The sequence below is a fragment of the Oryctolagus cuniculus genome, chromosome 13, assembly GCF_964237555.1.
Source record: "Oryctolagus cuniculus chromosome 13, mOryCun1.1, whole genome shotgun sequence".
NCBI lineage: Eukaryota > Metazoa > Chordata > Mammalia > Lagomorpha > Leporidae > Oryctolagus > Oryctolagus cuniculus.
The window spans coordinates 41,187,963-41,309,858 of NC_091444.1; the positions used below are offsets into that span (position 1 = coordinate 41,187,963).

Below are 121,896 nucleotides of genomic sequence, written 5' to 3' on the forward strand. Positions count from 1 at the left end.
ATTTGTTTTTCTTTGTGTTTCACTATGGATAACTTACGTTTAACTGTCTTCAGGTTCACCGTTTTTCCCCTCAGCTGTATTGAGTCTATGGGTGAGCCTATCAAGGCAGAAATTCTAGAAATTTCTAGAAATTCCATTAAACTCTCTCGATAGTTTCTGCCCCTCTAATGAAGTTCTCCATTTGAGTGTGCATGTGTCCAACTTTCTTGGACATATTAACAATAGGTATTTTAAAGTCTGGTAGTTCCAACATCTGGGTCTTATCTGCATCTTTTGATCATCCCTTAACCATGGATTACTTAGTTCTTGCTCTCTTGTGTGTCCAATTTTCTTAATTTAAAACAGTGTACTTATTTTAGAAGTCAGAGTGCGCTCCCATCTACCAGTTTACTTTCCAGATGCCTCCAGTAGCTCGGGCTGGGCCTGCCTGAAGGCGAGAACTGGGAACCCAAACCAGGTTCCTCACACAGGGAACAAGGATCCAACTACTTGAGCCACACCTGCTGCCTCCCAGGGTGCACGCCAGCAGGAATCTGGAATTGGGAGTGAAGGCAGGACTTGAATACAGGCGCTGCATTATGGGGTGTAGGCGTCCCACGCAGCCTCCCAACTGCTGTGCCACAGGCTCACTCCCATTTTTCTTTTGAATTTAAAGCATTGGGCATAAAAGAGTAGAACCTGAAATTAATATTTTTTACACCTGAGTTTGAGCACGTTTCTCTTCCCAGGCCGTCACTGCATGGAGTTGAGTCGACCTAGACTGGAGTTAACTGGATTTGGATTTTGTTGTCTGAATGGTCACCTCCAGTGCACCACCAGGCCCTCAAACCTGTGGTGTTGAGTGCTTGGCATGGGGACTGAGTTCTCAGTGTTCTTGCTCTGCCTCTGGCTTTGAGTCTTCCTACGATGGCCCTCTCTGGCAGAGACAGCTGTGTCTTGTTACTCGATGCGTAGTCACCTCTGGAGCAATACGGGGAGTTCTTGGCCATCCCAGATCGTCTTAAGCATCAGTCCTAGGCGAGCCCCTTGTGGCTGAGCTGTGTGCATTGGACTTTCTCAGCACGCCTGCCTCTTCTCCTTGTTCCAAACAAATTTTGTCTTGTACCTGTGGTTGGCTTGGAAGATTCTGGTCCCTTCCCACAGTTAGACTTCTACTGAGCTTTGGTGTAGAATTGTTTGCTCTCCCCCCAACCTCCCTGCAGCCCTGTCTCCACCTGTGCCCTAGGACTGGGAGAGTCTGAGGCCCCTCTCAGCCGCACCTGCACCCGCCCATGCCCTTCACTCTTCTTAGAGGGGCCTGCCCCTCCTTGTCTTGCACACACAGCTCCCTGAGTTCAAGAAGTACGATGTTGTAATTTAAGGTTTGGGTGTTTATTTCTCCTCACTGTTAGGGTGGGGTGGTACTCTTTCTTTTCTACTGCTATGTGGAAGAAAATTCCTTGCCTGAAGTACTGAAAAAGTCACTTAACTCGGTCCTCTCCTAGACCCTTGGTCCCCCCTCAACCCACGCTGCAACCCCCATACATTACCAGAGAGCTAGGCGTCAACTTTGATGCTGATCCACTTTGCCTGGAATCCTGTTGGTGGGTTCCTCTTTCTTAGAATGAACAAATTCTTCACATGGCCCTTGCTTACCTCTTCTGCCCCAGTTTGCCCCCAACACCCCCCTCCCCACCTTGATCTGTAGACAACGCCCCCCCATCCATTTATGCTCCTTCCTCCTGGTTTCTCTGCTGCTCCTGTCCCCTTTGTCCACTCTTTTCTTATTCATTCTGATCTCAGAGCCACCCCCTCCCATCAGATTAAACTGCCTGCACGGCCTTCCCTGCCCTTGACTTCTCGTCACATGCAACCAGATCACCCTGAACCCCGAGTTCTTCTGTCTCCCACTCGTTGTCTATCTCGTTAACGGCAGTCTCAGCAGCAAGAGGTCAGGGAGTGGACTTTTCACACGTCCTTAATGGCTGGCACGCACACTCAGTGTCCGGCTCAATCAAATTCTCTATTGCTGCTGTTATGAAACTTGCTCCGTGCACAGCAAGGCTGCGCTAGACCACGGAGAGCTGGAAGACACCAGAGAGACCTTGTTTCCCGGGAATTACAGGTAAAGGTATAGGTAGTCAGCTATCCCACTCCTGGGAATAACTATCTATAGGAGATGAAAACAGCATATGAAAGTTAACTGAACTCGGCAGGCGCCGCAGCTCACTAGGCTAATCCTCCACCTAGCGGCGCCGGCACACCGGGTTCGAGTCCCGGTTGGGCCGCCGGATTCTTTCCTGGTTGCCCCTCTTCCAGGCCAGCTCTCTGCTTTGGCCCAGGAAGGCAGTGGAGGATGGCCCAAGTGCTTGGGCCCTGCACCCCACGGGAGACCAGGATAAGCACCTGGCTCCTGCCTTCGGATCAGCGCAGTGCGCCGGCTGCAGTGGGCTAGCCATGGCGGCCATTGGAGGGTGAACCAATGACAAAAAGGAAGACTTTTCTCTCTGTCTCTCTCTCTGCCTGTCAAAAAAAAAAAAAAAAAAAAAAAAAGAAAGAAAGAAAGAAAGAAAGAAAGAAAGTTAACTGCACTCCCATATTTATAGCAGCTCAATTCACAATAGCTAAGATATGCAATCAGCCTAGATGCCCACCAACTGATGACTGGATAAAGAAAATGTGGTATTCCACACAGTGGAATATTATTCGGCCATAAAAATAATGAAACCCTAAATGGGTACAACTGGAGATTATTAGGCTTAGTGAAATTAGCTAGTCCCAAAAGAAAACTATTTTCTCTTATTTGTGGTAGTTAATACACAGAGGATAAAATTATGTGAATGTCAGTTCATTTGGCATATAATTATAAATGTTGCTTCATTGAATCATACCATGTAATAATGTACTCATTTCACACATTTAGAAAATTTTCGACAGTGGAATAGTAAGAACTTTGAGGGTGATGACAAAAAAGCTCATTGATCTGTAGACTTAAGTGCATTTCCTGATATGAACACTGTATTTTAATCTTTAATTTTTTTAAATGATGTATCAATTGTAAGCAGCCTCACCCAGAGTTGTACAAGTACCCCAGTGCTATCCTGCTTCCTCTCACAATCTTCTAGAAATTAGATACTGGCAATGGTCTCAGGCAGGCCCTGAGAGGGAGAGGTGTCCCTGGTGAAAGCAAGTCTGGCATTGCTGAGACTGGCCGAGGGGAAAGTGGGGGCCACCCCATGGTCGTTTCAGTGAGGTCATCAAGAGGGAAAGAGTCTGGGATGCTGATTACAAAGAATTACTAACCAGCTCTTTTATGACACACCCTCCAAGGCTGTCATTTCTTGTGACTTAACATGTTTCCTGGGCTCTGATGATATTGCAAAGGATATGCAAGGTGAAATTATTTTCATTGTTCTCACTATTGTATCAGAATATGTATTTCACATATGATTTTCAGCTAACACCAACTGGCAGTTATCACAATAAGTAGAAAATTGGTCCAGGTTATATTTCATGTAAATGGAGAGATGCCAGTCCCATGCAACATGAGAGAACACAGGTGATACTGCTGTAGACTGATAGGCCTTAGAAAAATTAAAAACACGGGCCACACAGAACCTGGGACCTTGGAAGGAACTCTACCACTGAGTGTCAGCTCTCAGAGAAACAATATCTGGAAGTAAATTGTTAGCTGTCATTGGTAAATGTCATTTATTATTGATTCCATTTTTAGCCTGGAAAGACATAACCAGTGGAAGTCTTGACGTTCATGTGCTTCCTGGAGACCACTTTTATCTTAAGGAACCTGCCAATGAGAATTTCATCAAGAACTACATAGCCAAGTGTCTGGAACTATCGTCGCTTACTAATTGTTAGATCTCTTCCTTGTAGTCTTAAAATAGTCCAGGTGTCCACATGCTACGCTTCTCAGTTACTCAGATGTATGCTTAATCGTTTTCTTCAGAGATCGGAAATTACACACTTTCTACTCTCAGGGTGATTTGTTAAACATAAATCTGTTTCCTCATGAAGCATGTGTGTACCTGGGGACGAAAGTCAGAGAGACAACAAACACTTCTGACGAAGCCCTTTGTCTTCACGTTAGAATCTCACTTGATTCTCTTCTGGGGGAGGTTTGCAAAATCCTGCTTGGTAAATTAGCCATTTATTTGCTTCAATTATTTAATGGTGAAAGTGATTAACAAGGGAAATGTTTGAAATTATTGTTCGACCAAAACACTGTGGGCTCAAAGTTTGATCTAATCTTTAGAAATATAGGGGAGCCCCATTTAATAAGAAAATTTAAACTACCACTTTGTGAAAAGAAGATGGCCCTAAATCAATTGTTGTCATGTGTACCAGCAAGTCCTCAGCATGCCTACAACCCTGGCCCTCCTTCTACACCAACTGCCTGTTGGCTGTGTGGTGCCCTGCTACCCTGGCAAAGACTGGCTGAGGCCCACAGTGAGCCCTCCCAGTGACAGCAAGTCCACAGTCTGGCCCGTAGTATAGGGGTTGACCAAGCACAAATGCCATTCCAGCCAGGCTGCCTTGGCTTCACTCTGTGACAACTGAAACCTGGCATAGGGAGAAGGCAGAAGCTGGAAACAAACAGGAACCAAGAGAAAAAGGAAAGCTTTAGAAGAGTCAGAGTAACAGTAGCACACTACAAATGGGATCCACAGATTGCTACTGAAGGGGGCGAACAGTCATGCACCTCTGGAGCCACACAGCCCCTGACCTCTGTCACCTTCCAAACCACATCAGTCTCTTCAAGGCCTGACCATGCAATCAGATCCCCCTGATTTGCCTGTTTCCTTCAGCTCTTCACAATAAACTCTACTACTTACTGCAACCAATGCCTCTTCCTTACATAGAATTGCATATTAAAGTGCTACATAGGAAATATGAAAGCATCAGTGTGTTTATGAACATACAATATGGCTTCATATTTTTGTTATTGTTTTAAGTAATGTGCATACAGTCTTAGTAAGATTAAGAAAAGTACACACAGGAAACATTCCTCCTAATAGATCATCCTTTTTAACAAAATGAATATAATATAAAATTGTTGGGGAAGGACATGAGTTGGAATCCACAAATTCAGTTTAGAAATAGCTTCAAGCAAATTGTACTCAATGCTTAGTGTATGTTGTACTTTACCCTCCCATTCCAAACTCTCAGGGCTCTCTTACTGAAGAATTGGTACAAAAGCAATGTGGGTTTATCATTATTAATGCGAAACATTTTTATTCAATATGGTCTATAAGTGGGAATCTCACAATGTGTCCCGTGCCAGGCTCTGGCCAAGCTTTCCTGCCTCTCCACAGGGGAGGCGAGGTCCACACAGACCAGCTCTGAGAGTTTCCAAGCCTGCATGTGCTGGTCAACTTCAGGTGTCAACTTGACTCCTAAAATACCAAGGCATACTTATGAACCTAGAAAAGTGCTATTTTGGGTGTGTCTGTGAGAGTGTTTCCAAACAAGATTAGCACATGAGTCTCAGGGACCTAGGAGGGAAGAGCCCGCCTCAGTGTGGGCAGGCACCATCAACTGATGGAGGGTCTGGAGACAACCAATACAGAAATCAAACTGGCGTCTCCTGCTCTGTGAGCTGGGACGCACTTGCCTCTTGCCTTGGGCATCAGTGGCTGGCCTTTGGACTCCAGGTCTTAGGCCAGCAGCCCCCATGCTGGTGCCTGGACATTTTGCCTTGAACTGAGACTTACACCCTGGGCCTCCCTGGTTCTGAGGCCCTTAGACTCGGTCACACTAGCAGCATCCCAGGGTCTCCAGCCTGCCACAACTTGTCATGGGACTTCTCAGCTACCATAATCACAGGAGACAATTCTAATAATTCCCTCTTCGTGTATCTATACACATATCCTGTGGCTTCTGTCTCTAAAGAACTCTAAAACACCTCTATTGCAAAAGCCCAGGTGTAGCTGATAGCTTCTCCTTGGAGGATGTGGGCCTTCACTTCATTGTGGAAGACATCTGAGCATCTTCAGGCAAATCTTAGTGGCCATAAGAGGCAGCTTGACTTTTCAAAATGTTCCAGTTGACAAATCAACCTTGATTATTAAAATGAACTTTTTTTGAGATGACTTTAGATTCCTACAGTTATAAAAAAAATACAGACATCCCACAGAGCCATTTGCCCAATTTGTAACAACACTGTAAAAACTAAAATGTAACATCCCAATCAGGAAGCTGCCATGGCTACAGTGAATATACAGAACAACCCAACATCCCAGTACCTCTCCTGCTGCCCTTTGACAGCCACACCCACCTTCTTCCTCTCTGGCAGCCATTATGCTGTACTTAATGCTTGTAGTTTTACCATTTTAAATATATTAACTGAATATGAAAAATCAAAAAGTCCATGGAAATTGTGTATTATGAGACTGTATTTTACAAAAAAAAATGACAATACTATGCATGGATTTCAAACTTTTTTATACCAAAGTAAACTTGCTTTTTAATTCCATTTTTTATTAATTTTTTGAGGCCCCTATAGAATAATTCAACACACTGGGGCAGGTGTTTGATGCAGTGGTTGAGACACAGCTTGGGACACACACTGGGGTACCTGGGTTCAAGTCCGGTCTTTGCTTCTGATTCCAGCTTCCTGCCAAGGAGCACCCTGGGAGGCACAGGTAATAGCTCAAGTAAGTGATCAGGTTTCTGCCTCTCTATTGGGAGCCCTGAAATGTGTTCTTGGATCCTGACTGCAGCCCTGGCCTAGCCCCAGCTGTTGTGGGCATTTGGGGAGTAGACCAGAGGATGGGAGCTCTCTCTCTCTCTCTCTCTCTCTCAAAAAAAATTACTTTTTAAAAATAACATGAAGTTGGCTGGTGCCATGGCTCAATAGGCTAATCTTCCACCTGCGGCACCGGCACACTAGTTTCTAGTCCCAGTCGGGGCGCCGGATTCTGTCCTGGTTGCTCCTCTTCCAGGCCAGTTCTCTGCTGTGGCCTGGGAGTGCAGTGGAGAATGGCCCAAGTCCTTGGGCCCTGCACCCGCATGGGAGACCAGGAGAAAGCATCTGGCTCCTGGCTTTGGATCAGCGTGGTGTGCCGGCCGCAGCGCACTGGCTACAGCAGCGATTGGGGGATGAACCAACAGATAAGGAAGACCTTTCTCTCTGTCTCTCTCTCACTGTCCATTCTGCTTGTCAAAAAACAAAACAAAACAAAACAAAACAAAAAACGATGAAGTTGATCTATTTCTCTGATGATACCACACTCAACTTGAACTCTTACAAAGAGAATAGAGATACACCCTTTTCACAGGCATTTTTTCTATGGTATCTCAAATAAGTTTTCAGATTAAAATGTAACTATCCTCTTTCAAAGAACTTGTGTACTGGCCAGAAACTGAACAATGGGCCAATATTCCAGACTCTTATATTTTCATTCTGATGATATTGAACATAAGTACACAGTAGTGGTTCATTTATCACTAGATACATTTTCAAGTGTTTTTTTTTTCTTAAATTTAAAAGTGTAAAGAAAAATAGTCCACTTTTTCATGGCAGCTTTTTCTTTCTTTGAAGAATGATGGAGAGACTATAAAAAAAAGTATTTAATTGCAGTGATTCAGAGAGAAAGAGAGAGATAGAAAATGTCTTCCATCTGCTGGTTCACTCTCCAAGTGGATGCAAAAGCAGAAGCTGGGCCAAGCAAAAGCCAGGAGCTTCTTCCAGGTCTCCCGTGTGGGTGCAGGGGCCCAAGGACTGCCGTTGCTTTCCCAGGCACATTAGCTGGTTTGGAAGTGGAATAGCTGGGACTTGAACCAGCACCCATATGGGATGCCAGTGCCACAGGTGGAAGTTTAACCTTCTATGCCACAGTGCTGGCCCCAATGGATAGACACTTGAGTTTCTTTTTTAAAATATTTTTTCAGCTTACTTGTTATGTTGTATATAGCATTTTCTGTAATATGAGGGCCGGATGATTATAGTTAGCGCATTCAAATCTTACAACCACTCTGTGACAGTGATATCATTTTTTTTTCCTACACAGATGAAGCTTAGCAAGGTTAACTAACTTGTCCCAGGTCATCTCATAAGTCACAGAAGACCTGGACCAGGCAATTCTGCCACTCCACAGTCCCCACGTCTAGGTGAGCCCAAAGCCACCCATGTAACAATGAATCATCCTGCTACTGATTCTTAACAAGCTGCATTTATTACACCACTGACACCAACTCACTGTAGCAGAGAAAAACCACAAGAACAAACAATGGTTAAAGTTTCTGTGCACGTTCCATCAGAGTAATAATTTTTAAAAATAACTCAAGTCTCACTTGGTTTAATCAAGTAAGATTTAATCAGCTATGTAGTTATAATATATTCCTAGTTAAATATTATAAATCATGCTAATAGTGAAAGTATACACGATACATGGGGTTAACAGTGCATTTTCCACACTCAATGTTAGGTTATGGTACCTTTGCCACGAAGGCTCCAGAAGGAAAATTTCTCATCTGCTGCATTCTAAGAATTCTAAACCCCGTATTTTTCAATCAGCTCATTAGCTTTAGAAATGTAGGCACTCATGGCATCGTCCTTCGACAACCCTAGAAAGACACAAGCAGGTTATCTCAGGGACTGCTGCACGGGGAGGTTGAGAAGCCTTGTTTTGGACTTGTTAAAGAATTAAACACCTTTTTGGAGGCTCCATGCTTCCCACTTGGCCTTGCCTTTTAAGTCTAACATTGCTGGACAGGCTGCCAAAAGAAGGAGAGATACTTTCAGGTTTACTGTGCACTGCGTGCTTCTATAAACACTGTTCAAAGCAAGTTCACACTTAGTCTTCTTCTACAGCCACGCAATACCAATATTCACGTCGCCAATGATGGCTTGCTTATACAGCCCATAGAGGGCTTTCAGTTCTTCATCGCTGGGTCTCGCCTTCAGCTTCCTCACCTCTTTGGTGGCCTTGTCAAAATCAGCCTAAAGGGGGAAAAAACGGAAAGAAAAGACACACAGTGCATTTGCTAATGTTAGGCAGGCCCATCTTCATTTGAAGACATTTACCACCAGGGAGTGGGAACCCAGAGAGGAGGAGAAGGTTTCAATTAGAAGTGAGCTATTGTGCAGTGCTGTGGCACAGTGGGTTAGGCTGCACTTGGGACAACCACATCCCACATGTGGGCACTGATCCACTCCCCTGCTAATGCATCTTGGAAGGCGGCAGAGGATGGTTCAAGTGTCTGGGCCCCTGCCACCTACATGGGAAACCCAGATGGAGTTCCAGGCTCCCAGTACCTGGCCCAGCCCTGGCTGTCGTTGGCATGCGGAGGGTGAACCAGAAGATGAAAGATTTCTCTCCCTCTTTGTTGCTCTGCCTTTAGAGTAGGTGAAAACAGACAAACATTTTAAAAAAATTAAGTTATTACTGCTCTGCTTCCACCAAAATTATCCTAATTTCTTGAACTCATAGACACCTCTCCTAGTATGATATTCAGACAACACATGCAGAACTAAATCAAATTCTTAATACTATCTATGGCTTTTAAAGGGCATTAACTCAGTGACACTTTCTTTATGTGACACTACTTTCTCAAGCCCACATCTCACTGCACGCAGGCACTGGGTTAGCAGTTCACGCCATCGGGCAGGACATTCTTCCCCCAGTGCCCACGTGCCCCTGTTCTTCAACAGTATCACTGACACCTGTGCGTGGACCAGCTCGGTGCCAAGGACAATCAATATTCCTGATTCAGGGGCTGGCACTGCAGCACAGTGGGTTCATCCTCTGGCACTGGCATCCCCTGTGAACACTGGTTTGAGTGGTAGCTGCTCCACAACCGATCCAGCTCCCTGCTAATGTGCCTGGAAAACAGGGGAAGGCAGCTCAAGTGTCTGGGCCGCTGCCATCCATGTGTGGGACTCATATGAAGCTCCCAGCTTCTGCCCGGCCCAGCCCCAGCTGTTGCAGCCACTTGGGGAGTGAACCAGCGAATGGAAGCTACCTCTCTCTTCTCTGTAACGCTGCCTCTCAAATAAGTAAATAATTTTTAAAAAGATTTATTTATTTGAAAGGCAGAGTTATAGAGGCAGAGGCAGAGAGAAGGAGAGGTCTTCCATCTGTTGGTTCACTCCCCAGATGGCTGCAACAGCCAGAGCTGAGCCGAGCTGAAGCCAGGATCCAGGAGCGTCTTCCAGGTCTCCCATGTGAGTAAAGGGGCCAAGCACCTGGGCCATCTCCTACTGCTTTCCCAGGCACATTAGCAGGAGCTGGATCTGAAGAGGAGCCGCTGCCACAGCACCAGCCCCAATAAACAATCTTTCAAAATATTCCTGATTTAGTCAAATTGCTCATATAAATTCCTTTCAACCAAAACCCATAAGATTTATTTCAACTGGTTTACAGAATAGAGAAGTTGTGTAGCCAACTTAGCAAAGGTTCACTCTAAGCATGCTTGAGGAGTAAGTTTTCTCCTGAGCTAACTCTGACAACCCCAGCCTGCGTACCTCCCCAGGAACCTTGGGCTGACCTAGGCCCACAGCCCAGGAAGCAGCCAGCAGCCACTCCTTACTGTATTCCAGGAAACAGCACTCCCAGGGGCCTTATCCTTTTTTTTTTTTTTTTGACAGGCAGAATGGACAGGGAGAGAGAGAGACAGAGAGAAAGGTCTTCCTTTGCCATTGGTTCACCCTCCAATGACTGCTGTGGCTGGTGCGCTGCGGCCGGCGCACCGCGCTGAGCCGATGGCAGGAGCCAGGTGCTTCTCCTGGTCTCCCATGGGGTGCAGGGCCCAAGCACCTGGGCCATCCTCCACTGCACTCCCAGGTCACAGCAGAGAGCTGGCCTGGAAGGGGGCAACCGGGAAAGAATCCGGCGCCCCGACCGGGACTAGAACCTGGTGTGCCGGAGCCACAAGGTGGAGGATTAGCCTAGTGAGCCACGGTGCCAGCCCCTTTCCCCTCTTTTAACCTCCAGATTTGTACTGTGCAAAGGGCCTTAGTGGTTATTCTTATGAACAGACCTCTTAAATCCTTTTTCTTTAAATAAACTATATTTTACCTCATGTCATTTGTTTTAAGCTGGAAGTAAGCAGGAACTGTCAGAGGCCTGCATATCTAACAAGGAGGCAGTCTAACCCTGCCCTTCATAGTTCTTTCTCCAATGTCAGAGCTCCATTTTGGTCCACAGGCCCAGGAGGGAAAGCGGATAGCCCCACGGTGACCTCAGAACTCTGTGATCACAGCAGTTACTGGGTTAAGTTTCCTTCCAACCCCGAAGACAGGACAAAAGCACAACTAGAACAGTTGTTTGTGACAGACAGAAATCATCTGCAAATTGGCGACCAGGGTCTCTAACTTATGTAACCTTAAAAATGGCCCAGCCTCCTAATCAGTTCCTACAGGGGACCGAGAAGGAAGCATGCACCCTTACAGATACCCTTAATTATTACAATCACAGCCAGAGGATTAATTGTATTTTATATTCTTCTTAAAGCAACGCTGTGACAAAGGGCACCTCATCCTGCTAGGAAACCATCAGCTGTTTTACACATAATGTTAGAGTGTGGTTAGGGTTGGGGTTAGTGTTAGGAGCCAGACGGCCTTAGTTTGGATCACAACATAACCACGCAAGAGCTGCAGGATCTCACGAGCTGCAGAACCTCTGCATGTCTGTCCTTCATCTGGAGTGTCACACCATAGGAGCACCACTCCCAAGGCGGCCAGAAGGTTTTAAATAAGTTAATACACACAAAGTCCTTAGAATAGTGTGGTCGACGACGGTTAGCTATTTTCTGTTCTATTTAAGGTTCCTTGGTGGGAAAACCTAGCTCTAGAAGAAACTGATATAAATATTCACAGTGAAGCAAGACTTTAAAAATGCTTAGATTATGGTTTAACCAAAACCACAAAATTGTTTTATAAACTCAGCCCTGTAAACTGTGTAGAAAAAACAAAGACTAGAAAGAAACACACTAACATATTCAAACAGTAACCGCCTTTGATACTCGTAAGTTTCTTGGCTTTTAAATACATTCTGTACAGATTTTCTATAATGTGCCTGTACTGTGTTTATAATGAGAAAATAGAAAGGCTGCATGAGGGACCAGGGCCGCTCAAGGCAAAGCTGTTCAGAAAGAGGCGCTGGGTCTTCCTCCTCAGGCTTGTCACCCATCTCAAGTGTTCTGTTTGCTGTGGAATCTCCTGCCACGGTCCAAGGATGTCCACTCAATTCCCTGCTGGGAGCCAAGCCTTGAGCAGAATTCTAAGCCGTCTTAAAAACTGTGAGAGGGCCTCGCCTTCTAGGAAGAAGTTTCTGGAAAATTAAAGAGCTAAGGAAAGTCCTGGACCCTCTGGACAGAAGAGGTAAGCCCTGACAAAGTTTCCCAGGCTGCCCCTCCCCTGACAGGCACCCCGCTGTGGAGCAGGGCCCTGCTTCCTCCTCGCGGGCACCTCCCCGGCACCGTGAATCGGGACCTTCCCGCTGTACCGGGCCGTCCCACCGCATCCCGGGTTGTGAGGCCTTTGTGAGGCACGCTGCCCGGGAACCCCCTCGAGAAGCGAACTCCTCTGAAGTGCAGCTTCACCAAGACACCGAGCATCCGGGCAGGAAGGTGTTAGGACTCAACGCGATCCCCAGGGCACACGTTCTTGACTTGGCTGTGAGCACTCGGCTCCCAGAGCTCAGCACTGAACAGCAACACGCGGTGCCCGGCCTCGATGCGTGCGCAGGACAATCCGCCCGCAGCAGCTCCGAGTCCCAGGGGCAAGTGAGCCCTGAGAGGGCGCTGCGGCTCTGGGAACAGGGCGGGAAGGGTGCGAGTCCTTTCCGGAGGCGATGAGCAGGTGCTCTGCTCAGCCTGGGAGGGTCCTCGTTCACCTCGTTCCCTGGGTGGGCGGGGGCAGGGGAAGCTGCTCCAGGCAGGGCCAACAGTATTTGCCAGGGTTCAGCATAAAGGCTGCACGGAGTTCCACGGAGAACAAAGTATGAAGTGAAAAAGGAAACTCTCATATCTTCCATGTAAGTTTTGATTATTTTGGGAAAAGTTCAGTATGGATTACATGAAGTCATTCACAAGAGAAAAATATCTACGTGTTCAACGAGCAGCTGATGTTTCCTCGACTCTTACCACAAGCCCCGCACTGTTTCATATACACTATGGAGGCGGCGTATTTGACAGCGTTCGTGTTCACACGCCAGTGTGGGAGAAGGAAGGGGAGGTGGTGGAGGTAAAGTCACTGTTTCACAGGCTGGGAGGGGGCGAGGTTTACAGATCTGAGCCCAGGTGACTGCAGTGTCCACCTTTAACCCACATAACTTCCTGCATGAAGAAATGGTTAACACGTTTAGTTGTGTTCATTCTATCAAGTCTTATGCATTTAAAAACTATATTTTTGGAGAATATTTAATGGTGAGAAAATGCTAAATACTAAGTAGAAGTACTAGGTAGAAGACCAAAACTATAGAAAGCAACAGAATAGGCGTGCATACTTCAAATGCACACATATGTACAGTTGCATTCAGGCACATGAAAAATGACATGCAAGGAAGTCATCCATTCCATCAGCAGCGGTTGTGGTCGAGCTCCTCGGGGACTGCACCTACTCTGACGCTCACGCGGTTTAATCGGTCCCTGGGGTCCAGGAAGTTGCCATGGGGAGTCCTGGCTCCTGGTAAACAGGTGGCAAAGTGCTGCCCTCGGGGCGGGGTGGGGATGCCCTCAGAACCACCAGGAATGCTCCGGGAAGGCGCGGAGGGTGGGCGGCAGCTGCAAGGGGTCGCCACGCCTGCCCCGCCCCCTGCTCCGGCGCCTCCCTCTCGGAGCACCCCTCACCCGCTGGGTTACCTGCAGAGACATCCTGGCGAAGACCAATGCACACCTGCTCTCTGCCTGCTGCTGAGCTTCTGCCTCGCGGGCCGCTGCTTCTTAAAGGCAGAGCTCCTCCCTCGGCCCTCCCATTGGTCGCGCTCCCGGCCCAGCCGGCTCCCATTGGCCGGAGGCGCTGGAGGGCGGGGCTAGGGGAGAGCGCTCGCTGACTCGCGGGGGCTCCCCGGCCGCCCCCGCGGTTCTCACAGCTCGAGTCCCCGTCAGCGGAAAGGCTAAAGGAAGGGGGTTTAAAGTATTTCTTCTCCGCTCCTGGATCGCATTTCTGGTCTTTCTCAGGAGGCTGTTTGCAGGACGTGGAGCTCACTTGGGATTCCGCCTCTGTACCCGTGTGCAACGCTGACGACGAGGATTCGCATAGGAGTCACCTCCCCAGAGTCTGGGAACGCTGGGTGAGAGAGGGGGTTTGTGGTTTGTCTCCTTTTTCCCCTTTGTGACGCAAAACTACCCTAACTTGCTTTTCTTTATGGGCAAGGCCCAGCACTGCGAGCCTGTGCAGCCTGAGCCGGTTCCCCAGGGCGCACACCCCACGCCCCGCGAGGCTACGGACGCGCAGAACCGGGCTGTGAGCCGCGTCTCAGTGCCTTCCCTGGAGCTGGAACACAGTCCCTGGGCGCACGGGTGGTTCGCTTTCTGGTCTTCGTTTTTCGTGGTGGAGAAAGGGGACTGGGAGCAAAGAAACTCAGTTTCGGAGGGTACTGGATTTGAACCAGGGATGTGGCGGGGTCGGGGGGGAGGCCCTCAGAACATCTGAGCTTGTTTTTGTACAATACTGCATTTTTTAAAGGTTTGCTACGTTCTCATGTAAATCTTGTTTTGTTTTGTTTTGTTTGTTTTCTCTCCTTGACAGCAAATCAATGGAAATAAATCTATTTCCAAGTAAAGAAAAATGTTACAAAACATACTGGGCCGTTTTCTTGGTTTTTGTTTTTAAAAAGTCCTGGACAATGGGACATGCGCAGTGGCAGCTTCAGAACGGGGAGCGCTGGGGGCCAGTGTTTGACCTGACAGTAGACATGTGTGTCCCCTGTCAGAGTGCCTGGGTTCCATTCCCGGCTCCAGCTCCGCCTCCAGCTTCCTGCTAATGGAGACCCTGGATGGTAGTGGTGATGGCTCAAGGAGCTGAATTCCTGCTACCCACCTTGGGAGGTACAACTGAATTCTGGCTCCAGAATTGCTATCACCAGACCAGCCCCAGGCATCGGGGAGTGAACCATTGGCAGATGGGAGAATGTGTTCTCTGTCAAAAGTAAATAAATAATAATAAAATAATATTACAAACCATGAATGCCTTATCTTTTTTTTTTTTTTTTTTTTTTTGACAGGCAAAGTGGACAGTGAGAGAGAGAGACAGAGAGAAAGGTCTTCCTTTGCCGTTGGTTCACCTTCCAATGGCCACCGCGGCCGGTGCATTGCGCTGATCCGATGGCAGGAGCCAGGTACTTCTCCTGGTCTCCCATGGGGTGCAGGGCCCAAGTACTTGGGCCATCCTCTGCTGCACTCCCTGGCCACAGCAGAGAGCTGGCCTGGAAGAGGGGCAACCGGGACAGAATCCGGCGCCCTGACCGGGATTAGAACCCGGTGTGCCGGCGCCGCAAGGCGGAGGATTAGCCTAGTGAGCCGCGGCGCTGGCCTGCCTTATCTTTGTTAAAATAAAAATTCAGTGATACCTAAAAATGAGAAAAGAAGAAACACCCTAGGTTAGTCCAGTCAAAGGTGGAAAACCCCTCTCAGTGTTTCTGCACTGAAGTTCAATGTCATCTTCAGCTACCTTTGACATGATAATTATAAGAAACCAGGAGGGGGCAGGCATTTTGGTATAAGGGAGTAGGCCACTGCTCAGTATGCTCACGTCCCACACTGCAGTGCCAGTGTGAATCTTGGTTTCTCTACTTCCTATCTAGCCTCCTGCTAATGCATCCTGGGAGGCAGCAGATGGTGGCTCAAGTCCTTGGGCCCTTGACACCCATGTAGGAGAAATGGGTAGGGACCTGGATAGAGCCCCGCTGTTGCTGGCATTTGGGGAGTGAACCAGCAGATGCAAAATGTGTTGCTTTGCCTTTCAAGTAGATGAAAATAAATAAACATTAAAAGAAAACAAAACCAGAAGAGGAGAGCGGGAGGTACTCTGTGCTCTAATTCTCTAAGTCTAGAATATTCTGTAAAACACTCTTTTCAAAGTATTTCTTCTCCTGGGTTGTCCTCCCCCATCAGATTGGCAGAGCTGTGGCATTTTCTCAGGGAGCAAGAAGGAAGGAAAGCAGCGGAATCCTTGTCCTCCAAGCATCCATAACAGTATTCCCCACTCAGTGCCACGTCAGCTCGTGGGGGCTCTTCAGCTTGGACAGACAATAGAATAGGTTTTTTTTTTTTTTTGGACTGTTTTATTAAAAGTTGGTTATACACATACATATAGATGTAAAGCTTTAAAACAATGAAAGGCACACTTAGGAGTCACTTTCTATTAAGAAACAGAAGATTACCTTTAGTTGTGAAGCCCCTTGGGATTTTCCAACTCCATTTCATCCTATCCTCCCATATTTATTCATGCAAATATTCACTGAGTGCCTGAGGGAGCCAGACACTGTCCTAGGCTCTTGAGAAATATCCGTAAAGCAAAGAAACAAAATCTCTCTTCCAGTATCATTCTGGTAGGGGATGACAGATAATAAACACATCATATGCATATTACATAGTCTATTACCAGATGGGTGAAAAGTCCTATTTTTAAAAGGAGCAGAAAAAAGAGGACAAGTCCGAAGAATGTGGGGAACGAGGAGGTGATTGGCAGTTGCAAGTAGGGGAGTCAGGATTAGTCTTTTTGGAAAGTAGAAGTTGGAATAAAACTTGAAGGAGGTGAGGGAGATGGCCAGGCAGATCCCTGGAGGCAGAGTTTCCCCTGAGACGATTTTGGACTTCCCGAGCAGGAGGGAGGGACAGGAAGGAGGCCAGTGTGGCTGAGGCAGGGAGCGAGGGACGGAGGTCAGATCCTATAAAGCCTGGTCCAAAAGTGTTTATTTGGCTTTTAGTGGGAGTAGAGCACTGGACCTGACCTGACCAGGATTGCTCTTGATCCTACCTTGAAAACAGACAACAGGTGGGGCCGGCACTGTGGTGCAGCGGGTTAAAACCCCTGCCTGAAGTACTGGCATCCCATATGGGTGCCGGTTCGAGTCCCGGCTGCTCCACTTCCCGTCCAGTCTTCTGCTGTGGCTGTGGCCTGGAAAGGCAGTGGAGTGTGGCCCGAGTCCCTGGGCTCCTGCATTCATGTGGGAGACCCGGAAGAAGGTCCTGGCTCCTGACTTCAGATTGGCACAGCTCCGGCCATTGCAGCCAGTTGGGGAGTGAACCAGCAGATGGAAGACCTCTCTTTCTGTCTCTACCACTCTCTGTAACTCTGTCTTTCAAATAAATAAATAAATCTTAAAAAAAAAGAAAAGAAAATAGATAATCAGGGAAAAAGGAAAATTATCCTTACTGTGATAGTAATCTAGGGGAGAACTTACGGATGTCTCCAACTCAGGTAGTAGCAGTGGCAGTAGTGAGGGGTACTTCAAATTCTGGATGTATTTTGAAGGTGGAGTCAACAGAATCTGCTGACAAATTGCACATGGGCTGTGACAGAAAGAAAGGAGTGACGCATAATCCCACGCCTCCTGGCCTGATGAGAAGAGCCACAGATGGAGTAGGTTTGGTGGGGTGCAAAGACCAGTTCAGCTTGGCCCGGTTACCTCTGAGACATCCGTGAAGTCACATAGACGGCTGAATATCCATGTTCAGTCTGGGCTGGATAGATGATTTAGAAGTTACCAACCTAGGAACAGTATTTGGAATTCTAGACTTGATGACCCTAGAACATGAGTGTATATAAAAGAGAAAAAAGAAGTGAAGATTGAACCCTGGGGGACTCCAAAATTAGGGAGCTGGGGAGAAGAGGAAGAAATTGCAGAGAATGTGGTATGCTGGAAATCAAGTCAAAAAAGCTTATCACATGGGAAAGTATTTCAAGCAACATAACGACTGAGGATTAACAGTTGGCGCTAGCTCACTGATGAGCTGAAGAGAAGTTTAACTGGTGGCGGGAGCAAAGCCTGATTACAGTGGGCTTAAGAAAGAATGCCAGGAGCAGCTGCTCCTAATAATATAACAGTAGTCTCGTGGGCCTTCTATTTGCTTATCCCTCCACCTGTGGCACACACATTATCCTACTTATTAAATGCTTCCCATTTTGTTCAGGAAGGATTCTGGCACTGTGTTCTTTCAGATACACTTTAGCATCCATGGATCAAGTCCCACAAAATAATAACTTTTACTTTTTCTTGGACTTGCACTGAAAGTCTCTGTCAGTTGGATGAGGATCAGGGCTGAGCTTGACGATACAGGTTTACTATGCATGACCCTTACATGAGTTTCTCAATAGTTGTCATGTTTTCTGATAAAGTTTCTACTCTTCCCCACTGAAGGTACTGCACAACTTCTGCAGATTTACTTCTGTTACTTTGTGATTTTCATCATGTAGATGGAGGTTGCTTTTTGAATTTCATTGTGTATCTGCTACTGCAGTAGAGAAAGGGAATTGACCTTTGTAAATTATATCCAATGGCTCCGCTGAGTCTCTTTATTCTTTTTTGGGCAATTTTTATTTTTATTTTTTGGTCTATAGCTAGCAGTCTATAATGACAATTTCATTTCTTCCTCTCCAATCCTCACAACTTTCTTTTCTTTGTATAATCTAGTATAACAAACAGTAGTAATAGTAATATTAGCAGGGGCTGGTGGTGTGGCCGAGCAGGTTAAAACCCTAGTCTGCAGTGCTGGTATCCCATATGGGTGCTGGTTTGAGTCCCCGCTGCTCCACTTCTGATCCAGCTCCCTGCTAATGTAACTGGGAAAGCACCGGAGGATGGCCCAAGTCCTTGGGCCCCAGCACCCACGTGGGAGACCTGGAAGAACTCCCTGGCTCTGATTTGACTCAGCTCCAGCTGTTGGAATGGAGTGAACCAAGTGATGGAAGACCTCTACCTCTCTCTGTAACTCCATCTTTCAAATATATAAAATAAATCTTTAAAAAATATAGTAATATGAGCACTCTTATACCTTAAATGTAATACTTTCAGTTTTCCACTATTAAATGTGATGTTTACTGCAGTGGTGAGATTTTGGTGTATGTTACTATGTTAAAGAAATTAATTTCTCTTGTAATTTCATAGGAATTGTTAATATGAATGGATGCTGAATCTGATCAATAGCTTTTCTTTAAAAAAAAAAATGTCTCAGTGATACTGTAACATTTCTCCCTTGATTTTTTCAACAGGATGGTTTACAAGAATTTTCTTTTTTTTTTTTTAAGCCTGCATTCAGCTTTCCCATAGAATTTTCATTACCATTTACTGTTTTTTTTTTTTTTAAAGATTTATTTATTTGAATGTCAGAGTTACACAGAGAGAGAGGGAGAGGCAGAGAAAGAGGTTTTCCATACGCTGGTTCACTCCCCAACTGGCCTCAACAGCTGGAGCTGTGCCAATCCGAAGCCAGGAGCCAGGAGCTTCTTTCGGGTATCCCACACAGGTGCAGGGCCCAAGCATTTGGGCCATCTTCCACTGCTTTCCCAGGCCATAGCAGAGAGCTGGATCGAAAGTGGAGCAGCCAGGATTTGAACCAGTGTCCATGAGATGCCAGCACGGCAGATGGAGGCTTTAACCCGCTGTGCCACAGCATTGGCCCCCTTTTTTCTTTTTTCTTTCTTTCCTCTCTCCCTCTTCTTCCTTCCTCCTTTTCCTTCCTCCCTCCCTTCCTTCTTTTGCATCCATGTTTAGAAGCCATCATCTGCTGCCTCCTAGGACATGCAATAGCAGGAAGTGGGAATCAGGAACAATGCAGACACTCCAGTAGGAGATACAGGCATCCCAGCTCGCATCAGTGAGCCAAATGCCTGCCCTCAGAATTTTCCCCACCAAAATAGACTTCTTTTAATTTCATTGCTTCCAAACTTTTTACATACCTTTATAATTACTCCTATTAAAGCATACATATTGTGAAACAAATTAGAAGGGAGTGCAGAAAGGAAATATGTTTGGAGATTCCGGGCCATGGAAACAATTCTTTTTTGTTATCATGCTTGTGTGATACAAATGGGACAGAAACTAATTTTGAAATGTTCATTTTCACAAAATTATTGTGGAAACTGTATCGCTAGTCTTAAAAAAAGCACTGAAATAAAGAAGCTACATATAATTTTCATTCACTTAATTCTGCCAGGTTGTCACTGTATTCATTACAAAACTATTTATCAGGACTGCCAAGACTATATGCCAGGCACTATGCTAAGCATCTTAAATAGATCAGCTCCTCTAATCCTCAAAACAGGTACTATTTTTATCACTTCACAGAGGAGGTTAATTAGGTAGCCTAGAGTTATAGCTAGTCAGTGATGAAATTAGGATTTCAACCAGGTAGCCTGGCTCCAGAGACATGTAACCACTGATAATCCCTACCCAGCTAATAAATACTAAGATGATGCTCAAATGATAAATCTGGAACCTTAACAGGGACAAAGAATTAGACAGATTTTCTTCCCATAATTCTAGTATTTCAATGAGATCTGTGTGTCTGTTTTTAGGATTCCATGTTTAATTCTCCATAATGAACTACTATAATCCATTTTCTGAAACAAAAGCCTGTTGTTGTACTCAATCTCATGGTAGCTTATTCTTTTTTTTTTAAATATTTACTTGAAAGGCAGAGTGAAGAAGAGATACAGACAAAGAGATCTTCCATCTGCTGGTTCATTCCACAGATAGCTACCATGAGCTGGGCCAGGCCAGAGCCAGGAACATTGAACTCCATCTGGGTCTCTCACATAGGTGGAAGGGGCCCAGGTATTTGGGCCATCTTCTGCTGCTTTCCCAGACACATTAGCAGGGAGCTGGATTGGAAGCAGAGCAGCTGGGACTGGAACCAGCTATCTGATACAGGATGCTAGCAACACAGAAGGTAGCTTAACCCACCACACCACAATGCTGCCCCAACTGCCCTTTTTCAACTTTCTACATGTGATAAAAATCAGATTATACTTTAACCTTGTGTAACTTGCAGTTTTTGACCAAAAGCAATGCCACTTTTTGTAGTGTTTACTTTATGGTCAGTTAGGTACTATGTAGGCTATCAAAATTTATATAAACCAGATTCCAAAATGGGAAACAAGCAGAGCATAGACTGAAAAAAAGGAGGAAAATATGTACGAGGATACTTCAAAAAGTTCATGGCAATGGAATTAAAAGACCAGGGTGGGCATTTGGCCTAGCAGTTCAGACACCAGCTGGTTCCTCTGCAACCTGATTCCCGCTTCCCGGTGATGCATACCCTGGGAGGCAGCACGTGATGCTCAAGTGATGGTGCCCTGCCTCCCGTGTGGGAGACCTAGACTGGGCTCCAGCTCCTGACTTCGGACCAGCCTTGTTCTGGCCACTGTGGGCATCTGGGGTGTGAACCAGGACTGTGGTCTTGTCTTTCTGTCTTGCAAAGAAATAATTTTTTTAAAAAAGATTGTATTTTGGTGCAAAAAAAAATCTATTAAATCTATGCGGTTTCTTCATGATACTCATTTTTCATGGCTGTTCTGAAGACCCTCGTGTGCATGGATTTAAAAAGAAATTTTGCACCACGAGAAACTCATCTTTTAATTTCATTCTCCAAGGACTTTTTGAAGCACCCCCAGTATGAGAGGGTCAGGATGGTGGCTCAGGTTAAAGCGGAAGAGGAAAAGGGGCGGGGGTGAGCAGCTCATTAACAACCTACTGAGGTGTGTAGTGCACAGCCAAGTGTAGAGCCCCGACCTTAACACTCTCCCTCCGCTGTTTTCACCGACTGCCGGCGACACCCGAGTCCGCTCCTAACTGCCCTCTGCGTTGGCTGCAGTAACCACCGCAGAGGATGCCGTGTTCCGGGATGCGAAAAGCCCTACTCTTCCTCTCTACATTATTCCCAGGATTACATTACTGCCTGGGAAGTGTCTCACCCACCCATCCACCCCCCACCCGTTTCTCTTCTTTCCAGGGCGGTGGGTCGTGCGCAGGGATCCGACGGAGAGTGAGGGACTGGGGCAGCAAGGGCTGGGGTTTTGCGTCCCTAAGGAGGGAAAAGAGCGAGCTAAGACTTACAAGGCTCTGAAAGACGGAAACCGAGCTAGAAATAGGAGGGTGCAGACAGGAGCAAAGACGCCCTGAGGGAACCAGCCTCCGGGGAGTTTCACCGGTTGACTGTCTCCCAACCCGCAGGCTTGGAGAACTGGACGGTCTCCCAACCCGCAGGCTTGGAGAACGCGGCGGCAACTCACCATGGCAACCCTAAGATCTCGCGAGAAGCAAGCTGCGCCGCGCACACGCCGGAGCCTCCGCTCCCGGTTCAAAGCTGAGGCCTCGCTCTGTGGCTTCCCCGCAGCCCGACATCGGGTGGGTGAAGATCCTTACGGCGGAGTAAACCAACGCGGAGCGCGCTCAGCACCTCCGCCCAGCCCCAACAGCGAGAGGAAGGCGCTGCCGGCAGGCGAGGGCTGTGCGCAGGCGCGGCGCAGGCGCACGTGCAGCCGCCGCCGTGGTCCGCTGGGAGACGCGAGCTGTAAGTGGAGCTGGGGTGCGGGAGAAGCCAGGCTGGGGAGGAAGGACCCCGGCCCGGGTGGAATCGAGCCTGGGTCTCCGGCTGGGTCCGGAGGCCGAGGTCGCGGCCCCGGCCACGCACGGTAGCCAGGGCTTCCTGGGGGCCTGTCGCGCAGCCGCGGGGCTTCCGGCTACCTCCCGGGACCAGCGCGCGCTTCTACTTGGGCTCCTCTGGGTGCCTGGATTACCGCACCTGGTGGGCGGGGGAACTACAAAGATAAAACCCCACCCTGACCTTTCTGCCTTCCACTGCTCCGCGTGCATTGAGGGGCTGAAGGGAGGCGTGGTATTCCAGGCAGTATAGACAGGGAGGGGAGAAACTAATGGCTTAGTGAGTATGCGTGTGGTTTGGTGTTGAGTGTAAAATGTGCTGGGGGGAGTGTAGGGAGAAAGGCAGGTGAGACATGGGGTCAGAGCGTGGAGGGCCTTCCGTGGCACCGTCAGTTTGCAGTTGGGGATCGAGCGGGCATTTAGCCTACCAGTTGAGATGCCTGTGCCCCACACTGGAGTGCCTGGGTTCAAAACCCAGCTGCAGACCCCAGCTTCCTGTTGATGCAAACACTGGGATCCCTGAAATGGTAATGGCTCAAGTCATTGGGGTTCCTGCCACCCACCTGGGAAAACCGGATGGTATTCCTGGCTCCAGCCCCAAATGCCGCCCCGCCCCGCCCCGCCCCAGGCCTTCTGGAGATAGAACCAGGAGATAAGAACCCTCTTTGTCTGGGTCATTTGCCTTGACTCTATTGGAAGTAGAGGCTCGGAGACATAGTTCGGAAGGCACCTCAGCGAGGTCTATTTTCCCAAGCTATTCTTACAGTATTTTGTTTCTGGATTGTACTGCATGAACTTCTGCTTATCCAAGCCACTTACACCTTTTTATCTCCCCCGCCAGGTTCTGCATTCAGAAGTTAACGCCTCTTGTTACCCCTCTGGAGCACAGAGCTGTAAGTCTCTACCCCTGCTGTTCAGATGCTGAACATCTTAAGGGACTTGTGTTTTGGCAAGATCCCTGTGCAGTCGCATTTGTCTTGCTCCTCACTTATTTCCCCTTCCTGACCAGCTTTAACCTGATGCCAGCAGTTAGCGATACTTAAGTGGATTTGGAAGAATCACTTTCCTTCCCAGTTCCCTGAGCTTGTCGGGATGCTGGGGAGGGCAGTGTGGTGGGCCCGAAGGAAGCAGCGTAGGCAGCAGTGCCCAGCGTGGGTACTACTGACACGACTGGGGTTTGATCTCTGACCCCAGGGAGTGGAATTTAAGTTTTCTGTGGGAAGGTGACTGGGAGGAGCGTCACAGCTGAGGAGAGGCGAGGGCCATTTCTCAGAGCTGCCCGGTGTGGAAGGGCGGCCTCTCCCACACCTGCAGTTGCTCATTCTGGTTCTCTGTCAGGTTCACCTGGGCAGCTTTTCACTAACACAGATGCCCTGGCCCTATTCTCAGAGATTCTAGGTGAAGACCAACTATCTGGATAAATATTTTTAAAGCCACAGGTTATTTCTGAGGTGCAGCTAGGACTGAATAAGCAGAAAACTGGGATTTGGAAAACTACTTGTGACTTGGCGTAGTGAGTCTGTTTCCTCACTCCCACCTTGGGGAGTTCTGCAGGAATGTTTTGAGAATCAAGGAGCACACGCAGCAGGGGCCTTGTATGTTCTGACATGTTGCCCACACACTCTCGGAGAGCATGTAGCTTCCATTAGCTTTGCCACGAGGGTGCCCATGGTTCTCAACTGAATGCCAGATAGAAGGCGAGGAAAGGCAGGCCTAGGCAGTCGCCCTGAGGATAGGGAGGGTATGCCCTAGACCAGTGGATCCCAGCAGTAAGGATCCCTCTTCTTGCTTTTCCTTACTGAAACAATGTCTTTAAGTCTCACCACCACGTTTCCTCAGTTTTTGTAAAGTTGCCAGGGAGGGAAGTCAGCTTGGAATAACCGTGTGGGGAGGGGCAGGGGAGATACAAGTATACCTCTGCCTGTGCAGTCAGTGTTTCAGGACGGATATACAAGAAACTGGGTGCAAGGAGGAAGGCAGAGTCACAGAAGGGAGCACACGGCTCAGGTCTTGACAGAATCACAGTTGGTTAATTATGAATGGCAGAGGTCTCCTGGGCCCCATGAATCCCAGGGCCTAGAACTCCATCCACACACTGCAGGTGCTCAGTGAACAGGAGTCCCAACTAGAGAGCACTTTAGAAAATGGAAACAAATCTATAAGATTAATGCCATACAGCCCCCAAAAAGAGAATTATGAACATTTTGAATGAATAAACAAGTGGAATTTCACCGATTACAACCATGCAGAACATTCACATCCTGCCTGTGAATAAAGACAAAGTCATGAGACAAATGGGGAAAGTTAATCTTGAAAGAGGTTAAATGTGTGGTCACCTAATTGGTCTACATACACATGCTTGCTATAGCTTACCAAGAATCCGTACGACCAAGGTACTCTGAAGGCGTGCATTTCTAGCTAACATGACTTTTCCATTGTCATTTTGCATCTCTGAAGGATTTTCCACGATGGCTGCGGCCCCTCAAGCCCCAGCACGGGGATCTGTCCGGAAGACGAGGCCTCTGGTTGTAAAGACGTCCTTGAACAACCCATATGCCATCTGCTGGAGTGAGCTGGACAGGGACCACATGCACTTCATCCTCCAGACCCTGGAAGACAGGTTTAGATCAATTGGACTTCAGAAGATTGAGGATAAGAAGAAAAAGAAAAAAACTTGTGTCAAAAAGCAAAGCCGAGAAAAATGCAACCTCGATGCTGATATTGGCGAGGCTCTGGACGAGAGAGAGGCAGACGCTAAGCAGCCAGCCTCGGGGTGGTCGCCTGTGCACATCAGGAAGCAGCTGGCCATCGGCGTCAACGAGGTCACCAGAGCCCTGGAGAGGAGCGAGCTGCTGCTGGTGCTGGTGTGTAAGTCGGCCAAGCCTGCCATCATCACCTCTCACCTGATCCAGCTGAGTGTGAGCAGAGCCGTGCCTGCCTGCCAGCTTCCCCGGCTCAGTGAGAGAATCGCCCCGGTCATTGGCTTGAAATGTGTCCTAGCCTTGGGGTTTAAAAAGAACTCCACGGACTTCGTGGATGAAGTCAGTGCCATCATCCCCAGAGTACCCGATTTAAATGTACCCTGGCTTCCAGACACAACTGAAGGTTCCGGGGAGGCTTTGGAAAAGCCAGGCGGAGAGATTTTGGAAACTTCATTTGAAGACCTCTCAAAACCCAAGAGGAAACTTGCAGAAGGTCAGCCAGCCTCTGCTGTAGCGTTACAGCCCCTTAAAATAAAGAAACTGATTGCAAACCCTAATAAGAAAAGGAAACCACCCAAAAGTAAAAAGACAACTTCAAAGTAATCTTGTGTAAGCTTGTCATCTCATACAATTTTTCAAAGGATATTTTGTAAAGATGCCTTGAAACAATAAAAGTAAGTTTAATTTATGTATGTTCTTAAGATCCTATTTGAGTGCAGGCATGGCGGTGGTGGGAACTGGACCCAGCTCGGGAGCAGGTGGCAGGCCCGGCCCGGGAGTGGCTGCAAATGCAGCAGCTGCAGAAGACGGAGAGACGAAGCCGGCTGCACCAGTAGTAGCCGCTCTGGCTGGAGAGGGGACGTCTGCTGCTCCCGCGGCGGAGCCCAGATGGGGAGAAGCTGAGAGTGGGGATGCCAGCTTGGCGGATATAAGCAGCGGTTTAAAGATGGAATCCACGAATGGGAAGGATACACTAGACGGCGCCGGGGACACATCGGAGGTGATGGACGTGCAGACGGGTTTGGTGGATGAGAACTGCTGGCAGCTGGGGGAAGTGGAGCTGCAGTGTGGCATCTGTACGAAATCGTTCATGGTAGAGACTTTTGGCATCGACACTTCATCCTGCCTGCCTTTCATGACTAACTACAGTTTTCATTGCAATGTTTGCCATCACAGTGGGAATACCTATTTCCTCCGGAAGCAAGCAGACTTGAAGGAAATGTGCCTTAGTGCTTTGGCCAACCTTACATGGCAGTCCCGAACACAGGATGAGCACCCGAAAACCATGTTCTCCAAAGATAAGGATATTATACCATTTATTGATAAATACTGGGAGTGCATGACAACCAGAGACCTGGGAAAATGACTTGGCCAAAAAACATTGTTAAAACCATCAGTAAAGAGAGAGATGTGTTTTTGGTAAAGGAGCACCCTGATCCAGGGAGCAAAGACCCTGAAGATTACCCCAAATTTGGACTTCTGAATCAGGATCTTAGTAACATCGGTCCTGCTTACGACAACCAGAAACAAAGCAGTGCTGTGTCTACCAGTGGGAATCTAAATGGGGGCATTGCAGCAGGGAGCAGTGGAAAGGGAAGAGGAGACAAGCGCAAACAGCAGGATGGAGGGACCACGGGGACCACCAAGAAGGCCCGCAGTGACCCTTTGTTTTCTGTTCAGCGCCTTCCCCCTCATGGCTACCCCTTGGAGCATCCATTTAATAAAGATGGCTATCGGTATATTTTAGCTGAGCCTGACCCCCACGCCCCTGACCCTGAGAAGCTCGAACTTGACCGTTGGGCAGGAAAATCTATCCCTGGAGACCTCTACAGAGCCTGCTTGTACAAGTGAGTTTTGTTAGCCCTACATGATCGAGCTCCCCAGCTGAAGATCTCCGATGACCAGCTGACTGTGGTTGGAGAGAAGGGCTACTCCATGGTGGGGGCCTCTCATGGGGTATGGAAAGGTGCCTGGTACTTTGAGATCACTGTGAATGAGATGCCACCCGACACTGCTGCCAGACTGGGTTGGTCTCAGCCCTTAGGCAACCTCCAAGCTCCCTTGGGCTATGATAAATTCAGCTATCCTTGGCGGAGCAAAAAGGGAACCAAGTTCCATCAGTCCATTGGCAAACACTACTCCTCTGGCTACGGACAGGGAGATGTCCTTGGGATTCTACATCAACCTTCCTGAAGACACGGAGACAGGCAAGTCATTGCCTGACACATACAAAGACAAGGCTTTGATCAAGTTCAAGAGTTATCTGTATTTTGAGGAGAAAGACTTCGTGGATAAAGCAGAGAAGTGCCTAAAGCGGACTCCCCATAGTGAGATAATATTTTATAAAAATGGTGCCAAAGTGTGGCTTACAAAGATATTTTTGAGGGGGTTTACTTCCCAGCCATCTCACTGTACAAGAGCTGCACAGTCTCTATTAACTTCGGGCCGTGCTTCAAGTATCCTTGTAAAGACCTCGCCGCCCCATGAGTGACATGGGCTGGGGTGCTGTGGTAGAGCACACCCTGGCTGATGTCTTGTATCACGTGGAGACAAAAGTGGATGGCAGGCGGAGTCCTCCGTGGGAACCCTAACTGTCCCCTCTGTTTTTGGACATGGACTTTCTGGGGGAGAAGACTAGAGCTTTGGTTTTTGCTTTTCACCTGTGCCCAGTGTTCCCACAAGCTGCCGCAGAGCACGGCCTCACCCTTCAGCAAGGCGGAAGGCTGGGTGGGCCTGCGGGACACCCCCTGCTCTCGTGCATCCCGTCCCCCACTTCCAGTGACTGCTGTTCTTCTGTGTGCCATAAACCGACAGCCGCTGACCCCAGGATCCTGTACGCTCCCTGTGGAACTGGTGCTGTGCCATATCCCCTGCCCGCAGGAACTCGTTCCCTCACTGGATTTTCTAAGGCGTGCATAATCTCGTCCAAGTAGCTAAGTTATCTGAAGACGCATAGGCATTGACTCCACCCCACCCCACCTGACTTCTCCTCGGGGGGAGGGCCTGCTTCCGAGGACAGCTGAAATCAATGGTTGTACCTTCCAGAGCAGTCTAAAGACTGTCACCTCTCTGCGTGAGTTTGGTTTTGCTATTAATTGTGAACACTGGGACCTCTGAAACGACTAGGTCTCCAGAGCTGTAATTGTGACAGGGACTTGCTTCCACTTTAACAGAAACCCTTCCCAATAAACTTGTTCTCAAGTAAAAAAAAAAAAAAAAAAAAATCCTATTTGATAAGATTCCTACTTTTTGTAACCATATGGCATGGATATATCAAAGCTTAAAAATACTCAGTGCAGACAATATTTTAATATGAAAAAACAAACTTATTGGAAATAATGTCCATGCTTTTATAACTGCACCTTTTAAAGGCTGGTCATAATGTTTATATGCAAGAACATCTGTAGTCCTGCAGTACTTAGTTTTCCATCCAACTTGGAAAATGTGCCAAGGAAACATGCTCCCAGGTAGTAGGGTAGGTGAAAGTGGATTGGAGAAGCACTATCAGTTTTTTAAAGGAAGAACAGTAAACACAAAGCAATGCATTGTTTCAGAAGCAATATATCCTTTTTTGCTTCATGTCAATTTGACTTCCTTGTAGGCAGACATAGACATAGGCTGAGGAGAAAGGCTTGATGTTCACACAAAAAGCTAAGATATTTGACTAGTTAGCAGTTGCCCACTGTACATGATTAACTTCAAATTTACTCCATATAAACAAGATGATGATGGTTAGGTGAAATGTGGGAAGATGAGGCTAAAGCCAAGGGGTAGGTTCTCAGGTGGGTCTGTGTTGCAGGAGTCCCTCAGGTTGGGAAATGGAGTCTGGTCCATGCTCTGTGTCTGAGTGTCTGCTGTTCAGAAAAATCACTTTCTACAGCTGGTGAGGAAGGGATTGCATTCCCAACATTTTTCCCAGCCTAAATTCCAGTGGACTAATGGATTATGCCAGCTCTGTTCATTTCCATTTCATTTTGTGCAAAAGGGATACCTTATAAATAGAGCATTTTCATTATACACAAAGACTGTACAACAATGTAATTTTTTGAATCATACTATATATTGTATATAAATTGTTTTAATAGCTATTTTATAAACAGATTTACTGATTCTGTATTTTAAAATGTTCACTGGTAATCTTAAGTTATAAAGAGAAAAATGCAGTTAAGAATTAAAACTGGGGCTGGTGCCATGGCTCACTTGGTTAATACTCCACCTGCAGCACCGGCATCCCATAAGGGCACTGGGTTCTAGTCCCAGTTGCTCCTCTGTGGCCCGGGAGGGCAGTGGAGGATGGCCCAGGTGCTTGGGTCCCTCCACCCACATGAGAGACCAGGAAGAAGCACCTGGCTCCTGGCTTCAGATTGGCGCAGCGCCGGCCATGGTGGTCATTTGGGGAATGAACCAACAGAAGGAAGACCTTTGTCTCTCTGTCTATAAATCTACCTGTCAAATAAAGTTTTTTAAAAATTGAAACTGAATTCTGAGTCAACTGCAACTATATAAATGAATCTAAAGGAATAGTCTATCCGGTTCATCTCATGAGGTAAACTTTCGACAAAATATCTGGCAGTTCTACAGTGACCTGAAAACTATTTTGTACAAATATAACTTTCTGCTATAAAAACAAGTGCACCTAAGTTCTTAACTTCAGCCTTGATTCCAGATGAAGTTAAAATCTCATTTACCTTAGCCGGCGCCGTGGCTCAATAGGCTAATCCTCCACCTTGCGGCGCCGGCACACCGGGTTCTAGTCCCGGTTAGGGCGCCGGATTCTGTCCCGGTTGCCCCTCTTCCAGGCCAGCTCTCTGCTATGGCCAGGGAGTGCAGTGGAGGATGGCCCAGGTGCTTGGGCCCTGCACCCCATGGGAGACCAGGAAAAGCACCTGGCTCCTGGCTCCTGCCAGGATCAGCGCGGTGCGCCGGCTGCAGCGGCGGCCATTGGAGGGTGAACCAACGGCAAAAGGAAGACCTTTCTCTCTCTCTCTCTCTCTCTCACTGTCCACTCTGCCTGTAAAAAAAAAAAAAAAAAAAAAAAAAAAAAAAAAAAAAAATCTCATTTACCTTATGCCGGTATCTCAGTGTTACAGTGAATCGGTATAGTTTTGTTTCTTGAAGGCTTTCTCCTTCTGGTGAGAGAGAGTAGTTAATGCACTGGGTTTGAAGCCATGAAAGAAGTCTCCATTGTCTTCAGAACACTCTAGCCGTGGTGTCCCTCTAGTGGTAGTCTTGGGATGCCACAGCTGTGTTTCTTGACTAAATCACTGCCCCAAGACATTCTCTGTGAAGGGTCAGTTGGTCAGTGTTTCAGTAGGCTGTGGGGGCTGTCAGAACCACCCAATCTGCCTTTGTAGCAACAAGCAGCCACAGGCAATACATGAATGAAGGTGTGGCAGTGTTCCAGTACAACTTTATTTATGGAAGACAGAAATGGGAATTTCATAGAATTTTCACATGTCACGAAATGATTCTGACCTCCCCACTCCCCCCCACCACCACCACCAATTCAAAGAAAAAATTCTTAGGCTTTACACAGATGGGCGCTGGGCTGTGGATTGTTGACCCTCCCTGGTAAAAGATGACTGGCTTCACTGGCAATGCCATCATGTCCAGGAGGGTTCACTTGTGGACAGCACAGCTGAGGCACTGGCACAGTGCAGGCAGGAACACGCATCTGCTTAGTGGTACTTTAGTCTAGGCCAGTCTATATGGCCTCGTTTGGCATCTTATTTGTCCCTTGGATTGTTGGCAATATATACACTTATATGTACACCGTGAAACGAGTTTTCAAATTCTAGATAAAAACACCATCAGTAACAAAATTATGAATACTTATTTACAAATAAGACATTTTCCATTAGCATGACAGTTTCATGATAAATTAAGAGTCAGCATAAAGGAATATGTGCAATTTTGCATAAGCAATAAAAACATTCAGACTATCAAGGTCCTGATAGCACTAACGAATCCCACTGGGCGTTTCTTTTGAGTTTAGAGCCTTTATTTCCTTTTCCTCCCATGTCCTTGATGTAGGGCAGCAGAAAAGTCTGGCCGTGGGCATATGCTCTTTCAGAGAGCACGCTTCACGTGTGCACACAACTTTGCTTTTCAAACAATTCACTGACCTGCTCAAGACCAAAGTACAAGTCTGGGTGTCTATGGATTGGGCAGTGTTGCTTATGGAGAAATAAAGGGACCAGTTCCCAGTACATCTTTATGTTTTTTTCACACTCAGCCGTGCCTTGTCACTGAGTTATGGAAGTGTTGAGTCCACGCTTAGGTGTTCCCAGTGATAGCAGGTAAAGTGACAGCAGTGAGAATTTTCCCAATGGATCCTTCATTCTCCTACACAAACATACCATCAAACAGAAGTGTAGCAGTCTGTCTCCATATAATAGCAAAGGTTTCCTTTTACAAGCGTTATTTCTTCAGTTCATAGGAAAAATGGTTATTTTCCTAGAGTGGAAAAACACCCTCTCTTCAGCAAAATAGCCAAAAGTTTGAAAATTAGAGAAATGTGCTCTGTACCCCATCATCCCTCATAAATGGGTAAACAGTGAATAAGGGGTGCATTTTAATGATTTAGCTAGAATGTGTACTATTGGTCACATATGGAAGTATTTTCATCTTTTCTGATGGTTACCAACTACTTCAATTTCACTTAAAGTTGTGCTTTTATTTTTCTTTGGAATGGCAATTCCAGGTATCATTACATAGACTATTAAGAAACGATGATGTCCGATTTTTAGAAATAAAAATATCCATTTATTGTAGTACAAGTCCAACCTAAAGGAAAGGAAGAAATGGAATAGTAAGAGCAAGCAGCTGAGAGATTCACTGGTATAGTACAACAGGTCTGTATTTTTAAGAGACACCAAAATCTCAGGGAAGCAAGAATGGGATTGTCTGGATAGATTCATGGAGCTTACAACTCACCTTTTCAGACTCTGTTCCCGGACACCTCCAGTTGTACAAGTAATACTGTAAATTGCCATCTCCTATACCAAACTTGAGTTTTTCCAGGAATGTTTTATTTTCCATCAAATCTAGTGCATTGAATACATCAAATCCTTTCTGCCAACATAACAAGAATTTAAAATTTGAAACAAAGGACTAGAATGCTTTATGTATTGAGTATAACATTTAATTCCTCTATTAATAGCATGATCATGCATTCATAATAGTTTAATGTCTGTAATAGAATATGTTATGAATTCAGTTCAAAACTCGTAAAACTAGCAGTGAATCTAATGGAGTCAGCCAGATAATTCAGAAATGCTAAATTGAAAAGTGTAGGGCAGGCATTTGGCCTAGCAGTTGGGATGCCTCCGTCTCATGTCAGAGTGCCTGGGTTCAAGTTCAGATTTTGGCTCCTGATTCCAGCTTCCTGGGAGGTGACAGCTGGTGGCTCACATGGTTGGGTCCCTGCCACCCACGCTGGGGACCTGGATTAGGTTCTCAACTTCCAGCTGTTGTGGGCATTTGGGTAGTGAATCGGTGGATGAGTGTGTTCTTTCTCTCTCAAATATATAAATTTTTAAAGGATAAGTTTATCTTCAAAAAATGCGTTATGGAATATCTCTCTGTTTCTCTGCCTTTCAAACAAAATAAATAATATATTTTTTTAAAAAATTTATTTATTTGAAAGGCATATGACAAAGAAAAAAATCTAAAATCAGAAAAAAAAAAAGGTATATGACAGGGAGAGACAGAGAGATATATTTGATCCAATGTTTCATTCCCCAAATGCCCTCAATGGCCAGGGCTGGGCCAGGAGCCAGAACTCCATCTGGGTCTCCCACATAGGTGGCAGGAACCCAAATTCTTGAGTCACCACCCATTGCCTCCCAAAGCAAATTAGCAGGAAGCTAGATAGGAACTAGCACTCTGATATGGGATGAGGCCATCCTCAGTGGCAGCTTAACCTGCTGGGCCACAATGCCTGCCCCCCAAGTAATCAATTTTAAAAAACAGTACTTTTAATGATCAAATTCTAGAGAAATGCAATGTTTCCAATTTCTCATAAACAATTATTTTCCCATCATCAACATATTATCCAAATGTTATCTGCCAGATTATTTAAATTTCTTTTTAAAGGAAATGTTTACCTGAAACAAGAATTTAACAATTCTTATAATTTCCAGACCGAGAGAACAGAGAATAACAGATACCGTTAAGAAACATTTTGAATTTTCAGTAGTTCCCCCATCTCTAAACTTCTAGTTACCCAGGCAACTGAAAACATTACATGGAAAGTTCTAGACACAAACAGTTCATCAGTTTTGAACTGTGTGCCACTTTGAGTAGCATAATGAGATCTTGTGCTTCCTGTTCAGATGTGAATCATCATTGTCCAGCTTATCCATGCTGTGTGTTACCCACTCTTGAGTCACTGAGTAACCGTCTCAGTTACCTTGTCACCTGGTGCAAAAGCACAGTGCTGGTATAGAGGGTTCCATATCCTCTGTGGTCCTGGGATCTACAGCCCACAGGTAGGGAGGACTATAATTCTTTTCATTTTACAATTCACAGACTTGAATCAAAAAAACTTATTGCTGTCAATTATTCAACCCAACACAAATATTTACTCAGCTATTTTCCTTTTATTATGGAAACATGTCTTTTTCTTAGGTTATTTCCTCATATTATGGATATGCAGGGGTAGTTTTTGATTTGTACAAATTGTTTTTTATAGGCCGGCGCCGCAGCTCACTAGGCTAATCCTCCGCCTTGCGGCGCCGGCACACCGGGTTCTAGTCCCAGTCAGGGCACCGGATTCTGTCCCGGTTGCCCCTCTTCCAGGCCAGCTCTCTGCTGTGGCCAGGGAGTGCAGTGGAGGATGGCCCAAGTGCTTGGGCCCTGCACCCCATGGGAGACCAGGAAAAGCACCTGGCTCCTGCCATTGGATCAGCGCGGTGCACTGGCCGCGGCGGCCATTGGAGGGTGAACCAACGGCAAAAGGAAGACCTTTCTCTCTGTCTCTCTCTCTCACTGTCCACTCTGCCTGTCAAAAAAAAAAAATGTTTTTTATTAAAATGCAAAAAAAATTAGTGATGAAAATAGTCACTAAAATTTTAAAAGTTTGAGATTCTTGGGGCCGGCGCCGTGGCTCACTTGGTTAATCCTCCGCCTGTGGCGCCGGCATCCCATATGGGTGCCGGGTTCTAGTCCCGGTAGCTCCTCTTCCGGTTCAGCTCTCTGCTGTGGCCTGGGAGGGCAGTGTAGGATGGCCCAAGTGCTTGGGTCCCTGCACCCAATTGGGGGACCAGGAAGAAGCACCCGGCTCCTGGCTTCGGATCGGTGCAGTGCCAGCCTTGGCGGCCATTTGGGGAGTAAACCAACGGAAGGAAGACCTTTCTCTCTGTCTCGCTTTCTGTCTATAAGTCTGTCAAATAAAAAAGAAATTTGAGATTCTTCCATTGACTGTTGGTTAATAGATGAGATCTATCTGTGTGAAAGAAAACAGAGGTGACAGAATGGGAGAAAATATTTGCAAACTATGCAGCTGATAAAGGGTTAACATCCAGACTCTGTAAAGAGCTCAAGAAATTCAACAACAAAACAAACAATCGCTTTAAGAAATGGGCAAAGGACTTAAACAGGCATTTTTCAAGGGAGGAAATTCAAATGGCCAACAGACACTCGGGGAAAATGCTCAGGATCACTAGCCATCAGGGAAATGCAAATCAAAACCATGGTGAGGTGTCACCTCACTCCAGTTAGAATGGCTCACATACAGAAATCAACAAATGGCACACACTGGTGAGGACGTGGAGAAAAAGGTACCCTGGTCCACTGTTGGTGGGAATGTCAACTGGTGCAGCCACTTCCCTCTGTATGGAAGACAGTATGGAAATCTGCATATAGACCTACGATGTGATCCAGCCATCCCAGTCCTGGGAATTTACCCAAACCAAAAGAAATCAGCATATGAAAGTTATCTATAACCCCGTGTTCATTGTGTAACCCTGTGTTCACAATAGCTAAGATATGGAATCAACCCAGATGTCCATCAGCTGGATAAAGAAATTATGGTATAAAAATATACACTGTGGAATACTACTACTCCAGCTGTAAAAAAAAAAAAAAAAAAAAAAAAAAAAAATCCTCTTTTGCAACAATATGGCTACAACTGGAAACCATTATACTTAGTGAAATAAGCCAGTCCCCAAAAGATATCATATGTTTTCCCTGATCCGCAGTACCTAATAGAGTACCTGAAATGTAATGCATTGGGGTGAAATAGATAGTCTGAGATCTGATGATTGCTTGCCGCCCTTATCTGTTCTGTTGAGGAACATTTTTTTCTCTTTCATACTACTAGTTGAGCTCTTTTATTTAGTGTAGAGTTAACTATATGATCATTACGTAAACTGAAAATAGATCTTTGTAAGGGTGTGAGAGGGAGGAGGAGAAAGGGTTGCAGCATGGGCAGGAGAGAGGGTGGAGGGGAAATGTCACTATATTCCTAATTCTGTATATATGAAATGCATGAAACTTGTATAACTTACATAAAATTAAAAAAAGAGAGTAGGATGTTTTCTGTATTCTGGCATCCATATTGGGAGCCCCAGAGAGTACGGAAAGGGCTGCAGCACTTACCAGCTTGGCTATGATGAGTGCGTCGTTCATGAGGTCCAGCAGGGGTGTCTCGGTGTGAATGTTGTAGAAGGAGTAGGCAGCTTTGAGGCTCTTGTGAGCAGGGTGCTGCATCACCGTGGAGGGGAGCGTGTAGAAGCTCAGGAAATCTGTCAGTCTGCCACTGGAGCTCTAGAGGACAAAGGCCACCCGGTGAGTATCCCCTTGAACAAACTGCATCCTCACAGCTAAGCTCCCTCTGGGATCCTGACCTGCACGGTAACTTCCGGCTAAATGAAAAGCATCGAGTCCTACCTCTTCCTTGGCAGTCCTATCTGGAGTCCCTCTGATCTGAAGTTGAGTAGACACCAGGTAGAGAGGATGGAGTTGGAATTTTAGCCCAAATGCTGGTTGGCAATTCACATACAGTTCTTGGGAAGAAGCCCTTCTGAATAGGAATACCTCCTTTGCATTGACTTCTGCATCAAATTTGTAGACTTATGGAACAGTGCTAAAAGCAGTTCAATGTTTTGGCAGAAATAACAGTTCTAAGGATCAGAAGGCTGCCTTCTGCACCTAGAAGATACCGTCTGATATCTCACACTTTGTTAGTGCAAGGCAAGAATGTTACCAGCTTACAGCAGAGCTGGGTAGAGGCGGGGAGCTGTGTTTTGGAAGCCTGTAAAAGGTCTTAGGACTGCACCAAAATACACACAGTGGGAAAAAATAACTGGAAATTTTACAGCTGTCAGAAGCAAAGAGGGACACAACAGATGGTATGCATTTCACCATCACTGGCAAACCTTTAGCCAGCAGCATTTAGGTTGTTTTCTTGTTTTCTTTTGGAACACAGTCTGTTTAATTGTGTGGCTGAGGAGGCTAGACCAAATGCATGTTGTTGCTAATATTCCTTTCAGCAGAAAATTCCAGAGCGATGTGTTATCTGATTTTTGAGTGCTTCTGATTCATTAAACTTCTCTTCAGACATTAAGAAATGAAAGAGGTTTTTTTCTATTTGAAAGGGATTTTCTATAATGAAAGGGATTTTTCTATTGATTTATGTAGGCAGTCCAGTACTGGAGAAGAACTAAAGCCCCACACTGTGTTAGGGATTTTACACTCTCCTACGAATAGACCAATATCAGTATCACATGCAGAAGTCACTGAAGAACCCATCAACTCTGATTGGCTACCCCAGCCCCATTTTCATCATTTGCTTTCTAGAAAACTACTTCTTCAGGGTTACTCTTTCCCCTTTTCCTACTAAAATGTTACCAGAAGTACTACCAAACTTTTTAAAAAAGATTTATTTATTTGAGTGGCAGAGTTACACACAGAGAGAGGGAGAGATCTTCATTCTGCTGGTTCACTCCCCAAATGGGTGCAACAGCTGGAGCTGGGCCAATCTGAGCCAGGAGCCAGAAGCTTCTTCCAGGTCTCCCACACGGGAGCAGAGGTCCAAGCACTTGGGCCATCCTCTGCTGCTTTTTCCAGGCCATCAGCCGGGAGCTGGATTGAAAGTGGAGCAGCCAGGACGTGAACCTGCGCCCATATGGGATGCTGGCACTGCAGGCAGCAGCTTTACCCGCTATACCAAAGCGATGGCCACCTACTATCAAACTTTTAAGAAAGTGTGGGATATTCACTGACTTTGGTGCCTTCCATTTTTCCTCATAATCAATCCAGTGTAAAGACTGATCTTAAAAGAAACTACCCTCAAATAGAAGGCTGTGTCTCAGTGATTTATAACTAAGTTCTAACAACTTTCAAGGAACAAATAAGCCTTATGTATAAATTGTCCCTGAGGGAAGAATAATGGTTCCATTAGACACATAATTTAAACACATCATCTCAACAGAAGCAGAAAAATATGGAATAGAATTCAATACCAATGTGTGATTAAAAGCTCTCAACAGGCTAGGAACAGAGAATAACTTCTTCAGTTTGAGAAAGGGCATCTACAAGAGCCCTACAGCTAACATACAAAATAACGCAATACTGAACAAAACTCCCTGGTGCCTGGGCCAGCGCTGTGGCAGAGCAGGTAAAGTCACTACTGTGGGGAGCAACTGGGAGCAACTCGGACTAGACTAAGTTACTGGAATTAAGACTTATTCTATGCATCTGCTCTCCCACAATATGGCGCTGGGAGAGGAGAAAACAGCTTCTACGCAGCTGCCTCTTGCCAACTTGAGTGATGACCTCCAGGAGCTGATCCTGCTCCTGATTGGAGGAGAGCAGCGTACTCGGCGTGTGGGCAGCCGAGTTGGGATTGGCGGAAGAGGACTATAAAGGAGGAGAGAGACAACATGCACCAGGAACATCTAAGAGGAACATCTGAAGGAACACCTGTGCAGCCCCCGAGAGAGCCGGCCGGCGGTATGCCGCTCCCCCGCGGAAGTGGGGAATGTGGCAGGGGGAACCGCCCTTCCACGGAGGTGGAAGGGTCGGTAGCCAACCCGGGAAGAACCAGCAGCAAACCCGGGGAGGGCCGAGCAGACGAAAGAACAGCGCAGGGTCCTGTGTCGTTCCTCCACGAAGACGGGGAGCGACAACTACCTGCAGTGTCCACATCCCATGTGGGCACTGGCTCAAGTCACGGCTGCTCCACTTCTGGTCCAGCTCCCTGCAAATGGCCTTAGAAAGCAGTAGATAATGGTCCAAGTGCTTGGGCCCCTGCACCTGTGTGAGAGACCCAGGAGAAGCTCTTGGCTCCTGGCTTCGGATCAGCTCAGCTCCGGCTGTTGCAGCCATTTGGGGAGTGAGCCAGCAGTTGGAAGATTTCTGCTTCTCCCTTTCTCTGTATCTCTGCTTTCAAATAAATAAATAAATCTTTAAAAGAAATAGGAATAATAAATTTAAAAAAAATCCCTAGAACTGTTAACAAGTCTATTAAAACAAACTGGGAATCCACTGCAATAGGGTAAGACAAATAAAAGTAGGCTAGAGAGAAGAAATAAAGCTGTCTTTTCAGATGACATCTATGTAGAAAAAGAATCCTAAAAAAAAAAAAAAAAAAAAAAAAAAAAACTACAAAAAATAATCTATCAAGGCTGAAGTATAAAAGGTCAATGTATAAAAATCAGTAGTATTTCTATACAGTACAAAGAAGCAAGTATAAGATGAAATTACTAAGTTAATACACAGTACAATATCAACAGGTAACATGTATTTAAGAGCAAATTTAGGGGCCAGTGCTGTGGTGCAGTAGGTTAATTCTCCACCTGTGGTACCAGCATCCCATATGGGCTAGTCCCAGATGCTCCTCTTTCGATTCAGCTCTCTGCTATGGCCTGGGAAGGCTGTAGAAGATGGCCCAAGCACTGGGGCTCCTGCACCCGCATGGGAGACCTGGAAGGAGCTCCTAGCTCCTGGCTTTGGATCAGCGCAGCTTCGGCCATTGCAGCCAACTGGGGAGGGAACCGGCAGGTGGAAGGCTTCTCTCTCTTTCTCTACCTCTCTCTGTAACTCTGTCTTTCAAATAAATAAAAAAAACTTTAAAAAAAAAAAAAAAAACAAACCCTGCACACTTTACGTGAATTCTACAACAATAAAACTGTTTTTTTGTAAACAAACTGTTTACAAAAACGGTTTGTTTTGTAAACAAAATTCAGTACCAATTCATGATTTTCAAATATCCATTAGCAAATTAGGAAGGAGAAAGGATCGTGATTAGCCAGATAAAGAACATCCACCAAACATCTGTAACAAAAACATCTTAACTGCTAGATGCTGAAGTCAGGATCAAAATTAAGATGTACTCCAGGACTTGTCAACTACAAGACTAAAAGAAAAGCATACATGACTTAAAAGAATTGGAAAGAAAATTTAAAGTATAAAAGTATTGGCACATAATATAATCCAACCAAAATCTTAGAGCCAATAAGAGTCCAGCAAATTTTTTAAACATGAGATTAATACACAAAAAGTCTTAGTATTCACTGACTTCAGTCAACCTGAAAGTAGTAATAATTTTTTTAAACTTTTTTTTTAATTTGACAGGTAGAGATATAGATAGTGAGAGAAAGAGACAGAGAGAAAGGTCTTCCTTCCGTTGGTTCACTCTCCAAATGGCTGCTACGGCCGGCGCTGTGCCAATCCGAAGCCAGGAGCCAGGTGATTCTTCCTGGTCTCCCATGCGGGTGCAGGGCCCAAGCACTTGGGCCACAGCAGAGAGCTGGACTGGAAGAGGAGCAACCGGGACTAGAACTCAGCGCCCATATGGGATGCCAGCGCCACAAGCAGAGGATTAGCCAAGTGAACCACAGCGCCGGCCCCAAGTAGTAATAATTTTTAAAAAACCATCTCAATTACAACAAAATGTACTTAACCTAAAATGTCCTTAGAAACAAAACTAAAAGATAAGGTAAGGAAGGAAGTGCTAGGGCAGTCAGGTGAACTGGCAGGGGGGGGATTCTACCACAACAACCACTCAGACCCAGAAATCACTTTGTGCCTGCTGCCGGGCCTGACACTCTCCAAGCCCTAATCCCTCTAGGGAGCCCGTAGTGGCAGTGGGAACAAGACATAGGAAGTGCCCAGCCAGGGAAGCCATTTTGATGCCACAATTCTGAGACTTCCCTCCCCCACTGAGAGACAGGGGCAGCACACCCCGGCAAACCACTGCCAACCCTTTAGACAGTACTCTTGTGAGGATCCCAAAGACACAGATAAACCAAGGAGACCAAAGTAATACTCTGATGGCTCCAAATAGCAAACCGTTATTGGAAAAACAGTCACCAAAATAGGCCATAAACTACACGCTCACATAGACAGGGGGATAATCTGCAAATGTAAGATTTAACTAAGACCCAGTCTCCTTACACAACAGGAAATATGTCTAAATAACACTGAAAATCACCTGTCACACCAACAATAGGAAAACCACAACTTGAAAAAGATGGCAATCCCAACACATTCCAGTGTGATTCCAACTGAGGCCAACAATGAGATCAGATGTTGGAATGACCTGTCAGGACTGTAAGGCAATGCTTTTGCTTCAGTTAATGCAGAATTATCTTACAAGCAAATATAGCAAACTTCAGCAAGGAAAGGGAAGTTACAGACTTGAAAGATAACACAACAGAAAAAAAAAATTGCTAGATGGGCTCAACAGAAGAGAGAAGACCAAGGATACAAACATGGATCACACAGGAGGGTCAGTAGAATTTACCTGTGAGCAACACAGAGAAAACAGACCTATACTAATGAATTAAGCCTCAGGTAGCTGTTGGTCAGTATCAAAAGGGATCCCCACCCTTAGGGTTCTGGGAGGAAAGGAGTAAGTGTTGGGCTGCAGAGTATTTGAAGAAATAATGGCTGAAAACTCCCCAAGTTTGGCACTGCACATTCAAGAAGCTGAGCAAACCCTAATGGGACAAATCCAAAGAAACTGCCAACATTTTGAAAGCAGGTCTTCAATTGGGGGATGACAGCAGACTTCTCGGCTGAAATCATAGAGGCCAGAAGGAAATGGAGCAAGTTTTTTTTTTTTTTTTTTTTTTTACAATTTATTTATTTGCTTATTACTTTATTTATATAAGAGGCAGACAGAAATAAAGAGCTCCCATGTACTGGCTCAGTGTCCACAATCACCAGAGTTTGGCCAGGACCGAAGCAGGGAGCTGGAAATGCAATCCATGTTTCCCACAGGCGTGGCAGGAACCAATTACTTAAGCCATCATCACTGCCTGCCATGGTTTGCTGCAGTAGGAAGCTGTAGTCAGGAACCAGAGCCAGGGAGTGGAACCCAGCCACCTGATGTGTAACCTCTAGGCTAAACACCCATGGGCATATGTTTTTTTTTTTTTTAGTGCTGAAAGAAAAAGAACTGTCAACCACAAGTTCTATATTTGATGAAATCACCCTTTGGGGATAACAGGGAAACAGAGACAGTCTCTCTCATAAAGGAAAACTCTAAACAAATGTGTCACTAGCAGATTGGCTAAAGCAATTTCTTCAAAGAAAGACTAATTTAAGAAAGGACACTGGAAGCCGGCACCGCAGCTCACTAGGCTAATCCTCCGCCTTGTGGCGCCGGCACACTGGGTTCTAGTCCCGGTCGGGGCGCCAGATTCTGTCCCGGTTGCCCCTCTTCCAGGCCAGCTCTCTGCTGTGGCCAGGGAGTGCAGTGGAGGATGGCCCAAGTACTTGGGCCCTGCACCCCATGGGAGACCAGGATAAGTACCTGGCTCCTGCCATTGGATCAGCATGGTGTGCCGGCTGCAGCGCGCCGGCCACGGTGGCCATTGGAGGGTGAACCAACAGCAAAGGAAGACCTTTCTCTCTGTCTCTCTCTCACTGTCCACTCTGCCTGTCAAAAATAAATAAATAAATAAATAAATAAATAAATAAAAAGAAAGGACCTTGGAGTACCAGAAGGAAAAAAGAATAGAGCAGAAATTTGGGCCCAAACAATAAACTACACTTCTGAGTGTTATAAATCATACTTGATAATTGACGTAAAAATTACAGTACCATCTGATACTTAAGACATTTTACTTTTGTAAATTAAAAAATAAGAATAAATCTTTAAAGATTTATTTAAGAGGCAGATAGCCACAAAGAGAGCTACCATCTGCTGGCTCATTCCCCAAAGGACAACAACAACTGGGGCTAGACTGGGGCTGGAGCCAGGGGCAGGAAACACAATGCAGGTCTCCCACATAGGAACAGGAACTCGTTATACTTGAGCCATCACTGCTGCTTCTCATGGTCTGCACTGGCAGGAGCTGGAGTTAAGAGCCTGAGCTGGGCATCAAACCCAGGCACTCCAATGTGGGATGCAGGTGTCTTAACTGTCAGGCTAAACACCTGCTGTGACAATGATGTTTTAAAATGGAGACAGGAAAGAGATCTAAATAGAAGTAAAGTTGCTTAAAGTGATAAAATGCTGATTTCAATAGACTGTGCTGAGTCCCACAGGTATACTGCAACACCCAGAGCAGAAAACCAAACAAATTCACCCAAATGCATTGTAAATAGAGAAGAAAAGAAACAGGAACAAGAACCAGCACAAACAAACAGAAAACAAATAATAAAGCAGCAGACACTGAGATCTAACATATCAATAATTATCTGAAATGAAATTAGTCTAAATGCAGGGATCAAAAGAAGGACTAGTAGACAAGAAAAACTGACAGGTTAGAAACAGAAATAGACAAATCCACAAGTATAGTTGGGGACGTCCACAGCCCTCTCATTAACAGATCAAATACTAGAAAGAAAAGCAACAAGAACACAGAAAATCTGAATAACTCACTCAATTCACAGGATGTGCCAGACAGATGCAGCACACTCTACCCAGCAACAGTGGTATATACATTTCGTGCACTCATGGATCATTCACCAACACAGACCATATCCTAAGCCATAAAACAAAGCTCATGAAGTTTAAGATACCTGAAACCACACCCAATGTGTCCTTTATTCGTAACATAAGTCAGCACAGTAACATAAAAATGGAATCTCTAAACACACCAAAATTGAACAGCACAATTCAAAATAGCCATGGGTCAACAAGGAAGTCTCAAAGGAAAAGTTAAAATATATAACCTTCGATGAAAACGAAAATACAACATACTAAAATATGTCGTCTGCAGCTGAAGAGTGTAGAGAGGGAAATTTACAGAACTAAGTGCATGCTTGTAACAAAGGTCTCAAATCAATAAGCTGGCCCCTTCCTCAAGAAACTAGAAGAACACAATAAACCCCAAACAAGCAGAAAGAAAGAACGCTGATAAACACCAGAGCAGAAATTCATGATACTGAACACAGGAATACAACAGAGAGCAGCCACAAGTATGGTTCTTTGGAAAAACAATCAATACGAGTCTAGCAGGACTGACAAAAATAGAGAAGATATGAATTACAAGTACAGGGAATGAAACAACAGATGTCACCACAGGCCTTGCAGCCATCCAAGTGGTAACAAGGGAACATTATAAATAATTGACACTCAAATTTTAAAATGTAGAAATAAATTGAACCAGCTTCTCAAAACCCACAACTATTACAACTCTATCAAGAGGAGAGAGACCGTCTGAGCAGTGCTGCAGCTATTAAACACATTGAATTTCTATCTCAAAACTTCCAAAAATTTATGGTTTCAAATAGAGAACTCTACCATTTAAAAAATTAACATGCACTCTATACAATCTCTTCCAGAAAACAGAAAGGAGGTAACACTTCCCAACTTATTTTATGAGACCAACATTATCTTGGAACTGAAACCAGACAAAAATATTACCAAAACAAAACAAAAAACTGAAAATCCTCTAGACCAGTATTTCTCATCAACTCAATGTATACTTCAGAAACTATTAGCAACCTATACATAAACTCCTGGAAATCTCAACAGGTTGCAGGATGTACCATCATCACAGGAGAAGCAATTGCCTTTCTTTATAGTATGAACACGCAGAAACTGAAACTAAAAACAAAATACCACTGAAGTCACTCCAAAAAACAGAAATACTTAGGTAGACACTCAGAAAAGCATGTATTAGATCTGGATGCTGAAAATCAGAGTGCTGATAACAGAAACTTAAAAAAAAAAAAACACCTAAATAAATGTAGAGATATGCTATGTTGGTGGATTGGCAGACTTTGAGTCTCCCCCAAATTAATCCATAGGCTTAATGTAATGCCTATCAAGGGCCAGCAAGGTGGACAAAGACAAGTTTATTCTAAAGTTTACATGAAAAAGAAAAGGAAATAGATTAGTTAAAACAATCCTGACTAATAAAATTGGAGTGAGAAGAATTATTCTGCCTGACATTAGGGCTTACTATGCAGCTATAGTATTGGAGCCAGCGTGGCATTCGTGGAGGGACAGATGGATATCTACAGAATAGCATAGAGGAACTCAGAAGTAGAACTCTAAAGCGTTAGTATTCAGCTTCTAGCACAACTTCCCCAATCAATAAAACTGCAGTCACAAAGAAAAACAGGCAAACTATATGAACAGCGAATTCGTGGAAGAAGAAATAACAATGGCTAACAGATTTAAGAGATGTTCAGATGTATTAGTAATGAGAAAATATAAATTAAAAACAAGGAAGTGTTTCAAACTCATCAAACAGGACTAGATTTTAAGCCTGAAAATAACCACTTGCTTGTGAGGATGTGAGGAAACAGGAAGTCTGAGGTCATGCTGAGATATTCTGGTGAGCTGCGAGACCATCTGAGAATGCTACAGATGGGGCTGACCCATTCCAGTTATGCCCCCTGGGCAACAGTTTTCAAAATGTGGTCTGTGAACAAGAGGGGTACCCAGGAACCTTTCAGAAATCTATGGGGTTAAAACAGTTTTTATAATTAACACTGAGAAAGTATTTGCTTTGTTCACTGCACCGATAGTGGAGAAGCAATGGTGGAGACAGCTGCTGGTGCATTAGCACAAATCAAGGCTGTAGCACCAGCCGTACCAGGAGCCGCCATATTCTGCACAACACCCTCACACTTCAAGAAAAGTCAGCGTGGAGTGGGCACTCAGCCTAGGACACCCCCACCCCACGGCATGGTCTGGACTCCAGTCTCCTGGCATTGCAGACCTGGGAGGCTGCGATGGGTCCCTGATTCCCAGCTCCTGACTCCCAGCTTTGGCCCCTGCCTAGCCCCAGCTGCTGTGGTCATTTTGGATGACAGTCCTCACTGCCTGTTTGTCTTTATCTCTTTCTCCGCCTCTCAAATTAAAAAAAAAAAAAAAAAATCTGGGGGCCAGTATTGTGGTGTAGCAGGTAAAGCCACTCACTACCTGTGATGCTAGTATCCCACATGGGCACCAGCTCAAGTCCTGGCTGCTCCACCTCCAAACCAGCTCCTTGTTAATGGCTTGGGAAAGCAGCAGAAGATGGCCCAAGTGCTTGGGCCCCTGCCACCCACGTGGGAGACCCAGATGAGGATTCTGGTTCCTGGTGTTGGCCTGGCCCAGCCCTGGCCATTGTAGCCATCTGGGGAATGAATCAGTGAATAGAAGATCTCTTTCTCTAATTCTGACTTTTTCTTTTTTTTTATTTTTAAGATTTTTTGTTTTATTTATTTGACAGGTAGAGTTACAGACAGAGAGAGGGAGAGACAGAGAGAAAGGTCTTCCATTGGCTGGTTTACTCCCCAAATTGCCACAACATCCCAGCTGTGCTAATCTGAAGCCAGGGGCCAGGAGCTTCTTCCAGCACTCCCACACTGGTGCAGGGGCCCAAGCACTTGGGTTATTTTCTACTGCTTTCCCAGGACATAGCAGAGAGCTGGATCAGAAGAGGAGCAGCCAGGACTAGAACTGGTGCCCATACCGAATGATGTTGCTGAAGGCAGAGGCTTAGCCTACTATGCCACAGGGCCAGCTGAAATTCTGACTTTCAAATAAATAAATAAATCTTTAAAATAAAATATGAGAAAAAGCAAATTTGATGTAAATATGTCCTTGTTGTGTTCTTACTATTATTTCACTCTCAGCTTTTTTAATACTCTGTCATAAAATGGGAAAAAGTTATACATAAATGCTCCTGCTGCACATGAAACATAAAGATCATCTTAAGAAGCTCTATGCAACTAGGTTGTAAGCTCAACTAGCCATTTGTTTCCATGGCCCATTACTTAAAAGCAGGACTGGCAAACTATGGTCATTCAGACTTGGGTATTTGGCATATTTTCTTGGAAACAAATTATATAAGCCTGCCACTTGAATAACTGAGAGAATTTGTTGCCGCTGATAAAGTTTCAGCTTTCAAGTGTAGGTTAAAAGCTTTGAAAAATCTGCATAAGCTGTATTATAAACTTTTTCTGATAACAATGGTGGTAATATTCTAACTTTTGGTATCTTATATGAAATACCAAATTTTTTTAAAGATTTATTTATTTATTTGAAAGAGTTATAGAGAGGCAGAGGGAGAGAGAAAGAGGTCTTCCATCTGCTGGTTCAAACCCTAGGTAGCCTCAATGGCTAGAGCTGGGCTGATCCAAAGCCAGGAGCCAGGAGCCTCCTCTGGGTCTTCCATGCAGGTGCAGGGGCCCAAGGGCTTGGGCCATCCTCTACTGCCTTCCCAGGCCACAGTAGAGAGTTGTCCAGAAGTGGAGCAGCCAGGACTTGAACCAGTGCCCATATGGGATGCCGGCACTGCAGGAAGCAGCTTCACCCGCTATGCGCCATAGCAACGGCCCCCAATTGTTTTCCAAGTGACCAATAGATGATGTTAGAAACTTGTATATAGGTAAGTCTTTCAAAGGACCAGGTAGACCAATGGATTTTTAATGTAATAGAGTATAAAAAGTTCACTGATGATTTCAGGTAATAGAATATTCATAACTATATGAAAAAGCTATACAAATACTCATTCTTTTCTATATCTTCAACATTTCATATGAAGTATTTTCTTCATGTATTTTAACCAAAAAAATCACAGAAAATTTAGTGCAGAAGCAGTGAGTATCTAGTTCTCTTTCATTAAAGTCAGACATTAAAGAAATTTGCAAAAATATGACACAATATCATTCTTTCACTAATTTTGTTGTTTGGAAAAACAGTTTTCATAGCAAAATATGATCTTTGGGAAACATGGAATGCATTTACTAGTGTTATATTGTTCTTAAAATGTTAAAATTTTTAAATTTTATTACAGTAAATATCTGCCAGTTCTTTGGTGTCCTCAATCATTTTTAAATTTATTATTTATTTGAGAGACCAAGAGCTCCTATCTACTAGTTCATTCCCCGCAGGGGCTGGGCCAAGCTGAAGCTGGGAGCCAGGGGCTCCATCCAGGTCTCCCACATATCTGGCAGGGACCCAACTTCTTGAGCCATTACCAGCTACCTCGCAGGGTACACATTAGCTGGAAGCTGGAATCAGGAGTAGAGCAGGGGCTTGAATTCAGACACACTGCTACAGGATGTGGGCATCTGAACCACAGGCCAAGTATCAGCCCCTTTCCGCAATGATTCTTCAGAGTAAGAGTCCTAGATTAAAAAGTTTGAGACCAGCCACCCAGGAGAAACTTACTCAAGTGCATAATAATTTGTACAATGGGTGAGAGGCAGCAGGCAATGGCTCAAGTACTGGGGTCCCTGCCATCCACGTGGGAGACCTGGCTGAGTCCCTGCCTTCTGGCCTCAGCCAAGCTCCAGTAATAGTAGGCTTCTAGGGAGTGAACCAGCAGATGGGAGCTTAACTCGGCCTCTCAAATACATTAAAGAAACACAGATATGAAATGTGTATACGAAGATGTTCATACTTGCAGTGCTTTACAAAAACAAATTTAGAGACAAAGCTCGCTCTGTTGTTTAGAAAAGTTCTTTGCATTTCAGCCCCACCCCTCGGCTCCCACCACTGTGCCCTGCTTGGGCCTGTGATCCTACATCCAGACAAGGCTTGACAGTGCTGAGGATCACTGCTGTTCAGTGTTTACAGTGGATGCAATCAGATCACTATGGTAGCTTCTTGCTGAACACCCCAACTCCATCCTCCAAGTACTAAACAAATTAAATCCCAAATTGTCAACACAACCCCACTTCAACCAAAAGAGCTTTCAAGTGAGACAGGCAAACAAGTTTCAAGCTTTTAAAAAAAGGTTGAAAGAGCACTATGTTAAATTAATCTAACCAATAATCACAAGCTGTCAGTTTTCCCTCCTCTTTTCCTTTCCTGGAGCACGGGGGTTAACTGCCCTCTTAACCAAGGCAGTTCAGTAACTACCAGTTTTCCCCAACCGAAAGAATCTGGGACACATCCACCTGGATGAGGTCATCCAGATCGACCTTTTCAGAAATGAGAACAGCAATTAACCATGCAGGTAACGACAGAGAAGCATCCTGGTTTCCCATGAATCGGGAGTAAAAGGTATGCTCTTTTCGGGAAGAGACACTGTGTTGGAAGAAGGGGTGGTGGAAATCTGCTCCAGAAGCAGCGAGTGGTGGAGGAAGAGGAAAGAGAGGGGCACTCCCCGATCTTTCTGGGAAATACTCCTGCACACTTCTCGGTAATATCGGATCACCTTATTTTTACCTCCACTACAAAAGTGTCGATAATCTGCTCCCGGGGGAGGAACCAGTGGGCTACCTCCTCTTCATCCATCACGGGGGCTAGATGAAACTGCTTCAGGTAGCTGTTGATTAATTCTCGAACTGCTTTGACATCTTTTGGTTCCATCGGTCTCAAACCTGAAGTCTTTGTAACCTTGTTGGAGGGAAAACGAGACAAATTCAGGAGTTTAAATGTAAGGCGAATAAGAACTACTTTGTGTCCAGAGCATGGTCCTTAGATGGGCAGTAACAGCATCACCAGGGAGCTTGTCAAAATTGCAGAATCTCGGCTGGGCCCCAGCCCTTAGCCAATCAGAATCTGCAATTCAACACAACTCCCACCCCACTTCAGCCCACAAGTGATTCCTGCATACAGTTTGAGAGGCACTGAGTTAGAAGATGTGCTAGATAATGTGTCATTTCTTGTAATTTCTGTGTGGCTGGTCTTTGGTCAGTATTGGCCATGACCCAAACAAAATGATAGGGAGGACTGTCACAGTTGATTTGTATGCCTATGCCAAGGACGTTAGCATTATACAAGACAGAACATAACAGTCTAGCATGACTGCTGGAATATTATCCTTTAAAACTGCCAGGTCTGACATCCTGAAAAACACAGTGGAGAAACTTATTTTCTTCAATAGCCCATGAAAAAAGATCATGATCTTGTCCTTTTTAACAAAAACAGTTTGAGTTGAACCATACTGGTCAGGATGGGAAGGCAAGCACTTTAACAGCTCAGCATTTCCTAAAGGTTGCTGCTCGTGCGGTCTCTGGATTACAAGGTCATCAGAGCAGGTGTTTCAGTCACCATTCCAGAGCTTCACAACTTTACACAGAGACCACAGGACTTGTAAAAAGCCTGCAGCTCAGGACAGGTCCTCATTTGAATTTGTTCAACTACTTGTATTAAAAAAAAAAAAAGCTCCTGGCATCACTTGGTTTTCTACAGGCTGTCTAGACTAGATACTTGAGACTAGAACGAGAAAGCCTGACCAACAAAAAGTAAAAGCTGAGAAAAACAGCCTCATTTTTTCCCCAGGGAAACTTGACCTGCCCCCTCCCCCACCCCCTGCTCTGAGAGAAATACTAGATACATTTTAGGGGATTAATAACTTATACAAATATTGCCACTCTAACTTTTCTGTTCTAAATGATTTTTAAATATTTTAAATAAAAAAATTCCCATGGAATTAGATCATTCTAACTCCTGCACATTCCTAGGTAGAATCCCAGGGGAAAAACAGGTCTTTTTCAAGTGCCAGCTCTGATGACTACCAGTAGTTGTGCTGAGGTTCCAAAGTTTCCATGCCGCTGCTGATTGATTATTGATGAGCATGGGGGCGGGGCATCGGGCAATACAGACCCAGTGGTCCCTGGCTATTTACTATGCGCCGTTCAATCGTGACTTAGCTAATCTATAAAGATATAATATTGCAGCTAAAATACTACTTAATAATCTAAATTTAGAGAATTGAAGTTCTTACTATTTAATAGACAACTCATTCTTTTATTCTTTTTATGGCTCTCAAAGCCGACAAGTCCAGAAACCCAGGTCCTAGTTGGAAGTAAATGAAATAAATATGTATTTCTAAATGCTAGTATGAAGACCAAAATCACAGAAAACACCATGTTGCAGTTATTAAAGATGCATTTCTTCTGCGAGGCAGACCTCAGCTGATAAATTTCAAATAGCCTTTCTCCATATCGGAATGTTTTCTCTTTTGTTAACTGGATCTGTAACCATCTACATTATCAAGCCATTACATTAATTAGTGGAAGTAACAGGATCTAAAAATCTGTTAATAAAGAACATTCAGAAATGAAGAAAAAGTTTGCCAACTTCTATCAGAGCAAAATATTCTTCTGGAACAGGTTCTCTTGCACTTAATATGCAGACTGTGCCATTCCTAAGAAGAGTGTGCCGTGAGCCCAGCAGACGTCCTCACAGAAGACCTCAATTGTCCCCTTCCCACTCCCAGTGATCACTGAAGACCCCAAAGGGCTTTGTTGATGAGGGTTACATGCATCCACATTTATTGCATCAGAAATTAAACCTGAGAACATTTTAAATAAGCACACAGACAGCGAAAACGAAAAATGCAAAATTTCATTGTAGTGTTGTTATGAAAACAGTGTTGACTTCACAGAAAGAACTCAGGGACTGTCGTAGGTCTCAGAAGTTCAGAAAAATAAGTAATTTAGACAAGGAAGACTCAGATAGAAAATAACAGAAACTTGGCAATTTGTAAGCAGAGGCATTAAGAAGAGGAGAACATCACCAGAGTACTACCAGCTATAAAAACATATAAGGTCCTAGAAAATGAGGCAGTTATTTATTTTACTGACTAGCAATGGCTTGACAATCTACAGAATAATATTTATACTTGATCTTAGCCAAAAGCCTAAAAAGTGATAAAATAATTTTTTAAATACGAAATACTCAAAATATAACTGTCATCTTCAGGGAAAAGTGGAAAGATTGTTAAGCTTAGATAAAAACGATAAGCTTTTGTATAATTTCAGTGAAGTGGTCATGTCTTCTGAGTTTAATAAAAAGCAAAGAAACTTTTTCAGTAACTGAGAGCATCTCTGATTCCGTAAGCAAACACCTTCCCACTGCCTCGCTCTATCCCATTACTTGTTGCACTCTATGCATAGACAATGAAATCTGTGAAAAACCTGCTCAGCAGCCCCGAGGAAGTGCAGCCTGAAGCCCTGTGAGAAACAGAAGGGTGCTGTTATCTGTCAAACCACTTGGTCTGACCTGTGTAGTGCTGGCATTCCAGGGTAGAGATGTAAACAATGATTATGGTTGTTTATATGATTTAAAAAGAAGATGCTAAACACTAAAAAAAAAACATTTTATCTAATGCTATGGAACATCTGTGTGTCTTAGAACATGTCTTAGCAAGAATATCCTTCTTGTAAGACCAAGTAAGGACCTCAGAAGATTAATTTCTGACTCCTAACTACTTCAAATGCCTTTACGTTTGAAGTCATTACACACACACACACACCCCTTTGGAAATACCCAACACCAAAATTAAAAAAAAAAAAAAACAAAAAAACAAGGTGGAAAGGATATTAAGACATGGTAAGACTTGTTTCTTAAGGAAACCTTAGTATCTTGTCTTATTTTTAACTAATTAATTTGAAAGACAGAAAGAGACAGTGAGTTCTCATATGCTGGTTCACTCCCCAAATATCCACAATGGACAGAGCTGGACCAGAGGCCAAAGCTGGGTGCTGGGAACTTGATCCAGGACTCCCATGTGGATGTCAGGAACCTGACTACTTGAGCCATCACCACTGGCTCCCAGGTTCTGCGCTAGCAGGCAGTTGGAATCAGGAGCCTGCGCCAAGAATGGAAGCCAGAGGGTGTAATGTGGGACATGGTGTCTTCACCAGCATCTTAATTGCTATATCCACACACCTGTACCAAGTCTTAGCATTTTAGGTAACAGTGGCCAGTGGTGTGGACTTTGCAATAGCTCTACTCTTACCTAGCAGACTCTGGTCCAGTCAACCTTGTGCTTTGAGGTCCTGTGCTGTGACAGACCCTGGGAATAATGCCTCCTGGGATCGCTATGAACCATACATGAGATTGACCATGGACACTAAATGTCTAGCATCAGGCTGGCCACATTAAATGTTCACTCCTTTATTCAGTAGTCCATGAGAAAGATGTAAAGTAGGAACTATATGAAGAGACAGTCATGAGGCATCAGGAAGTAAGATTGATATACAAAGCAAAAGTTGCATTCAAAAGGCTTCTTTTACACTGAACGGTACAAAAATGCTCACTAATGACTTGATTGCCAGTGGTGGTATCGTCCACCTGTGGTGGTGGTGATGCTGCTGCACTGTCCAGCATAAACTTAAGAGGCAGACACCCAGGCCAGCGCCGCGGCTCACTAGGCTAATCCTCTGCCTTGCGGCGCCGGCACACCAGGTTCTAGTCCCAGTCAGGGCACTGGATTCTGTCCCAGGGAGTGCAGTGGAGGATGGCCCAAGTGCTCGGGCCCTGCACCCCATGGGAGACCAGGATAAGTACCTGGCTCCTGCCTTCGGATCAGCGCGGTGCGCCGACAGCAGTGCGCCAGCCGTGGCGGCCATTGGAGGGTGAACCAACGGCAAAGGAAGACCTTTCTCTCTGTCTCTCTCACTGTCCACTCTGCCTGTCAAAAAAAAAAAAAAAAAAAAAGAGGCAGACACCCAAGTAGTTGTCATTGGCATCTCCCAGCTTCCTGATATCTGCATTTTCGTCTCTTTTACCCTCTTTCTATGACTTAAAAGGAGGAGAGGAAACTGGAAGAGGCCGAGAGTGGACCATGACCATCGTCCTGTTCTGTCCTAACCTGCTTTGTGACAGCTGCACAGCGGGCCACGTGGCGGGACTGGACCATGGTGCCCCGACAGGGGCTGTGCTAGAGGTGATGGCAGAAGCAAAGGGATCTACAAGAGGAAACACAGACATGAGGGCTTGGACCCCAAGTCCTCTACTTACTAGTGATAATGCCTTTGGCCTCAGTCTTTTCCATCTGGATAAAGGAGATAAGAAGCACTAACCTCGGAAGGTTGACATGAAATTGAATAATGAGTGTGAAAATGTGTTGGAAAAATGTTATTGGGGGAAAAAAGGCAGTCACTACAACAACATGGCTAGAATAGGGCACAGGTCAATTGTAGGTAAGATGCCGACATCTGGTTTTAGTACCAGTGCCTGACCAGGGATTTATTACCAACTTGTCAAAACTTTGTCATCCAGGAGCCAGCATTGCGGTGTAGTAAGCAAAGCTGCCACCTGTGATGCCAGCATCCCATATCAGAGCACCAGTTTGAGTTCTGGTTGCTCTGCTTCCTGGCTTTGGCCTGGATCAGTAGCTCAAGCCATTAAAGTTATCTGGAGAGTTAACCAGTGGGTGGAAGATTTGTCTCTCTCTAGAGAGAGAGAGAGAGAGAGAGAGAGAGAGAGAGACATATTATTGTTTTTCAAATAAGTAAATGCATCATTAAAAAATAAAATGAAATGAAAAGAAGAAAAATTGTTTTCATCCATGAGTCGACTGACTGTTGAACAAAAATATAAAGGCTGATTGTCAAGGTCACATCAAAAATATTTTTAACATCTTAAATTCTAATCATCCTGACTAAGCCAATGATTGATATCAAAACTCCTTATCATCCTATTTTAGGCAACCTGCATGTAATTGTGTGTCTTCCTTACTCATAAGGTATATTGCTTTAGGTTCAATACAATGAAATCTGGGGAAACCAAAGTAGAACAGCATTAGCTCCCTAGTGAAAAAAGCAGGCATGTCTGAAGTTTTTATTTCAGTTCTCCTAGAGCAGAACTTCAAACAGGCTGTATGATGGCCCCAGGGCTCACACCTCTTGGAGGTCACACCTGCTGTGATATGCTCCCAGGGCACGTGGGCGGGGCACAGGTCTTGCTTCTGACTGACAGATGGGGATTTGATTTACACAAGGCTCTCTGACTTTTCCCTCTCATGGAGGCTTTGACTCCCGCTGGCTTCGATGAACAAGCTGTCCACATGGCAAAGAACTGAAGGCAGCCTGCAAAGTAGTAAGGCCCTCAGTCTACCAGCCAGCGAGGAACTCCGTCCTGCTGACAACACGCATACTCCGGAAGTTTCAGAGGAGACCCAGCCCTGGCTGACACCTTGACAGTAAGACTCAGCTACACAGGGCCCGGGCGGCTGGCTCGGTGTGTGATGGTCTGTCACGGAGCAACCGTGAATTTACCAACCAATTCCCCAATAATGCTAAGACTAAAAGGCATATTTACATCTTCCCCTATGAAGAATGACAACTTTTTCCTGTTGGAAATTTGCTAGCTTAAAAAGATGATCATTTAATGAGACATTATTTCCTGTCCCTGGGTCTCTCCTCTAAACTCGGTTCCTTTGTTTGAAGAAAGCAGCAGCCTGAACTCGCCTTCCCTCTTACTTAACAGACCATAAAAACTCAAAATTTGAAAACTTACTTGAGTTCAACCTGATGCGACTATAAACCAAAGAACTTAAAAAGTCTTAAAATCAAAACAAAGCAAAAGACTGGTATTTCCACATTAAGCTCTCCTACTTTTCCTAGTTCCTTAGCTCTCTGCAGTCTTTTTAGCCACATGTTCACTTCTTCAGACTCTGTTTTTAGACTCCTGCGAATAATTCTTTTCTGCATTAAAAGCTTCAGCTGTTACAGCTTCAGAAAACTGCAAAGCATTCTTACTTACATCCGGAAGTCTGTATAGCTTCATTGTTCTCTGTAAAGTCATATTTCTACTCAAGTGAGAAAATTTCACTTCTACCAATTTTCTGGGGTTTAGTGATCGATGCCAGTATCTGGAATACAATAAAGGTGTTGAAGTCAAATTGACTGCTGAGTGCACAGGTCCTCACTCCTCACTCAGCTCAGCTCAGCTGCTCTGTGAGCATTTCCTGAACGCTCACGTTGTGCCTGGCACAGTGCTGAATGCTGGCCCTCTGCCCATGCAGTCATTTTACCAGCCAACTTTGTAATCCCTACAATATGTCTTGCATTCCTAGTTAAAGTTCCTTTGGAGTTGGTGACCTTTCATCTTCACTGAAGAGGAATCTTAAAAGTACAAAAGAAATCTTAGACCGAGGTTTGCACGCCTTCAGTGACTACCACTGATACTAAGAAGGCAAACTGAACAGCTTAAAAACATGGAAGTGCTTCTCCTACATCCACAGTCTTCTCCACTCCCATAGAATACACACCAAGGGAACCAACTCTTTGAGAAACCAGCTTGACTTTCTAAAGTGATTCCAGGTTAGGAACTGGGATAAATGATTTGAATTAAAATACAGCTGTGGAGTCTTTGTTTTTGTTAAATTATGAGTATAGTAATTTAATAGAATACAGTAATTGTACTCTTTTACCTTTTATACTATGGTTACATTAAATTTCACCCTAGTCAATGAAAATAATACAGACAGATGAATTCTTCCTGATCTTTCAGAAACAGTGACGACCTGACTGGCTTCTCCCTGGAGTAACCTTGGAAAGCTTGATTAGAATGGACCAAGTCACAAACACAGAGCTGAAGCTGCCATCTTACTGTCCGCCACCAAGTACAGCCACGGCTCTTCGACCGACACAAGTGGGGTTCTGGAATAATTCAGTAGTGCCGTGAGGCACAACAGAAAACCAAGTGGTAGGGAGGAAGCCAAGGGTAGATGTTGGCCACTTCAAGATCACAGCGCTCAGGTCTCCCCATGCATCCATAGCGATGGGCTTTCAAGCAGAAGGGCAACAAAAGCTCAGACCCAGAAGCACCAGAGGGAACGAGCTAAAACATTTTTAAATGATCAGTTGGCTGTATTATATTGCAAAGAATACTGGACTCAGTGGTTCTAGGTTCCAGTCTGATCTCCACTACCAAGAAACTCCATAGCCACAAGTAAGCCAAAATCCCTCTGAGTTACTCCTGGGAATAAAGGCTTCCAGAAAAACGGTTCTCATTAGTTTGGGGTGGGAGGAGCTGAGTAGTGTGGCTGTTACCTGCACGTGGCCACCGGCTTAGGAAGAACTACCCCAGCGGTATACACGGCCTGGAAGATTCCTTCCAGATTCACTCTTCTAGTTATTTCTCGAATTAACACTGGGGCTACTCGTTTGGACCTCAGTTTCTTGTGCACACAAAGAAAGTTGATTTCTACCATCTTCTTCACACTGGGAAATAAAGATGTTGAAAATTAGAGCCAACACAAGACAAACATATTTTTCAAAAGTAAGACCAACATTTTTAAAAATAGGTACATGAAAGACATCCTTTAACATATTAAAAATATTCTATTCTTTAGACTTTTCACAGATTCCAATCAAAATGCTATTCCCCATACTCCTCGGCCAAAATGGTTTAACTGTAGGCCAGGGAGGTGTAAACACTCTAGTTCTAAATATACTTTAGGATTTCAGTCTTTTTTTTTTTTTTCTAAGTTTTTAGTTAACAAACTGGATCAGATGGTTCTCCTAAAGTTTATCTGTTTTTCCTGAAATGTATATAATTACAGCAGTAACTGGGTCAGCCCAGTGCAGAATCAGACAAGATGTCGCTTTGTGATATGACACAGATTCCTAGGATCTCTGAGAAAGGCCCTGACCAGACCAGCTCTGATGGTTTTCTGAGCTACCATAAGCACTCCAGAGCCTCAAAGCCTGTTCCCAGGTCGGCCTCCAGGATTGCCGCCGTTTTGTTTGGCAGACATTATTCCTGGAGATCAAATGCTTTGTAGCAATAATTAAGTTAACCCAACATGCTGGAATGCAAACAGACCTAGAATGCATTTGATCTTTGACTTTCACAGCTGGGTCTTTGACTTTCCGGGCTGGAGACACAGAGTAAAAATGCAATATACTGGGGCCTGGCGCTGTAGCGCAGTGGGCTAAGCTGCCACCTGTGACACCAGCATCCCATATGGGAGTGCTGGTTCAAGCCCTCGGTACTCTGCTTCTGATTCAGCTCCCTGCTAATGTGTCTGGGAAGACAGCAGAGGATGGCCTGAGTGCTTGGGCCCCTGCCACCAATGTGGGAGACCCAGATGGAGTTCCAGGCTCCTGGCCTCAGCCTGGACCAGTGCCAGCCACTGTGGCTGTTTGGGAGTGAACCAGCAGATGGAAGATCTCTCTCACTGTGTGTCACTCTGCCTTTTAAGTAAATAAATAAATGTTTTAAACGAAATACAACATATTCACTTTATAGAGACAGTTTTTTATCCCACTTCAAATTTGTATAGTATTCTTACCTAGAAATAAATGTGAAATACCTCTTTATGGGCTTGTTTATTCTGATACACACATAGCCTCTCTCTCTGTGTCTGTATTTACACATAACACATATTAGTGTGCCTGTATGAGACTCAGGTAGAGCAAAAAAAAAGAGAGAGAGAGAAAACATTTTTCTTAGTTCACAGTCCCCTCTATCCAAATTATTTTAACTAAATAATATACTTTTTTGTTTTTTAATTATTTGAGAGACATGGAGAAAGACAGAGAGCTCCTGTCTACTGGTTCACTCCCCAGATGCCCTCAATGGCTGTGGCTGTGCCAGGCTGCAGCCAGGAGTAGGGAACTCAATGCAGGTCTTCCGTGTGGATGGCAGGAGCTCAATTACTTGAGCCATCACCACTGCCTCCCAGGATCTGCATTAGTAGAAAGCTAGTATCAGAAGGTGAGCTGGGACGTGAACCCAGGTACTCTGACATGGGAGGTGGGCATCTTAGCCAACGTGTTAACTGCTAGGCCAAATGCCTGCCCCTAAACTTTACTTTTTAGTAGTTCTCTGTTCACGCAGAACTGCACTGAGAGATCCCATACAGCTCATCCCCACACAAGCACAACCTCCCCCACTATCAAGAGCCTGCATTAAATGTTTAAAAGCCTCCCGTTACCGCCTTGTTGCCTTATCTTCTTCCAAATGTACTGCTAAACAAAGCGCGGCCTATGCAGTCACACAGGCACACACACGCGAGCCGCGTCTAACAGCCATTCTTGGAAAGGAAACGCAAGAACTGGCCCTGACAAGAACTCACGACGCACCTGTCATATATCCGGATGTTTGCGGGGATGGCACTTATGAATCCCACGAGTTTTTTATTTGAAGACACTCTGACCCCACAGTGCCACTGAAGGAGCCAGCCTGGGGGGCACAGCGCCCTGAAGTCAGGAAAGACCAGAAAACCAGGCACCAAGTGAGTGTCCAAGAACGCGGGGACAGATGCAGCCCTCCCAGCCCCACGGCCTCCGAGACGGGCGCGACTCACCACAGCAGGAACTCGGGCGAGTAGTCAAAGCGGAACATATTGTCATCGTCTTCCACGTAATTCTCATTTAACAACGTGTACAGCTCCTTGAGCTACAAGACACAGCAAGCGTCCTGTCCACGGTGCTCAGACCCAACTCAGGAGCACTTTTGTGTGGAGGCAACGTCAAGTTGAATGCAGGAGTTTTACTCACCACGTCGGCATTACTCAGGTCTAAAGTGTCCCACATGAAACCCTGGGGCAGGGAATACGGCTCCTGACGGACATTGTCTTTATCTGGTTCAATTGCACCGTGGGACGTTATGACTTCATCTGCAACAGAAGAGAAGCGGCCGGACAGAATTTTCAATCACAAAAGTATTCGGACAATCCGAAACAGTCAGTGACAGAAACAAAATCCTATTTAGGGGCCTTGGGTTTAATGTACTCTTGAAAACCAAGCCATTACTTCAGCCACCTGTGGACTGAGACAGGTAAGCTAGGCATTGCTATTTCATCAATTAAATAAAAGGAGAAATCCTCTGTCACCCAGTGAGGACGGTGACTTTATACAATAATGGCAATTTCTTAGTCCCAGTGGCAGGCTGCAGATGTAACACACAGCACCACGATACAACAGCCTTAGAGACTTCTATATATTTAGTTTTTAACAGGTTCAGCACAGTTCATAGGCACATTCTAAGAATACAATATTTTTCCCTTTCTCCCTCCCTCCCTCCACCTCCCCCACCTCTCCCCTTCACATCTGAGATAATATCTCTTTAATTCACATAGCAGTCAAGGGCTTAAAGCTCCAGCAAGTAAAGAGTTCAGCAAGTAGAAAGCAAGAAGGTCCTAGTTTAGCAGATAGGTAGGCAAGGGCTATAAATAATCATCAAGTGGAAAAATGACCATTTCACCCAGATACCGTAAATTTCTAAGTAATCACAGGTCATTAAAACTAAGTAGTATAATATTCTTAACCATTAGTTTGACAAATGTTTTATTTTTCTACCTTGTATCTGCAAACTAGGGGTGGAATCGGGAGCTGCAGTGACCTTCGGCCCCTCCCAGCAACAAACCCAAAATTAATTTCAAGACTGGTGACTTCTCTCCATTGGTCCTGCTAGCAGAGTAGTCCATGCCATAATGGTTTCTAGTGATTTCCACCTAGGTGCCTTCTTCCAATTCATTTTCTAGAAACTTCCCCAAGTGGTCAGAATGGAACCCGGGCTCTTCTCCAGGGCCACCGCCGGTCTTGCGCTCCGCCGCCCTTCACTGCCAGTGCTCAGCGTGCGGACCTCCCTCAGACCTGTCCCCCGCCAGGGCAGCTCTGGGGCCGGGCCTCTGCTCCTCACACGGCTGGCCCTGGGGAACTTCTCAGGCAGGTGCTGGCTTAGCCGCCGCTCTCTCACAGCATCTCTCCCTGGCCTACCTGAAGCGTGTCCTCACAGATGCCCAGCCTGGCCACCGTCTCTCTACTCTTCCACCTGGCTCCCCAGCATGCACCCCATGTTGTGCCCAGTGCTTGAGAGCAGACACTCAGCAAACACCTGCTGAACGGAGAACCCTCGGGGGCTGGTTCTTCCCATCACACGACCTTTGTATAGGTACAAGTCACAGGGGCTGTGCCAGCTCCAGTTCCTTTGGTAATAACCCAACGTGGTCGTTCTTACCTTATGTGCACTTTACCAGCTCAGCTCCACAGAAGTGCCTCTAGCTTCCTCAATTCAGCCCAGGTGGCCAAACTCCTAACTGCGCCCCTACAGGGTCCCTGGGGACCTTGGCTCTCACACAGCATCCCGGGGACAGTCCCAGGCAGCTCTGAACAGCTGGGTGTGTCGGGACTGAAACTGGATGCCCCACAGACGGACAGAGCAGGCAAGCAGTTTTCCTGACTTCCGAATGTCCTCCCTGACTGCAGGCTTACTCCTCCCCCACCAAGCTGGCTCCCTCTCCCCAACCCGTTCTGGCCTTTGAATGAACTAAAGTGTGCACCAAAAAGTCAAGGGACTAGAGAACCACACAAAGACTGAGGGGAAGAGGCAAAGTGCAGTGAGTGCCTGGGCTGTCTTTTCAAGAAGCACCCTGGGGTTAGGTGCTGGCTGGACAAGTGGCTTTCACTCCCCGCAGTGGGTAGACCAGAAGTCCACCTAGCAGCATTCAGCGGCAGCCAATATACTTAGACCCACAAATCTAGATCCCGTAGCTAATGGTCATCAGTTCACTGCCATTTAAAAGCCTGTCAATTCAAGAGAGTCTTCCTCCATCACAAAATACATTTCTAAATCCCGTGAGAAAAAAAGTAAGCAAAGATCATTTCTGTCTTCCACACTCATAAATGGATTCCTTTTCAGGTATCTGAGGTGGGCGTGGGTTGGAGAGGGGCAGGAGCAGCAGAACAGTTTAAGAACCAATACTTGCAGACACTGAAAAGGACTGCTTCCTAATTAGACAAAACAGATTGCTTGTCACAGCTGGGTTATTAAGTTTTGACAGCATTTAACCCTTGATATGCTACAGATTCAGAACCTGAATAATCAAGGATGAAAAAAGCAGAAACAATGATATGATAATCTGTTGCCATACACACCCAAGTTGCAGTACATTTTTGATCACCCTATGGCAATTATAACACCATCTCATTTTTGCAGAGTGTGAAGGAGGGCCAATCAGGTTACGTTTATGGCAACTTAAGAGGTAAAAGCCTAAGTGAGCTAGGAGGAGGCAGGCGCAGCACCAAGGGACGAGGCCTTGTGGCTGTGTCTTCTGCGAACCAAAGCCCCTACCTAGGCCTTCACCAGACGCCCCTAATCCTTGAGGGCACCGGGCCATTACCGAGTTGATGCCAATGAGTACCAGTGGCAGGTGTGCACATCCCAGGGTCCAATAGCACAAAACTTTCCATGTCTGTAATACGTGACTGCAACAGGGATGGTTTCTGAGACTTTAAATAACCGAGGGCTGAAACTGCTAAAAATTTACGTAGAGCAAAAACAATCCCAAGAAGCTCAGAAGCAAAGAATGAGAGGGGGAAATAACCCCACCAGCGTTCCACATGTGGGGAAATAGGATGTTCTTATAGGGACAGAAATTAGGCCAAAATTGTTGTCACTGACAGCCGATGTAACTACCTGATAGTAACGTGTTAGTTACTATGAGACAAAGATACAAGTGGTGTAATCTCTTTCAAGACTTCTGGCTGTTGTGCATGCATTTTTGATTTTGGGGGGAAAAATAAAGCAAAAGAGCTTACTTAGTTTGGGCACTGGCTGCGTGTCCCAAAACTGGTATCTGTGTTGCGCGGCCTCATCAATGCTCCGGGTCGGGCCCTGGCACGCGGACAGCAGCTCCATGGCTCTCTGCATATCCTGCAGCTTCTGCATGGGAACGGCGGCATTCTAGAGCAGCAAAGACACAAGACACCGGGCGTGAGGAAGCCGCCACTGCTCCTGAAGCCGGGGCGAACGCACGTGCGTCTGCCCTGGAGACTACGTCGCTAAAAACTGACATCCTCCTCCAGGGCAGGTCAAGGCCACGGGCATAAGTGGGCAAACACGTTCAGCTCAAAGCAAACACAGTCTGTTAATGGTCACACAGCTCTCTAGTTTGGATGGAGGCTGTGGCAGTTTGGGAAAACTGAAGCAAATCAAAGCACACTCTACCACCGTCTCCCACCCGTCTGCTGACAGCACCCAACAGCACGCTTCTGGGAGGAGAAGCGTCCCAAGCCTCACCATCATGCAGCAGCCAGGGGCACGCGCATTGGTGGCACTGCCAGGGTTATGCTCTGTAGTAGTGGCAATGGGTGAATGAAGGAAATAGCTTCTACAACAGTAGCTAAGTGGACGGGAGGGAATTTTAGTTCATTAAAGAAAATTTTAAAAAACCTGAACTTAGCGCTGAGCTGGGAAGGAGATGATCAAGAAAGGAAACCTTAAACCATGCCCCTCCCTGAAACATCCTGCCCTTCTTCCAACCCTCCTCCAGGGAGACAAAACCCTCCGAGCACCAGGGCCAGCAGCGTCCTCTGTACATTCAGACGCTTGGCAACTACCACCTGTTCTCCCCAGCCCAGGGCTGGATCCAGCCTCTTTTTTAGGCAAAGCACATTTCCAACCTCCAGACAATACCTTTCAATTCTAAAGTTGCTTTTTCAAAGCCAGTACACTGATCATCTCTTGAGGATTCTTCAGCTCTTTTTCTTTTAATTCCTCAAATTATGGGACATGAAACTATACTTAAAATGAGAGGACAGAGCATAGGACTGAAAGTGGAGATCAGAGACTTTTCAATATGCAAAGTAACCGGGAAGTGGGAGAAGCCTGCCGTGCCACAAAGAATGACCTCTGCTGTCATCTCAAAGGCATTTCGGAGCCCTTGGTTTCCACTGTCCATCACCAGCCGCCGGCCACAGGCTAAGGTACAACTGACCCTGGGCGGCCTGTAAACAGTGACTTTGGACTTCTGCTCCACTTTGAATCTGAAATCTGTGGTCTGGAGTAAATAATCCTAACCTGGGGAGCTCACCTGTCTGACACAGCCCAAAACAGGGCTTACTTGACACAGGCCATCCTGCAGTTGCTGTGTCCCTAGGTTTCCTTGGGGTTCCTGACACTGCAGTGATTCAAGGAAACAAAGTTGTGAAGCCACTTGGAGGCATGTTGAAGGCTTGATGTCTCCCCTTAGAAACGCAGCCGTCCAGCCCAGAACCGCCTGCTTTCATGAGCTGTTACACTCACATTTTGATTGAGCTCCAGATCCCAAGGGCCATACCTTAACATCACATAGAAATTTAAAAAAATACATTTCTTGCTCTAATGTGTTTTATTTTTGGATCATTTTTATTGCTTGGGTCTCTGAGTTCCTCCAACATTAAAAGTAACTGGTTTCTAGCAAAGCAAAATTTACATCCACTCAAATCCCAAAACACAATCTGTACAGGGGCCCACAACTCAAACGGGAGCTGAAGTCACAGTACTCTCAACTCATAATGTTGGACAAGTCTTATGGAGCCCAGATGCACCAATATAAATCCACAGTGTCTATATTAAATTTCTCATGGCATGTTTTCTTTCCTGAGATTTGGGTTAAATCTTCTAACACTAATACATCAAACTCGAATGATTCTGTAACAGTGGATAAGCATCTTTGTTCCAAAGGAGCCAATGGTATCCCAGCTCTACGAGTCACAGCTCAGAGTGGTAGCTACCTCACCTCCCCAGGTACATCAGGTTGCCCAGCATTCTCCACGTGAGGTCACCATTTGTGAAATAGTTAGATCCCACTGCTAGCTATTAAATGCTTTCTAGGCCGGCGTCACAGCTCACTAGGCTAGTCCTCTGCCTGCAGCGCCAGCACCCCGGGTTCTAGTCCTGGTCGGGGTGCCAGATTCTGTCCCGGTTGCTCCTCTTCCAGTCCAACTCTCTGCTGTGGCCCAGGAAGGCAGTGGAGGATGGCCCAGGTCCTTGGACCTGCACCCGCATGGGAGGCCAGGAGGAAGCACCTGGCTCCTGGCTTCAGATCGGCACAGCACAACGGCTGCAATGCGCCGGCCGTAGCAGCCCACTTGGGGGGTGAACCAACGGAAAAAGGAAGACCTTTCTCTGTCTCTCTCTCTGTCTAACTCTGCCTGTCAAAAAAAAAAATTTTTTTTTAAATGCTCTCAAAAAACAGATTCAAGTAAGTACAGTTTTGAAATTCACAGCAGCAAAGAAGTAAGGAAAACTCAGTCATGATGTCTTAACCCTACCCATTCACAGAACAGTAGCACCACCTGGGGAGAAAGGACTGAGTGTCAAGAGAGTGAGAATGGCCAACAGTCCTGCCTTGAATTCCCACTACTATACTCCTAGGGTATTCTTTTTATACACCTACTCTTTGCAAAATACTGAACATCGACTATACGCTTTACCAATTATGTTTCAAGTTTACTACCTCGGAAAACCATCCAAGTCTTCTGCCACTAAGAAGTCATTAAAGAAGGAGCTGGTGTTATGCCACACCAGGTTAAGCTGCAGCTGGAGATGACAGCAACCCATTCCAGAGGGCCAGGTCAGGTCCCAGCTGCTCCACTTCAGTCCAGCTGCCTGCTAATGCACCTGAGAACAATGGAAGATGGCCCAAGTGCTTGAGCCACTGCTACAAATGTGGGAGACAGGATGGAGCTCCTGACTCCTGGCTTCAGACTAGCCCAGCTCTGCTATTGCACCCATTTGAGGCCAGAACCAGCGGAGCCTTGCAAGCCAGGGAGTGAGGAAGTGAGGGAGGCAGGGAGAGAGAGAGACAGACTTCCATCTGCTGGTTCACTCCCCAAACAGCCTCAACAGCAGGAGCTGGGCCAGTCTGAAACCAGGAGCCAGAAGCCTCCTCCGGGTCTCCCAGATGGGAGCAGGAACCCAAGCATTTTGGCCATCCTCCGTTACTTTCCCATGGACACCAGAAGGGAGCTGGATTGGAAGTGGAGCAGATGGGACTCAGACCAGCACCCACATAGGACAGGCCTGTGGCAGTTTTACCTACTATGCACTACGCTATAGTGCGGGCACCCAATAAATAAATCTTTTTTTAAAAAGTCTTTTTTTTCTTCTTACTATTTGCTGAACTCTTTACTTAGTGTAGTGTTAATCTTATAAGTATAAAATAAACTGAAAATAGATCATTTTAAAAATTAGAAGAGGGAATAAGAGAGGAAGGGTGGGAGTATAGGTAGGAAGGAGGGTAAGGTGGGAAGTATCACTATGCTCTAAATCTGTATATATGCAATACATGAAATGTGCTCACCTTAAAATTAAAAAAAATACAGGATATGAATAAAAACCAAACGTCTTTAAGAATTCGGACAGAGGTAGGTGTTGTGGTGCAGCAGGTTAAGCCCTTGCAACGCAGGCATTCCATGTCAGAGAGCTAGTCAGTGTGCCCACTCCTCCACGCCTGTCCAGCTTCTGATAATGCACCTGGGAAGCAGCAGACGATGGCTCAAGTAGCTGAGTTCCTGTCACCCACACGGAGTTCCCGGCTCCTGGCTTCAGCCTGACCCAGCCCCCACTACTATGACCATTTGGGGAGTGAACCAATAGATGGAAGATATGTTTCTCTCTGCCTTGCAAATAAATAAATCTTTTTTGACAGATAGAGCTATACAGTGAGAGAGAGAGAGAGAGAGAGAGAAAGGTCTTCCTTCCATTGGTTCATCCCCCAAATGGCTGCTACGGCCGGCACGCTGCGCCAATCCAAAGCCAGGAGCCAGGTGCTTCCACCTGGTCTCCCACACGGGTGCAGGGCCCAAGTACTTGGGCCATCCTCCACTGCCTTCCCGGGTCACAGCAGAAAGCCGGACTGGAAGAGGAGCAACCGGGACTAGAACTCGGTGCCCATATGGGAGGCCAGCACCTCAGGCAGAGGATTAACCAAGTGAGCCATGGCGCCAGCACCAAATAAATAAATCTTAAAGAAAAAAAAAATACAGACAAAAAATCATTTTTATTGTGATTCTTTAGGGTTGATCAGAATATTCGCTAAAATTCAGTTCACTATAAACTATAGTATTATCTAGAACTAATAGAAGCTTAAAGGAAAAGAACCCTAAGTTTTAAAAACACAATGGTAGGTGCAGGCAGTTGGCACAGCAGCTTAAGCCCCTGCTTGGAATGCCAGCATCCCATATCAGAGTGCTGCGTTTGCATCCTGGCTCCTCCATTTCTGTGTTTTGTTTTGTTTTGTTCTTTTTTTTTTTTTTTTTTTAATTTTTGACAGGCAGAGTGGACAGTGAGAGAGAGAGACAGAGAGAGAAAGGTCTTCCTTTGCCGTTGGTTCACCCTCCAATGGCCGCCGCTGCAGCCGGCGCACCGCGCTGATCCGAAGGCAGGAGCCAGGATCCAGGTGCTTTTCCTGGTCTCCCATGGGGTGCAGGGCCCAAGCACCTGGGCCATCCTCCACTGCACTCCCTGGCCACAGCAGAGAGCTGGCCTGGAAGAGGGGCAACCGGGACAGAATCCGGTGCCCCAACCGGGACTAGAACCCGGTGTGCCGGCGCCGCAAGGTGGAGGATTAGCCTATTGAGCCACGGCGCCGGCTTTGTTTTGTTCTTAAGATTTTTATTTTATTTATTTTAAAGACAGAGAAAGAGAGAAGTCCTCCATCTGCTGGTTCACTCCCCAAATGGCTGAAACAGCTGAAGCTGAGCGGATCAGGAGCCAGGAGCTTCTTCTGGATCTCCCACACCGGTGCAGGGGCCCAGGGACTTGGGCCATCCTCTGCTGCTTTTGCAGGCACATTAGCAGAGAGCTGTATCAGAAGTGGAGCAGCTGGGACTCGAACGGGTACCCATATGGGATGCTGGCGCTGCAGGCTGGGGCTTTAACCCTCTGTGCCATAGCACTGGCCCCTACTCCACTTCTGATCCAGCTTCCTGCTCATGTGAACCTTAGGAGGCAGCAGATGAGGGCTCAAGTGCTTCGTCCATGCCCTCAGTGTGGCAGTTCCTGGCTCCCAGCTTCATCCTGGCCCAGCCATGGCAGTTGCAGGCATTTGGAAAGCAAACTAGCTGACGGAAGATCATTCTCTATCTATCTCCCTGTCTCTGTCCCTCTCTCTGCCTTTCAAATAAAATGAAAATACAAAAAACATCCAGTGGTGAAAAGCTCACATTACAACACTGTTGGTGGGGCCAGTGCTGTGGTGTAGCAGGCTAAAGCCCTAGCCTGCAGTGCCCACATCCCACATGGGCACGGGTTAGAGTCCCAGATGCTCTACTTCCGATCCAGCTCTCTACTATGGCCTGGGAAAGAGCAGAAGATCGCCCAAGTCCTTGGACCCCTGCACCTGCACCTGGAAGAAGCTCCTGGCTCCTGGCTTCGGATCAGCTCAGCTCTGGCCATTGCAGTTATTTGGGGAGTAAACCAGTGGATGGAAGACCTCTCTTTCTCTCTGGCTCTACCTCTCTCTGTAACTCTGTCTTTCAAGTAAAGCTTTAAAAAAAACAAAACAAAACAACAACAACAAAAAACACAACACTGTTGGCTTGCTCCTAATTAAAAGAAGGTCTCTACCACGTAATGTTACCAGTGCCTTCGGCCTTGGTGGGCCCTACTTTCTTACAAGAAAGTAGAGGTGAGGGAACGACTCAAAGTTACTAGGAATGATGGTGGTGGCAGCAGCAACGAGGGGGCGGCCACATTTGCAGCTGAGTGACACCTGCCTATCTGCTGAAGCAACACTTGGAGATGGGAAGATACTCTGAAAGCTAACAGTGGTATTCTCCTATGAGCTACCTTGGAAATTATGGCTGATGGGTAGAATACTGATTACCTGAGAGACAGGCTGAAAAGCTAGGGTGGAAGACTCCATTCTCTTCTCACCCAAAAAGCCAGTCAGTAAAAAAGTGGGGCAAGTAATTTTCCCTCTCAGTGATTCCTGTTCCTTTTGTGTAAAACAGGCAACAACAACAACAAAACTACCTGCAAGACTCAGCTCATAGGCTGGCGCCACAGCTCACTAGGCTAATCCTCCACCTGCGGCGCTGGCACCCCAGGTTCTAGTCCCGGACGGGGCACCGGATTCTGTCCCAGTTGCTCGTCTTCCAGTCCAGCTCTCTGCTGTGGCCCGGGAAGGCAGTGGAGGATGGCCCAAGTGCTTGGGCCCTGTACCCACATGGGAAACCAGGAGGAAGCACCTGGCTCCTGAGCAGCCTTTTGGGGGGTGAACCAATGGAAGGAAGACCTTTCTGTCTGTCTGTCTCTCTCACTATCTAACTCTGCCTGTCAAAATAAAATAAAATAAAATAAAAAGACTCAGCTCATGGGCCAGAATATACATCCTGTATAATAAAAGCCCACAAAACTTACCTAAAAGTAATAACTGCCCTGCACACAGTGCCTCACATTACACAAGCCGTTTAATAAAAATGGCCTCATTTAAACATAAACAGCCCTGAGAGATGGAAAGGCATCATTTCCATTTTACAGGGAAGACGTAAGGAGATGAAGGAGCTTAGGCAAAGGCACACAGTTCATGAACAATGGAGCCAGGGCCAAGTTCAAAGTCTCCAAGGTATTTCCACGACACACACCATCCAGGATAGCCTATTTGTAGCTACAATCAAAATCACCTCTATCTTAGTATACACTTCCAGTTCCATCCTGCTGTGCACTGAATTCCTGCACCCAGAGGGCTTCGGTGTTTCCCAGAGCCCAGCACACAAGGGCTGTGTTCTCAGCCAAGGTGACAGGAGTGGGGGGAGGTGCTTGTGGGCAGGGGTGACTGCCATCTGCACCACCACACGCCCACGCAGCGCACCCTGCCAACACGGGGCCCAGCGGGACAACTTGTGTGGTTTGGTCTAAATGGGTTATTTCTTCACCAGGAGCTATTCCCCATCCCTGCAACTGAATGAAGAATAGCCACTGGCAACTGGTCTGATCCAAAGTCAACGTGAGACTTACCCGCGGTGGAGATGGCGGTGTGCTACCCAGGTAATTAGACAGACACCCAGAAAATGAAAATGTCAATATGTGCCAAACTAGAAGTAGTCAAACATGAAGTGTAACTTGGAAAAAATAAAAATAAAAAAGCCGAAGCAGCTCACACTGACTTTCTTCTGTAACTACAGTCTAATTCCCAACCCCAAGTCCCTGAAAATCAGGGAAAATCTGGCAGGTACCCCCCCCCCCCCACACACACACACAAAGCACAGGTTGTTCCTCTTTCCTTATTCGGGTGCCAAAGTCAGTGTTAGGGAAGCTGTAAAGACGGCGTGGCTCCCAGTGCCACTGAGCACACAGTCTCAACATAACTCCGACTGCGCCTCCAGGCACAAAGCCACCACCAGCCAGGGGAACCCACAGTGAGAGCAGAGCAGGGCTCGCACCTTGGAAGGTGGCTGGGCTTTAGCCTCCTGGGAGTCAGACGCCGAGTCGGACTTGGCCCCTCCAGAGGTGGGCTTCTCCTTTTTTCTCTTCTGCTTCTTCTTTTTCTTCTTGGCTCCGAAATCCCCTCCAGGACTCCTGCAGGAGATACAAACAGGGTAAAACAAGCTACAAAAAAGGCATCCCGGAGAACACGTGTGTTACACACAAGGGAAAACCCACCCTAGGCTCTGGGCAGGAGATGAGGCATAGATTAAGAAATGAACAGGGCCAGCGCCGCGGCTCACTAGGCTAATCCTCCACCTTGGGGCGCCAGCACACCGGGTTCTAGTCCCGGTCGGGGCGCCGGATTCTGTCCTGGTTGCCCCTCTTCCAGGCCAGCTCTCTGCTGTGGCCCGGGAAGGCAGCAGAGGATGGCCCAAGTGCTTGGGCCCTGCACCCCATGGGAGACCAGGAGAAGCACCTGGCTCCTGCCATCGGATCAGCGCAGTGCGCCGGCCGCAGCGGCCATTGGAGGGTGAACCAACGGCAAAGGAAGACCTTTCTCTCTGTCTCTCTCTCTCTCACTGTCCACTCTGCCTGTCAAAAAAAAAAAAAAAAAAAAGAACAGACAAGGCAGGAAAACATCAGTCCACACCGAGTCCGGCACTTGGACGCCATCCCCTCAGTACCCCTGCTCTCCCACTCTACATTTCAAAAGTTAGCCTATTCAGGGAGCGGTACATAAGAAAATTCCATCACAGACATCTCTGGTACAACCAAGCACCACTCCGGGAGCAACAGAACTAACCAGAGTGCTTTTCTGCAACATGCGTTTTCAAAAATGCAGAGGAGGGAACCTCTCCTGGCAAAGGCTTTTACTAGCAGGGCTAACAACAACAAACTGTAACCGTTTCTGGTCAGAAGGCTTATTGCCTTTTGAAAGAGGAAGCAGGGGAAAATGGATGCAAGGAGACAGGTTTCCCATTCATCTGGTCTACTCTACCACAAAACTCCCAGAGGGTGAATTAAAAGTTGGGTGTGAGTTACTATTGCGTTATTGTCCAGGATGAAGAAAGTGGCGGGAACAATTAGCTGTGAGCCATTGTTCTAAATCAATCAGATTTACCTCTCCCTATTTTCCTTCTTGAATTTGCACCTAATTATGACATGCCAAATATGTCGCACAAGATTCCGACGTCATTAATCAATTAATTCCCTTATACTACCGTCCCTCAAAAGCAATCAATATGCTTCCAAAACTGCCATTCTTCCCAAAGCATGTCCTCATTTTCATGATGAATGATTTTTTTTAGATAAAAAACTGAATCCTGGACATACCATTTCGAAATTTTTCTTACCTTTCCACTTAACTGCAGATCTTGGAATTCTTTCTGCGTTGGAATATACTGAACTACTGCCTTTCTCTTTACCAACTGGCTGGCTTTTCACCATCTAGATGGATCAGATTTTACTTACTGTTCCTATATTAGAAAGACTACTACAAAAAAATATTCTGGTGCTTTTATCTTTACACACTCCACAAACTATGTCCAAACGGGGAAATGCTAGGTCAAAGGGCATGCACATTCTTGGTTTTATTAAATAATAAAGACTGCTTTTATAAATACTGTACCAATTTCTCCCCCACCAACAGAAAATCAGAGCATCAAATTACCCACATCTTAGCCAGCACTGAAATAATCTTCTTCAACCGTGATACTCTCACAGGTGGAACCAGTCCCAGTGTAGACTGACTTTTCACTTATTTAATCAGGAATGAGGCTGCACATCTTTTTACATTTTTATTTATTTAATTTATCTGAAATGCAGAGAGATAGCGACAGTCTTCCACCTACTGTTTCATTCCCCAGGTGCCTGAAACAGCCAAGTCTGGGCCAGGCTGAAGCCAAGAGCCTGGAACTCAGTCAAGGTCTCCCAAACACTTGAGCCATCCCCTGCTGCCTCCTGGGGTGTGCCATTTATTAAATATTTGCTTTGGGTACTTAACCTCATTTCTCACAACAGCCTTAGGAGAGAGATACTACTGTATGCTTATGTCACTTGGCCTAGTTGGTTGTCTTTTATTTAGACTGTAAATATTTTACACATTTTATTTTTAACCTTTTGGTTTTACTTATAATTTCTTTTCTTATACAGATATTTAAGGTTTTTAATGTATTCTAACATTTAAAATATTTCCCTTGTGGCTTTTTTGCTCTTAAATCTTTTTTTTTTTTTTTTGACAGGACAGTGAGAGAGAGACAGACAGAGAGAAAGGTCTTCCTTTGCCGTTGGTTCACCCTCCAATGGCCGCCGCGGCCGGCGCACTGCGGCCGGCACACCGCGCTGATCCGAAGGCAGGAGCCAGGTACTTCTCCTGGTCTCCCATGGGGTGCAGGGCCCAAGCACTTGGGCCATCCTCCACTGCACTCCCTGGCCACAGCAGAGAGCTGGCCTGGAAGAGGGGCAACCGGGACAGAATCCGGCGCCCCGACCGGGACTAGAACCCGGTGTGGCGGCGCAGCAAGGCGGAGGATTAGCCTAGTGAGCCGCGGCACCGGCCTGCCCGGTCTGCTTTTAAATCTTGCTTTAAAAGGCCTTTCCAATCCCAAAAATACATAAATATCCTCCTCTACTTTTTGATTCTAATATTTTAATGAAATTTTTGGGGGAAAAAGTTAGCTTTCTAACCCAGCTGGAGTAAATGTACTGTTCCATGTCCCCACTCTTCAAAAATACATTATTATATACACAAGAAAGTTCCACCATAACATAATTGCTAATACAGTGCCAAACTGCACTGTGCAAAGTTCTAACAAGCAGAGAGTGAGGCCGACAAGCCCACTTCCTGGCTACACATTCACTCACTGGACAATTACACCAGGTGCGAGCAGTTTTCAAGCATGTCCACAAAGTTTCTGATACCTCTCTCATCAAGAGGTGGGTCCACTCCCCTCCCTGCAGAGCGGGGCGGGGGTGGGAGGCTTGCGATTCTCCCTGTACGTGTTGGAAGTGACATTCTGAGAGTTCCCAGGCTGGGTCATAAAAGGCGATTCAGTTTCCACCTGTTCCCTTGAGGGAAGTCAGGTGCGCTGTGAGACCTCCAGCCTAGTGGACAGGCCCCCCAGAGAGTGCAGCAGAATTTGCTGGCTGCAGGGGGAACTGCTAGCACCGAGACAGAATCAATCAAGCCATGAGCGATCGATCGGCCGAGGCAAATGTGCAAGTGACGCCAGCCCCAGGTATGACGGCAACTGTCTGAGATCCCAGGGGTCAGTCCGCCTTCGCCAACTTGCTGAGCCACCAAACCTGGAAGCGTGGTAATTGAGCATTGCTTTATGTCCCCCAGTTGTTGCTCTGTAGCAATGAACCCTGAAGCAGAAATTTGGTGTCTGAAAGTGATAAACAACCCAAACAGGAGGTGCTGGCTGGAGAGACCTGATGGTGTGAAGAAGAAGAAAGCAAATGCATGGAAGACCAAGGAAAGGATGCCTCTGATGCAGGAGAGGCATGCTTATAAAACTGTCTGCAAGATGAGGCTGGAGCTGTGGCACAGCAGATTAGGCTGCCACCTGTGACACAGGTCCAGCATCCCATATCAGAACTCTGGTTCAAGTCTCAGTTGCTCCGCTTCTGATCCAGCTCCCTGCTAGTGCACCTGGGAAAGCAGCAGATGAGGCCAGGAACTTGGGCATGTGGGAGACCTGACTGGAGTTTGAGGCTCTTGGCTTTAGCTCAAACCTAAAAGCCATTTGGGGGAGTGAACCAACAGATGGGAGATCTCTTTTTCTCTCTGTTTCTTCCTCTCTCTCTCACTCTGCCTTTCAAATAAACAAAGAATAAACCTAAAAACCCCAAACACTATCGCCCAGAGAACATGTGAAAAATAGACAACAAGCCTAATGGATTTGATGATTTAACTGAAAAGATTTCTGGAAAAAGTGTTGAAAATGCTGGCCACAACTCATGGCAAGAGCCTAGGGTGATTACTGACACCATAAACAAGAGTGTCAATTTGTTAGGTCAACAACAGGAGTCACTGTGCACTTACTCCTCATGTAGGATCTCTGTCCTTAATGTGCTGTACATTGTGATTTAGTGCTATAACTAGCACTCAAACAGTATTTTACACTTTGTGTTTCTGTGTGGGTGCAAACTGTTGAAAGCTTTACTTAATATATGCAAAATTGATCTTCTATATATAAAGATAATTGAAAATGAATCTTGATGTGAATGGAAGGGGAGAGGGAGTGGGAGAGGGGAGGGATGCAGGTGGGAGGGAAGTTATGGGGAGGAAAAAGCAATTGTAGTCCATAAGCTGTACTTTGGAAATTTATATTCATTAAATAAAAGTTAAAAAAAGAAAGAAAATGCTGGCCACTTCTGGCTGCCCACAATAAAATGAGAGAGAAGAGAGATTAATTAAATACTGATGATTTAGGTTCTGAGTTGAATTTACAGAAACTATAAACCCAGCCCATAGTTGTCAGATTCAAAAATAAAACTGCTTCCCATCTCCATCTCCAGAGAGCAATATATTAGCATTAAATTAAGAAATGGCCTTAGGACAAAAAAAGAAAAAAAAAATCAAATCCAGGGTAGAGCTGTCAGACCCTTGGTTAAGACTTCAGGAAGATCTAACGGACCCTCTGAACCAAGGCCCTCTGAGTTTTTAAGGGATGTGCCTTGCCTGTTTTCCCTCTAACAACAGGGCCCCTAAGAATCTTAATTATCTCTTCCCCCAAACTGCTTATCTCAAAGAGCCCTGCATATGACTTTTGTCTCATGGGTGGATCATAAAGTGAAACAAAGGAAGGAAGAGCAAGACACTGATCATCCATTGTTGCTGTGGATTCGTTCAGAGAGGAGCACGGTGGGGGGCGCACTCACCACACAGACCCAGGAGTCAGGTGAAAGTGGGCCAGAGGCGAGCAGCCTGCAGACTCATTTATTTCAGTTGGTACAGCAGATTATATAGCCAAGGCTATATAATCCAGTCAAGGGGCAGTTTATGCCCTAACCAATCACAGCATGTTGCCAGGCAGGCTCTGTTGCCAGGTGGTTTCCCAGGGGGTTTCGGAAGCCATTCCTGAGTAACTGATGCTCGCTCGCCAGCGGCCATATCTTGGCATGGCCTTCTCATTCCACCACATATCCCCCTTTTCATTTATTTTTGAGCAACGGGAGGCATGATTCTTGGCCATACCATTGTTGACCCCGTTTCCATGTGGTATCCGTACGCGGCTGTGCCTGTCTTAGGTTGTCCCCCAGGGGATCTTACCCGTCATTGACTAACCAGCGCTCAAAACGGGAGACCACAGGAGTGCTTGCTCAGATAGGGGTAGGAATAAGGAACAATGGTAATCAGAAATGGCATGAGCGCACATAGGCTGTGGGCCGTTTGAGTGGCTGACAGGAGCTAAGTGGGGTATAAAGCAGTAGCGAGTGTGGCTATGGGCAGTTTCTCAGGGTAGGATGATAGGGCAGGTGCGTCCGATAACAAGGCGGACTCTCAGTCTTGTTCAACTGGGTCTGGTTGGCTGTGAGTTACAGGCTTGATGTTTCTGGCTGGTACCCAAATGGGCTGTCCCACATTCTCTGGAAAGACACAAGACTATCCTCGGCCCTTGGTTAGCAGAAGGTGTGGTCCCTTCCATTCTCCTGTCAGGGGGTCTTTCCACCTAACCATAGGGGCTGGGGGCTGGGATGGAAAGGATCCCCAGTGTTTATAAGCTGGGCTGACCCCTTGGGAATCAAAGTAGGAAAACTGATAGTGAAAAGGACCTCAGTCAAAGCAAGCTGTGGGTCTGGGGGCATATGATTGTTTGTCTGGTTTTTTAAGAGATCTTTAATCGTCTTATGAGTTCTTTCAATGATTGCCTGTCCCTGTGGGTTATATGGGATACCTGTGGCAGACTGTATGTTCCAGGACCTCAGGAAGGAATTAAATTCCTGTGATGTATACACTGGCCCATTATCAGTCTTCTTCTTCTTCTTTTTTTTTTTTTTTTTTTTTTGACAGGCAGAGTTAGACAGTGAGAGAGAGAGAGAAAGGTCTTCCTTCCATTGGTTTACCCCCCAAATGGCCATTACAGCCGGCGCACCACACTGATCCAAAGCTAGGAGCCAGTTGCTTCTTCCTGGTCTCTCATGCAGGTGCAGAGCCCAAGCCCTTGTGCCATCCTCCACTGCCTTCCCGGGCCACAGCAGAGAGCTGGACTGGAAGAGGGGCAACCGGGACAGAATCCGGCGCCCCAACCGGGACTAGAACCCGGGGTGCCAGCGCCGCAGGCGAAGGATTAGCCTAGTGAGCCGTGGCGCCGGCCCATTATCAGTCTTTATGGTCCAGGGGACACCAATGACCAGCATGGCTGACTTAACCGTCTTTATCACATTACTAGCCTTTTCTCTGGATTGGGCTGTTGCAAATACAGCCTTTGAATAAGTATCTACCACCACATGGACAACCTTAAGTTTACCAAAGGAGTTAATATGGGTGACGTCCACTTGCCAGAGCTTATTAGGAGCAAGGCCTCGTGGGTTCACTCCTGCTTGTTGTAGTAGGCCTAACAGATGTTTTTTTTCTTTTTTTTCTTTTTCTTTTTTTTTTTTTTAAAGAAAAGGAACCCAATTAGCAATGACCACTGAGATTCTCCTCTAAAAGGGAAAATTAAATTCAATGGATAATTCACTCTTCTGTGAAGTCAAAATATGAAAAATACATCCGATAGGGAAACTGTCTGAGAAATAGCACTTGAGCTCTAGATTCCAATTCCCCTGTTCCTAGTCCTCAAATAGAACACGTGCTCATTTTTGGAGATACATTAAGACCTTGTCAAATGGTATCCTAGAGGTTTAAAAATAGCAGCGCATTTCTACCCTGAAACGAGCGGCTTGTTTTCATCAGGAGAATCAAATCTGTACTACCGTGATGTTTGCATTTTAAATCATCTGGCGACCAAGGATGCTCAAAATACCTGACTAGCAATTGGGCTTACACAAACATATCACAGCCAGGTACGGAGGCTAGAAATACACTGGGGGACACGGAGCGTTTTGTAAATTCTCTGCTTTGGGAGTAGGAATATTTTAGGCCTTCTTCCCTCAATGTTCCCATGGCTGGCATCTTCTGAAGTGGTAAATGTGTTGTATTGTCATTGTGTGATTTACGTAAACGTGTGTGAGTGTGTGTGTGTGTGACAGAGGAGTTTATTCAGTCTGATGCCCTACATTAGCTGACATTAATCACACATGTCTGATGAGTGGGAGCAGGGCAGGCTGTTGGTGCTGCTGCTAAGATGCCACTTGGGATGCGTGCACCCCACGCTGCAGTGCCCGGGTTCCAGTCCTGGTCCCACCGCTAATTCCACCTTCCTCCTAATGCACACCCTGGGAGGCGGCAAGTGGTGGCTCAAGTGGTTGGGGCCCTGCCACCCATGGGGAAGACCTGGATTGAGTCCCAGGCTCCTGACTTCACTCTGGCCCAGCTCTGGCTATTGTAGGCATCAGGGGAGTGGACTAATGGATGGAAGATCTCTGTTTGCCAGCCTTTCTCTGTTCCTCTCATTCAGTTTTTCTGCCTTCAAACAAAAAATAAAAAAAAAAAAATTAAAAAAGGAGTTGAAAGCTATACTTCCCTATAGCCTTGATGCTGAAGTCCACTTACCAGCAACCTACCAGCACCCATTATCAAGTATTCACTGAAAATCTACCACAGGCTCAGCACTGTGTCAGGTGCAGAGGGAAAGTGCTAGTAAGTGAAGTTGCTGAGGACATGCCCTGGGCTTCCTGCCCCAGGAGACAATCCCTCTCTTGCCTCTAACCTTTACATTTTCTTAAAAGATTTATTTTATTTCATTTTATTTACTTTTTTATTTTTTTTACAGAGTTAGGGAGAGAGAGAGAGAGAGAGAGAGAGAGAGAGAGAGAAAGGTCTTCCTTCCGTTGGTTCACACCTCAAATGGCCGCTACAGCCGGTGCACTGCGCCAATCCGAAGCCAGGAGCCAGGTGCTTCCTCCTGGTCTCTCATGCGGGTGCAGGGCCCAAGGTCCTGGGCCATCCTCCACTGCCTTCCCGGGCCACAGCAGAGAGCTGGACTGGAAGAGGAGCAACCAGGACAGAATCCGGCACCCTAACCGGCACTAGAACCTGGGGTGCCAGCGCTGCAGGTGGAGGATTAACCTAGTGAGCCACGGCGCCGGCCTATTTTATTTATTTAAAAGGTGGAGTTACAGAAGGAGAGGAGAGACACGGAGAGAGAAAGAGAGAGCTTCCATCCGCTGGTTCATCCCCCAAATGGCCACGTCATCTAGGGTTGAGTCAGGCTGAAGCCAGGAGCCTGGAATTCCATCCGGGTCTCCCACATGGGTGGTAGCAGCCCAAACACTCAGGCTGCCTTCCACTGCTTTCCTGGGCACATTAGCAGGGAGCATTCAGGACATAAACTTTTACTCGTGTGGGATGCTGGCATTGCAGGTGGTAGTATACCACTGCGCCATAGCGCAGGAGTCTGAACCCGGAAGCCAGGAATGTAATTCAGATTTCTCACATGGGTGACAGGAATCTACCCACGTGAGCCATGACTGCTGCTGCCAGGGTCCATGTTAGTGGGAAGCTGGAGTCAGGAGCCAGAGCTGGGCATTTAACCCAGGCCACTGGGATGTAGGATGTGCGCATCTTAGCTGATGGCTTAATTAAGAGGACCAAACACCCCCCCCTCAAATTTTCATTTCTTATGCCCTTTAAAAATATATCTCAATGCTGATCATGGAGCTAGTCAACTGATTTCATTACAGAAATGTTCCATATTTGTATGAAATCCTTACAGGATATGTTTTTTTCTCCAGAAAAATCTTGGGAAGAAGGGGCAAGATTTACATGCTATCGAAGGAAAGCCATCATCTTTTGCAGTTAGACCCACGAGGAAAGAGCCATGAGGTTGCAAAAGAAGCAAGACTGGTCGGTTCTGCAACAAAGACAGAACCACGGCTTATGAGGTCACGAGAACCCCCCAAATCGTGGCCCAGAACAAAGAGCTGCAGATGGTTTTGAAAAGAAAACAAGCTGAGAGAAAGAGAGAGAGAGAGAGAGAGAGAAAATAGCATGGAGGATCCAAGGGAGAAAGACTGAAAATGAGCCTGTGCTATGCGCCATGAATAAGATCAAAGGTCTTAGGCCAAGGTGGTGAGGCTGTGCAAATGGCACATCGGGAGTCACAAAGGTGGACTTGGAGCTCTTCTTAGACACCAAAGAACACATACTGGGGCTGGCGCCGTGGTGTAGCGGATTAAGCCTCTGCCTGCAGCGCCAGCATCCCATATGGCATGGGTTTGAGTCCTGGCTGCTCCATTTCCGATCCAGCTCCCTGCTAATGAGCCTAGGAAAGTAGACGAAGATGGCCCAAGTGGGGATGATCCGGCCATGGGGAAAAAAAAAATCCTACTGCGAACTTTATTGATGGCCTGGTTAAAAGTGGTCCTTTAAGAGACCCAAGGTGCTCAGCTGCTAACCTAAGATTTACGGGGAGATGAGTGTGGAACATGAAACAAACTAATCTTTACTGAGAGTTGCCGAGACCAGACAGTTTATAGAAGGGCACAGGTTCACAGAGAGATCCAAGTTCGAATCAAAAGTGGGCTGGGGCAAGTCACTCAAGCTATGCTAAGACGCGGTCTGCTTGCCTGTTTGGTAATGATTCAATGAGAACAATAAACAACCACAGAAAGTACACAGCACATATCAGGAGTTCAACAAATTACTGGTGGGCACTTGGGCTCAGCAATTAAGTTGCCGCTTGGGATGCCCGCATCCTGTATCAGTATTCCTGGTTCAATTCCTGGTTCCACTTCTGACGTAGCTTCCTGCTACTGTGCCTTCTGAGAGGCAGCAGGTGATGGCTCAAGTACTCGGGTCCTCTGACACCCACGTGGGAGACCCAGGTGGAGTTCTAGGGTCCTGGATTTGGCCTGGCTCAGCCCCAGATGTTGCAGACATTTGGGGAGTGAACCAGTGGATGGAAGATCTCGCTCTATTTCATAAAAACGAGATAAATAAATAAAAATTTAAAACTGAATGTTATTTTACCATGTTGGGGCCTATCCAGCATAAAACTCAACTACAACTCTACAGTCTAAGTCCTTCCATTTAGAAACAGAATAAGGAAATCCTTCTCATGTTTCTAACGCACACAGGAGGACATTTTAAAAGTCAGAAATTAGCCAGTGGTCACTTAGAATCACTGCAGTCCACTCAACACACTTTTATGAAGCTCCCAGTGCATGCAATGAACCAGACATGACAGGGGTCTCAGACGCAAGATGTGGTCTCCGTGCTGTAATCTACGTGTGTGCAGACAGGGACACACATGTCAGCGTGTGTAGACCCGTTCTGACATATGTCTTGGTCAGTTCCTGCTGACTGGATCAGCCTGGATCATTCCCTTGTCGGCCAGAAACCAGTCTGGAGAATCTGACAGATCTCTGGACAGTTAGCGAGTGACTGAGAGGAGGAGGCAGAGAGGGAGAAAAGGCTGGAGAGAGATAGAACCTTGGACTGCTAACATGCTGGTCCCGGGTTCCAGTAAAGGCCAGTCATACCTTATTTTGATATGCTTAATAAAATCTTCTTTTATTTGAGGCAGTTTGTAGACGTGATGCACAGGCATTCAACAGCAGGTGCAAAGAACTCTGTTTCCCAACTCCCAGCCACCTGATGGACAAGTCACTTATCTCTAGGAGCTACAGATTCTGTGGGAGCAGATCAAGGGTCTGGAGCCTGAGCAGGTAACTGGGAGACGGCAAGGGGGGGAACTGGTGTCCAGTACATGGGAAGCGCAAGTGCAGCGTGGGCTGCAGGGCCTCTGCTGGGGGTCACCTCAGGCTATAAAGACCATGACAGAAAGGACAGTGGAGCTGGACTTTCCATTGGAGAAGAGGTACCGCCAGATGGGTGGAACGTTCTCTGGGGGACAGAGGACACCGCGGGAGCACTGGCCCCCAGAGGGGCATGGACGGTAACAACTTCCCGTAGGTGAGCAATGATGCCTGTCACGGGATCCGCAGTTGTTTTCCGCTATAATCAGCTTCCCCTCTGCTGCTGTCTACAAAGACATCGGTACACTGTGCACAGCAGCAGTGATTCTTCAGGGGGAGACGGGAGAGGGACAAAGGCTGAGGAAGCAGCAAAAATAGGCGGAGCCCGGAGATGCGGGGAAGTTGGCCGCAGCTTGGACGGGCTAGAGGACCATGAGAATGTCCATCTCCAAGAAACCCTCATACATATTTATTAGCTCGAGCTATTTTGTGTAGGTATTAAAGCAAAGGTCATCCAAGAAGGTAAAGGACATGGAAGCTCCCTGCTCAGAGGGCAGGGATAAAATCCTAGAAACTTCAGGACTGAAAACAAGTCAAAACAGAGACCAAGAAGAAGGTTATCTACAAAGAAAGAGCAGGCTGGCAGAGAAGACACGTGCACCACTGACAGCCAGAAGACAATAAAACTATGTTTATGGCGCCTGAAGGAAAACGGCTGGTTCCCGTGCGGGGGCCCACGACCGGCATCCCCAGCCCCAAGAACTCAGGAAATACATCATCCGTAGACTCTAGGGGAAAATTAAGTGAGAAAGTATTGAAAGGAAAGTGTGTGGCTTACACGACACAGTGTTCAGGCATTAAAAACAGTAAAGCTGGCTTTTAATAACATGGGTGTGAAATAGAATGGAAAAGTTTAGAAAAAAGTCTTTATGGATACAAGGGCAAAAAATTTCAAAGAAGCCACATGCAATTAAAACGTCAGGTTACTTCAGCAAAACCTAGGAAATGAAAGCAAGGAGGAATTAAACATTCTACACATTTTTGTGCCGTGAGGTATTAAATATTGGAGGTAGTGGTTAATTTTTTATATTCATAAATATACATTAAAAATACGCTTGTTTGAAATTTCATGAGCATTTCTAGAAGGTTAAAAAAGAATTAAAACTGATATATTAGGGGCCGGCACTGTGGTGTTGTAGGTTAAGCCTCTGCCTGTGGCGCCAGCATCCCATATGGGCACCAGTTTGAGTCCCGGCTGCTCCACTTCTGATCCAGCTCCCTGCTAATGGCCTGAGAAAGCAGTGGAGGACGGTCCAAGTGCTTGGGCTCCTGCACCCACGTGGGAGACCTGGAAGAAGTTTCTGACTCCTGATTAGCCCAGCTCCAGCTGTTGTGGTCATATGGAGAGTGAACCAGCTAGTGGAAAACCTTTCTCTCTCTCTCTCTGTCTAGAACTCTGCCTCTCAAATAAATAAATAAATCTTAAAAAAAAAAAAAAAAGAAACTTGATGTATTCTACAAAAGACAGGAAAATAAGTACTTTCAGCACTGTGAATGCTTATAAACAAAACTCAAAGGCAAAACAAGGACTAGGGGCTGGTGCCGTGGTGTAGCGGGTACTGCCACTGCCTGCAGTGCCAGCATACCATGTGGGCACCAGTTCGAGTCCCGGCTTCTCCACTTCTGATCCAGCTCTCTGCTACGGCCTGGGAAAGCAGTAGAAGATGGCCCAAGTGTTTGGGCCCCAGCACCCACATGGAAGACCCAGAAGCTCCTGGCTCCTGGCTTTGGATTGGCCCAGCTCTGGCCGGTGCAGCCATCTGGGGAGTGAACCAGAGGAAGGAAGACCTCTTTCTCTCTCTCTCTGCCCCTGCCTCTCTGTAACTCTGCCTTTCAAATAAGTAAATAAATCTTTAAAAAAAAAAAAAAAAAGACATGAGCTGAGTTGTCCAATATGACAGCTACTGGTCACAAAGGGCTGTTTTAATTAAGATTAATTAAAACTGAACAAAATGTCATTTCTTCAGTCACGCTAGCTACATTTCAAGTTCTGCAAAGCTAATGACTATCAGACTGGACATTTCTATTATCCTGGAAAGTTCTACCCGACAACACTAAGAGGCAGTGAAAAATACACAGTAACAAGTGACCCCATGTAAAGTATGTTTGTACTTACTGTCAACACACAGAGATTAAAATGAGTTCATTAAACTGCTAATTAAACTAGCATGTCTAGGGGAAAAGATAACTAGGGGCGTTCACCTTCTATTTTACACACTCTACTTATTGTTTTGAATTTTTAATAAGCACGTTTCACTCTTATAATCAGTAGAAGCCATTAGCATATTTTCAACTGAGTAACAACAATCCAATCAATCACCTTCCTTCCAGAATTTGGAACAGACTTGCTTTTGTTTAAATACGGCGATTTTATCTAATACAGATGCATAATATACACCGGTGCTAAGAAAGACCACAAAGTATGCATCCTATACCTAGAGATTTTCCGTATTTTATTCAATCTCAGGAAAAACTTTGTTCTGGCCAAAGGGTGATGTCATCATTTCAGGTGCAAGTCTTAGCAGATACTTGATTATTTCAAACTCTATTTCTTGAATTGAAGAGGTCCCTTGGGCAAGGGTGTGAATACATCTTTCCATTTAGAGTGGGTTGATACCAGATCAAATTTCACAAGGGGCAGTCTTGAGTTATCCCCTGAATTTTCCAGGACAAGAAAAGCCCATGGAGAGTTACAGGGAGTTTCTGCATTTTCCCACCAATTCCGTGGAGCAGACTAAGGGGAGGTTCCCACAGTCAGTTCCAATAATTGACAAAGTCATATTTAACAACATGCTGCACACAGCACAGCTTCCATTCCCCCCCCAAATGGGGAGTGGCAGAAGAATTTGAAGAATTCCAAAGTTTTCCTTCATCTTTGCAAATAGATTTTTTATTTTTCTAAGAAAAAAAAAGTCATAAAAATATCTTTGCCATCTTCTTTCTCTGGGCATTGTGTGCAGTGGACTAAGCCAGAGCTTGGGGTAGCTGCATTCCATTTTGGAGTGCCTGGTTTGAGTCCCAGTGCCTCAGTTTCTAATCCAGCTTCCTGCTAATACATCATGGGAGACAGCAGACGACGCTGAAGTAGCTGGGCTCCTGCTACCCACTTGGGAGACCCAGATGGAATTCTGGGCTGGTGGCTTCAGGCTAGTCCAGCGCTGGCTGTTATAGGCATTAGGGGGGTAAATCTATGGATGCCTCTCTGTCTGTCTCTATTTCTTTCAAGATGAAAATAAATAAATAAATATTTTTTTAAAATCTTAACTCTCAAATACTAAAACTACTCCCTATCTTCCCCAGGGACTGATTAATTCAGTCACCTATCTGCCAACGAAGACATACTCATATTTATTTTTATCCCCTTACATAGTCTTAATAGCTGCCTCCTATTTTACCAGAGTAAATATTCACGGAAAAGCTCTCTTAGTGGAAAGGGGATGAACATCACCCATCTGTCTAGAACATGCGCACTCTCAAAGGCAGTGTGGAGAAAGCAAGAAGAGAGATTTGATTTTGCGACCAACTTAAACACTCATTTTATCGGAGGCCGATGGAGCGACTCTGTGACACTGAACCTGCTTACTGTGGGTGACAGACTACGAGATAACGACCACTCGCAGGAGCATTTTGCCAGCGGAGAAGATGCCCATCAATTGGGCAAGGGCAAGAAGGCACTGAGGGTCAGCCAGCTCCTCAGCAGTGTGCACTGCCCTCAGTGATTCCCCCAGACCCCCCAGAAGACCAACAGAAAGCACAAACCCACCAGGAACGACTAAGAGTACCGGGGCTGGGGTTTGGCCTAATGGATAAGAAACCCACACGCACATCAGGGCGCCCAGGTCCAAGTCCTGGCCCCAGCTCCTATTCCTGCTGCTGCTAATGCAGATCCCGAGAGGCAGCAGTGACAGCCGCCCAGGTGGGAGGCCAGGATGCAGCTCCTGGCTCCAGCTTTTACCTGGCCCAGCCTGGGCTGTTGCAGGCATTTTGGGGAAAGAACCAGAAGATGGGAGCTCTGTCTGTCTCTCAAATAATAATGATAATGGGTAGAGTATTAAACATTAAAGATCCACCCACATCTACCTAAGCTCCTAGGAGACTCATCTTGTAAATAACCTGGCCACCTACAGGGGAACAAAAATCATCTTTCTAATAATTCATCTAAGAAGCTGTCTCTGCCAGGAAGCAACATAAATGGGCTGGGAGTTGGGCACAGCGGTTAAGACACCGCCTGGGGGGCCGGTGCTGTGGCACAGCAGGTTAATGCCCTGGCCTGAAGCACCAGCATCCCAATGGGCACTGGTTCTAGTCCCAGCTGCTCCTCTTCCGATCCAGCTCTCTGCTACGGCCTGGGAAAGCAGTAGAAGATGGCCCAAGTCCTTGGGCCCCTGCACCTGCGTGGGAGACCTGGAAGAAGCTCCTGGCTCCTGGCTTCGGATCAGCACAGCTCCAGCCATTGCAGCCAATTGGGAGTGAACCATCAGACGGAAGACCTCCCTCTCTCCCTCCCTCTCCTTCTCTCTCTCTCTCTCTCTCTCTCTCTGCCTCTCCTCTCTCTGTGTAACTCTGACTTTCAAATAAATAAACAAATAAGTCTTAAAAGGAAAAAAAAAAAAGACGCCGCCTGGGACACCCGCATCCACAGCAGACTGCTCGGCTTCGGGTTCCAGCTCTGCTCCCGATTCCAGCTTCCTTGCGTTCCTACTGCCGGTGTCGGAGACCTGGACTGGGCTCCCAGTTCCCAGCTTCAGCAGAGCCCAATCCCAGCGGTTACGGCCACTGGGGAGGAGCCAGTGGACGGGAGATTTCTTTCTTTCTCTGCCTCTCAAATTCATTCATTAATTTTTAAAAAAGGAAAGTATAAATCTTACAACTTTTCATTTGCTTGGAAGTTTTCCGGCTCCCTCAAGCTCTCTACAAAGACGAATGTACTTATTCCTGTAAATCAAGTGTTACAAAAGCTCTTTCTAGGCCGGCGCCACGGCTCACTAGGCTAATCCTCCGCCTAGCGGCGCCGGCACACCGGGTTCTAGTCCCGGTCGGGGCGCCGGATTCTGTCCCGGTTGCCCCTCTTCCAGGCCAGCCCTCTGCTGTGGCCCGGGAGTGCAGTGGAGGATGGCCCAAGTGCTTGGGCCCTGCACCCCATGGGAGACCGGGAAAAGCACCTGGCTCCTGGCTCCTGCCATCGGATCAGCGCGGTGCGCCGGCCGCAGCGCGCTGGCCGCGGCGGCCATTGGAGGGTGAACCAACGGCAAAGGAAGACCTTTCTCTCTGTCTCTCTCTCTCTCACTGTCCACTCTGCCTGTCAAAAAAAAAAAAAAAAAAAAAAAAAAAAAAAAAAAAAAAAAGCTCTTTCTAGAGAATCCTCGGTCAGCCTGGTTCTAATCGCTTCACATTGTTTGAAAACAACAAAACTTTATTTTTTTGAATACAGTCCCACAGATTAAAACTGGCAATCCTTCCTCTCCACTATGTTTTTTGGGATTCATGGAATTCTTATAACAGTGTGCCACTTCCACACTTGGGTGAGCCAAAAAGTTAAGCAAAGAGTACATTTTTCCATCAAAAATAACACATAAAGATAGTGAGAGCCAAGTATTTTATAATGCCTATGCTATTGCTCTCAATGAAACATAAAATGCCTCATATTTCATTCATGGACACTTGGCGTTATCCACAAGACAACATATCCTTTTTAATCCATAAAGAAAACTATGAAAACAAAAGCATATGCAATCTTTACATTTTGGTGCAAAGCAAGAATTAGATATCCTCCTGTTACTTGAGGCTCTACTTTTAACTTATGTGTGTCTAAAAACAGCTAGCAAGTATACTACAGTGAATGGTATGGTAAATTAATTATTTCAAACCACCAGGGTACTAATCAGAAAATTCTCACTCTATGTACTAATCACTAACCAGTGGCCTCAAAGCAACAACCTTCCTTTTAAATTTTTATTTACTTACTTTCATTTTATTTGAAAGGCAGGGGAAGAGAGAGAGAGAGAGAGAGAAATAGAGAGTAAGATTTTCATCCACTCGTTAATTTCCCAAATACCCACACAGCCAGTGTTGGGCCAGGCTCCAGCCAGGAGCCTGGAACTCAATCTCTGTCTCCCACATGGGTGGCAGGGCCCCAGGTACTTGAGCCATCACTTGTTGCCTCCCAGGGTTCACATCAGCAGAAAGCTGGGTCAGATGCAGAGGGGCCAGAACTCAAACCAAGTATTCAGATAATGGGATGCAGGCATCCCAAGTGGCATCATTTAAAAAAAAAAAAAAGATTTTATTTATTTATCTATTAATTTAATTGAAAAAGCAAGAGAGAAAGAGAGAGGTTCACTTCCCAAGTGCCCATAACAGCCAGGCCTGGGCCAGGCAGAAGCCAGGAACTCCATCTGGGTCTCCCAGGTAGGGGTCCAGGTCCTTGGGTCATCTTCTTCTGCTTCCCAAGCACATTAAGTGATACCACTGTCCCAGGAGGTGGCTTAACCCCTGTGCCACTTCAGAAGCACCTTAACGGCTGCGCTAGCTGCATGGCGGGACAGTGTGCCCTGCAAAGGGGAAGGGTAACGCCCACTCATTTCTCCAGAAGCTCACTATCTGCTACTCGCTCAAGTTAGAGGACAATGAAGACGCCACTTGCAGGAAAGAGAAGTCACGCACATTCTAACACTTTCCAACTTGAGGACTGAAAACCGGAAGTTTCTACCAAGCACTATCATCAGTACATGAGCCAAATAAAATCACTCCACAAAACACTGCAATTGTCAAATCCCAAAAAGCAATCCAACAAGAGCAGCAGCTTGGAGTTTTACTAATTCCCTTACATGTAAATAGACCACACAAATACATTAATAACATTTTCCCATTGGAAACTGCCACCAGATTATCTAGTCTTTGTTACAACAACGCGCAGTCCACTACGCATCTCTAAGTTGTGAGTAACTGTGCTAACATATAATTAACGAGTGATGTTCAAAACTGTAACCCTCGAAAGAGGCCTGTGGGTGCTACTCTGGGAACTTCCAACAGCCTCGAGCAAGACAGCAGGGAACTGTGCCCGATCAATGTGCATTCATGATGAATTCTTTGTACCACGGACATTGTTGTTTTGTACAAAAATGAAGCCCTAATTAACCTAGAATGTCACTCACACGAAGAACAATAAGCACAAATTACAGGAAAGAAGCGAGAAGTGCAGGGTCTCACCAGAAAGGTTAGCAGACCTGTGCTGAAGTTATCTCGGTAATTTATCATACTTGGATCTGGGCCCATTTCCAGCAATGGAGCTATTGTTTCAAAACCATGTATGCAGGGATTTCAAAATTTTTTGCATCGGAATAAACGTATCTTTTAGTGCCATTTCCCACAAACTTTTTGAAGTTCCCATGTATTTATATTTACGTATCACAGGCAAATCTCCATCACTGCACAAACGGAACTTGGGCTCAATTTCTGTACAATTTCCTCTCAAAAAAAAATTCTAGATTTGAATAATAACATTCAGTACTTGCAGCTGCCACTGAAGTATTCACTGCAAAAATTTTTTTTAAAAAGCCCTTGCAAACGACAGACACATGCAGTCAGCTTTTTTTTTTATCTTTTATTTAATAATTTATAGCACGTTAAAGGTCAAGAAATGTTCCTTTTTAAAATAAATCTTAAAGTAGATACTAAACAGAATGCAAATACTCGACGCCACCAACCCTCAATCTCTTCAGTGAAGGGAACAAATCAGCTCTCCGTGACTCAGGCCTCCGTCTAATGTTTTTAGGATGACCCACTTCGACACGGTCACCATGCTTGCCAAATCTCACTTCTAAGGGGGCAGCAGAAACGGCTCCGCACCAGCGCACCGTCTCAGTCCAGCAGGGCGATGCCAACACCACCGATGAAATGACACCAGTCTTTATTTAAAACCACCCCCTGCCTCTACAAAGACAACTTCAATACCGGCCTGGACCTGAAGCAATCTTTCTCTCCAACAGGAGAGCCGACCAAGTCTGCCGCGCAGAAAAGGAGGACAGGCGCAAAGGCTTAAGAAACCCGATCAAGTGTTAAAACACTTGGTGCCTTTGACTCCGGAGATCAATCACCAGCCAGGCAAAGCCGGACAGCTCGGCGGGTCAGCCCAGCTCCGGGGCGCTCGGCGGACCCGCGTGGCGGCGGCAAAGGCCACCGCGCCCAGGAGCGCGCAGAGCCCGGGGCCCCGCGGCGCCCCTCGCCGGGCCAGGGGCGCAGAACTTTGCACAGTTCGCCGCCAGCAGACCCGAAGCCCCCAGGGGCGCCGCTCCACGCCACTCCCCAGCACGTATTTTTTTTTTCTTTCCAGGTGGCCGCGGCGGCTGCGGGAAGGGGGAGGGCGTGAAAGGACTTCAGGAGGGATGGCAAGGATCAGAGGAAGACGACTTGCATCCCACGCGCCGCGGCTGCCACAAAGGGAAGGGCGGCGCGCCTCTCCGCCGTTCGCACCCGGAGCCACCCGCGGGCGAGGGCGGCGCGCCGCCCCCACGGGGCCCGGACCGCCGGCGGGGATGGGCGAGCCCGCCAGCGGGGGCGCGCGGCAGGTGACAGCCGCGGCGCCGGTCCCAGGCTCGGGGCCCCAGCCTCCCCGCCCACCCTGGGCCTCGCCCCCACCGCGCGCTCCCCTGAGAGCCACGCCACGCAGACCTCACAATGGTCTTGGGGCCGAAGCGACGCCATCGCGGGCCAGAGCGGCCGAGGGTCCCCCGCACCCCGGGAGCCGGAGCGGCTCAGCGCGCGCGGTCTCACCCTGGGGCGCCCATGCGTCGTCTCCTACCCTTTGGTGTGCTCAGTCTCCTCTTCATTGTCCCCGTCTATGCCGCACGTGTCCTGGTCGTCCAGCTCCAGGCTCTGCTGGCTGGCTGCAGACTCGCTGTCCTCCGCCATCGCGGCGGCGCGGGCTGGGGAGGCGGCGCTCGGGGCGGCGGGCGCGGCGGCAGCTCCCTCTAGTGCAGCTCGCGGTGCTGCTCCGCTCCGGAGCCCGGGAGCCGCGCCCGCCGCGCCCGGCCCCGCCCCGAACCGGCCGGCCCCGCCCCCGCCCCGCCCCCGCCCCGCCCCCACAGCCGGCCCGGGGGCGGGGCGCGTCCGAACGGTGGCCTCCCTCCTCGGTCCCGGGCTCTGCACGCCAGGCTGCAGCGTGCAGGCGCGCAGTCCTGTGCGTGGGCATTCTGGACATCTTCGTGGAGCCCACGCGATTTTCCATGTCGGCATGGCCGGAGCGCTCTAGGCCTTGGGCAGGGATTGTTATCAGGCGTAGGCGTGCCGCGGTCAGTGAGTTCCAGCTCTCCCCGCCCCCTCGCTTTTTAAGAATTCCGTTTCATTTATCTGAAGACATCTAATACGTTCTTAAACCAAAAAGTCCAAACGAGGTGCCTCCGGCCTTCCCACCCGCCTTGCAGTCCTGTAAAATGCGGCCGGAAAAGTCCGGAGCTGCCCGTTATTTCGCTGGATGCCACGCACAGTCGGCTCCGACCCCAAAAAAAGCACCCCGAGGGAGAAGGGGACGTTGTCCACTCCCCGGGGCTGCAGGGTTTTAAGTGAAAGTCGTGACCTGGACTTCCGAGCGAGCGCGGAGGGCCTCCTGGACACGGCGAGCTGCAGAGGGACGCGCGCCACGAGGGACCGCCGAGTCCACGGCCGGGGAAGCGCGGACGCCCGTTGGCGGCTGCGTTTTGCGCGCAGCATTGCTTTCCGGAGATGCGCAGCGTTCAGAGGCCCTGGCAGGCCCCCGGAAGTCTGCGTGGTGGTTCTCCAAGGCGGTGGTAAGATGGCTCTGAAGAACGGCTGGGGCGCAAAAGGAGACTTTCAAAAGCCACCTGAGGGCCGGCGCCGTGGCTCACGTGGTTAATCCTCCGCCTGCGGCGCCGGGTTCTAGTCCCGGTTGCTCCTCTTCCAGTCCAGCTCTCTGCTGTGGCCCGGGAGGGCAGTGGAGGATGGCCCCTGCACCGGCATGGGAAACCAGGAGGAAGCACCTGGCTCCTGGCTTCGGCGCAGCGACGGCCATAGCGGCCATTTGGGGAGTGAACCAACGGAAGGAAGACCTTTCTCTCTGTCTCTCAGTCTGTCAAATAACAATAATAAAAAGCCACCTGAAATGTTCCGAGTGAGTCCCTTATTTGCAGAGGTATTGGGAGCGTTTTGTGATTCTCCCAAGGCCCTCCCCCGCCCCCAAACGATGCCTTTGAAATGCAATGAAGTGGAAACACCTGAAAATGGAAACTACCGGGCGATTTCAAAGCCTTCAGCTGTTTGCTGTTGAGCACAGAGAAGGTTCTATAAGAGGCGCAGGTGGTGGGAGGAGCGGGGGCTCACACAGCCCACAGCGTGCAGGCTCAAGTTCAGGCTGCCCTCTTCCCAGGCAACTCCCTGCTAATGTGCCTGGGAAGGCCCCCGAGGGTGGCCCACGGACTGGGACTGGGGTCCCTGTCACCCACGCAGGAGATCAGATGGAGTTTTTGGCTCCTCGCTTCAGCTTAGCCGGGTCCTGGTCTTTGTGGCCTTTTGGAGAGTGAACCAACAGACAGAAGAGCTCTCTCTGTCTTCCTCTCTCTGGTGCTGGGTCTTTCAAATAAACAAATCTTTTTTAAAAAGTGCAAATGGAGCCAATGCACGCTGGGAAAGCAATTTTATCCTTGAAAATCACAGCTATTCTGTTTCTGAACAATTGAATCTTTTTAAAGACTTTATTATTTGTTTGTTTAACACTCCAGTGACAGAAGGAGAAAGGGAGAGACAGAGATCTTCCATCCACTGGTTCACTCCCCAAATGGCTGCAACAGCCAGGGCTGGGCCAGGCAGAAGGTAAGAGCCAAGAATTTCATTTGATCTCCTGCATGCGTGGGTGGCTGGGGCCCAGGTAATATATTATTATTATATAATAATGTTATTTATAATATATTATATTAGGCCACCTTCAGCTGTCTTCCCATGCACATTAGCAGGGACTCCAGCCAGCACTCTGATATGGGGTGCTGGAGTGCAGAGTTCCAGGCCAGGGCTTAAGCTGCTGGGCCACAGCACCAGCTGCACTTGCAGCAATTTCTGAACCAGAAAGGTACGCGTGGCCTTTGCTTTTAAACTTTTAATGAAGGCGAACACGGGACAGTGAGATTATCGCAGTCCTTCTCCAGGAACTGAAACTGGGTAACTGCAACCAGGAACCTGACCAGCAGCAAGCGTCAGCTCAGCCGCTGGAACGTGTGACAAGGGTTCCCTGATGAAAGAGTTCCAAGGCAAGGGCAAGGCAGGAGACATCTTTATTTGAATTTTCCAGCAGCTTTGACCAAGAGCCATTTTTTTTGTTTGTTTGTTTTTTACAAAAGCATGTGAAAACAAATCATCCTGGAGAAATAAAATGAAGGCTTCAGAACCAGTTAAACAGGAGGAAACAAAGACAAACAGCCAGCATCTGCTCCCCAGGACAGAAGGAAGCTAATCCAGACCTCTGTACAGTCCCGGGCTGAAGTGTTATATGATACAAATGTTTCTCGGCACTGGTCTTTTGAAGGAGGAAAGCGTTTACAGATGACCTAAATCCTATTGTCACTGATGGAGCTCACTCTGTTCCTAAGTATTTCTGCTTCTTTCCCTGGCTTATTCCCAGAGTTTGGAGAATTGGAACCAAGTGGCATCTTCCAGAATCTCAGATCCAAGTTTATTTGGGAGAAAAGAATACTGAAAAGTGGTTGCCAGTATGTTCAAGAGCCCCTTGGGAAACTCCTAGTCAGCCAGGTTCGTCTCCATTACAAATGTAAGGCCTTGGTTGTATATCATTGGCCTTGTTTTATTTAAGCATAATATTAGAACACTTTTTTGTTTTTCTTAATTGTGCTAAAATACACAACATAAAGTTTACCACCCTACCCATTTTTAATTTTATCATCTAGTAGTGTTATGTACTGGCCTACTCACATTGTTGGATAACCAGTGTCTGGAAATTTTCCATTTTGCAAAATTGAAACTACAACCCATTAACCTCTCCATTTCCTCCTATCAATCACCATTCTAAGTCCTATGAATTTCCTATGAATTTGACTCTTTTAGATGGCTGCTATAAAGTATTTCTCTTCTGTGATTGGCTTTTTTTTTTTTTTTTTTTTTTGGACAGGCAGAGTGGACAGTGAGAGAGAGAGAGAGAAAGGTGAGAAAGGTAAGGTCTTCCTTTGCTTGCTGTTGGTTCACCCTCCAATGGCCGCCATGGCTGGTGCACCAAGCTGATCCGAAGGCAGGAGCCAGGTGCTTCTCCTTGTCTCCCATGCGGTGCAGGGCCCAAGTACTTGGGCCATCCTCCACTGCACTCCCTGGCTACAGCAGAGAGCTGGTCTGGAAGAGGGGCAACCTGGACAGAATCCGGCACCCCAACCAGGACTAGAACCCGGTGTGCCGGCGCCGCAAGATGGAGGATTAGCCTATTGAGCCATGGCGCCGGTCTCTGTGATTGGCTTATTTCACGAAACATAGGTCCTCAAGGTTCAGCTACAGTATTGCATGTGTCAGAATTTCCCTCCCTTTTAAGGCTAAATAATATTCCATTATACACACGCCACATTTTGTTTATCCATTCATCCACTGATGAACATTGGACTGCTTCCACCTTTTGGTGACCATTGACAATGCTAGGAAAACTGATGTGGAAATATCCCTTCAAGACTCTGCTTCCAATTCTTTTGGATATATACCCAGAAGTGAAATTGCTGAGTCATATAATCCTATGCTTAATTTTTTGAGGAGTTGCCACCCTGTTTTCCATAATGGCTGCAGCATTTTTACATTCCTACCAACTTTACAAAAGTCTGTCCATATCCTCTCTGACACTTGCTATTTTCTCTCTTTTTTTTTAATAGCAGCAAGACTAATGAGTCTGAGCTGATATAATTTTACTAAAATTAAAATATAACCAGAGAGGGGCTGGCGCTGTGGCGTAGCAGGTAAAGCTGCTACCTGCAGTGCTGGCATCCCATATGGGTGCCAGTTTGAGACCCGGCTGCTCCACTTTCAATCCAGCTCTCTGCTGTGGCCTGAGAAAGCAGTAGAAGATGGCACAAGTCCTTGGGCCCCTGCACCTGTATGGGAGACCCAGAGGAAGCTCCTGGCTCCTGGCTTTGGATTGGCGCAGCTCTGGCCATTGCAGCCAGTTGGGGAGTGAACCAGTGGATGGAAGACTTTCTCTCTTTCTCTCTCTCTCATTTTGACTTTCAAGTAAAATAGATAGATTAAAAAATATATAACCAGAGACTTACCCTTGTTTCTGCTTATAAAGTACATTTTTCTTTTTTAATCTTATTCTTTTTAAAGATGTATTTATTTGTTTGAAAGGCAGATTGTCAGATGGTGAAAGAGAGAGGTCTTCCATCTGCTGATTCACTTCCCAAATGGCTACAATAGCTGGGTTTGGGTCAGACCAAAGCCAGGAGCCAGGAGCTCCATTTCCCATAAGGGTAGCAGGGACTCAAGCAACTGAGCCATCTTCCTCTGACTTGCCAGGTGCACCAGCCGTAAGCTGGATGGGAAGGGCAGCAGCCAGGACTCCAAGGAGCACTCCAGTGTGCTAGTGGCGTGGTTCAACCCGCTGTACCACAATGCCAGCCCCAGAAAGTACATGTTTCAGGCCAGAACAATAATAAACTTTTTAAAGCCACATATAATACAGGGATAGACTTTATTACTGTTATCCATAATAGAATATGCTTTGACAAATTTGAAAATGTCTTAATTGTACTAAAAAAATTACATAAGACAGTCTGTCATTGGAGGAGTACTACACATTAGCTGTAAAGTAATACTACATAGTACTTGATCTCAAGAATATTTGAATATAATGGCCCAGAATGCAGTTCAGAGAAATAAAAATATGGGAAATTTAGAGAGATTAAGACATATGGGTGACAGAACAAGACCTTGAATGCTTCTATTTTGTCTCTTGAAACACTTCCCAACCGTCAGCCTGAGCCCGGCTTAGCCTGCTGGCCAGATGTGCAGCAGAGTGGAGCTGGCCAGCCCAGGTCCCTGGGACCCTCAGCCTTCAGTCACTCACCACCGACCAGACAAACAAGGAGCCTCGCTAAGATCAGCCTCTGGTCCACCCGATCCTTGTGAGAAGTAGTAAGTGGTCATTGTTTTAAGTCATTAAATTTTAGAGTATTTTATTATGCAGCAGTAACTAGCTGACAAACTGAGGGAAAAGCAAAGACCAAAAGAAAATCTTAAAGATTGAGTCATTTTTAGCAATTGTGACTACTGTCTGTTTACCTGAGTAGATGTGAAAAAGACCCATGGCAAGCCAGTGGTTTGCAGTTTCTGTTATGCGCTCACAAAACCAAAGCCCATTGCATTTACAAAGTACTGACTATTCCTGGCAGCCCATCTGTTTCAGACTTATGTTTCACTTGATCTTATAAAAAAAAAAAAAAAGCCTCCATGTCTACTTGTTGAGGAGCCCTGTAATTATACTCTTTCCTTTAAAATTGTGCATTTGGGCTGGGCAGATAACACGCTAGTTAAGATGTCTGTGTCTCACACTGGAATACCTGGGGTCCATACTTGGCTCCAGCTCCAGATTTAGTGTTCTGCTAATACAGACCTTGGGAGGCAGCACTGATGTCTCAAGTAATTGGGTCTCGCCCCACACAGCAGATGTGGATTGAGTCCCCAGGTCCTGGCTTCAGCCAGGCCCAACCCTGGCCACTGCAGGCATTTGGGGGATTGAACTAGCAGATGGGAGCTCTCTCTCCCTCCCAAGTAAATAAAAATTTTAAAATAATGGTAGGCACTTGATACCAAGTTAAGGCACCACTTGGGGAATGCCTGAATCCCATAGGAATGCCTAGGTTCTAGTCCCCACTCCATTTCTAACTCCAGCTTCCTGCTAACACAGACCCTGGGAAGCAGCAGTAATGGATCAAATGTTTGGGTCCTTGCCACCCACACAGGAGACCTGGACTGTTTCGGACTCCTGGTTTTGGCTTGGCCCCGTCCCAGCTCCTGGGGCATTTGGGGAGCAAATCAGTAGAGAGAATGATTGATCTGTCTCTTTCTCTCTCTCCCTTTCAAAAAAGATAAAAAACAAATGTTTTAAGTTTAAAAATAAACTAAACCTATGCATTTGAAAAGCACATCTCATGGTTACTCTGGGTAATCTTCACCCTCTGCTCAGGTTACTCTGCTGAAAGGTTTTCATACTTGTTTGGACCAGCAGGGTGGGACCACAGTGAGCACTGCAGATTAGCTGCAGTATCAGTTGCAGGGTTGGTGAGTCTGTCTTGCCCTGTAAGACAAGTTAGAGCTTGAGGGTGATGCCAGTCAAAAATACTAGAGATGCAGAGCTGTTGCAATCACAGGGAGAAGCATATTCATTTAGAAGCTCGAAGCAGGGTGGCCACAGCAGGTTAACCTCCTGCCTGGGATGCCTATGTCACTCATCAGAGAGCCTGGTTTACGTCCTTTCTACTCTGCTCCCAATTCAGCTCCAACTAATGTGTTTCTGGAGGCAGCAGGTGGTGGCTCAAGTGGTTGAGTCCCTGGCGCCTTCATGAGACCTGGACGGGTTCCAGGCTCTTGGCTTTGGCCTGGTCCAGCCCTGGCTGTTGCAGGCACCAGTAGATGGAAGAGTTCCCTCTGTCTCTATTATTTTTTCAAATTACAATCTTTTCAAATAAATAAATTTTAAAAGAGTCTTAGAAGCTGGAAAGTGCCTTAATTCTAGATAGTCACCTTGAAAACACACTGCTTGACAAACTTCTTATGTGGAGAGAGGCTCTTGGGGATGGGCATGTGGCACAGTGGTTAAGATGCCAGGCAACCTGGGTTGCCTGCATTCCATATTGTAGTGCCTGGGCTGGAGTTCTGGCTCTGCTTCTAATTCCAGCTTCCTGCTAACGAGTACCCAGGGAGGCAGCAGATGTTTGCTCAAGTGATTGGATCCCTGCCGTCCATGTGGAAGACCTGGATTGAGTTCCCAGCTTTTGGTTTCAGCCTGACCCTGGCTGATGCAGGCATTTGAGGAGTGAACCAGAAGATGGAAGATCTGCCCCTTGCCCCCACCTTTGCCTTCCAAATAAAATGAACATTTAAGAAGATAGGTAGGTAGATAGAATGATAGATAGATAGAATGATAGATAGATAGATAGATAGATAGATAATCATTTGGGATAGGCATCTGGCCTAGCAGTTAAGATTTCCATTCAAGATATCCATGCCCTACATCATAGTATCTGGGTTCAACTTCTGGCTCTGGCTTCTGATCCCAGCTTGCTGCTAATGTAGACCCTGGGAGGCAGTGGTGATGCAGATTTTGTTTCCAGGGCAACACTGTATCGTACATTACCAAAGTTCATTAACTTTGGGGCAGCTACTGTGGCACAGTGAGTTAGGTTGCCACTCGGGATGCCCACATTCCATATCAGAGTGCAAGTCTGAGTCCTGACTTCTCTGCTTCTGATCAAGCTTCCTGCTGACACTCCTGGGAAGGCAGCAGATGATGGCACAAGTGCTTGGATTCCTGTCACTCATGTGGTTTTCCTGTATCTCCTTCTTTTTTCTTACCTATTGCCATAGTCCACTTTTCTGTTGCTATAACAAAATACCTGAGACTATGCGATCTCTAAAGTATAGATTAGGGGCCTGCTGCTGCGCTGTAGCATGGTAAGCCACTGTCTGCTGTGCTGGCATCTCATATGGGTGCCGGTTCGTGTTCCAGCTGCTCTACTCTGATCTAGCTCCCTACTAATGTGCCTGGGAAAGCAGCAGAAGATGGCCCAAGTTCTTTGGTCTTTGCATCCACATGGAAAACCTGGAAGAAGCTCCTGGTTCCTGGCTTTAGCCTGGCCCAGCCTAGGCTGTTGGAGCCATTTGGGGAGTGAACCAGCAGATGGAAGATCTTTCCTCTCTCTCTCTCTGCCTTTCAAATAAATAAATAAATTTTGGAAAAAAGGGACAGATTAGTTCTATTAGTTCTTTTATTAACAACTACCATGTATTACATAAGCACACAGTTTCATCAGAATTTTTTACTAGAATTACTAGAGGAGGCAAGAAAGAATCTATTATATGTAGCCTGTCCAGGATTAGGGCTTCTTGGCCTTCCAGTAAGAAAAGATGGAGGAGAAAGGAAATAGTAATGAAAGTGAATGTGGGGAGCAACTCGGACTAGACTCTTACTGGAATTAAGACTTATTCTATGCATCTGCTTTCCCACAATATGGCGCTGAGAAGGGAGTAACAACTTCTACGCAGCTGCCTCTCGCCAACTTGAGTGATGACCTGCAGGAGCTGATCCTGCTCCTGATTGGAGGAGAGCAGCGTACTCGGCGTGTGGGCAGCAGAGTTGGAATTGGTGGAAGAGGACTATAAAGGAGGAGAGAGACAACATGCACCAGGAACATCTAAGGGGAACATCTATCTGAAGGAACACCTGAGCAGGGGAACCGCCCTTCCACGGAGGTGGAAGGGTTGGTAGCCAACCCGGGAAGAACCAGCAGCAAACCCGGGGAGGGCCGAGCAGACAGAAGAACAGCGCAGGGTCCTGTGTCGTTCCTCCATGAAGACGGGGAGCGACAAGTGAAGAACTATGGTTTGAAACTCATGTGTTGCAAACCTAATCTCTCAATTCATATTTTAATGGTATTTGGAGGTGACGCCCAGGGAGGTCATTAGGATTCAAAGTGAGCATGGTGGCTTTATAAGAAAAGCAAACTACATGTAGAGTCTTTCTCACTGTATGGTGCCCTCCATTGCATTAGTGTGCAGCAGGAGCGCTCCTATCTGATGCTGGCTCCATCCTCTTGGGATTTCCCAGCCTCCGGAACTGCAAGCCAGACAAACTTCTTCTTTTTTTTTTTTTAATTTAAATTTAATTTACTTGAAAGAGCTACAGAGAGAGGTAGAGACAAAGAGAGAGCGATGTTTCATCTGCTGATGCACTCCCCAAATGGCTTCAACAGCTGGAGCTGAGCCGATCCAAAGCCAGGAGCCAGGAGCTTCTTCCTGGTCTCCCACATGGGTGCAGGAACCCAAGGACCTGGGCCATCCTCCTGTGTTTTCCCAGGCATATTAGCAAGGAGCTGGATCAGAAGTAGAGCAGCCGGTACACAAACTGGCACCCGTATAGGGTGCCAATAATGCAGGCAGCAGCTTTAACCTGCTGTGCTACAGTGCCAGGCCCCAGACAAACTTCTATTTTTTATAGATTGCATAGTTTTAGGTACTTTGTGATGGCATCAGAGAGTGGATTATGACAATGAGAAGGAAGAGGAAGGAGATGGAGGAAAACCAAGAGAGGGAGGAGACAGAAGAGTGGGGAGACAAAGAGAAGCAAGCAAAGAGGCCTGCATTGAGTCCGAGACCACACTAGCTTTGGAGCAATCCAATCCACCGCCCACACCCCAAGCCCTCTGCTCTCCCCTGGGATCCCTTCTCCAGTCTCTGGATACACCAGGCACTTCCTTGTATCACTTGGTCTTCAGCCTGCAAAACCCTCCCTGCTTTCCCCTCCCTCATCCATGACACAACCCAAATGTCATCTTCTTGGTCAAGCAGTTCCCTGTTTTCCATCATTCATGACCAAGCTGTTGGCTCCTGAATAATTCATTTATGCATATCTGCGTCCCCAGTGCCCCTTCACAGAAACCCACTAAATGAATGAATGAATCTATCTTACACCCCTTCTCTCCCTGTGTTGACAAGCTCAACAACTTTTTTTTTTAAGATTCATTTATGTGAAAGGCAGAGTGACAGTTTCCTTCCTTTGGTTCACTCCTCAAATGTCTGAAAAGGCTGGGGCAGTGCCAGGCTGAAGCCAGGACCCAGGGACTCTATTGGGTCTCCCACAATGGTGGCAGGGGCCCAGCACTTGGGCATCATCTGATGTTTCCCAGGCATGATCACCAGAAACTAGATAGGAAGCAAAGGCAAGACTCGATCCCAAGCATTCCAGTACGGGGTGTGGGTGTCCCAAGCAGTGGCTTAACCCACTGTGCCACAGTGCCTTCCCCAACCCAACGCTTTGTCATAGTCTAATTGTAGAGATATTTGAGCAAAATTTCCTGTTAACCATTTTTTTGCACCATAATAAACTTATCTTTCAATTGCATTTTCTACAAACTTGTTGAAATCCCCTCCTAGTATTTCCTCCCTCCGTGATCTCTCATATGACACAGGTCCCCTTGCCTCCTGTAGGCTGCTTCAGTTAAAACAGCTCATAAAGCAGTGCACATTCCAGTGTTCGGATTTTTACTTAGCAAGCATATGTCAACATAAGCAGAGCCTCCCTCAGGAAACTTGAAGAAGGCTGTGGTTGGGGGCACCAGGTCGGCAGTCAATTCTGGTCCAGCCACTTTTTAGCGGTGTGACTTCAAAACAATTACCTCAACTCTGTGTGCTTATATTTCTTCCTATCTTTAAAAAAAAGGTTCTAACATTTATATATTACTGAGCACGTCCTGTGTGCCAAGAAATCTGATAGAACCTGCTGGTGTACTGGAGTGCTGGATGTGGGTGGACAGCGAAAAGGAGGGAGCAAGGCTGACACCAGGCTTCTTCTAGTCAGAGGGGCAGTAGTTTTCTTGAGTCAACTTAGCGAAGCTGCAACGACACTTCCCAGACTTCCCTTCCATATTGTTCTGGCTCCAAAAGATATTTAGCATGAAATTCGGAAGTGGAAGTAAGACAGCACAGTTGGCGGAGGGCGCTGGCCGTCGGGCAGCTCAAGCGTGCTGTTGATCACCCTGAGGCTCACCTTCCAGGCAAGGGGACAGGACAGAGCCACACCTCCTCCAGCTTGGCCAGACCTCTTCCATCAGCTCCCAGAGCCCCGGGCCAGGTGTACGCGTGGCTGTGCTGAGAGGGGTGTCAGCTTCTGCATGCCAGCCATGGCAGCGAGACTGGCGTGGGCGAGAGAGATGCTCGTTCCAGTTAGTTATTCCAGGTGTCCCGCGTGGGCTCCAGCTCTTCCTTGCAGGCCCCCAGCTTGTCCTGACCCCCACCCACCTTCCCTTCTTGTCTGCAGTGCTGACTGACCTGCAGCCACTCCTGGCTCAAGAATCAATGCAGCTGCAAGAGCTTACATAGATTGCTCCCCAAGAATTTCAACATTCACAATTATGTACGGTCTTACTCCTGTCATAAACCCCTTTCCATTACACTCACTCCAGAAACTCTGCTTTTCTGAACAGACTCTGACTGATACAAGAAGTCTTACTCGAATGCCTGCATTCAAGTCCTAGCTCTGCTTCCAATTCCAGCTTCCTGCTAACGTGTCCCTGCCACCCAGCTGGGGGACCCAAATGGAGTTCCTGGTTCGCAGTTTCAGTTGAGCCCAGTCCTGGCTGCTGGGGACATTTGGGGAGTGAACTAGAAAATGAAAGATCTCTGTTGGTCTCTGTCTCTCTGCCTTTCAAATAATAAATATAAATAAATAAAGATCAAGAAGTCTTATATGTTGATATTCTAAGATTTACAAAATCACTACTAGTTATAAGCTTTGATTGTGATTTCAAACCTAATTACCAAAGTGTTCTTGATCAGTGCAGCAGGTTCCAAATATAGAGCTGCTGCAAATAATCTCATTCTCAAGGATCCAGCTGAGGCCAAGGAAACAAAGAAAAGTCATCGAGCAAGTATATGGCTATTCATAGAGATGTTACCTTGAAAAGAAGGGGACAATATGGTTTTTAAGCAGCTTTTAGGGGCCAGTGCTGTGGTGCAGTAGGTTAATCCTCTGCCTGCAGCACTGGTATCCCATATAGGTGCTGTTTCAAGTCCCGGCTGCTCCTCTTCAGGGCTGGCGCTGTGGCATAGTAGGCTAAGTCTCTGCCTGCAGCTCTGGCATCCCCATAAAGGTGCCAGTTCATGACCCAGCTGCTCCTCTTCCAATCCAGCTCTCTGCTACGGCCTGAGAAAGCAGTGGAAGATGGCCCAAGTGCTTGGGCCCCTGCACTCACATGGGAAACCTAGAGGAAGCTCCTAGCTCCTGCTTTCCGATTAGCCCAGCTCTGGCCGTTGCAGCCATTTGGGGAGCGAACCAGCAAATGGAAGACCTCTCTCTCTGTCTCTCATCCTCACTGTCTGCAACTCTGCTTCTCAAATAAATAAAATCGTAAAAAAAAAAAGACTCTTTCTAAGCACACACATACAGTTCTTTGCGTAATATTCATCTTATTTTCTCAAGAGGCTCTTTGAGGATGATTACCAGTGAATAGGAGAGGAGAGACAGGTAGGAGAGAACAAAGATGAAGCATTGGAAAACACAGAATTGAAGGGGTGGGCAGAGTGGTGGCCTAGGAGGTGACAGTGGCAAACCCAAGTACCTGGTAGAGAAGAAGGTAAATGCTGCATGGTTCAGAGGACAGAGTTTACAGGAAGGGTCCACCTGTCAGTGTCGGAGTAGAATCACAAGGGCATGGAAGCCAAGGTTGATTATGTGAGACAAAGTGCCACTGGGAGGTGAGGGTTTGAACAAGTGGAGAGGAAAGACAAGGAGCACTTGTTTGGAGGGAGAAATGTCTGCTTTTCACAAGGTCAGAGATGCTTAATGGGTTAATGGGTTGGGTGGGGAAGGAGCTGGGAGGGAGTTGCTGAGGCTGGACGGTTTGAGGGAGGATTAGGGAAAGGGCTTTGCCCTTCCCCAGAGAGAATGACTGTTGTGGGGCAGCCTGGAGTTCTCTTCATCCCTCCATCCTTTGCTGGTCCTGGGGAAGCATGCGTGCCCACTAGGGCTCTGCCTCCTCCACTCCAAGTCCACATGGCCCCGGGAGCCAGCCCTCCTCTCCTAGGCACGCGTGTCCACTTATCCCCCCACCTAACATGTGCTACCTCGTCTGTCTTCCCATCAGCCTGTTTCATTCTGAATATCCTGTGGCGACCTATATCAACATGTCCAAAACCTCTGTGCATGTACCCACAGATCCCACCTAGCCCAACCTCAAGAGAACATCTGTATCTCTGTCTTCACCTTAGTTTTCAATATCAGTAGCATATTATCCATCTAGATATTTAAAATAAAAAAAAAACAGGTTTTCTTGGCTACCTGCTTACTTTTACAACCCAAACCAACAATTTACCAAGTTTTCCTGAGCCTGTCACTTAAATCTTTCAAATGTATTTTCTTTCCACACCAAAAGCAAATGCAGCTAACCTCCACCAGTTTCTGTCATCTCTTACCTTCTTCATTCCCACCCAATTTACTTTCCAAATCACCCTAATTGTACTTATTTATTAGAGAGAGAGAGAGAAAGAGAGAGAGAGAGAGACTGAGAGCCTGTGCTCCCAACCATGGAACTAGGCTGAAGCCAGGAGCCCACAACTCAGTCCAGGGTCTCCCAATGTAGGTGGCAGGAACCTAATGGTTTGAGCCATCACTGATGCCTCCCAGGGTCCACATTAGAAGGAAGCTGGAACCAAGAGTGGAGCCAGGACTGAACTCAGGCACTCTGATATGAGATGGAAGTGTCATAATTGGTTTCTTAACTTCTGGAGGCCAAACACCTGCCTCAACCTTTGCTTTATTGCTCTTGATAGTTTTACTCTCTTAAATACTTCAATGGTTCATCATTGTTTACAGAATAAAACTCAAACTTCATAGCCTAATAAACAAATCATCTAATTCCGACCCAATTTGACCTTTATTTCTTACCTGCCCTATTTTTACTTTAAAAATTTATTTATTTGAAATGCAGACAGAGAGAGACAGAGATTTCCCATCCACTTGTCCATTCTATATAACAAATGCCTACAACAGCCAGGGCTGGGCCAGGCCATGGCCAAGAGCTGGGAACTCAATTCAGGTCTCCCTTGTGGGTAGCAGGGACCCAATTACTTGAGCTATCACCACTGTTTCCCAGGGTATGCATTAGCAGGAAGCTGACATCAAGAGTGGAGCTAGAACTCCAATCCAGATATTTCAATAAGGGATGCAGGCAACCCAAGTGGTGTCTTAGCCACTAGGCCAAAAACTTACCCAGCTCTTTGCATTTCTGTGATAAGGATTCCATGTGGCTTTACAACTCAGATTCTTCGCACATAATTCACTGTGCTTCCTCAACTTGCAGTCCTTCTGTAAAGGGTAACTCACTAAATTAAGGGAGCAACACAAGGGTAAAGCTAGAGCCAAGGTCCTAAATCAGAAAGGCTCCAAATGCCCCTATGGTTAACATCTCAATGCTAGCCTCTATTCTGAGAACTCTAGGAACTCACAGGATCTGACTGATGTAATTCCCAACCTACCCCTAGACCCAGACAGACCAGGAACCACCTTTGCCACTTGAAAGGAAATATGGCCCCTACACTGACCAATCCAAGGAAGGCCACATACACTGTGGGCCAACCAGAGGCCCACACACAAGCTGACCATGCACTGCTCAACCGCTTCAAACTATAAGATTTTCTGCCTTTGATTCCTTGTGAAGTCCAGGCATTGAGCAATGGCTGCCTGACTCCTTGCTCTGTGCACTGTAAATAAATTAACCTTTTCCTACCACCCCAGTGTCAGTAGCTGGCTTGCTGAGTGTTGGGTAAGTGGGCCCAGCTTGCAGGGCTCTATAGCAGTTTCTCCAACCTGCTTTGGGGGTATTCTGCAACAATGCCAGAGCAAGTACTTTAGGTTTAAGACCTCATAAAGTAAAAGCAGGACCCAGCCTCTCATCTGTCTCCCTTAGCCCAACGTGTCCTTACCTGTCATTGATCAAAAGGAATTCACTGAACTAAGGGAGTGACAACAGCTGGCCCTACAAGGTTCTAATCACCAGACTCATTTGCCAGTAGAGAAAACCCTGTTGGCCTGTATTGTCACGAGGGATTTGTGTCGGGGGATTCTGGGTCTGGGACAGAACATAACCACCACCTGCATGTAACCTCCTGGACCAACTGGAGCCCACCTGCCCATCATAAATTCCCTAAACAGCATGGCGTCACCAAGCAATCAAAAGCAGGTCATGGGGACCACTGACCGACCAGGAACTTGGATGTGAACTGAACATGCACCTCTCAGCCCCCATTTCAATCTAGAAGAACCTTCAACCCCAACTCCTCAGAGAGGCCAGGAATTAAGCAATAACTTCCTGACTCTTTGCTCTGTGTATTGCAAACAAATACACTTTTTTTCTACCACCTGACATCAGTGATTGACTTCTGTGTATAGGACGAGTGAATTCCGGTTTGGGGGTTCTAAAACAACACCTCCAACTAGTTTGGAGAGGCTGTTCTGCAGGAGTTCTTTCCAGGCACATCATAGAGGTATAGGGTGAGTCCAGCCCAGGCATCATACCAAGCATGGAAGAGCTTCCAAGCCAGGGAAAAGGGTTCATCACTGTCTCCTGGATTCTCAGCCTTGGTGAAGACCAAACGTTCAGATGGTCTTGTTATGTGGGACCGACACGAATTCACACCATTGCTGGTGTGAGTTTCCTGGAGGAGGTAGATTTTGAATTAGAGGAAGAATTCTTGGATCTTGGGGGTTACAGAGCAGGTGCCTCCAGTGAGAAGCTTCAGGAGAAAGAAGGAAACCAAAGATCTTTTGCATAATTGGCAGGGAAAAGATCCATAAATGGAACTAGGAGGTGGCAAAATCAGGGATAATTTGATGAAGAGTCTCAAAATCATCTGTGAACATGTTGAATCCACTGCAGAAGCACCTGCTGATGTTGCTGTCAAAGAGGCAGGTGAGAGAAATGGATTTTAACTACAGTGTGTGGAACCATTTGTAAGAAGGGGTGTACACCACCAGTTTTGGGTTTTATTTCAGGTGAGAAATGACCCCAACCATCCCTCAGGACACTGCAGTGTAGCAAACACATAACAACACAAACAACATCTGAGTTGCTCCACTTGCAGGAAGGAATGCCTGAGGGAGGTAACAATGCGCAATCAGACACTTGCATGCTGTTACTGTGCTTTCTTCTAAATACAATGAAGCATGATTGCATTTGAAATTAATTCCTAGCGTGCCAGCCTTGGAATTCTTCATGTTTACTTTTTCTTTGCATGTTCAATTGATTTTTTTTTCCTTTTGACAAATATCCAACAAAATTCAAGAGGCTAGTGTTCCAGATGAGCAATGTTTATGGTTATCAAGTATTTATCGCTCATTTACTCTGTCGGCGATGGGAGCAGGGGGAGGAAGAAGCAAGTGCACACTGAGTGTGTATCAAGCACGGAGGCAGCCTTTCTTATAGAGGATTTCATAGTAGCCCGTATAACAGCTCTGTGATGTAGGTATTATCTGTCTCATTCTGCATTTCAGGACTCCAAGCCTCAGAGAAGTTATGTAACTCCTCCAAAATAGTATCTTAGCAAATTATCGTAGCACTCCCAGTACTGCGTCGTGGCTGCCTGTTGATTTATTAGAGCCAACACTTGCCTACACAACATTCCACCTCTACTTCGTCATTAGGTAAGGAACACTTTACCCTGTTGCTAATGCCAGCTGCTCACTCTCCCAGCCCCTCTCACACCTGGAGATGAAGCTGTGCCTTCCTTTGGTTGATGAGACAAAAATACAGCATCTGGGGGTTGTGAGGAAAATTGCAAAATGTGACGTGGCCGTCCAACTGCTGTGACGGTTAGGTAGGAAGTCAGATATGAGCTCATGTGTGTGTGACAAAGGCCTAAAGAGAAGACATCTATGTCCAGCATATGCATCTGCATCTCAAAGTCACCCCGATAATGTTTCAGGGGCAGCCCAGTATCTGCATCCTGCCCTGCCCCCTCCTACCCGATAACCTGCCAGGTGGGGGTCCCTGTCCGCCCCTTCTGCCTGATAACCTTCCAGATGCAGCCCAGTATCTGCATTTCAAACACCCTGCTCTGGATCCCCATTCTCTAGGGGGTCCTGCTCACCCTTCCTCTGAACTCAGGATGGCGCCAGCTAGCCTTCCTCTTGTCTGATATCTTCAGGGGAAAACTCAGATAGAAGTTTTTCTATTTACATCCAAAAAGTCCTTTGTTCCAAGAGGAGCAGAGGTGGGGAAGCAGGACCCATCTCCTTAAAAACCCCCTGCCTCAACTGGACTGCGCGCTCAGCCCTCTGCCTCTCTGCTGAGCCGCCCACCTGGTCTGGCCAGGTGTAATCTCTCTATTCAACCATGTAACCTCGCCCCCCCTCCCCCCACCCGGGTCCAAGCGACTGGGCACTCTCTCTCAGGTCCTGTCTGGAGAGGTGCCCATCCATTCTTACGGATGTCCCTTCCCTAATAAACCTTGCTATTTTACCTCCCACTGCTCTCTGTCTCACGCCTGAATTCTTTCTTGCGCGAAGACAAGAGCCCTGCCATTCTCCGGTAACATGACCACGGTCCAGCCAGTTGGCAGAAGGGAAAGTCTTAAATGAGGGGACAGAGCTCTGGAGCTCTCTGACCATGCACCTGCACGCGTCTTGCAATGTGGGGAAAAGAACTTCCTAGTGTTCCTGGTGGGGTCCCTAGGTGGACGTTCTGTGCCTTGTGGCTGAGACAGTGCAGCTAAGGTAGGTTCCCTGGGATTCTCACTACCTCCATCGAGGGAAAGGGTCCTGCCCACAGGCTCTGGGGCTGCCTGCCTACAAGCTGCCAGGACCTCCAAGTGGCCCCAGGGGAAAGCAGGCCCAAAGAGGAGGTAAAGGCCAAGTCAGATTCTCTCTGTTGGGGATTGGACCTGGCAATACAGGGCCTTTGTGGTTCACTCAGCACAAGAAGGAGAAATTGAAAATCAAAGCAAGTGCATGAGAAAGAGGCTTAGAGAAAAGCTGAGCCCTATTTAGATGGAGCAGACACTCCAGTGAACATCTATCCCCAACCTCCCGACATCTAAGGCAGGACCGGACACGCGGAGGTCAGGGACCACGATGCGGGCCACTGTCCTCGTTCGCTCCCTGTACCTTGGAGATCTGCTGGACAGTGCAGATTTGAGGCCTCAGCGCCTCCCTTCGCTGAACTCTGCTGTTTCGTGATCCTCTGTTCTCTGTTTTGAATTTCTGGGGAGGACTGACTTGCTACGGGTGTTGCTAGGTTAGGCCTGCGGTTGGCTCCTGAAGCGTGGAAGAGCTTCGGAAGGCAGGCCTTGATTTAGGGGCTTCCTAAGGCCTTCTGGAAAAAGCCCCGAGAGCTGATGGATACTGAGGCCAGGACGTGGGGAACTCGGAGCAGCCTAAGGCTCTTCCTCGCGGATGGGGCCGGATCATTTCCTGGCCGGCTGATCTGCATCCTACAGGCCAAACCCCTGCCCAACACAGCTCGCCTGCCTCTGTCGTATGGCTTGGTCAGCTCTGGCTGCCACAACAAATACCACAGAAGGTGGCTTAAACCACATTTACTATTCACAGTTCTGGGAGCTGCAGGTCCAACATGGAGGTGCTATCGGGGTCAGTTGCAGGTGAGGGCTCCCCTCCTGGCCTGTGGACAGCCACCTTCTTGCTATGACACCACATGGTCTTTCCTGCGTGCATGAGCACTAGGGGGACTCGGGGCGAGGTGGGGGGGGGGGTGGAGAGGGAGGGAGGGAGAGAAGGAAGGAGAAGGAGCTCTGTTGCCTTTTCTTTTTTCCCCTTTTTCCTTTTTTTCTGGTGTCTCTTCTTGTAAGGACATTAATCCTATCAGACCAGGGTTCACCAGCATAACCCCCCTTGTACCTAACAACCTCCTTAGAGGCGTTGCCTCCAAATGCAGCTCCATTAGAGGCTAGGACTTCAGGATATGAGTTTGGGAGGAGGGAGGAGCACCATTAAGTCCACAGCACCTTGAGAGTGGCAGCCACACCTGAATCAGTTTCTCATTTCCCCATCTATGCACAGTCCTGACCTTGACAAACCACAATGTCCAATAGCTGTGAGTCCAGAGAGGGCATGGGTGAAATGACACCGCTGGGGGCAGGTGTAAGGCTTGTGATGAAGCCACTGCACCAGATGCCTGCATCCTGTATCAGAGGCCGAGTCAAGTCCCAGCACCTACCTAGGCTTCTGCTCCAGCTTCCCGCTAATGCATCCTGGAAGGCAGCCAATGACCGTTCAGAGGTTTGGGCTCCTGCCCCCCACATGGTCGACGTGCATGGAACTTTGACTTGACCCAGCCCTGGCTGTTGCAGGCTTTTGGGGAATGAACAAGCAGATGGAAGATCGGTATCTTTCAAATAAAATAAAAATAAATAGATGAACATTAAAAAAGGAAGAAATAACAGGGCGAGGATTTTAACCAAAGCCTTCTAATCACCAAACAAAATGCTGGACATTGCAGCTGTATACTGAGGGACAAGGAAGGGAACAATGAGACACGGCTTGCTTTCTAGGCCTGTAATCTTGTTATGGTGGCAGGACACACAGAAATAAGAGGGTATTTTAAAAAGTTTGTGGAAAGATGAAATTAAAAGATGTTTGTTTTGGTGCAAAAATTGTTTGAAATCCATGCATAGGTTTTTTTTTTTTCACAATATACATTGCCACAAACTTTTTGAAGTATTCTTGTATATTTTTAAAGCAGCTTAGCAGGGAAATAGCCCAGCAATAAGTATGGAAGGGGAGTGAGATGGTTTGAACGCATCTCTAAATTCCATGGGATGGCAACTTAACTCCCAACACCACAGTGTTGAGAGGCAGCCCCTTTCAAAGGGGATGGGGTCATCAGGGTTCTACGTTGTGCCCTCATTGCAAGAGTGGATTGATTTCCAATTAAAGTGCGAGTGTGCATCCTGCCCCCACCCCCATGTTCTCTCTTTTTTTTTTTTTTTTGACAGGCAGAGTGGACAGTGTGAGAGAGAGACAGAAAGAAAGGTCTTCCTTTGCTGTTGGTTCACCCTCCAATGGCCGCCGCGGCTGGTGCACTGTGGCCGGCACACTGCGCTGATCCGAAGGCAGGAGCCAGGTGCTTCTCCTGGTCTCCCATGGGGTGCAGGGCCCAAGTACTTGGGCCATCCTCCACTGCACTCCCTGGCCACAGCAGAGAGCTGGCCTGGAAGAGGGGCAACCGGGACAGAATCCGGCACCCCGACTGGGACTAGAACCCGGTATGCCGTCGCCGCTAGGTGGAGGATTAGCCTTTTGAGCCGCGGTGCTGGCCTCTTTCTGTCTTCTGCCATAGGATGATGCAGCAAGAAGATCCTCACCAAATATAGGCCCTGGGGTGGGCATTGTGGCACAACGGGCTAAGCCACTGCTTGGGATGCCTGCATCCCATATCAGAGTGCTGGTTCAAGTTCCAGCTGCTCTGCTTCTGATCTGGCTTCCTGGCTTCCTGGGGAGGCAGTGGATGAAGGCTCGAGGGCTCGGGCCAGGGAGACCTGGATGGAGTTCTGGGCTCCTGGCTTCAGCCTGGCCCAGACCCAGCTGTTACAGGCATTGGGGAATGAACCAGCAGATGGAAGATCTCTCTCCCCCTCACTCCCTCCCCTTCACCCACTCTGGTTCTGCCTTCCAAGCAGATGAAGATAAACATACATTAAAAAAAAAAAAAAAAAAAAAAAAAAAAAAAAAAAAAAAAAAACCAAGCAGGCTCCATGATCTCAGACTTCCCAGCCTCTAGAAGTGTAAGAAGCAAACCTTGGCTCTTTTTAAATGACCCAGCCTCAGAGCAACAGCAGGCAGACTAAGGGCTCAAGAAGGGATGGGACACGAGGTGGCCCTTGTGGCTGGTTTGTTTCGGGACTTTGGGGAGTAGAGGTGAGGGAGGGCACTGCAGCCAGAAAGCCTCGGGATCTGAGGTCTGAGACTCGGGGCGGGGGGGCAGTTGTCCAGAAGGCAGTGAGGAGACCAGGACTGCAGTGCAGGCAGAGGAGCCATCCAGCACCGTGACCATCGGAGAGCTCTGGAAGCTGAGCCAGATGACGACGTCGAAGGTAACCATCCCAATCAGAATAGCACTTCGGCCTTTCAGAAGTGAAGCATAATTCTAGAATTTTCTTATATCTCTCAAGAGAAAACCCCAAGAATACTGTATTTTCAAAAAGGAATGACACAAAAGTCCCCATGTTCAACTACATGCAACTCCTTAGAGGAAGTATTGAAAACCACGCCTACTCTTAAGGAAAATACTTAGATAATGTGATAAAATGAACTGCTCTCTAAATGTTAAGAAATTCAGAGCTTAAAGGCCACCACACTCCCACCTTCCACCATCTTCAACGTCAACATGCCATCTCTCAGCCTCCCCAAATGCCCCCCCCCCCACGTCTGCCCACGGAAACAGTGATGTTTGAAAAGGGCTGCTGAGACATTTAGAGTTTTCATAGCAATCTCAGCAAGCCAGAAGCATGGGGCGTGTGGGCATTGGAGAGTCATTCCCCATCTGCTCCTTCCTCTGTGTGTATGTGTCGTCTGTGACTCCCTTAATGATATAACAGAAGGAGGCAGCTTTTTTATTTTTACTTTAAGATTATCCCTCTTGATGATGTCACACATCTTTCTGTATTTAGTTGATGGTTGGTATATTTGTTATTTGCATATACTTTGTGGAAAGGATTGGAGTGCATACCTTCACCCTACCTTAGTTTGGGCATTTTGGGGGCATAGCAGAATAGTTATTGGGGGTGCACATGTCAAGATAACTCCCCCCACCAGATTTAGCAGTCAATCTTGGATCAATTTTTCTGTATATCCATTATTTCATATCCCATATTGGAGTGCCTGAGTTTGATTCTCGGTTCTGAGTTTTGACCCCAGTTTCCTTCCAATAAAGACCTCAGGGGGCCAGTGCTGTGGTGCAGCGGGTAAAGCTGCCACCTGCAGTGCTGGCATCCCATATGTGCACTGGTTTGAGCCCCTGCACTCATGTGGGAGACCTGGAAGAATCTCCTGGCTCCTGGCTTCGGATTGGCACAGCTCTAACCATTGTGGCTAATTGGGGAGTGAACTAGCAGATGGAAGACCTTTCTCTCTTCCTCTCATTCTCTCTGTATAACTCTGACTTTCGAATAAATAAATAAATCTTTTTTTTTTAAAGACCCCAGGAGGCGGCAGTCATGGTTGAAGTAATTGGGTTCCTAGCACCCACACAGGAGACCTGGATTGAGTTCCTGGTCTCTGCTTTAGCCCTGGCCCAGCCCTAGCCATTGTAGGCACTTGAGGAATGAAGAGCGGGTAGGAGCCATGCTCTCCTCTACCCCAGTCTCTTTGTCTATCAAATAAAAGATAAAAAAGAGCAATCCTTATCCCTCTGCTCTCTTGCATTCCGTCTTTCCATATGATCTTTCCGCATAGGTCTGCTTCTCCACCAAGCTGTGGTACAGCCGGAGACCCTTGTCAGGTAGACTGGAATGGTTTGGTGAGTGCAGAGACCCACATCAACTGGGCTGCTGTCTGTGCTGTGAAGAAGCCCTGCACCTGCTTCCCAGGTGACAAGACCAAGGAAATGTTCACCGTATGTTAAGAGGGCATAAACTTCACATCGAAGGACCAGATAGGAGGAGTGACTGATGACCTCCTGCTCTGCCTCTCCGTGGATGTAGACAGCACTGATTGTGGGAAGACAGTGTGCCTCCTTTAATCAATAATCAAGTCTGCTAACCACTAGCAGGTAGTCTTTGATTTTCAATGTAATTGATAACCACATGAATCTGAATTGTTTAAATCTGATTCAATGCATTTACCCACTGTGTAAGAAAAACATAAACTCCATAATCAAACTCAGGGAACTGACTGCTGTTTTCCAGGTTTAAATCCTCAGTTTGGCTAGCTCAATGAACATGAACTTTCACTCTCCAGCCACGTTCGGATCAATTCAGTCAACACCTCTTTTTTTTTTTTTATACATTAGCAGCATCAGATATTTTGGTACAACAACACAAAATGGACTATGACATCTTTCAAACCTTGGGTTGAGCCATCCTTGATTCTCAGGTTAGTAATGGACAGAATACTGAACTGCTGAGGTCAACAGAAATGCTGGCTCCAATTTCCCACCTGCAGGTCAGCCAGTCCTGTGGTCTGGCCTCCTGCCTGAGCAGTCAGGTCTCCTAACCAGGCCCTGGCTCAGCCTTGACTCCTTGAATTGGCACTAGTAAATCAGGCCATTTCATTCCTGCCTCTGAACTGCTTGCTTCTCTCTTTACCCTCATCTGGCAGCTGGCATCTAACTTTTATTCTGGATATCAAAACCTGATCCTAGTTCCTTTCTTCTATCTTCTATCTTAGATTGTTTTCCCCCTTGCTGTTTTGGATTCTCAACCTTGGTTTCCCATAGGCCAGGGCCAAGAATCCTAAGTGGGGCCTTAGTTAGTGTGAGGGTCCTCAAGTTCTCTGCCATTGGCAACTGGACATTACCAAGCAGGTGCAGTCAGCCTCCTGGGATCTAGGTGAGTCATCCTACCAGTGCTGTCCCCGGTCACAAATGAGTCCCTGGGGAGATCCGTGGATGTCTAGCATTATAGCAGAAGCCCATGCAAAAGAAGGTGTCACAAGGGGAGTAGCTCAGCTGCCACTCGCACGGTGGCATCAGCCCGTGAAGGTCACCTTTCTGCTCCCAGACAGGCATCTAGGGCTGTGAATGACGGCTCTCTCTGCTCGTGGTGCCTCAGGTTTTATGTTTCTGCAAAGAAGCGCTGAGCTTGAGCCTGCATCTGCTCCCGCCCTCTCCTTGCATCCTGCATTTCCAGGTGTGCATTACATGAGAGACAATGCACACTGTACATCTCCCGCTCTATGTCTCTGGAGTTGCAGAAAACGTACATTTTCATCCAGCTTGACGAAACAATAGTCGTGGTCCCTACCCCACCCTGCATATGACAGGTAGAAGCAAGTCTAACCTGTGACCCTCTCTGAGCCCCCTGGTGCCCCAGTGAGGCCAGGACCCCCAGGCTCCAGACTCATCCACTCCCACCCCACCATGCTAAAAGGACATTTTAGACGTTGGTGCTGGAGAGCATTTCCATACCTCCTGGGAGTTGGTTACTTCGGAAAAGCCCTCTCTGCTCTCAGAGCAGGAATCGTGGGTCACAGCTGCTGTGGGAGAATTCCGTTCTTCCCCACTGTTGCTGACTGAAGGGGCCACAGTCAGAACTCGCCCAGGCAACCACTCCTGGGTGTGTGTCTGCCTCACACAGATTCTGCCAGTTCCTGGACAGACCACTCCTGCCTGAACTCGACCACCTGACGCAGGGCCACGGCCTCCTCACTGGGCTCATTTCTTTCAGTGATCATAGTTATTTCACTTCGTGGATCTTACAACCCTGTACTGCTAGGTGGTTGTTTTCTAGGTTTCCTTCACTTTAAACACCAGGGAGAAGGGCCCTGGGCTGTGGGTCTCCACTCTCCAATGGGCTCGAAGCACCTTATGTAGGTCAGACCACTCCCTGGGAAGACAATTTTGTCAAGCCAAAGATGAAAAGTCTTACTAGACTTTTCTCCCAAGACAATGAAAACTATTTATATAACTTAAAATCTTCCAAGAACTAATACAGCCTAGGTGGATCTCTACCTTAGTCACTGTAAGGAAGAAGGACATTTATTTTATTTTCATTATTCATTTGAGACACACACGCACCTCTCATCAACTGGCTAAGTCACCAAATGCCTGCAGCAGTGGGGGCTGGGCAGGGGTCAGAGCCACTTAGGTGGCAGGAACCCAACTACTTGAGCCATCACTGCTGTTTCCCAGGGTCTACGACTAGTAGGAATCTGGAATCAGGAGCCAGGGCCAGGACTTGAACCAAGGCACTCTCATGTGGGACAAGAGCGCCTGAACCAGCATCTTCATAGCTGGGCTAAATGTTTGCCCCCATAAGCAGGCAGGGCATTCAAATGGCAGCTTCTGCTTTATAAAAGTTGGAGTTCTGCCCCATCAGACACCTCTGTGCATCTGACACTACCTTCCTCTCTGCCACTCTCCAGGGGAGGGAGATCCGAGGCTCATCCCCAGGACCTGAGAGCGCCACAGTCCCAAGTCTTCTTTTTAAACACCCTCTCTTCAACCAGGAAGAGAGTGTTCTTTGTGTCTGGCTGGGAGTGGAACAAATCCTTTGTGCTGTAGGTAATTAGAGATGAGGAAAGAAGGTTTACACTCATCAACATTTTCTAAATTACCTGTTGTAGCGACAACTCAAATCACACCTCACTCTCTCTTTAAATAACTGTGACACAGTGAGCCCTCACCTAGCGCACGCCACCCAGCTCTGTTATGGCATTCCTAGGAGTAGCAGTGCCTTGGAGGTGACTTCTGCGGGCTCACGTGAATAATCTGTGAACATTCAGTTTCAGCCCTCTCCTATACCCAGGTGGCTGAATCAAATGAAGCACCTTTTAATATCAGCCTTTTTATTTTTAAAGGCCTATTTATTAAGTATGTGAAGAAAGGGAAGACATAAAAGCTGCAAACGCAGACATTGGCCAACTCTGATTTCATAGGCCTGGCCCCAGTAGAAGGTTCTCCAATGCTAGACCTTTCTCCCCAGGAATGATGTTACCAGAGAAGTGGATGGCAAAGCCAGGGGCTTGAAGTCAGGTCCCGGCTGGCCGCGCGTCTCCGCTCTCAGCGCTCTCTGGTTCTGATGGGAGGTCCCGAAGGGCCAGGTTGGGCCTGAGTAAGCAGGGGGTCAGCACAGCAGCCCCTCCTGGGGCCCCGGCCCCCCAGAGAACGCGTCCTCTTCCTCCTTCAGGGACTCTCGCTGGGCCTCCAGGGCTGTCACTGCGGACGGGGACGGAACGGCCTGTCCTCACCGCCCCTTTCCTTTTTATATACGAGTGCAATACTCATCCCTCCTGGGCCTCAGCACAGTTCTCGGAATGCCTTGTGCCGACCAGCCCAGTCCAGGGAACGTCTGAACACATTTCTCTTCTGAGTGCTAAACATCAGCCAGGCCACAGCAATTTACAGCATGAAATACTTTCCCCTTTCATGAGCCCAACAAGGCGAGATGGCCACAAACAGAACTTAAAATTACCATTTACCCTGATATCCCTAGGACTTCGTTTAGTGCTTATTGCATAGTTGGTCCTTCAGAAGTTACTGCTCAGTAGCAAGTGAGAGTGAATAAAGTAAAACAACCTGCACTGTTATTACAGACTTCATCCTCGGCTACGTCAGCCTTTGAAGATCTGAGCAAGAGAAGTCAAGATAAACAAGGAGGCTAAAGACGGACTACCCTTAACCCTTCCTCAACAGGAAAGTGTCTTATCAGAGTTCACCCATGTGCTCCAGTCAAGCGAATGCGGAACAGGCCATGCAAATTCCTGTTAAAAACAGCAACATGTCGCTTGTGCAGAGATGTTCTTTAGCCACCCCTCCCCCAATCACCTTCAGTGTTGAATGCTTTGGACAGACGGTGCCAGGGAATTCGTCTGTAGGGAAAACAGAATGGGAAAAATCCACCTGTCACATCCTGTGAGCCTCTGAGTTTATAGGTTCTCAGCGTAATTCTTTAGAGGAGAATATCCATTTTGAAAGGACTCAACTAGGGCTGGGCCCAGCTGAAGGTCGCCCATATAGTGACAGTGAACCCAGCCTCGGTCTAACCGTACACTGAATCTGCCAACGAGCAGATTGGACCAGGGCCCTCGGAGGGCCTCTGGCTCCCTGGGATGACACCGAACCATCAGACACTGGAAGCAGTGACTCCCTCTCTATGTGCTTTCCTCCTAGTCCTCGGGTTCCAGCCTTCAGGGCAGTGGCTGAGGTTAAATTTTAGAATCCCTTCAAGGGCTCAGCCTTAGAAAGCCCACTCTGGCTGACATTGCAGCTCACTAGGCTAATCCTCCGCCTACAGCGCTGGCACCCTGGGTTCTAGTCCCGGTTGGGGTGCTGGATTCTGTCCCGGTTGCCCCTCTTCCAGTCCAGCTTTCTGCTGTGGCCGGGGAGTGCAGTGGAGGATGGCCCAAGTGCTTTGGCCCTGCACCCGCATGGGAGACCAGGAAAAGCACCTGGCTCCTGCCTTCGGATCGGCGCAGTGCGCTGGCCATAGCAGCCATTTAGGGGGTGAGCCAATGGAAGGAAGACCTTTCTCTCTGTTTCTCTCTCTCTCACTGTCTAACTCTGCCTATCAAAAAAATAAAAAATAAAAATAAAAGCCACTCTCTCGAACCCTAACCTTGAGAACAAATGTAGAATACCTCAGAGGATACCAGTAGACCCAGGCTCCCCACCCCTTTCCCCTTCTCCCAGGAAGCCCACAGCCCATGCTGGGAAATGGCTCTGCTTTAGGTGTGTGCCCATCATCCTCCACCCCCTCCCATTTCTGTCTTTTAGAAACTTCTTATCCAAAGCATAATTAGGTCACTGGTTAAGAACAAGTCTCTGTTGCCCTGCCTCTATTGCCCCTGCCTATTTTTTTTTTTTTTACAGATTTATTTTCTATTTATTTGAAAGGCAGAGTTAAGAGAGACAGAGAGAGAGAGAGAGAGAGAGAGAGAGAGAGAGGTCTTCCATCCACTAGTTCACTCCCCAAATGGCTGCAACAACTAGGGCTGGGCCAGGCTGAAGCCTGGAGCCAGGAGCTTCTTCCAGGTATCCCATGTGGGTGCAGGGGCCCAAGGACTCGGGCCATCTTCCACTGCTTTTTCAGGAGCATCAGCAGGGAGTAGGATCAGAAGTGGAGTAGCCAGGAATCGAAATGGTGCCCATATGGGATGGCGGTGTTGCAGGTCATGGTTTTACCCACTGTGACACAGCACTGGCCCTGCTCCTGCTTAATTTTTTTTAAGGGGGGGGGGCTCATTTTCAAAACTGTGGTTGTGCAAATTTGCAATATACTCATACATAAGATTTCAATTTTTTTGTACCAAAATAAGTTTATCTTTTAATTCCATTTTCTTGGGAACTTTTAAAAAGTACTTTTGTATAAATCAATAAAGATTGGAAGGTTCTGCCTGGCCTGCTTGGCTTCCTTGTTCACAGACTCCAATGTTTTTCAGAATAATTTTAAAGCCAGCTGCTCTGAGTACTGACACAATAGAAATAACGGAGGAGTGGGTGTTTAGCTTAACGCATTGCACACTGAAGAGCCTGGTTCATTTCCCAGCTCGGGTCCCTGACTCCCACTTCCTGCTAATGCAGACCACAGGAGGAAGTGGTGATGACTCAAAGTGATTGGGTTCCAGCTGCAAGCCAGTTACCAGCTCCTGGCTTTGGCCTGCTCCAGGTTCCGCTGTTGTAGGCCTTTGGGTGGTGAACCAGCGAATGGGAGCTTTCTTGGTTTGTCTGCCTGTCTGTTATGTCTCTCCATCTCCTTTTTGCTTTGCCTCCCAAATAGATAAATGAAATAAGAAAAAAATTATGGGGATGGACAGCACTTAGGATGACTCTTGGGATGCCCAAAGCCATACTGGACTACCTGAGTTCACATCTCCGCTCTGCTTCCAATTCCAGCTTCCTGCTAATGTGGACCCTGAGATGTAGTGGTGTTGGTGCAAGAATTTGGGTCCCTGCCACCCACGTGGGAAACCTGGGTTAATCTCAGAGCTCCTGGCTTCAGCCTGTCACATCAGTCCTGGCTATTGCAGGTATTTGGGGAGTGACCCACCAGATGGAGGATCTCTGTCTCTCAAATAATGTTTTTAAAAAACTGATTTATGGGGCCGGCATGGTGGTACAATGGAATAAAGCCGCAGCCTGCAACGTTGACATCCCATATGGGCGCCCGCTCAAGTCCCAGCTGCTCCTCTTCCAATCCAGCTCTCTGCTATGGTCTGGGAAAACAGTGGAGGATGGCCCAAGTCTTGGGCCCCTGTACCCACATCGGAAACCTGGAAGAAGCTCCTGGCTTTGGATTGGCACAGTAGAGGCCATTGCAGTCATTTGGGGAGTAAATCAGCCAAATGGAAGACCTCTCTCTCTCTCTCTCTCTCTCTCTCTGGCTCTACCTCTCTGTAACTCTGTCTTTCAAAGAAATAAAATAATTCTTTAAAAAAAACTGATATATTTGAAAGGCAGAGTTAGAGAGAGAGAGAGAGAGAGAGAGAGAGAGAGAGACAAAATCATCTATCTGCTGATTCATTCCCCAAGTGGCTGCAATGACCATGGCTGGGACAGACCAAAGTCAGGATCCTGGAACTTCTACCAGGTCTTCCATGTGAGTGAAAGGGGCCCAAGCACTTGGGCTGTATTGTTTTGCTTTCCCAGGCACATTAGCAGGGAGCTGGATTGAAAGTGGAGTAGCCAGAACTCAAATAGGCACTTGTATAGGATGCCAGCACTGCAGCTGGTAGCCTAACGCACTGCTTCACAACACATTTTTTTTTTAAAAGAAATTATGGGGAAAATAAGCATTATTGAAAACCATCTGTTTGTTCCTTAGATGCTACAAATGTGCGCTAAAGGAAGTGACCATCTTGGGCCTGCTTTTCACACAGCTCTTTCTGAGTTCTTTCATCTCTCCACTCATATTTATGGAAGCATCATGACCTGGGTCAACCAAAAAGGAAAAAAATAAATGGGGCAGGAAGCCAAAAACTGAGTCACACAGAATTGTATCTCTACAGAACAAGATCTAAGCAGAAGAATAATGAAAAGGAAATGTAGAACATCAAACTCTACTTAAGGACACCAAGAATAAAGTCATTATCATTTGGCTTATAAACAAATTCAGACAGCATGCCTAGCACCATGTTTTAATCTGGAACGATCCTTCTGCCAGCTGGGCTTTATTCTTTCCTGGTCTTTGATTTTGTTTGTTTATTTGTGTAATTTATTAGAAAGGAGAGAGAGACAGAGATCCCCCCCCCCCCCCCCCACTCACACACACACTGATTCACTCCTCAAATACTCACAATAGCCAGGTCTGGGCCAGGTCAGAGTGAGGAGTCCTAAACTGAGTTTTCCATGTGGATGGCAGGAACCAATTCCTTGAGTCATTATCTGCTGTCTCCCAGGTCTGTGTTAGCAGGAAGCTGGAACGGAGAGTGGAGCTTGGACTTGGACCCAGGCCCTGTAACATGCAATGCCTGTGTCCCACCCAGTGTCTTCACAGCTGGGCCAGATGCCTGCTGGTAACCTCTGCTTTCCTAAAGGACACCTTACGACATCATGTCTGCCATCCCACCCACGTCTATGGTTTTTCTTTCTTTCTTTCTTTCTTTCTTTCTTTCTTTCTTTCTTTCTTTCTTTTTTTTTTTTTGCTGATCACTTTATTTGATTATTGTTAAGTATTTGATTATTGTTAAGTGTATTTTCCCTAAGTGATGCGACAGTCTCTCTATAAAAGTGCTAAATGAGAAACTTCTTCTGGAATTTAGTGCACTCTCATGAATGGGCTTTCCAGTTATTTGGAAGGCAGAGTTCAGAGAGGCAGAAGTAGAGGCAGAAGTAGTAGTAGGCTTCAATGGCAGGGGCTGGGCCCAGCCAAGACAGTAGCCCAGAACTCCATCCAGGTTGGGTGCCCGCCATCTAAGCACCTGAGCCAGCTTCCACTATTTTCCCAGGACACAGCAGAGAGCTGGATTGGAAGAGGAGCAGCTAGGACTTGAACTGGCACCCATATGGGATTCCAGTACCGCAGGCAGAGGCTTAGTCTACTACGCCACAGCACTAGCCCCCTAACTCATTCTTAAGAGTGAAGGCGGAAGCTTGCAGTTAAACCTGCATCTGGCCTCGACCAGGTCTGGGAACTCTTTGCCACGTGTGGCACCAATGTTTCTTAGCAAGAGCCATCCCTACTCTGTGTGTTGTTGCCTCTTTGGCATAGAAATGGCTGACATTCTCCTTTGATGATTTCTGTGGCATAATTTTCTCTAACAATGAGATTTGTCTTTCAAAGATGCTCTCTCTAATCTCAAGTGTGCCATCCCAGACAGTTCAAAGGGAGAAGCATGTTGCCTGTCTGCATCGATTTAGTATCCAATCCTAAGTGAAAGCTGGAATGTTCTTTTCCCTTCCTGTTTTCCAGTGTGAATTAAGCCTAAACTCAGTTATCCTCTAGGGTAGGAAGAGTTTCATATATAGGTTTTGAGATCTTCTGTCTTATCTACCTGCACCATTAATTTCTCAATATTGTTGGCAAAGCTGTATGCTTATTAGGTGAATCAAGGATGGCAGTCTTATTTTCTGTGGGAAGGAATTGTGGCAGGGTGTAACGGAGTACAGGGAACTAAACAGGGTATAGAGGGGTGTTGGTGACTAAGGGCATGGTAAACCTCACTGGCCATGGGCTTTCTGGGAGGCAGGCCTTATGGCTAATGAAACAGTAGAACCTCTTAGTGCTTTGCCTCGTTCAGATGCCAGCCAAACACTGTTTTGCAGCATTCACTCACGTAGAACATGCTGTTCCGTTTCACCCATGTTAAGATCAAGCCATCAGTTCTCCTTCAGCATATTTATCTAGAGATTGTTCTGATATTCGGGATTTATAAAAATAATCCTGCTATTAGTCTTGTAACCAGTTTGATTGTTTGGCTGTTAACTCCTGAGCCCCTATCTCTAATTGCTGACGTGTTATTAGCTTCCCCTTCTGAACTTCTTAAAACCTCTGAACCCTCCTCATCTGGGAGGATGGCAGTTCTTGAGACATCTGTCTGCTACCCCTCATTCTAGCAATAGAATAAACGCTAAACCTTGTCCTCAGTATTCCGATTTGAAACCATTGATAGGGGCCAGACTTTGAGTCCCAGAGCCAGCTCCCCTCAGACATCGGCCGCTTTCCTGGTGCAGTGGTTGGGATACCTTCCACAGAAGCAAACGCTGCAGCTACGACTGTACTAAATACATCCTCCTTTCCTCTTCACATTGCAATGAACAAAAGCTAACTGTTCAACAGATGTTGACCTAAGAATGTCAGGGGTTAACCTCAGAGAAGGAAAGAATTTAAGCCACCAGCCCCAAACAGCCAAGCTTCATATCAAAGCAGCCTCCACCTAAGTGGAGTCAGGCTGCCTACCAGAACCAACCCTGGAAACCTGACAAGCTGCCTTGGTTCCCCTCTCTCCTTTAAAGATCTTCCTGCCAACTTGCAAAAGGGGAAAAGCACTTCCAAGACTAAGCACGTCTGCTCTGCCCTCACTAAGCTGGCCTCTTGAGTAAATCTGTCTCCTGGCATCAGCTCTTGTCTCTGGTGTGCTGGCTATCCAAGGCCAAGCCTCCATGGCCTAATTCTAACTGGTAACAAAGCTACAGGACTGGATGCTTACAAGGAGAGGTCAGGAATTCCACCAAGAATGTCCTTCCTTCCTTCCTTCCTTCCTTCCTTCCTTCCTTCCTTCCTTCCTTCCTTCCTCCTTTTTTTTTTAAATGGAAAATGTGAATAGAAAGCTCTTGATAGAATTTTCTATTCAAATCCATTTTCTTTATTTAAAAATGATTTATTTATTTATTTGAGGGAGAGAGAGATACAGATAGCTCTTATCTACTGTTTCCCAAATACCCTAAACCAGCGGTGGGGAACATCTGGCCTGTGGACCATATAAGACCCATGAAATCATTTGGTGTGGCCCTGCCAAGGTGGTCACAGGTGGGACTTGAAATTCAATAAATCTATAGCAGGCTAGTTTTTAAGTATGGCCCACAAATGTTGTCATCAATACCCAAGTGGCCCTTGGCAGATAAAATGTTCCCCCACCCCTACAAAAGGCTGAAGCCAAGAGCTCAGTCAAGGTCTCCCATCTCTGGAGCCACCACCTGCCGCCTCTCAGGGTCCACTCCATTAGGAAGCTGGAGTGCAGCCC

At 46.8% G+C, this 121,896-nt stretch overlaps 3 protein-coding genes, 1 long non-coding RNA gene and 1 pseudogene across 19 annotated transcripts; 2 read left to right on the plus strand and 3 right to left on the minus strand.

Moving 5' to 3' along the window:
* Positions 1 to 4,789: 4,789 nt before the first annotated feature.
* On the minus strand, positions 4,790 to 22,309 carry LOC100353195 (acyl-CoA-binding domain-containing protein 7). Of its 13 annotated transcripts, none has more exons than XR_011381478.1 (6): positions 13,789 to 14,002; positions 9,254 to 9,333; positions 8,821 to 8,938; positions 8,650 to 8,712; positions 8,434 to 8,562; positions 4,790 to 6,625 (listed from the first exon to the last, which is right to left on the minus strand). XR_011381478.1 is itself a non-coding variant. In XM_070055440.1 (6 exons), exons 2-6 carry the CDS (start codon positions 17,579 to 17,581, stop codon positions 8,489 to 8,491), a joined length of 375 nt encoding a protein of 124 aa, XP_069911541.1. In that variant the 5' UTR covers positions 17,582 to 17,689; positions 21,999 to 22,126; the 3' UTR covers positions 7,552 to 8,488. The 13 variants fall into 13 exon arrangements, 7 of the variants coding, with proteins under 7 accessions (XP_069911541.1, XP_069911543.1, XP_069911542.1 ...); XM_070055440.1 differs by lacking the exons at positions 4,790 to 6,625; positions 9,254 to 9,333; positions 13,789 to 14,002 and adding exons at positions 17,346 to 17,454; positions 17,571 to 17,689; positions 21,999 to 22,126 and having other exon boundaries at positions 7,552 to 8,562; XM_070055442.1 differs by lacking the exons at positions 4,790 to 6,625; positions 9,254 to 9,333; positions 13,789 to 14,002 and adding exons at positions 17,346 to 17,454; positions 17,571 to 17,625; positions 21,999 to 22,123 and having other exon boundaries at positions 7,552 to 8,562.
* On the plus strand, positions 22,195 to 29,727 carry LOC100351937 (ribonuclease P protein subunit p38). Of its 3 annotated transcripts, XR_011381477.1 has the most exons (4): positions 22,195 to 22,455; positions 23,386 to 23,437; positions 25,002 to 27,710; positions 27,813 to 29,727. XR_011381477.1 is itself a non-coding variant. In XM_008268310.4 (3 exons), the coding sequence occupies exon 3, from the start codon at positions 25,013 to 25,015 to the stop codon at positions 25,847 to 25,849; it is 837 nt and encodes a 278-aa protein (XP_008266532.1). In that variant the 5' UTR covers positions 22,195 to 22,455; positions 23,386 to 23,437; positions 25,002 to 25,012; the 3' UTR covers positions 25,850 to 29,727. The 3 variants fall into 3 exon arrangements, 2 of the variants coding, with proteins under 2 accessions (XP_008266532.1, XP_069911536.1); XM_008268310.4 differs by having other exon boundaries at positions 25,002 to 29,727; XM_070055435.1 differs by lacking the exon at positions 23,386 to 23,437 and having other exon boundaries at positions 25,002 to 29,727.
* On the plus strand, positions 25,938 to 29,727 carry LOC100348920 (set1/Ash2 histone methyltransferase complex subunit ASH2 pseudogene; annotated as a pseudogene).
* A 909-nt stretch (positions 29,728 to 30,636) lies between these two features.
* On the minus strand, positions 30,637 to 89,365 carry NMT2 (N-myristoyltransferase 2). 2 transcript variants are annotated; one of them, XM_051821427.2, is made up of 12 exons: positions 89,146 to 89,365; positions 69,494 to 69,629; positions 61,883 to 62,027; positions 58,841 to 58,959; positions 58,648 to 58,739; positions 58,424 to 58,540; positions 56,387 to 56,557; positions 55,095 to 55,203; positions 48,822 to 48,992; positions 35,849 to 36,016; positions 32,183 to 32,320; positions 30,637 to 32,032 (listed from the first exon to the last, which is right to left on the minus strand). In XM_051821427.2, exons 1-12 carry the CDS (start codon positions 89,253 to 89,255, stop codon positions 32,012 to 32,014), a joined length of 1,497 nt encoding a protein of 498 aa, XP_051677387.2. In that variant the 5' UTR covers positions 89,256 to 89,365; the 3' UTR covers positions 30,637 to 32,011. The 2 variants fall into 2 exon arrangements, with proteins under 2 accessions (XP_051677387.2, XP_051677388.2); XM_051821428.2 differs by having other exon boundaries at positions 89,118 to 89,332.
* Positions 89,366 to 107,899: 18,534 nt separating this feature from the next.
* LOC127483549 (uncharacterized) lies at positions 107,900 to 121,435 on the minus strand. The gene is made up of 3 exons (XR_007909939.2): positions 119,011 to 121,435; positions 115,544 to 115,587; positions 107,900 to 108,448 (listed from the first exon to the last, which is right to left on the minus strand). It is a non-coding gene; the product is annotated as an uncharacterized lncRNA (long non-coding RNA).
* Between the last annotated feature and the right edge of the window lie 461 nt (positions 121,436 to 121,896).

Bases quoted from the DNA above. Each gene is read 5' to 3' on its own strand.
- LOC100353195 (XM_070055438.1), bottom strand. From the start codon at position 13,945: ATGGGAGCCGGCTGGGCCGGGAGCGCGACCAATGGGAGGGCCGAGGGA. The intron at 9,334-13,788 runs GTGAGGGGTGCT...CCTACTCTAAAG, and splicing joins CTCTGCAGGTAACCCAGCGG to GCAGAGCAACAAAGAGGGAG. The intron at 8,713-8,820 runs GTATTGCGTGGC...TTCTTTTGGCAG, and splicing joins CATTGGCGACGTGAATATTG to CCTGTCCAGCAATGTTAGAC.
- LOC100351937 (XM_008268310.4), top strand. From the start codon at position 25,013: ATGGCTGCGGCCCCTCAAGCCCCAGCACGGGGATCTGTCCGGAAGACG.
- NMT2 (XM_051821427.2), bottom strand. From the start codon at position 89,255: ATGGCGGAGGACAGCGAGTCTGCAGCCAGCCAGCAGAGCCTGGAGCTG. The intron at 62,028-69,493 runs GTGCGAGCCCTG...TTGCTGCTCTAG, and splicing joins AAGCCCAGCCACCTTCCAAG to AATGCCGCCGTTCCCATGCA. The intron at 36,017-48,821 runs GTAAAAATAAGG...TTTGTCCTCTAG, and splicing joins TCGACACTTTTGTAGTGGAG to AGCTCCAGTGGCAGACTGAC.